Genomic DNA, 144,179 nt, shown 5'->3' with positions numbered 1-144,179 from the left:
TGTATGCAGAGGTGCAAGTAAGCCTGTGTGCAGTACCAGGGCGGACCGGCTTCCCGAGGCAGCAATTTAAAGGGCCTGGAGCTCCCAGCAGCGGCTGGAGCCTCGGGCCCTTTAAATTTCCACCAGAGCCCGGCTGCCGGAGCCCTGGGGTAGCGGCAGTGGGGCTCCAGCGGCTATTTAAAGGGGCCCTGGCCGCTCTTCTCCACCCCCTGCTCTTGCCTATGGGGGCAGAAGCTTGGTGCTGCCTTCTCCTGGGGCTCTGTCCTGCTGCTGCAGGGCAGGCTCCACTGGCAGCCCAGATCCCCCCTTCCCCGCCTTTTCCCTCAGTGTGCTACGTTCCCCCTTCCCCTCTCGCTCTCCGTCCCTGCTGCCAATCAGCTGTTTGCTGGCATGAGGAAGCAGAGAAGAGGCGGGGGTGGGGCCTTGGGGAAGGGGGTGGAATCAGGGCAATACCCCCTCCAGCCCCCTGCCGTGAGCCGCTCAGGGCAGGGAGCCGGGAACGACCCCAGCCCTCTGCCCTGACTCCTGCACCCCCTCACACATCCCCATCCCCACCCTGCGCACCAAACGGGAGCTCCTGCACCCTCTCCCCACCCCACATACCCACCTGCACCCCTCGCACCGAATGGGAGCTTCCCCAGGTAAGCGCTCCACACCCCAACCTCCTGCCCCAACCCTGAGCCCCCTCCCTCATTCTAGCTCCTGGACAGGCCCTGCACCCCAACCCCCAGCCTGCTCCTTCACCCTAACTCCCTCCCAGACCCTGCATCCCCAGCCCTGTTCTCAGTGCACCCCCACCCTCAGCTTGGTGGAGAGAGAGACAAAGAGAATGGGCTAGAACCAGGGAGAAGGTAGGTACCCGCTCTATGTGGGCAGGGGTGTGGGGGGGGATCCTGTTTACCCCCTCCCCAGCCCTGCTGCCCTTGCAGTTTACCCCCAGCCCTTCCCTTGCTCCAAGGACCAACCCTAGCTCCCGCCCCACTGTGTTTTTGCCCCCAGCCCCTGCCTTGCTCCAGTCAGCAGGGACTAATTTTCCCCCCATGCCTCACTGTGCTCATCTTTCCCTGGTCCCTGTCTCGCTCCAGCTGGGGACCAATCCCTCCCCCCCGCTGTGCTCTTGTCCCTGGCCTCTTCTTTCCCTGGGGGCCCTCAGATATGTTTGGCACCAGGCCCACAAAAAGTTAATCCAGCCCAGGCCCTTTAAATTGTCCCCGGAGCCTCGTTGCCAGAGCCCTGGGGTAGCGGCAGCGGGTCTCCGGTGGCAAGTTAAAGGGCTGGGGCGGTGGCCCCAGGCCCTTTAAATAGCCCCTTTTAAATCACCCCCGAACCCCAGGGCTCCCAGCAGGGGTGATTTAAAGGGCCCAGGGCTCCCAGCTGCTGCTCCCACAGCCCTCTAGCCCCAGGCCCTTTAAATCCTGATTTAAAGTGCCTGGGGATTTAAAGGCCCCGCCTCTTCTGGTTGAGGCCCCGCCCCCTCATCAGGACTCCAGAGTACCGTAAGTCCTTTAAGTTATTTTCACCCCTGCCTGTATGTGGGTGGGAGCCCCTATCAGGGGCATCATTTGTTATGGGGCAAGAGGGACAGTTGTACCCCCAGACTTTTCATAAGTCTGTGTGCTCCATTGTTTGCCACCCCCATATTTTTCAGGATAGAATATAATCACATTTATGTCAGCATGTAGAACATGATCTTTCCCCCTCCCCCTGAATTTCAGAATTTTTCTAAAATGAAGCCCCCAGTGACTCTTTATTTTCTTCCCCCTGACTGTGCACACACAGAAAGGCCAACTTCCAAGTGGAATCTCGCCCTTACAGGCTAATATTCATTTGAGTCCAGTCACAATAACTGTTATACTGAATACAAGTTTCCATTTTGTAGATCCTTCTCCACTCAGACCACAAATAAGAGGAAGAGGATTTTTTAATAAAGAGAAGGAGTACTTGTGGCACCTTAGAGACTAACCAATTTATTTGAGCATGAGCTTTCGTGAGCTACAGCTCACTTCAGCGGATGCATACCATGGAAACTGCAGAAGACATTATATGCACAGAGACCATGAAACAATACCTCCTCCCACCCCACTCTCCTGCTGCTAATAGCTTATCTAAAGTGATCATCAAGTTGGGCCATTTCCAGCACAAATCCAGGTTCTCACCCTCCGCCCCCCCCCCCCCCCCCACACACACAAACTCACTCTCCTGCTGGTAATAACCCATCCAAAGTGACCACTCTCTTTACAATGTGTATGATAATCAAAGTGCCCCATTTCCAGCACAAATCCAGGTTTTCTCACCCTCCCCACCCCCCTCCAAAAACCACACACACAAACTCACTCTCCTGCTGGTAATAGCTTATCCAAAGCGACCACTCTCCCTACAATGTGCATGATAATCAAGGTGGGCCATTTCCAGCACAAATCCAGGTTTTCTCACCCCCCCCTCCCACACACACACACAAACTCACTCTACTTGCGCTATATTGATGAAGATGTCATCAATATAGCGCAAGTAGAGTAGGGGCGGATAATGTCACGGCTAATCTGGTGGCTGAACTTTGTGACTTTGTCCTTACCCATAACTATTTTACATTTGGGGACAATGTATACCTTCAGATCAGCGGCACTGCTATGGGTACCCACATTGCCCCACAGCATGCCAACATTTTTATGGCTGACTTAGAACAACGCTTCCTCAGCTCTCGTCCCCTAACGCCCCTACTCTACTTGCGCTATATTGATGACATCTTCATCATCTGGACTCATGGAACAGAAGCCCTTGAGGAATTCCACCATGATTTCAACAATTTCCATCCCACCATCAACCTCAGCCTGGTCCAGTCCACACAAGAGATCCACTTCCTGGACACTACAGTGCTAATAAACAATGGTCACATAAACACCACCCTATACCGGAAACCTACTGACCGCTATTCCTACCTACATGCCTCCAGCTTTCACCCTGACCACACCACACGATCCATCATCTACAGCCAAGCTCTGCGATACAACCGCATTTGTTCCAACCCCTCAGACAGAGACAAACACCTACAAGATCTCTATCAAGCATTCTTACAACTACAATACCCACCTGCGGAAGTGAAGAAACAGATTGATAGAGCCAGAAGAGTTCCCAGAAGTCACCTACTACAGGACAGGCCTAACAAAGAAAATAACAGAACGCCACTAGCCGTCACCTTCAGCCCCCAACTAAAACCCCTCCAACGCATTATTAAGGATCTACAACCTATCCTGAAGGATGACCCAACACTCTCACAAATCTTGGGAGACAGGCCAGTCCTTGCCTACAGACAGCCCCCCAACCTGAAGCAAATACTCACCAACAACCACATACCACACAACAGAACCACTAACCCAGGAACCTATCCTTGCAACAAAGCCCGTTGCCAACTGTGCCCACATATCTATTCAGGGGACACCATCAAAGGGCCTAATAACATCAGCCACACTATCAGAGGCTCGTTCACCTACACATCCACCAATGTGATATATGCCATCATGTGCCAGCAATGCCCCTCTGCCATGTACATTGATCAAACTGGACAATCTCTACGTAAAAGAATAAATGGACACAAATCAGATGTCAAGAATTATAACATTCATAAACCAGTCGGAGAACACTTCAATCTCTCTGGTCACGCAATCACAGACATGAAGGTCGCTATCTTACAACAAAAAAACTTCAAATCCAGACTCCAGCGAGAAACTGCTGAATTGGAATTCATTTGCAAATTGGATACTATTAATTTAGGCTTAAATAGAGACTGGGAGTGGCTAAGTCATTATGCAAGGTAGCCTATTTCCCCTTGTTTTTTTCTACCCCCCCCCCCCCCGACGTTCTGGTTAAACTTGGATTTATGTTGGAAATGGCCCACCTTGATTATCATGCACATTGTAAGGAGAGTGGTCAGTTTGGATGAGCTATTGCCAGCAGGAGAGTGAGTTTGTGGGGGGGGGGAGAAAACCTGGATTTGTGCTGGAAATGGGGCACCTTGATTATCATGCACATTGTAGGGAGAGTGGTCACTTTGGATGAGCTATTACCAGCAGGAGAGTGAGTTTGTGTGTGTATGGGGGGGAGGGGGCGGAAGTGAGAAAACCTGTATTTGTGCTGGAAATGGCCCACCTTGATTATCATGCACATTGCAGGGAGAGTGGTCGCTTTGGATAAGCTATTACCAGCAGCAGAGCGAGTTTTTGTGTGTGTGTTTTCTTGAAAAAAAAAAAAAAGGGGGTGGGGGTGGGGGGGGTGAGAGAACCTGTATTTGTGCTGGAAATGGCCCACCTTGATTTTCATACACATTGTGAGGAAAGTGGTCACTTTGGATGGGCTATTACCAGCAGGAGAGTGAGTTTGTGGGGGGGGCGGCGGAGGGTGAGAACCTGGATTTGTGCTGGAAATGGCCCAACTTGATGATCACTTTAGATAAGCTATTACCAGCAGGACAGTGGGGTGGGAGGAGGTATTGTTTCATGGTCTCTGTGTATATAATGTCTTCTGCAGTTTCCACGGTATGCATCCGATGAAGTGAGCTGTAGCTCATGAAAGCTCATGCTCAAATAAATTGGTTAGTCTCTAAGGTGCCACAAGTACTCCTTTTCTTTTTGCGAATACAGACTAACATGGCTGTTACTCTGAAACCTTTAATAAAGAGGTTTCTTTCACTCCAATTTACTCACCTTTTTTGAAGAGGAGCTTTTTTGCTTTTGAAATTAGTCTAAAGTTCCTGGTAGTAATAAGCCTGTGATTGCAACAAGCCAATAACATACAGTGAATATCAAGTTGGCTTCCCTCTCTGATTTAAGATGAATTTTTCAATGTTTCTTTTATCTTGAATTGTCTAGGCATTTGCAACATGATTGATGCAGTCGTTGCCCCACTCCACAATGTTTTTAATCAACACAATTTAAGTTAAATGTTTAAGGTGGCTTATGAGGCTTGCTACAAGCTGTGCTCTTCAATTAGGCAAACATTCTGCTGTAATGGGAGCAGCCTCATGAGGAAAATTCCACAGCAATGAACTGGGGGCAGAGCTCTGAAAAGTACCAATTTGGGCTCTCACTTGATTCCATTAAGGCTAAAAAGCTCTTAAGGGACCCCAGATATGAAGCAGAAGGCAGCTGCCACGATTTTCTGTTTATGTTGGTGCATGCATTTTCAGTGAAGGGCATCTCAATACCCATTGCTGTAGGAAGCTGAGATTTATAGTATGCCTGCAATGCGCAAGCTCCAACTTGCATTAAAATGCTCCTAATACAATGTCTTCCAGAAGGTAGAAGTGACTTTCCATGCTCCTTGTAGAGAAGCAAAGCGGAGTACTTCTGTCCGAAACAATAGTATTTGCCACTGGTGGTAGTAATGGGCCAGATCCACAAAGGGATTTAGGTGCCTAAACTGCAGATTTATGAAACAAGTTACACTAATAAGATAGACTAAGAAAATACCCAGACTTTGCATAACTGATTTTCCCTCTAACAGGAAATCAATCTGCAAGGCTCTGACATCTACAGCCACCTGACAGGGGGGTAACAATGCATCCAACTTTTAACCACACAAGCCCCTACCCTTATAACTGCATTCTCACTGTTGTAACTCCTGTATGATGGCTGTTCAGTAGTCTATGTGAAATGATTTGATGGTCCCAGCCCATTTCCTAGGTTTCTAATGTGGACAGTTGTCCACATTAGAAAACCACAATCATAGAGAAGATGAAGACAGGCATAGAGAACTATGTTCCCTGTAAGCTGCGCAGCCATGCAGGTGGGGAGAGGCAGCTCTCCCCTGGCTCCAGCCCCAGAGCTGCCGCGGCCAGGGAAAGGTGCCCGGCCCCAAGCTGCTGCAGCGAGACAGGGTTAGGGAGAGTCTTCTCTCTCCACCGCAGCCTGCACCCCAAACCCCTCATCCCTAGCCCCACCCCAGGGCCCACATCCCCAGCCAGAGCCCTCCCCCCCTGCCCCGCACTCCAACCCCCAACTGGAACCCACCCACCCCCACTCCCCAACCCTCTACCCCAGCCCTGAGCCCCCTCCCCCACCCCACACCTCTCAGCCCCACCCCTGCCACACATCACCTCCATATTGGTGCATGTAACAAAATTCATTCCACACATGGACATAAAAAATTAGAGGGAACATTGAAGGAGAGTGAACTGCCTTCAGCCCTAGAGATGGTCCCTCCAGGTCAGTGCAGAGGCACCATAGTAGGGCAGAGTGGGGAATCTTGCACTCCCCTTGTCCTGGTCTTTGGATATATAATAGAACTTCACCAGCTACAAGTGTTATTTGGCCCCTTTCACAAGCTCTAAAGAAGAAGAAAGAGAACTATGTAGATGGACCCTTGGTACCTATGGCAAAGCTGAAGTGCAGAACCTGCTGCTGTAATAAGGCCAAAGTCTGGACAGAGCTGGTCTTTCAGACCAACAAGAGGTGAAGGAAGAATGTACTGAGACTTGATACTGAACTCTGTTTGCTGCTGAAATAGTCTCTGAGAGTTAACCCCAAGAGCTCTCTCCAATGTCCTAGATTTCACTATAGCAGTTGCTCAGAGCAGGAAAATAGAATTTGACAAACAAAAGAAAAGCTGTTAAAAGTATAAAAGAGCATTCCATGTTAGCAGAAGATCAAACATTTTCATTTTCTAAGTCTTCTGGAAAACACCCAGCAGCCTTTTATTCCAGCAATTATAGCTCTGCACTTTCATGCATTTGTGTGCTAATGGTTTTTAGGTTGTGTGTTGTGTGTTTTTTACTAATGATATTGCCGGATATATATGTAATTGACCCTGCAGGGTATTAAACTGACTGAACATTTCAGAGAAGCAGCCAAGTCTGACACTGTCTCATAAAATAAGTGAGTTTGCCATTGCCTGGACATATAAGTCTTGTGAATTGGAGCTTGACCAAAGCACAAGCAGGAATCTGATAGCCAGTGAAATACCCTGTAGTTAATGGGCATGTAATCTAAGGAGCCATTACAAGATTAGGTATCAATTACTATTACACTTTGTTGCATTGAGACATGCTTTTGGTTCAAAGAAATGCTTTATACTAGGATCCTCTTCTAACAGGACTAGTCTGAGGCATATAAATGGAGACATTCTCTCTGTATCAAGAAGCCCTTATTTTCTCTTACTGACAGAGGTTCAGCTGTGACCTTTTCTGGCCCTGTTCCCATCTCCTCCCAGTGTTTCCCTCAAGGAACTAACTAACTGTTTGAAGTTGGGGAAATCATTAGTTCATTTGGTTCCAGTTAGGCCTAACTGGAATTTTAACATCACTTGTCAATGCTTCTAGCAGAACTGAAACTTGAAGAATGTTTTCAACAAAGAGCAAGGCTCATCTTAAATCCCTAGCCCAAAGCAAACTGGCCATTCTGTCTGATCACGACCTCTGTTTTGATACAAATGTCCATCTGTGAGTTGCACAGACAAGCCTTGTAAAAGCTCTGCTGACCTTGGTAAGCGTTTAGAATGTTTCATACTGCATGTTAGTCAATAAGTTCTCAGTTGCTACATTTTGACGGGGCTCCTCTTTTTTATCCTTTCAGAACCATCAGAATATGTATTTCTCAAAGCTGCTAAGTAGTTTTTAGTGTTGTGGTCCCATGGTATATGAGACGCAACATAGTGAGGTAATAATCTTTTATTGGACAAACTTCTGTTGGTGGAAGGTACAAGCTTTTGCACTTCATAGAACTCTTCTTCCAGTCTAGGGAAGGAAACCAGAGCGTCTGAGCTAAATACAAGTTGAGACACACACTTAAACATAAGGGTTTAATACATTGTGAGAGATCACTTAAAATGAAGTAGGCAATTCAGGTCTAGATTGTTAAGCATAAGGGGTTAACACATGCTGTAGGAGACAAGTAAAATGAAGTGGGCAGTTAAGGTTTAGGAGGCAATGGGACGTGTTACAAATTGTGGTAAAGTGCCTTGAGAGCTTTTGATTATCAAAACTAGTTAAGAAGACTTCCCATCTGTTGATCAATTGATTGCATTCAGAGAAGAGCCATAAGAATGATTAAAAGATTGAAAAATATGCCTTCCAGTGATAGACTCAAGGAACTCAATCTGTTTAGCATAACAAAGAGAAGGTAAAAGGGTGAATTAATCATAGTGTATAAGTACCTTGATGGGGAATAGAAATTTGATAATAGCGCTGACCCAAACCTTTGCTGGTGATATCGTAAACTAACTCCCAGCTAGAGATAGGACTTCCCTCTAAATAAAGAGGAGAGTCCCTGAATGGCCTCTGAAAAGACTCAGTTCCAACCAGCTCTATTTAGGAGCATAAATCCCATTTTCAGAAGTACCTGGGGCTAAATTTTGGAAGGTATTTAGGCACCTAAAGATGCTGTTAGGCACCTAACATGCTTAGGCCCTTCTGAAAATCCCACTTGGACCTCGCTGTTAAACAACAATAGAATACCATTTGTTTTAAATATTTTGGATGTTTACTACATTTTCAAATATATTAATTTCAATTACAACACAGAATATAAAGTGTACAGTGCTCACTTTATATATTACAAATTTGCACTGTAAAAAAACAAAATATTGTATTTTTTTAATTCACCTCATACAAGTACTGTAGTGCAATCTCTTTATCATGGAAGTGCACTTTCAGGTGATATTGTAAATAAGAAACAGGCAGCAGTATGTCCCGTCAATGTAAACAAACTTGTTTGTCTTAGCAATTGGCAGAATAAGAAGTAGAACTGAGTGGACTTGTAGGCTCTAAAGTTTTAAAGTTTTGGTTTGAGTGCAGTTATGTAACACAAATGTAGATTTTTTTTGAAGTTACACTTTCACAATAAAGAGATTGCACTCCAGTACTTGTATGAGGTGAATTGAAAGATACTATTTCTTTTGTCATTTTTGCAGTGCATATATTTGTAATCAAAATAATATAAAGTGAGCACTGTGCACTTTGTATTTGTGTTGTAATTGAAATCAATATTGAAAATGTAGAAAAACATCCAAAAATATTTAATAAATTTCAAGTGGTATTCTATTGTTATGTGATTTTTTTTAAATCACGATTAATTTTTTGAGTTAATCGGATGAGTTAACTGCGATTAATTGACATCGCAACTAAATACCTTTGAAAATCTGCCTCTTTGGCACTTAGGAACCTAAGTTACTTTTGAAAATGGGACCTAAGGAGTCTTTAAAATTTTACCAACATGTTTAGTTCTATAGTGTGCAAAGTTAAAGCAAAGAAGAACAAAAGAATAAAGACCCAACTTACGGATCAAAAGCTGTTTGAGTCAGGAAATATTCACATGAATGGAGGCAACATGTTCCAGCAAACAGAGGCTTGTCAGGATTAGATTTAACTTATTAGTTGTCAGTAAACATCGATTTCACTGGACACACACAGATAGCAGTCAGCAAGTGCAACTCCTCCGCTGCACCTGGCCCCTGCAGGGATTCAGTGTCGCTGGCCCTGCGGCTCTGCAGAAGGCCTCTGCAACCCCTCTGGCATGGGCCCCATACACTCACTCACCAGCCAGGGGCCATCCCCAAGCAGGAGATATTCAGCAGCAGGGGGAACCTCCTCAGTGGCTCATCCTCCTCCTTGTGTCCCTGGCCAGGGGTCTCTGCTCCACCAGGCCAAGGGGTCAGCACTGTCCTAACCCTAACCTACAGTTGTGGGAAATTGTGGGGGTAGGGCACTGCTGACCTCCTTGTGTGGTCAGGGGGCCCAAGACACCCAGGCACAAGGTGCAGGAGAGGCTGCAGTCCTAGCCTGGTGGAGCAGAGCCCCTGGGCCAAGGCAGCAAGAGGATGGCTGCATTTTGAATGGGATCTGATTTGTTAGGTGTGTTCAGAGCACACCTACAGACCAGGCAAGATAGACACTCCTCAGTCTATGGTCCTCTTGTTCATAGGTCACGCTGGGGCTTAGGTGGGCACCTAGGATGAGACAGCAGTGTGCATTCCTAGAGGCAGAAGCTTGGGGACCTAGAGAACTCAGGTTAGCTGCATATACACTAGTCCTCAAACAGGAGTGGTCAAACAACATGCAGGAAAATCCTCTTCTTGAAATCAACCAAAACACCAACACCTGGTGCTAAGAAAGCAACTCCCTCTCACTAAAGTCAATTCTTGTGGTAAAGTGAGGCAGTCTACTTGCAACAGCTCTCCCAAAAAAGAACGGCCATCACAAAAATAGCAGTACAGCATTTTTTTTCCAAAGTGCTTGCAAACTAAGAAAAAGAATTTGTAAAACTATGCGACTACCTAACTCTTTTCAGCCCCTTTTAAAATCCCAACATATATTAAAAGTGCAATCAGAAAGTCAGAAAATGTCAACATGAAGATTGTCTGTGCAGTTTAACTTTGCCCCCTTGTACACATTGCACAATAACTTATTGGAACAGAAGTGTGGGGGCACAGGGCACACACTGCAACAGCAGCTGTCAGCCAAACCTCATTTCTCTACAGAAACTAAATCCTCAAACTAAATATTTTAATTTTAAATATTTTAAAGCAATCAAAATCTTTTCTTCATGTAATCTATTTTAATAAGTGACTCTTGTCCTTGCTGTTCGGTGAGCGCATTCCTACTGTATGCACTGTCCACTGTCCGGCCTGTACACTTTAGATGAGATTCATCCTTGGTGCAGAGGGCCAATAAAAAGCCCTTTACACCTTTTAAGCTCCAATGTAGGGGCTGTGTGGGAGACTGGCTAGTTGACTGGGTATATAAGGAGTGAAGTCAACATATCCCATGGAACTGATCTCCACACAAGCTTATGCCAAAACAACACAGAAGCTCACTTTGGGATGGACAAGAGATGGTAAAGGAGCAGGCTACAGGAAGGAGCTGCAGATCTGTGTTTAGACACCTCCAGTGACCGCAGTTCTCTATTAGCATGGAGGTTCTGTGGCCTCCACTCCAGGCCATAGGATGGCATAGCAGACCCTGGTGAGAAAGGAGGCCTGCACTCTGGCCCTGGATTGGGAGTTGGGCTTGACTGCCCCAGCCTCCCTGTACTCCACTCATGTAGAGCCTGAACACTCAGACTTTATTAGGTGGCGTGACATTCACTCTGACTGATGTGGGTGCAGGAAGATGTAAGCTACATTTCCCTGCTGCAGCCTGGGTGCATCTGGCCCCTGAGCATTAATGTAGATGCCATATGATATGCATGTATCTAAAGCAAATGATCTGGAGAAACTGAGAGATCTGGATGAGTAATGGTAATTCCGAGCCATGACTCTAAGCAGTACAGTTCACCTCCCTGAGTTTTATATGTTCTGAGTGGCGAACTGAGCTGATTAGTCACAGCTTGGAACTTCTCTGTTTAGGCAGTTAATTAGCATTATAAAATGGGCTTTAAAAAACCTTCAATTTGATTGGCTAAATCAGTCATTAGGTAGTGCAGTTAACTACCTCAAGTGCATTGTCTGGCGTGTTCTAAGAGATGACTTCATCACAATACATGAAGCTATAGACCAATAAATCACACTGGATTACATCAACAACAGTACTCCATAACTAAAGGTTTTCTAAGTCAACTTTACTGTTCTACCACAATGCAAATATTGCTCCCCTGCCCCCATCTGTTACATTGCCCCTTCCTCTGGTTTCTTAGCTGCTCAGGATCTCTTCTTCTATGCATTCTGAACCATTCCCTTGTATTCTCCCACCTCTCTCTTCTTTCGAGGGCTCAATGTATATTCAAAGGATATATGATGGCATGGTGTTGTGTGAAGGCTTTATCAACATTAGCTTGGGATGACTGATAAAAAAAAAAAACTTTATCCCTCACCATCATGTGTCCCGTGCATGCTACAGAAACTATATTAAATAAAAACTTTTTAAAACTCTAAAATATATTAGTGTCATCTCTCTCTTCCTGCAAACCAAGAGCCTTCATCACCATCTGCTGAATTCAATGACAAATTTCCCACAGTCTTCAATGGTGCAGGAGCAGGTCCCAGGAGTCCATTTGTACAGGCCTGGGGCAGATGTGGAAAATTAAAACTATAAAATATATAATATAGTAATATAATATTATAAATAGATTACAACTAATGCATTTTAGAACCCTAAACATTATTTAAAATAGCTTTCCCATTGTTAAGGTCCAATAGTCCATTGTGAGGATCCAACATCTCATGATCTTCCAGAGCTAGAATCAAATGTTGTATCGCCCATTGGAAAGCTGGGAATCACACCTTTCAGTGGTATAAAATCCTGTTGGCTCATGAGATCTTTAACTTGTCACTAGTCCAGGATTGTGAATCATCTTGGGCCTCAGGCCAGGGTAATTTTAGGAAGAAATTCTGTTTGGGAGGAGAGGGGGGAGAAAATGCTTTGATGGCAGTTTTGATTTTTTTTTATTTTATTTTATTTTTTAATTTTTAATGGCAACTGTTGGAAGCTGTTCCAAAATGCAGGAGAGATTACTGAGCAGAGAGCAAGTGGTGAGAGGTGCATGAAAAATGGGATTTATTATGCGGATCTGCAATTTATCACGTGGCTATCATCTCTCCATGTGTGTAGCATGCTGTGAAATTCTCAGGTATATTCATTGTTGAAAATTATCTCCAAATCTTTGTGAAGTGTTTTCTCCTGTATGCAAAGCTCTCATACAATTAATTGTAAATATTCACCCTTTAAATTTGTGGCGTGTTGATTAGTAATAGAGATCACATGAGATTATTGCTATTCCTTTATTGTTTCATTAGTCAATACAGCTGAAATGTTAGCTTTGGAATATTACAGTTAAATATACAAAATCCCCTTTTCAAAACGTAAAATTTATTTTTGAATGATCAAGAACAGGAGATAAAATCTCTTTTTTGGGCAGATTTGTATTAGTAAAGCTCAACTCTTTCATAGCAAGCAGAAAGGAGAAAGTAACGAACATGGTCAAATACAAATTGTCATAGAACATTTTTCCACTGCTTGCTCAGCTCTAGTTTGGGGAGAAGGATTTTAGTCAGGCAAATGTGTATTCCTGTGTCTTTGTGATTCCATGTATTTGCCTACCATTATGGGAATTGGCTCCAAATGTGCTGCCACTCCCTCCATAAATATACAAAAGTCCTGGGTTTGTGTGGCGGCAAGCATGAGTATTAAGAGACATGCAGAGGCTAAGCATGAGAGGGGCCAATGATTGAAACAAAACTCAGAACTGAGCAGGCAGGCGAGGATAGAAAGCCAATAGGGGTGGGGTTGCTGTAACAGGATACTATATGCTTGAGGGCATCTTATTCCATGTTCTGTGACATGTTAAAATGTTCAAAGTGTCCTCATTTGGAAGAGGGGAGGGGCAACTGTCCTTTGGAGCTGTTTCTACATGTATCAGGGGCACATACTAATACGTGGTCCTGCAACCATACAGGTACCTTCTGGTGCCTCACTGAAGGCTTGCACAGCCCTGTCTCCATTGTCTGGGAAAACTCTCATGAGCAACAAGCTGAGGTATCAGTCAGGGAAGCAGCAGTAGCAGCATATTCACATGCCCATGATGGAGTCGTGGTGGCAAGTAGAATGCACTTCCATCTTGAACGGGTCCCTTGCAAGTCGTCTTCCTTCAGCAAGAACTAATGTGGGAGGATTTAGGCTTCTTAAATTTGTCAAACCTGTATGTTCCAACCTCTTTCCAACTTCCTTCAGCCTCAGATCTATCAACCTTCTGTAAAAGCACACTTTCTTCTGCACTCTGGACATGACTCCATCATTACAGTCAATTTGTTCTCAACTGGTCCAACCCTTCAAATTGCCAAGGTTGTCTAAATATCTCCTCTTCTGTGACAAAATCAAACCAATGGATGTTAAGAATACTCTGTAACTTTTGACACGGAAAACTGTTCAGTTTCCTCTCCTCAGCTGTTTTTAACAGCCATATTTCTGCTCCATACAACTGGGTTGTCATCATTGCCATGCTGAACACTCATATCTTAAATGTCACACAGACAGCCCACTGCCCAAACAAAGACATCTGACAATGTTGAAATGTCATTGACACAAGACCGATCTGATGTGTGACTTCTTCAGAAATAGAACCTTCTGCTGACAGCCAGCTACCCAGACAGATAAAACTAGTCAACCATTCCATGTCATTTCCATCTACATGCAGCATCAGCAGGTCATTCATTTCCATTTTATAGGAGGCATGCATAACTTTGGGTTTATCACCATTGATCTTAAGTCCTATAGATTCTGCTGTTTTTTGCAGCTCATCCATCACTACTGGAAAACTCCTTCACAACCTGGTGATCTTGAAAAATTGTATTTGCTATGCTAAAGAATCTTTCAGCTTTCTCTTCCCAGTAGTTCCCAAACATTTTCCCTGCATGACCCCATTTTCAGCTGTCTTGCTTCCTGCACCCCTAGACAACCTGAAGGATGCCATTTAAAAATGGCATGCTCCCTGCGGCGTGACTTCGCATGCACTGTACCGACTGCATGAAGGATGCCATTTTGCTTTAAATGGCACAGCATGACCTCACGCACATACAGTGTGTGCGAGGTCATGCCACATAGGAGTCATTTTGTAGAGCAAAACAGCATCCTCCCCGCGGCGTGACCTCGCATGTCCAGTATGTGCGGTCATGCTGTGCGGAGGAGGCATCCTCTGCACACACAGGATTGCTGCAACCCTATCTGTTGATAAGCGACTCCACTTAGGGTCACAATCCACAGTTTGGAAACCATTGCAGTACCCCAAACCTCATTCTTAATGGTATTGCTCTATTACAGGCCAGAGGGCCTCACCTAAAACAGGTGCCCCAATGTGTCTGCAGACACTGTGCATCAGAGAGGCTTTGAAGACCAGTTTCATTACTGGCCAGGCTACGGTGTGACTGTGTGTGTCTGTGTGTGTGTGTGTTTCTCCTTGATGCAAACCCACCCCCTTGGGTTGATTTTAATTCCCTGTAACCAAACCACCCTCCCCCCCCCTTTGAAATAAAGTAACTATTGTTTTGAAACCATGCATTCTTTCTTTCTTAATTAAAAAAAAAACAAATGAGAACTGACAAGGTAGCCCGCGTGGGGTGCGAAGGACAAGGCCACACTGCTTTTTATAGCCACACTACAAATAAAACTGTTTGAATGACAGCCTTCTGTTGCTTGGTCCATCCTCTGGAGTGCAGTGGCTGGGTACCCAGAGCCTTGCCCCCCCCCCCCCGCCCACCATGTTCTTGGGCGTCTGGGTGAGGAGGATATGGAACTTGGGGAAGAGGGCAGATGGTTATACAATGGATGCAGCGGGGTTCCGTGCTCCTGTTGGCTTTCCTGCAGCTCCACCAGATGCTTCATCATGTCTGTTTGCTCCCCCATTAGCCTCCGCTCTTCGCACTCCTGCCTCCACTCTTTGCATGCACTTAATGCTTTCCTGGCCTCTAACACTGAATGCCTCCAGGCATTAAGCTCTGCCCTATCAGTGCGGGAGGACTGCATGAGCTGGGAAAACATGTCATCACGAGTGCAGTTTTTTTCACCTTCTAATCTGCGATAACCTCAGGGACGAAGATGGTAGGGGGAGTGTAGAAACATTTGCAGCCGGGGGGGAGATAAAAAGGGAGAGTAAAATTTAAGATGATGCATTTCTGAGAACAAAAGAGAGACTCTTTCACAGTGAATCAAGCAATTCACAGCAGACAGCTTTAGGTACAAGGTCGCATTTTGCCTTTTATATTGAGTACCTGCCAGTATGGTGACACATCATACATGGCTGGGCATCAGAATTTGATTTCCAGGCAGCCATGGTAAGGCAAAGGGTACGCGGGGTTGGCTTCTAATGCATAACATGTGGGAATGGTTTCAAACTGCAGCACCATCCTTTCCCATAGCAAACAATGGGTTGGGTTTCACATTTAAAAGGAGGGGCTGTGGTTTTCGGGTGGATGTGTAGCACACACCTCCCCGCACCTCACGACATGGCTATTCTCCGGGATGATCCCTTTTAGCCAAGCTCAAACAACCCAGCATGAACGGGGTCCTTTTACTGTTCCCTTACAAAGATTCCCCTATTTCAACCAGGTGAAATGAATGATATCACTCTCCTGAGGCTAACACAGAAAGATATAGACCAAATGTTGCTTGAATGTGACCAAAACCCAGGACCATTCACTTATAGAATCATAGAATATCAGGGTTGGAAGGGACCTCAGGAGCTCATCTAGTCCAACCCCCTGCTCAAAGCAAGACTAATCCCCAACTAAATCATCCCAGCCAGGGCTTTGTCAAGCCTGACCTTAAAAATATCTAAGGAAGGAGATTCCACTACCTCCCTAGGTAACGCATTCCAGTGTTTCACCACCCTCCTAGTGAAAAAGTTTTTCCTAATATCCAACCTAAACCTCCCCCACTGCAACTTGAGACCATTACTCCTTGTTCTGTCATCAGCTACCACTGAGAACAGTCTAGATCCATCCTCTTTGGAATCCCCTTTCAGGTAGTTAAAAGCAGCTGTCAAATCCCCCCTCATTCTTCTCTTCCGCAGACTAAACAATCCCAGTTCCCTCAGCTTCTCCTCATAAGTCATGTGTTCCAGTCTCCTAATCATTTTTGTTGCCCTCCGCTGGACTCTTTCCAATTTTTCCACATCCTTCTTGTAGTGTGGGGCCCAGAACTGGACACAGTACTCCAGATGAGGCCTCACCAATGTTGAATAGAGGGGAATGATCACATCCCTCGATTTGCTGGCAATGCCCCCACGTATACATCCCAAAATGCCATTGGCCTTCTTGGCAACAAGGGCACACTGTTGACTCATATCCAGCTTCTCGTCCACTGTAACCCCTAGGTCCTTTTCTGCAGAACTGCTGCCGTGCCATTCGGTCCCTAGTCTGTAGTGGTGCATGGGGTTCTTCCGTCCTAAGTGCAGGACTCTGCACTTGTCCTTGTTGAACCTCATCAGATTTCTTTTGGCCCAATCCTCCAATTTGTCTAGGCCCTCTGTATCCTATCCCTACCCTCCAGCGTATCTACCTCTCCTCCCAGTTTAGTGTCATCTGCAAACTTGCTGAGGGTGCAATCCACACCATCCTCCAGATCTTTTATGAAGATATTGAACAAAACCGGCCCGAGGACCGACCCTTGGGGCACTCCACTTGATACCGGCTGCCAACTAGACATGGAGCCATTGATCACTACCCATTGAGCCTGACAATCTAGCCAACTTTCTATCCACCTTATAGTGCATTCATCCAGCCCATATTTCTTTAACTTGCTGGCAAGAATACTGTGGGATACCGTGTCAAAAGCTTTGCTAAAGTCAAGGAACAACACGTCCACCGCTTTCCCCTCATCCACAGAGCCAGTTATCTCGTCATAGAAGGCAATTAGATTAGTCAGGCATGACTTGCCCTAGGTGAATCCATGCTGACTGTTCCTGATCACTTTCCTCTCGTGTAAGTGCTTCAGAATTGATTTCTTGAGGACCTGCTCCATGATTTTTCCAGGGACTGAGGTGAGGCTGACTGGCCTGTAGTTCCCAGGATCCTCCTTCTTCCCTTTTTTAAAGATGGGCACTACATTAGCCTTTTTCCAGTCGTCCGAGACTTCCCCGGATCGCCATGAGTTTTCAAAGATAATGGCCAATGGCTCTGCAATCACATCCGACAACTCCTTTAGCACTCTCGGATGTAGCGCATCCGGCCCCATGGACTTGTGCTCGTCCAGCTTTTCTAAATAGTCCCGAAGCACATCTTTCTCCACAGAGGGCTGGTCACCTCCTCCCCATGTTGTGCTGCCCAGTGCAGTAGTCTGGGAGCTGACCTTGTTCGTGAAGACAGAGGCAAAAAAAGCATTGAGTACATTAGCTTTTTCCACATCCTCTGTCACTAGGTTGCCTCCATCCTTCAGTAAGGGGCCCACACTTTCATTGACTTTCTGCTTTGTGCTGCAATGATTCCAGAATACTTGCTACTGGCTTGCCGTGGTAAAGTGTCCTCCGTGGAGGATGAAATAAGGCAGCCCTCCCCAGAAATCTTCTGCAAAGGCTTTCAGAGTACCTCCAGGAGAGCTTCATGGAGATGTCCCTGGAGGATTCCCATTCCATCCCCAGACATGTGAACAGACTTTTCCAGTAGTGAATCCATCCCAATTCTTCAGGGCAAATCAAACATTAAACACTATTGCTTTTAAACCCTGTACTGTAGTTACAAATGTGCACTCACCAGAGCTGCCTTCTCCAGCTTCAGGGTCAGGGATCCCGCCTTTGGAAGGTATTGGGTCGAGGGTGATGAAAAGGTCCTGGCTGCTGGGGAGAATGGATTCACCGCTTGCCTGCTGTGCATTCTCCTCCTCCTCCTCCTCTTCCTCATCCACAAAATCCTCCTGCCTGTTGCATGAGACTCCCCCCTTGGAGGTGTACACGGACAGTGGTGGGACAGTGGTAGGGTCCCCCCCTAGAATGCCATGCAGCTGATCATAGAAGCGGCATGTATGGGGCTCTGACCCAGAGTGACCGTTTGCCTCCTTTGTCTTTTGGTAGGCTTGCCTGAGCTCCTTGACTTTCAAGCAGCACTGCTGTGTGTCCCTGTTGTAGCCTCTCTCCAACATGCCCTGTGAGACTTTTGGCAAATATATTGGCGTTTCTTCTTTTTGCTCAGAGTTCTGCCTGCACAGATGCTTCTCCCCATACAGCAATCAGATCCAGTGTCTCCCTTTCGGTCCATGCTGGAGCTCGTTTGCGATTCTGGGAGGACTGCATGGTCACCTGTGCTGCTGAGTTCGCCGCGCTGACCGAACAGGAAATAAAATTCAAAAGTTCCTGGGGCTTTTCCTGTGTACTTGGCTAGTTCATCGGAGTTCAAAGTGCTGTCCAGAGCGGTCACATTGAAGCACTCTGGGATAGCTCCCAGAGGACAATACCGTCGATTTGCGTCCACACTACCCCAAATTCAACCCAGCAAGATCGATTTTTAGCGCTACTCCCCTCGCCAGCGAGGAGTACAGAAGTTGATTTTAAGAGCCCTTTAAGTCAACAGAACGGGGTTGGTTATGTGGACGCATCTATTTTAAAATTGACCTAATGTGACTAAATTCGACCTAACCCCGTAGTGTAGACCAGGGCTACAAGATGCCCCCCACCGAACTGCTTTTCCAAACTGACTTTATAGCTACAATCCAGTGCACAGAGGCAAAAGGCTGCAGATGGGTAACTTACTTCATCAGTTTAAAGGGAATTAGGGGGAAACTGAAAATGAGGACTAATTCCTTCCTGCCTGCCTTGCAATAGCCAAGGGCAAAAATTTTGCCACCAGGGCCTCACAACCAATAGTTCTTTGCTCAGATCCTAGTCTTCAGCAACTCCAACCACAAAGAGTGTCTCTCCTGGGCACCTCGCCACCGCCTTGGGAAATGACAGTGAGTGCCTGAGTGCTTCCTTCTGCTCTTTATAACATGGTCATGTGATGGGTCAATGAAGTGCAGCAGTTACCTCAGGTAGAACCCTGCGCAGATACAAAAATGTGGATCCACATCCACCAGTATCAACAGGTGATTCAACCTGCAATCCGCTAGCCGTCTTTTACCTGTGTCCGCATCCGCACCCACAGCAGCAAGCTGTCACACAAGGGCTAGTGACGGGGTAGGGGGGAGCAAGTAGGGGGACAGAGTCTTGTAGGGAAAAGGCAGCGCGAGGGTGGGGTCTTGAGGAGAAGGGGCAGCACAGAGCGGGGACTTGGGGAAGGGGTGTTGCATCGTGTGCTGTTCCCGGAGGCTCATTGCGGCAGTAGGCCGCAGTACATGTTGCATCACAGTGGGGTGGGGTGCCATGGTTCTGCCCACTCCAATCCCTGGGGCAGGAAGCAGACCCTGCTGCCCAGGAGCCGGTGAGCTGGGCCTAGGACTGGGAGTGCAGCCAGGGCTGCTGGGTCAGGCCATGGTGGGTACGCTGGCACTGCCTGAGGAGCCTGAGCCGTTGGACAGGAAGAGACATGGCAAGCGGGTGCTGGACAGCCCCGATTCCAACCTGCCACCCAGCCGCTGGCTGCTGGCCGCCGGCACAGAGCACGCTGCGCCCCCCGGGCTGCCCGAGCCAGATGTCGCAGGCCAGGCACTGCCGGTGAGTAGAGCCCTGCACGGTTGTATCTGCATCCGATCCACTCTCCACAAAAAATCCACAGATGTCCATATCGCGGATGCAGATATCCATGGATTTGAAGTGGATAATCTGTGGATTTGCAGGGCTCTAACCTCAAGGCCACTTCCCTAAGGGAAGATGCTAGAGATGCTGTAGATTTGTGTGTCCTCTCTGACTTCCTTTTGGGTGCAGCCATTCAAAAGTTCTATGGCAAGTTTTGGGCATGTCCCACATATGCCGCTCCTGGCAGGTTCAGTTTTGGTCTGAGCACAACCAATTTGCATCGGAGGGCTTTATGTATACTAGAAAGTTATTCCACTTTACAATACTTGTATAATTAAAGTAGAGCATCCCCTTAGAGTGGGCACAGTTATATCAATATAAAGGTTCTTTTATAGCAGTATAGCTATTCCCATACAGGAAGGGAAATAACTACGAGTTTAAAGCACCTTCATACTGGTATAACCACTTCCACACTAAGGCTTGTATGGGTATAAAACTAACCAAAACTTTGAAAAGTGACAACCAGGTCTCATTTCTGAAAATACACAGTGGATGGACATTCCATTTATGCCTAGCTTTATGGACCCAAAACTCTGAGTCGGAGACACAGCTTCTATGACAACTTAGCCCAAAAAGTGTATCCCACTTTTTCTCTCTCTGAAGAAGTATATATAAATCTGCCACTTTCAAACTGATGCTCAGAGACTGTGGTGAGGTTCCCAAAAAAGCCCAACAAATAAGATAGAAAGTTATTTTAGATTAGCATCTGTGGCAGGTGGGGAAGGGCTACTGCCAAAATCTCTAAGACGTGCTTGTGACTTGATTTTTATATAGTATTGGGATGTTTTTTTAATTTGAGTTTAATGAGAAATTTTTCATGGCAGGGCCATCATACCACCCACAAGAGGGTGTGTGTGTGTGTAAGCTTGGAAACATGCAATGGTCAAAGCTTGGTTCAGGTACTCCCAAGGGCCCGCTGAAATTCATGCATTACATTTTGTGAACATGCATCAAGATTAGAGCAAGCCTGAACAGTTCTGGTTTGGGTTGAAGCCATGTAAAGTGCAATGGATACATATTATTTTGACCAGAAAGCAGGAAAAAAGAGGATTTATCTACGTTTTTGCTTTGACTTCTGGGGCTTACTTGAGTGAAGAACTCAACGTAAAAAACATACACTGTTTCTGTGTATGACCCTACACAGTGCAAGGGTAGCAGTTAGAGCATTATTTCCAAAAATATCGCCTTGCAGCAACTGTGCTGCACGGAATGACCCGCTGATGTGGAACACCCACGTGCCGGTACTAATGCTCAAGATGCCAGTATTTTCGGTATATCTATGACACAAGAGAGGAGAGAATGTGTCGGCAGTTTATAGTACAACTCTGCATTGTAGGGCAACATCTCGGCTGTTAAGAGTAAGCAATTTCCTGTAGAGAAATGAGACATCAAATAATGTATTGGAAAGACTTTTTTTTTTTGTTTGCAATATTTGATAAGTTCCATAGCTGTGGAATGACTCAGCACAAATCCAACAGTAGTGCTGAGTCGGGGCCAATCTTTATCACCACAAATCAAAAAACACATTACCATAAGCAAAACAAACATGATATAAAGATTCCCTAGTTTGTGGTTCACTCAGTACGTCGATGTGGAACCCTGCTTTCCCGTAGGTATTACTTTAGTACCTTTCTATAGACCTTCCCCAAACACCTGGGTAAAGGAAAGTTAGGGTGGAATCAATAACTCCTCATATCTTAAGGACCTCATAGTGGCCCTGAACTCTGTTGCAAGCTGTCTGAATGCTGCCTGTTGAATAATGACATTATTGAGCTAATTGTTTAAAGGCTTTTCTTTCTCAAGTGCTCTTCCAACTCTAACGCACATATAGTTCATAAAGCACTTGGGGATCCTTAAGAGTCAAGAGTACATAAAGCATGAATAAGGAACCTTCTACCATTATGGTGAGGCCTCATTGGGCCCGTTAAACATGGACAATTGTATGCCTAATCCCATTTTTACTATGAAATTGCCTTAACAGAGTGGAATCCAATAAAAGAAAAGGTGTGGCTCAGAATAATTCACCGCAGGCATTATTCTAGCACACAGTATTTATCACTCTGTGAACGCTCCTAATTGGTGAAATTAAAAGATTTTTCAAGGATCTGCCACACTTAATAGTATCATTTCAAGAAAAAGTAATTCATCGCATTTTTATTGCCACTTAGTGTAACTTTCAGGTAATTCTGAACTCAAGTATTTACAAAATTGCATTAGACTTTTTTTTAAAATGTCACTTTAGCTATTGCAGTTAGTGGTTTGAGAGAAAAAATATGGAAATCTTTGAATAAAACAAAAGTAGAGACAAATCTGAACGACCACCAGATGGCAGTGTTGATCAGCAGCTAAGCCAATGGATGTTAAACCTTTGCACAGCAGAAGAACACATCAGCCAAAACATCTGCCCCAAACGAAATATGAAGATCCCTCCAAACATAATATAATTACAGCATAGCCTGTGAAAATTACTTCTAATAAATTTTAGTGCAAAGCTAGTTCTATTTCTCCTGACTTCCAACTTTAAAAATGAGCCCTATTATAAAAAGGTAGAAGTTGTAGGCTACTTTCTGGTTAGTTCCCAGCAGAGATGGGGTTGGCATTAGGCATAAATAATAAAGGCAACTGTCTTAAAAGATGAACTTTGATAGGGTCAGAAGCACTCTTCTCCCAGTGTCAACTGCACAGATTCCAGTAGTATGAGGTAAACTGGGCCCAAATCCAGAGTTTGATTAGCTGGGGTGGGTGCTGATTCATGTACCAGGTGTTGGATAATAACATGAAAGGACTCCATGCTCGTAAAATGAAATTAGCTGTTTATTAAGAGAACTATTTACAGAGATACTGCAACTGCTTCTTGCATTCAAGCCATGTGCACACAGACTAACTTCTAGGTGACTCCTTTAGACTCTTCCCTCCTGCAACATGTGCACCTACTTCCAAATTACATGATCTAAGTTACTACAGGAGCTGACTAAATGTTCTGGGAAAATAACCATCTTACCCCCATCCCCATTCATTGCCACACTTGAGCCAATGATCTTATTCACTGAGGGGGTGAGATAAGGAAGATTCATCCACGCCCCATGTATGGTGTGCACCATACAGGGAACTTGTGCAGAGCAGAGTTCTCCAGCGTGCTAGGGGTGCACACATGCTGCACTCCCCCCAGACGGGAACAGGAAGTGGTTTCACTTCCAAGGAGCTCATCACAGATGGAGCGGGGATGAGTAAGGACTGAATTGGAGGGCTGGATTTGCTCCTAAGCGCAGGGCAGGAGAACGGCTCCATAACGTCCCTCCACATTTCACAGCTGCACTGATTTATTTGCCTGGAGACTTCCCAAAACTACCTAACCAACTTGAGTGAATGCTATTTTAGTTATCATTTAACAAATGATCTCTTTTAAAATAAATAGACCTATCTAGTAATATTCAGTCTTTGTTTCTTTTGCTTACTCTCTACTACTGAGTTCGCAGCACATACAGAGCACCACCACCTGCACTTCTCAATTACATTAAAGCATCATACCAAACTTCGTAAAAGTTACAGTGCCTGAGTTGCCCCCGTAAACTGAGATCCTTTAGCTTTGTGCAAATAAAAACCCAGCATGGATTAGATCTCAGCTCTGGATCATGAAAGTAAACTCTGTGTGGGACTATGTACTAAGATTGATAGTAGCTACTTGTCTTCACTCGCTCTGTTAGATCTCTGGATTCTTTGAAGGGCTCCTGTTCCTGTCATTGGAGCCTCTTCCAGCAAGTTTTGCTGTTGACTTCAGTGGCAGCAGAAATAGGGTGCTTGGTCCTCAGGAAATTATTATTTATATTTCAGTAGCATCTCGACGCCCCAAACATGATTGAGATCCCATGGTGTTAGGCACTGCACAGTCCCTGTCCCAAAGAGCTTGCAATCTAAATAGGAGGAGGGGGGAAAACAGAAACACACAGAGAGGCAAATGACTTGCCCAGAGGCAGAGCTGGGCAAAGTACCCAGATCTGCAGAGGCCCTGTCTAGTAGTTTAGCCAGTAGACCACATTGCCTCCTGGGTATGATGGACTCATGGTAGTGGCCTAAGTCAGTCCACATTCCCTGTCTATAAATCAATAAATACAAGCTGGCCCAATATATTTTCCCTTTCGTTTTCCATCTGGCATAGCCTTAACTCCTTTGTGAACTGCTTTTTACCGGGTTCTTACTAGTTTAATTAAAAGCAAACTCTCAGTCACAACTTATTTGATTGAGGAGTTTCCTGAACTCAGCCTTTCTCTCCTTTTTTGTTTCAGCCCTTTTCATTGTATAGGATTTCTAATTAAAACAAATTGTTTTCCCTTAATAATCTGCCAGCCCAAACTTATCAGTTTTACTTTAGACAAAACTATAGGAGAGGGTTTCATTCCAAAACTCTGCCCCTTGACAAAAAGAAAACACACTCCATTATACTCACTGGGGAAAATTCTGCTCTTAGTTACACCAACGGAAATCTGGTGATACTAATGAAGTCGGTATATATACAATATAACTCAGCGGAGAATTTGGCTTACTGTGCAATAAAAACATCCCCTCCTCAACAGCCTGAGGAATATAGCACTCACGATCTCATTGGCTCACTGTTATGGTGCCATCTGAGATTCAACCAGTCAGCAAATTAAATCTGCCTTAAGTGCCTCAGCACATTTCTTCTCGGCATTGTTATAAGTTGGATACAGGCATAGATCTTAGGGCTGTGTTTTTAAAACCAGCCTCCCATTTTGTGTCCTCAGATAATTGCAGGAGCAGTTTTCTCAGGCATGGTGAATTTCTGGGCAACATTGTAGCTGTTAGTAACTGGTATCTAACTCCCCGATTGCTCCCACAAATCAGGCCCTTGCAGTTCTATCCTAGAATTAACCTATACATCTATTACACACACAAAAACTATGCTAGAAAATATTAAATTGCAAAGTCAATCACTCAGATGTTGGGAAATGCCAGGACTAAGGTTGTTGTGCAAACTAATTTGGCCCTCATGAAGACTGCATCATAATACAGTCTTCAATTACATTTGCAATTTTTTCCACAGGACCCCTGCTTTAGTCAGTGCACAGAATGGAGATGCTCACTTAATGAGCAGTTATTCAATATTTTCTTTTCTCCTCGTTGTTCAGTGTGTGGCGTCAGGCCTTATTTACTGAACATTGCTCACACCCTGCTCTGAAGACAGAATTATTAATTTCCTCATGGGCTTTTCTATGGCGTTCATCACTATAGTATGTGAGTGCTTCATAAAAATGAATGAATTTATTTTTACAACTCTCCTGTGAAGTGAGGGGTATTATTATCCCCATTTTAAGATGGGGAACCAGCACAGAGAGATTAAAGTCAAAGATATCCACTAATTTTGAGTGCCCAGTTTGAGATGCTTAGGACCTTCTTTTTTCAGAGTACTTAATATTATATAGCACTTTATATGTCCAAAGCACAACTCCCACTGACTCCAGTTCAGCTGTGAACGCTCAGCACATCTGCAGAGCAGACCACAGGACCTCACGTCTGGCACGCAGAAAATGAGGAGCACACAATTCATGACCATCTGTGAAAAGTGTGGTTTGAGTGACTTGCCCAGAATCACATGGGAATTCTGTGGCAGAGGCAGGGCTAGAATCCCATTCTCCAGGGAAGCATGCCAAGGCCTTAACCATGAGACCATCCTTTCTCTTCCTGCAATCTGCTGCCTCATTCATTATACACCTTCCTACTACTGCATCAAATGAGACAGGGATCCTACAGACAAGTCTTCTTCACTGTACAACCCTGATTCTTCCTGCAGAGCATGGTCCATCCTGTGCACTGAATGAGGCAGGGATCTTGTGGAAAACAATATGATCATGTAATTAAAAACTGTTTCATAATGCATATGAACAAGGAGGCCAAATTAAGTTTGCACAGTCAATCTTAATTCTGGCATTTCCTAACTTTTGAGTGCTTGACTTTGAACCTAATAATGTTATTTTAATGCATAGGTTTGTGTGCGTGTGTATTTGTGTGTGTAATTTCCTATGTTGTTTGCAGTGTTGTAGCCGTGTTGGTCCCAGGATATGACAGAGACAAGGAAAATGAGATAATGTATCTTACTGGATCAAATTTGTTGATGGAAAATACAAGTTTTGAGCTTTACAGAGCTCTTCTTCTGGTCTGGGGGAGGTAACCAGAGAGTTTAAGCTAAATACAAGCTGAGACAGATTGTTAAGGGGTTCGCACATGTTGTGGGAGACCACTAAAAATGAGTGGGCAGTTAAGGGTTAGTAGGCTGTGGAGTGTATTACAAATTGTTGTAATGAGCCATAAAACCAGTGTTTCTGTTGAGTCCATGGTTTTTAGTGTCCAGCAGAGTTATGAATTTAAGCTCTCAGGCACGCCTTTTGTCCGTGCTGTGCAGGTTTCCTTTGAGGACAAGGAACAAGAAGTCATATATGGAGTGATCACTTTGTGAAAAGTGTTCACCCAAAGGTGATAGGGTGTTTTTGTCTTTTATCATTTTTCTGTGTGAGTTCATTTGAGAATGTAGTGATTGTCTGGTTTCACCCACATAGTTGTTGTTGGGGCACTTGATGCAATGGATGAGGTACACCACATGTTGTGATAGGCACGTGTACGTCCCATGAATCTTGAAAGGTGTGTCGTGGAGGGTATTGATCATCATAGCAGAGGAGATATGTGCAGTGGTAAGCTCGAGCCGGTTCTCACCGGTTCGCTAGAACCGGTTGTTAAATTTAGAAGCCCTTTTAGAACCAGTTGTTCCGAGAGGGAGAACTGGTTCTAAAAGGGCTTCTAAATTTAACTGGCCAAAAGTGGCGCCTTAGGTGCCGACTCCACGGGTGCTCCAGCCCTGGAGCATCCAAGGGGAAAATTTGGTGGGTGCAGAGCACCCACCGGTAGCTCCCCGCCCCACCCCCGGCCCCAGCTCACCTCACCTCCGCTCCGCCTCCAACTCCTCCCCTGAACGTGCCGCCCCGCTCTGCTTCTCCGCCCGCCCTTCCAGCTTCCCGCGAATCAGCTGTTCGTGCAGGAAGCTGGGGCAGGCTGAGAAGCAGGCGGCGGCTTCCGCTCAGGCCCAGGGAGGCAGATGGGAGCTGGGGCGGGGGGCAGGGGGCACAAGGAGGGCCTCCTGTACCGCAGCAGGTAACCCAGGGGGGCGCGCGCAGGGGAACCGCTCCCCGCCCCAGCTCCCCTCTGCCACCCTCGGCCTGAGCGGGAAGCCGCCACCTGCTTCTCAGCCCTCCCCGGCTTCCTGCCGAACAGCTGATTTGCAGGAAGCCAGGGGGCGCGGAGAAGCAGAGCGGAGCGGTGCGTTCATGGGAGGAGGCGGAGGTGGAGCGGAGGTGAGCTGGGACCGGGCGCGGGATGGGGAGCTGCCGGTGGGTGCTCTGCACCCACCAAATTTTCCCCATGGGTGCTCCAGCCCCGGAGCACCCAGGGAGTCGGCGCCTAAGGTGCCACTTTTGATGTGATCAGTGGGGGGAGTGGCCATTCCCCCTGCTCCCCCCGTAGCTACGCTCCCCCGCCCCTAGGAGCCAGAGGGACCTACTGGATGCTTCCTGGGAGCTGCCCGCCTCGCCCCCCGGCAGGTGCCTCTGGCTCTTAGGGGTGGGGTGGGCACCCACTACGGTGGCCCACGAGACCCTCCTGCCCGGTTCTGGGGGAAGTGAGGGGACAGGGGAGGGGGTGGATGGGGCAGAGGTCCGGGGGGGGCATCAAGGAACGCGGGGGGGTCAGATGGGGCAGGAGTTCCGGGTGGCAGGGGTGGGCAACGACCCCCTCGTGGGGTGAGGACGGAACCCGTTGTTAAGATTTTGGCAGCTCATCACTGGATATGTGTACAGGTTTTGTATCTGTTGTTCTGGCAGGTTCTGGTGCCGCTTTAAGTTGGTATCTCCGGGTCTGTGGAGAGCTTGCTTCTGATGATGAGTTTGGCGAGGCTGCAGGGATGTTTGAAGGTCAGAAGAGGGAATTCGAGAGATTTCTTTCAGGATGTGGTCTCTAACAAATATGGGTGGAATTGTTTGATGGGTGGGGTTGTAGTTGACAACTAGGAGTGTGCAGTCAGTAGGGTTTTTTCTGTATTGAAGCAGGTTCTCCCTGGGTATTGGGGTGGCACTTTCCATGATGTACTCTACTTATCTGGTGGATTGCCTTTGTTTAGTGAAGGCAGTTTTAAGTGTGTTTAGGTGTGTATCCTGGCCTTTCTCTTCAGAGCAAATTCTGTGGTATCTGCGTGCCTGGCTGTAGATAACATATTTTGTGGTCTAGCTGGGATGGTTGCTGGATCTGTGGGAATAAGTGTGGAGATCCATGGGTTTCTTATAGATAATCATTTGTAGGGTTCCATTATTGAAGCTGATCGTGGTGTCCAGGAAGTTGATGCTGGTGTGGGAGTGTTATAGAGAGCGTTTGAGGGATGGACGGTGGTTATTGAAGATGTGGTGGAAATTTATGAGTGAATTTAGGTCATCTGTCCAGAGGATGAATATACCATTGATGTATGTCAGGTATATCATTAGTTTCATGGTGCATTTTTCCATAAATTCTTTCTCAAGGTGGCCCATGAAGAGGCTGGCATTTTGGAGAGCCATCCTAAAACCCTTGGCTATTCCCATGGTTTGGATAAAGTGTTTGTTGTTAAATGTGAAGTTGTTGAGGGTTAGGATGACACAGATAAGTTTGGCAATGTGTTTAGGGTGGATTTCTGAGCATCATACATTATCTTGTAGGTATTTGAGGTAGGCAGTGATGCCATCATGGTAAGGGTTGTTAGTGTATAGAGAGGTAAGACCCATGGTGGCAAGGATGGTATTCTGCTGAAAGTTGTTAATGTTGCGGAATTTCTGGAGGAAGTTGGTAGTGTCTTGGAGGAAACTGACCCTTTGTACAGTGAATTGTTTTTATGAGTCCTGATATTCCTTCAGCAAGAGTGCCATAGCCAGATATGATGGGTAGGCCTAAGTTCCCTTGTTTCTGTATCTTGGGAAGCATATAGAAGGTCTTTGGGGTAGGTTCCTGGGGCATGAGTTTGTAGTATGTTTCTTGGAGTTGTATAGGGAGGATTTGATGGTATCCTTAATGCCTGTTTGAGTTGTGGTATGGGGTCTTCTTTAGGTTCTGTATGGCAGAGTCAGAGAGTTGTCCGTTGGCCTTATTAACATGGTCATCATGATTAAGGACTACAATAGTGCCCCCTTTGTCTGCAGATTTGATCACTATCTGGTGGTTAGATTTCAGGGACTAGCCTCGCAATAGTAGAGAGATTGTGGTGGAAGTAATCTTTTTTGGAGGATTTTGCAGTCTATTTTTTCCTGAAGCAATTGATGTAATGATCCAGTCTGTGGTTTTGTCTGCTGAGGGGTGTCCAGTTGGATTATTCTTTTTTCTTATGACTGTAGGGGGGGATGTCATAGGCATGGGTGATGTTGTCTTTGTTAAAAAAGCAAACTGAAAAAAGAAAAAATTCATCATGTGGCATTATACTGACACCCACATGGGTCATCAGCAGGGTTGGAAACTTTAGATCAGAGGTGGGCAAACTACGGCCCGGCCCGCGGGCCACACCCGGCCTGCGGGCCCCTTCTGCACAGCCCCTGAGCTCCTGCCCTGGGAGGCTAGCCCCTGGCCCCTCCCCTGCTGTTCCCCCTCCACTGCAGCCTCAGCTCACTGCCCCGCTGGTGCAATGCTCTGGGTGGTGGGGCTGCGAGCTCTTGCCAGGCAGCGCAGGTGCAGAGCCGCGGCCTGACCCGGTGCTCTGTTCTGCACGGTGGCGTGGCTGGCTTCAGCCGGGTGGCAGGGCTGCCTGTCCTGGTGCTCTAGGCAGTGCGGATGTAGCACCGCCAGCCACTAGCGGGGTAAGGGATCAGGGGGGGTTGGATAGAGGGCAGGGGAGCTGGGGGTGGTGGTCAGGGAGTGGGGGTGTGGATAGGGGTCGGAGCGGTCAGAGGGCGGGAAACAGGGGGGTTGAATGGGAGCAGGGATCCCAGGGGGGCAGTCAGGAAGGAGAGGGGGGTTGGATGGGGCAATGGGGGGCAGTCGGGGCAGGGGTTCTGGGTGTGGTCAGGGAGAAGGTGTGGTTGGATGGGGCAGGAGTCCTGGGAGGCAACCAGGAATGAGAGGAGAGGTTGGACGGGGCGGCAGGGGGCAGTCAGGGGCGAGGGGTCCGGGGGCGGTCAGGGGACAGGGAGCGGGGAGGGCTGGATGGGGTAGGAGTCTCGGGAGGGGCTGTCAGTGGGCAAGAAGCAAGGTGGGTTGGATAGGGGGCAGAGGCTGGGCCACGCCTGGCTGTTTGGGGAGGCATAGCCTCCCCTAACCAGCCCTCCATACAATTTTGGAAACCCGATGTGGCCCTCCAGCCAAAAAGTTTGCCTGCCCCTGCTTTAGATCAACCACACAGTCCTCTGGCACTTGAGCAAATGGAGTAACTGATAGCAGTAGTAGGTTGTCATCCTCTACCTCGACCTGCGCTAGAGGGGTTGGGACACTTTGCCAACAGGTTTCACAGATAGTTGCTGATAGCAGAGGAGGAATGGTGAGACTCAGGAAAGCTTATGTCCACTGTATGCATCCAATGAAGTGAGCTGTAGTTCACGAAAGCTTAAGCTCTAATAAATTGGTTAATCTCTAAGGTGCCACAAGTACTCCTTTTCTTTTAACTGATATAGACTAACACGGCTGCTACTCTGAAACCTATCAGGAATCTTGGGTTCCATTCCATGCTCTGGAAAGGAGAATGCTCTAGTAGATACAGGGTCTCTTCCCCCCTCCCCCCAAGTGTGACCCCTTCTGCCCCATCTCCTCCAGTCTGTCCGCTCCCCAGCCCTGGCTCCTCATCCCAGTCCTATACTTCTCACCGAGCTCTTCCCAGTCTCTACTCCTCAGGCTTCTGATACCAGTCCAAGTCTCCTGGCCCAGCATATCCCAGACTCTGCCATCTGGACTTCCCACCCCTGTCTCCTCCCCAGCTCCTTGCCCCTAGTCTCCTTTCCTAGCCAGTGCCAGACCCCCTCCCCACTTCATCTCCTTAAATGATCTGTCTCTTTCCCCCACCCAGGCCTCCAGTCACTTCCCCCTTTCTACATTCCCCATCCCCTCAGGTTCCCAATCCCAATCTCCCTCATTGATCACCTCATTCAATGTCCATGTCCCTTCCCTCCACTCCTTGTCCCTGTCTCTCCTCATCCCAACTCTCAGTCACAGTTTTCCTTTCACTCTCCCTGCCAGTCTCCAGTCCCAGTTTCCACCCCCAGGCCCTTTTCCAATCTTCTCCTTGCCCTCCGCCAGCACCCATCCAGGGTCCAGCTCTATCCTCACTAGAGCTGCTTCCTCCACAGTGCCTGGGCCCAGAAGGGGGCAGTCATTGAGAGCACAGGGGAGACAAGATCCTGCTCTCAGTACAGGTGTCTGGAGCCATCACAGCCTGCAGCAGCAGCCCAGAGCTGCAATTAAAAGGAAAATCTACCTAGCCCTGAACTGCAGCATGCCCACTGTGGATGAAATATTTGTGGAATTTAGCTGCTAAAATCTACAGACTCTCTACTGAGCGTGTGCGAACTGTGATTTTTCAAGGGGCTTATAAATTTGTCCAAATTGGGATAGCAAAGATACATCCCTGACACAAAGGCCATCCACTGCTAATTTGAAGTCCCACCTCCAAAGCATGGGTGTGTAGAGGCACTAGAGCTTTTCAAAGAAAATGTTACCAACATTTTTTAATGGGGGCAGAACATATTTTTCCTGAGCCTTCTTTTAGGAACGGGCTGAACCATTTTGTCTGAAATTTTCCTGAAAAAAACCAAACTGCCTAAGGCAGATTTGAGGCATGGAAAATTTCAGCCCATGAATTAAAGTTTGACTAGTTATTATAAACAATTGAAAACAGGGTATTATAGTGAGATATGGTGAGCGACCTCAATAATACATGGTGCAACCAGCCCCATTCATAATAAACTATAGAAGATTACAGATCTGCTGCATTATTGACTTTAGCAATTCTAGCTACTTAAAGGAACACTATCCCCATAACTTATACAGACAAGTTACCCTGATTCCATCCAAACCATATGGCTGTCTGTTTCCCAGCAGAATATCAAGTTCATAACTTTAACCAGGGAAGTGTTTATCTTTTAATTATTTTCACTTCTTTTACCATGCCTAGCAGGGAAGGTGAGTGCAAAACAAGATTCTGACAGGAGCACACCCAACAGGTGTGAGGCAGGATGAGTCAAGTTGGAACGGGAAGCCAGAAGAGCCACTGACCGCTGGTTCACTTAAAGCTAGCCATTGCTCTGAGCCTTGGCTTAACACCGTGGCTCCAAATAACTTTTGATTACAGCACCTTGCTGCACAAACCATCATTCTGCCGTTCAAAACCACATCAGAAATGTTCAGTTGACAGGAACTGTCGGGGGGGAAATAATGCCAGATAAACTGGAAAAGCCACCAAGCTTTCCTTTCAACTTGCATGGCCCCGAGACTGAAAAAGACTATGTCAGCACCAGCATCTGAACATGGAAATGTTGAAGGCATTAAAAGGAATGCCAGGGTGCCAAAAGAAACTTGATCAAGTGAAATAGAAATTAAGATACCATGGATTATTATAGTAGTAGTTTGATTAAAGTAAAATTAGGTGAATTTTCTTAACTCGTTAAAAAGGGAATGACAGCACTGTAGAGCAGGGACCTTCTTTTTGTTCTGTTTGTACAGCACCTAGCACAATCAGGTCCTAGTCTCTGACAAGGACTCCTAGGCCTTACAGCAATACAAATATAATAATAACCGTGTTAGAGATTTCTACAGAAATTTGCATCTCAGCGTCAGAGCTCGACGTGACACACAGAGCCCAATGGGATTTTAATCATCACTTAAATGTGCAGATTCTTGTACATCACAGACTCAGAGTTTATCCTATTGAAGAAAAGGTTTATTTTAAAATATCTTCACTCTCCCTGAGCATGTGGGAAAGGGTTAATATAATAAAAAAGAATATTCTCCCTACACTCCTCTATATTCTAAGTGGCCTACTTGTATATATCCCTCTGTCTTCTTTTAGAAAATTTAATAATATAATTAGAGCCTTTCAGTGGAGGTCAATGCTCACAACTACCACTTAAAAAACTCCAGTTCCTATAGCCAAGGCGGGATTTGGGCTCCCAAAGCTGCAAAATTACTGTTATGCTTTTATCATGTCACAGACCTCAAACTGGTTCCAGCTCGCAAACACCCTTATATCCACAAGGGTGGAAACTGAACGGGTATTGATGCATCCAATTCCCCCCCTCTGGTCTCCTTGGTTCCCCTTTTTGTACAGTGGAGAAAAATAAGGTACCTACAGTGGTAGCTGCATGACAAATCTGAGGTATCCTAGATAAGAGGTACCAATTTCATCCTCACCGTCACGCAGTAAAACCTACTTAGAATCATAGAATAGAATCATAGAATATTAGGGTTGGAAGAGACCTCAGGAGGTCCTCTAGTCCCCTACCAATTCTTCCTAGGGGGTAGCCCAGACTTGCCAGGTGGGACCAAACCTATAATTTAGAAGAACTGGCTGGGCAAGGGCATCATATGGATTTCCCAATTAATCACTGATGAGGACTTTGTCTCTTTTCTAACACTGTAGCAACTATATGACCTGCCATCCTCAGCTGAGTGGCCATACTTACAACTAAGACACTTGTTAATGTATCTATTTGGTCTGAATGCCCTAAGATTGCCAGAGATGGCAGAGCTACTGGGAACATTGGAAATGCATCATAAACTCCCCAAGCCCTTGTCCACTATGCATTCTTTCCGAATGAAAAGGGACTCCCTTGATCTGGAGCAGTTTGTGAAAGTGTGTACAGGGGAATTATCACAGCCCTTAAAAGAACCCCAATGGAAAAGCATATTATGGAATGTTAAAAATGCTTCTGTAGATCTCAGGCTATACCTGATATAGCAAACGATTCTATTCAAAATGTACTGGACACCACAGAGGTTGTGCAAGATGGGGGGCCTTGTCTTCTGATAGATGTTGGCACTGAAATAAAGAAAAGGGAACCTTGATACACGGGCTATGGGGCTATCCAACAGTCAGGCAGCTGTGGAAAGAGGTGGGCACAGGTGAAAATAGTGTTTGACTTCCACTACCAAACCTCACCTGAAAATGATATCCAATTTTTAACTATGCTGGGTTTAACTCTACCATCTAGATCTTGAGGGGCCACAATGATCACCAAGTACATGAATTTACAAAAAGGGAAGAGTAGGCTTATGCCCAGAGGAGAGCAGTGGTATATGGACCTATCTGAGTTAGCAATGAAAGAAAGAATAGCTTATCAACACAGGTTTCAGAGTAACAGCCATGTTAGTCTGTATTCGCAAAAAGAAAAGGAGTACTTGTAGCACCTTAGAGACTAACCAATTTATTTGAGCATAAGCTTTCGTGAGCTAAAGCTCACTTCATCGGATGCATACTGTGGAAACTGCAGAAGACATTATATACACAGAGACCATGAAACAATACCTCCTCCCACCCCACTCTCCTGCTGGTAATAGCTTATCTAAAGTGATCACTCTCCTTACAATGTGTATGATAATCAAGTTGGGCCATTTCCAGCACAAATCCAGGTTTTCTCACCCTCCGCCCCCCCCCCCCCCCCCCACACACACACACAAACTCACTCTCCTGCTGGTAATAGCCCATCCAAAGTGACCACTCTCTTTACAATGTGTATGATAATCAAGGTGGGCCATTTCCAGCACAAATCCAGGTTTTCTCACTCCCCTCCCCCTTTTCCAAAAACCACACACACAAACTCACTCTCCTGCTGGTAATAGCTTATCCAAAGTGACCCCTCTCCTTACAATGTGTATGAAAATCAAGGTGGGCCACTTCCAGCACAAATCCAGGTTTTCTCACCCCCCTCCCCCCACAAAACACACACACACAAACTCACTCTAATGCTGGTAATAGCTTATCCAAAGTGACCATTCTCCCCACAATGTGCACGATAATCAAGGTGGGCCATTTCCAGCACAAATCCAGGTCTTCTCACCAACTCCCCCCCCCACACACACACAAACTCACTCTCCTGCTGGTAATAGCTCAGCCAAACAGACCACTCTCCTTACAATGTGTATGATAATCAAGGTGGGCCATTTCCAGCATAAATCCAAGTTTAACCAGAACGTCTGGGGGGGGGGGTAGGAAAAAACAAGGGGAAATATGCTATGGTAGCCTATTTCCCCTTGTTTTTTCCTACCCCCCCCCCCAGACGTTCTGGTTAAACTTGGATTTATGCTGGAAATGGCCCACCTTGATTATCATACACATTGTAAGGAGAGTGCTCTGTTTGGATGAACTATTACCAGCAGGAGAGTGAGTTTGGGGGGGGGGGGTGAGAAGACCTGGATTTGTGCTGGAAATGGCCCACCTTGATTATCATGCACATTGTGGGGAGAGTGGTCGCTTTGGATGGGCTGTTACCAGCAGGAGAGTGAGTTTGTGTGTGTATGGGGGTGGGGGGGTTAGAAAACCTGGATTTGTGCTGGAAATGGCCCACCTTGATTATCATGCACATTGTAGGGAGAGTGGTCACTTTGGATGGGCTATTACCAGCAGGAGAGTGAGTTTGGGGGGGGAGGGGGGCGGAGGGTGAGAAAACCTGGATTTGTGCTGGAAATGGCCCAACTTGATTATCATACACATTGTAAGGAGAGTGATCACTTTAGATAAGCTATTACCAGCAGGAGAGTGGGGTGGGAGGAAGTATTGTTTCATGGTCTCTGTGTATATAATGTCTTCTGCAGTTTCCACAGTATGCATCCGATGAAGTGAGCTGTAGCTCACGAAAGCTTATGCTCAAATAAATTGGTTAGTCTCTAAGGTGCCACAAGTACTCCTTTTCTTATCAACACAGGGAGCAATTATATGAATTTGAAGAAATATGGATCCTGTTTCTAGATACATTTGGATAAAGAATGCTAAGACCTCAGTTCCACCTGACCTCTCTGCTTTCTCCCTCCCTCACATTGGTCCCCTCTTCCCTTTTTTGACTGTTTGTTATGTCTTTTTGTTATTGTTGCCCCCATCTTAAGATGTTATGTCTGTGTAATATTGTCTGATTTTTGTGCTGTTTGGTCTTGCAGCTTTGACAGATTGTAAAGTTGCCTAATTGCATAAGATTATTGATTATTCTATGAAATGTGTAGTATTTGGTGACACATACAAGTGGTAAGTCATTTCAATTTTTATATTTTTGTTTCTTTATGAAAATTAATAAAAAAATTAATCCCCCCACCCCAAAAAATACCTTCAGCCTCTCAGAAAGGGCACGGCAAAATCACTGATGCCCCTGGTGCATGATATGAGTCTTACTGGTTGACCATTAAGCAATTGCAACATAATGGCAGTAGTTTTTATTACTGTGGCATTGGCCAGCAGTACAGTGTTAGCGTCATGGTGTTAGCAATGGCAGATTTTTTAAGCATTGAAACAAGAGTGATCAGATGTCCCGATTTTACAGGGACAGTCTCGACATTCGGGACTTTTTCTTATATAGGCGTCTATTATCCCCCACCCCCGTCCCAATTTTTCACACTTGCTATCTGGTCACCCTAACTGAAACATCAGTGATCCTGGAGGATCTTACCTAGGTATTCTTGATAGAAATCAGAACATAATCATACCATGACAGAGCTGGGGGAGGGTGATTATGGCTCTCTCTGATATCTCATTTCAGTGTCTATAACAGTCTGCTACTTTCTTATACTTCACAGTGCTTTCCTTTAGCTGAAGAGGCAGAGGCCTGTTTTGGGGATTGAAGGTGCTGGTTTGATCTACACTGATTACCGGGTGTCTGTACATCTGCAGTCATGGTTTGTTTCACTATAAAGCGGTCTTCTGTGGGGCCAAAATTAGCTGAATAAAATGACAGAACAGGAATCAATGTTTGCTCAGCTGTTTGATACAGTACTTTGCATTTAAATACAATTAAAGTGCACTTTTAAAAGCAGTAGGGGAGGGCCCCTTCAGTTCATATGGACGAAGCCCATATTTCTGAGGAACCATATTTCTTTTCTTATGAAGGACCAGAGCTCTAATCCCAAACTCCCAAAGGTGTGTGTCTGATTTATCTAGTCAATGTGTCTCTCGTCTGAAGCATGGGCATTCCCTACCATGGCTAAAGCTGCGTTCCACCTGATTATCAGAATGCTTTAGTTTTATTGACTTGACTTTACTCCCCATTGTTTGTAGATGAAATGAATGCACTCTGCTCTGTTTGTCTTTATGTTTGCTTGTTCTCACTGTGTTGAGAGCCACTATAAAAGCAGAACAGGAAGTCCTTCGCCTGATCTTTATAGCTGAGAACTGTGGTCCACAATCAGACCACTCCTTCAGTAAGTCTCTGTGCATGCCCATTCCCTATCTTGAGGAACATTTGCTCCTCTCATTTACACTATATTCCTGTGCTTCTTATCAGAATTCAAACAGGTTTCTTATTATGTTACTTTCATGATGGTGTAGTTCTTTCCTAGCATTAGCAGATTTTTCACCCATTATCTTTTCCATTTAATAATCACTACTGGTAGTTACCTTAAGGGAAAAAAAACAATTTATAACCCTGTTAGTCCACTTAATTTGTATGTGACAACTGTCTCTCTCTTCAGGATGGAAAGTGCCTGTTTTGTTAGCAATCTCTTACATTTATATAGCACCCTTCATCCCCAAGAATCCAAAAGTGAACTGCAGCTCCCCACCCCACCCCAACCTTGGGACTGTTCAACATTTGTGACAAAGTCAGGCCAGACGGCTGCAGGAGGGTGGTGTAAGCCCTAGAATGTTAAAGGCCCTTTTCCCTACAAGCTGAGAAGAGGTTACATCAGGACAATTAGGGACACCTGAATCCAATTAAGGGCTGCCTGAGGCCTTTAAAAACCCCTCCTCTGGGCAGAAAAAAGGGGTGAGGGAGAGAGAGAAAAAAAGTTAGGCCTAGGGCTGTGGTAGCAGGGAAATAGGCTTCTCCAGGGTGAGAGGCTGTGCTACTTCCCACAGGGGAACGTTCAAACCCAAGTGCCTGCTAGGGAAAGGATTGACACCGCAAGGCTAGTAACAGGATGACATCCTGCCCCAGAGAGGAGGCAGAGAAAGGTATCCCCCTTTTGTTTTGGTGTTTACAAGACTGTTTCCTTTTTGTTTGGTGAAGGATTGCACCTGGGGCTTGCTTACCCTAGAAACATGGCCAAAGGAGCACAGAAGAGGGAAGGTAAACACTGCCCAGGGTGGGGCTGATTTGCCTTAGGCCCACCAGCGCCAGAGAGGGAAGCACTAAGTCTGGTGAGGTGAAGGAGGTGCCTTGCCACACAGTACACAACAACACAACAGTTTTGAAACAGAAAATGAAGTGAAACACCATATTCAGTTCAAAATTTCCAGGGTGATGATAGATCAACAGAGGGTAATTACCCCAGATTCCTATGCTTGTGCAAAAAAAAAAAAGTCCCTAGGAGATTTATAATGATCAAAACCTTAGGCCAGATCCTCAGCTGGTGTAAATCAGTTTAGCTCTTAAATGGAGTTATCCCTGTTTACACCAAATGAGGATTTGACTCCTTCTTGCTTCTAAAAGATCACCCCCCCCGCAACATAATGATCCTTGAGAGTTTGCCTGTCCATCGTCTCAGATGGAAGGGCATCATCTACTGAATTACTACCAGATCTCCCATCCACCTGTTGAGGAAGAAGGACCAGATTAACTTGAGATCTGACAAGGTGGTATAATGACAAGCAAAATATTTTCTGAAAGAAAAGGAGTACTTGTGGCACCTTAGAGACTAACGAATTTATTTGAGCATGAGCTTTCGTGAGCTACAGCTCACTTCATCAGATGCATACCGTGGAAACTTCATGCTCAAATAAATTCGTTAGTCTCTAAGGTGCCACAAGTACTCCTTTTCTTTCTGCGAATACAGACTAACACGGCTGTTACTCTGAAACCTGTCATTATGCAAAATATTTTCTGTTTTTACATTTGGTCCCTCTAAAGAGCTCTTCTAGTCCAGTGTACCCCAAATGGAGTTGAAGGAATCCCTATTTTTCTCCCACAAAAGCTATTCATAGCTGTCAGATGTTGGCAGGTATGTAGCTATACTAATTAGTCAACCTAAATTATTCTTTTAGGAGTGTTAATCAACTTCACCAGCCATTCTGGTGCCACTAGGTGTTATATCATAGCAGTTATTTTCCTTATCAGTCCTGATGGGATTAAGGCCAGGATACATACCATCTGCTACACCCAGGTGTTAATTGAAAGGGGAAGACATGTGAACCGCAAAGGATATTGGTGTTAAAACACCATTTAGAAGGGGATTAACAGTCCCAGGTCCATGAGGGGAAAATCTGCAAACATGCCACACATTAAAGGTTTTGAAAAAGATTTCTTCACCCTCCTTTTCTCCCTCACTGCCTCCCACCTACTACAGACATTGCAACACTAATCTAGTGTGTGGCTTACCTCCAAGTCACCTGACTGAGCACTGGCCTCTTTCTATCAGAAGATACCATTGTTTCACAGATGTGTATTTTTACAACTGTTCCTTATTGCCTAAGTTTTTAGAGATATAACTAAGTCATAGTTAATTTTTTTTTAAACAGCCTTTTCCTTTGTGCTCGTCTTATGGTAACCTGAGGTTTTTATTACACTAGTAAAACTACAGTGAGAATAAATCCCAATCAGATAGTCCTTAATATGTTTTTTTTTTTTTTAATTTAGACACAGCTGCAGATTTATATTCTTGTAAGTCTTGGCTTAGCTGGGCCATGCTACCATCCTCAATAGAGGTAGTCAAAAAATACTAATTTTTTTGAAATGTCTGACAGATTTTGAAATTTTCTGTTTTGTTTTGTTTTTTTCAATTAAAAATAAAACCTGCAACATTTGCAGTTTGGGGAGTTTCTTTACTTTTATCCCCCTCTTTGCCCCCCTCCCTGCCATTTTCAGTGCAAAATGGAAAAAGAGGGGAAAGGCAAACAAAGAAAAAGTGGGAAGGAAGAGAAATGACAACTGAAAACAAATCTCATTTTTTCACTGGAAAATTCGGAAAAAAACAGAAATTTTCAGGGGGAAAAAAGGCCCATTTTTTGTGGGGAAAGACATTTGGAAGGAAAAACTCTGACCAGCTCTACCCATTAGCTGCTCTAGGTTTCCCTACAGTGCTAAATCTCACAAGGCCTTTCTCTGTAACCAAGAAAGGCCTTTACGCTTTGCAGCACATTCAAACTAGAATCTGTGGCAAAGCTTCCTCACTCCCACCTCCAATGTATGTGGCAGAGCTGCATAGAAATAGGTGGCAATGTTAGTTGGCTGCAAAATCATTCATTAAGCTGAAGCCTTCTAAACTGGAGAAGCAGGATCTGAAGAGGCGCATGAAGAGAGCAGGGGAGGATCGCAGAAAGATGCAGCTGCCATCTGGCTCTGGGGATCCTAAACCAGAAAAGAGAAGAGCTCCACCCTTCCAGAATTTAGGAGCCCTAGGAAGGCTGCTGCCTGCTCCTGCGTGCCTTTCACTGCTCCCGCCCAATTAGTGTTTAAGCCTTTTCTGGCCTTCAAGCCCGTGCATGTCTCAGTCTCCTCCACTCCCACTCCATTTACCACAGAGTCTCCCTGCTGCAGAGCTCTTAAAAATGGCAGGCAGACAAGTTGAGCAGCAGGAAGATGGCTATTGGGCAGGGACCTGGATTTATGCAACACACACAAATAAGCTTCTCCTCCAAAAAGGTAGTGATATAGCTATTTGCATGACAGGATAACCATATGATGCATGATGCCCTGAATATAGTCCACACTCACTCTGGAGGGTGCCTAAATCTTTGGACAATCTCAGTGCTGGCCGCCCAGACTGTTCAAAAGCCACAAGACTTGACTCAAAAAATCATGAGTTGTATTTACAATAAGCACCTCTCCCTTCCTTGTAGATGTTTAGGTGAATTTAGGCCAGATGACAAACAGGAACTCTGGAGACTGAAGGCTTCTGTTTAACCACAGAACTTGCAGAGCACAAGAAGACTTTCCTGCATGATTCTACTTTCATGTATCTGGAGCAGAGCTGAATGTTGGCAACCTCTACCTTTCCTTCCTTGTATTTTCTAGAGCTGGGTGCAAGCAAAAATTTTGAGCCTAACTTCCACCAAGTTTGACAGAGTTTGGAGATGGTACTGCTGTCTGGGTCCAACTCTAGATCAAGTTCAGCTTCATCCTCTGCTATATAAGTTAGAGCAGTGGTAGGCAGCCTGTGGACCACACATGGCCCATCAGGGTAATCTGCTGGTAGGCCACAAGATAGTTTGTTTACATTGACCAGCCGCAAGCATGGCCGCCCGCAGCTCCCAGTGGCTGCGGTTCGCCATTCCCAGCCAATGGGAGCTGTGGGAAGTAGCATGGGCCACAGGGACATGCTGGCCACTGCTTCCCGCAGCTCCCATTGACCAGGTACAGCGGACCGCGACCACTGGGAGCTGCGAGCGGCCGTGCCTGCGGACAGTCAATGTAAACAAACTGTCTCACGGCCCACCAGCGGATTACCCTGATGGGCTCCAGGTTGCCCACCACTGAGTTAGAGGATTCTTCCTCAGAGTTTTAGCAGTTGGTGATCACTGGCAATGACTAAACACAACCACCATTTACAACTGCAGAGGTCCTGAGGTTAAAAAAATTCATGCTCAGAACAATCGTTTATTATTTCTGTGGGAATTTATCTTTTGCACTGAAGCCAGTTATTTATGACTTATGAATAAGTCCTCAGCTTGCCAAAGAAAAGGGAAAAAAGCTAGTCTGCCTGGCAACAAGCCTGTAATTATTCAGAGCTTGGTGTGAGTGTGGTAAATCAGGGAGGCACACTCGCTACATTTATTTAACTGATAATGTCCCTAAAGTGCTCGGCCAGTGACTTGTAATGATACTGTTGTTTGATATTGAAATAGTTCATCTTGCCTAAGGAGGGGCCCTACCAGATCAAATGCATTTGGACCAGGTTGCCATTACTCTTCTATACTTTCAGGTTGTGAGTCTCTTTTGGGGCACATAAACGGGAAATGCTAGCAGAGACCCAAGTATGAACTTGTATTCCTAGAACAAGCCAACTTTCTCTGAATTATAGGCTAGCTGCTTTCATGCTAGATTAACAGAATCCACAAACAAGATTCATTTGAGTAGAAAACCAGTGGTAAGATGGAAGAGCTGTGGAGCACACAGCATGATAGCCATTATCAGCAGTGCCACTATTTGACACAGAGGAACTAGGTTTTATTTTATTTTGCCTTCTGCGTTTCTCTCTGTCCCTCACAAATCCCTCAGGATCTCTCCCCCTAGCCCAACACATGTAGACATTTGGCTCCATTTTAAATCTTCACTTTCACCTTGCACCCTGCATCACACTAGCCAAGGAGGAGTGGATGGAATTCGTTTTGGATCCTTGTCAATACTGCTGCTTAATCAACCACAGGTGTCTCTGAGGAATAATGGACTGGAATATAAAGGGCCTGATTTTTCAACAATTCAGGCATGGAATTTGCATAATATGTGTGTCCAGTTGTTACAATTGTGCATGCAAATTGGACAATTGTGTACACGAGTGATCAAAACTGTCAATTTGCACAAGTGGTTACCTAATCTGCATGTGCATTTGTGGTAATCATGTATGTGAATTAGGCATATAAGTGCAGGCTTCTTTTGAGCATGATATTGTGTGCCTAACTTTTCTAAATACTAGGCCTAATGGGCCATATGGTGCCCTGGTTCCATAAACTGCAAACCAACCAGAATTGACTGTGAGGATTTTCCAGATTGGCCTCATTACAAACCTTCAAGAAGGGACCATTCTTAACATGCAGCTCTGTAGGCTCTTTAGGAGCAATGATAGAAAAGTTACCAACACTGTGACCCCTATGAACCCCAAATTGTGGCAATAATCCTAGACTATCTCAATCACAAATTTCCCAGCCTTGCTTTATTATTAGTGAAAAAGTATATCATTTTGATCTGGAAACCAACCAAAGCTCCCACATATTCCAATACTGGATGAATGCTGTTCATGTGGTTTCCTTACAAAAACTCTCATTTCCAGAATAAAATTACAGCTGTTGAGCTCATGTGGTTTTCTTTTTAAGATTTCTTCAAGAAGTCTTTTGGAACAGTCAGTTGATGCTGTGGAAGCTGAACCAGCAAAATATCCATTGTCTTCTGGGGGGGCTGGATCAGGCCCCTGAGTAAAGCTCTGACATGACTTTAGCAGAAATTAATTTCACATGTTTTTGGGAGGGTTCAGTCTTGCTTTTATAATTGTTTCCTTTAATTTTTCATTTGAAATTTGTAAGGTAACTCACTATTATAATCACACATATATATTATCTGAATGTTATCAGCAAATATACACTACGAAATATATTTTATATCGGCATGCTTCTCAATGATGTTTGGAATGTTACCTAGAAAACCTGGATTTGTGCTGGAAATGGCCTAACCTGAAGATTACTTTAGATAAGCTATTACCAGCAGGACAGTGGGGTGGGAGGAGGTATTGTTTCATATTCTCTGTGTATATATAAAGTCTGCTGCAGTTTCCACGGTATGCATCTGATGAAGTGAGCTGTAGCTCACGAAAGCTCATGCTCAAATAAATTGGTTAGTCTCTAAGGTGCCACAAGTCCTCCTTTTCTTTTTGCGAATACAGACTAACACGGCTGTTACTCTGAAACCTTTCTCTTTTTAGTCTTTCAAAAATATTTTCATGTTAGTGGCTATCAAACATGACGCTGTTAGGCTTCAGAGACCCAGCAACTCTAGCTCCGGCCCATTGGCAGGGCTAGAGGTATGTATGCTCGTCTGCCTTTTTTTGATTTATCACATCGATGAACCAATATGGTTACAAAACCATGCTGGGAATCCTGTTGCAGCCTAGGACATGTCCAGTTAGAACTGTAGTTTATGCAGGATCTTAGATCCATGTTTGGTAAGTTTTCAGACTAGAATTTTGGCTACCCACTATCTAGCTACCGTCTCTGTCTTAGCTTTTTCTAAGGCATCTGTCACCATGGTGAAGCATGTTATGATATTTCATGTACTGTAAATCAGTGTTCTCCCAGCGCTCTCTTTCCAATGTGCATGTTTGTTGGAGGGTTTATTACTCTTTTCTTCTTGACTTCTACATCCTTCCCTCCAGCTCAAGCTGCTGAAATAAGTTGCCTGTGACAGTACAGGCAGCAGAGCAAATGCAATGGGGATTTCAGAGCTCTGTTGTAGCACAACAATTCATTTAAACAGCCTGAGTGGCGTGATGGTTTTAGCAAAGTGTCATTGTTCACTGTGGAGAGGAATGTTTTTTTAAAAGCAGTCATTGTCACAGAAACCATACTCCTCTGCCTCTTTATCAAGCCTATAGAACAGTGTCTGAATAGGGCGGTAACATAGTCCTCAACTGTCTCAAGACCTCAACAATGTTAGTCCACAACTGTCCTTGAAAAGGTTTCAAACACTGTTATGAGCCTGCGCAGTGTGGCCAGGGCTCTTGCCTCAATAACTGGACTTTCTTCCTATGAATGGGTTAAGTCTTTTCCTCCCACCCCTTCTCTGTTTCGGTCAAACCTCAATAACTGGACTTTCTTCCTATGAATGGGTTAAGTCTTTTCCTCCCACCCCTTCTCTGTTTCGGTCAGGGTGAATCACGGAAAAGACTGATACATCTGAGAGGTGAAGTGATAAAAGTATGGATAAGCTAAACCAGCTGAACAATAACTTTTGTGATTTGAAGACAATTACCCATTGTTTCAAACCCATTCTACACCTTCTTATCTTATGTGAAAAGCACCTGTAATCCTCACGGCACATTCTGAATGGAGAGAAAGGGACTAAGGCCAGGTCTGCACTACAGACTTCTGCCAACAGAGCTATGTGGGTTGGGTGTGTAATGAGGTGTGATCTCTGACCAACATAGCTGTGCCAGCAGAAGTCCTAGTGTAGAAAACAGTTACACTAGGAAAAGTGTCCTTTTCCCACTACTGGTTGTTTCACACTGGGAGGGGGCGGGGGGAATAATAAGCTATACCCTGAAAAGCACAGCTTTTCCAGTATAAGTTGCAAGCACACTGGGAGTGAAGCACTTTGCCAGTATAGCATACCAGTACACCTATACCAAAAGCCTTCCAAGTATAGATCTGGCCTGAGGGTGCCGGGGGACAGGGGCGGGGAAAGGGAAATATTAGCTGTGGGCAAAACCATATACTGTGTGTGTGGACAGGTGTTTGTGTAAATGAGTGCACATGAATGAATGAAAATGTGTGTCCTTGTGCAGGTGGGTGTGTGCTCCTGGGAGACTGACAGCATGTATGTCCATTTCACAATGTGCTTGTGTGTTTGTGCTTATTGCACTAGTGTGTAGATACATATGGAGGGTTTGTGCATGTGTTAACTACAAATCCAGTGCTACATTCACATACATTTTATAAACTGACAAGAATCTTTCCTTTCTTTTTAACTTCCACAAGTACTGTGGGGCATATCAAGTGTCAGTTCTCTACTATGTGTACTACACAGAGGGACATGGAGAACTATTTAAAGAGAGCCCTTAGCACTTATAAACAATTAGTTTTAACACCTGTGTCAGAGGAAACTGGAAAGCATAACTACAAAAGACTTCAGGTTTGACTCTCCTTTGATGCATGTGGGTATGAATCTGCAGTCACTCCACTGAAGTCAGTGAAGATATATTGGTGTAAAATGGTTGTGAGGAGAGTTGGGCCTTTTATGTGGATTCTGACTTTTATTTCTTTGAGTATGTCTACACTGCAACTAGATACCTGCAGCTGTCCCATGCCTGTAGACTCAGGCTCAAATGTCTCTGTCTGTGGGGCTGATTCATTGCAATGTAGAGTTCCGGGCTTGGGCTGGAGCCTGGGCTCTAGGACACTGCGAGGTGGAAGGGTCCCAGAGCCCAAGCTTCAATCCAAGCCCGGAAGACTACATGGCAATGAAACAGCCCTGTGGCCTGAGCCCCGCAAGCTCCAGTTCGTTCACTTGTGCAAGCTGAAGTGTTTTCATTGCAGTGTAGATATATGCTTTGTGGCTTTTCTAATATTTATAAATAAAACATTTTAAAGGGCTTCTAGTATGGATTGGCTCAATTAGCCTGGGAATGGACACCATATAGTCAAGGTTAGGTGTGTGCTTGAAGACTTCGGGAAGGGGCCTGAGATTTGGGGAATTTTTATATTTGGATACCTGACCTGTAGTGCATCCAATGAAGTGAACTGTAGCTCACGAAAGCTTATGCTCAGATAAATTGGTTAGTCTCTAAGGTGCCACAAGTCCTCCTTTTCTTTTTGTGAATACAGACTAACACGGCTGTTACTCTGAAATCTGATCTGTAGTGTAATCTGTTGCAGCCCAAACGCAAATAGCACTGCTCTTGAGTTATTCTGATAAGCGCCAGAGATAAATTCTCTAGCAGTGGTCAGAGAAGGAGGGACTCCATCAGAAATAAGGAAATCACTGCATCCCATCTATAAGAATATAAGAGCAGCCATAGTGGATCAGACCAAACGTCCATCTAGCCCAGTATCCTGTCTTCCGACAGTGGCCAACGCCAGGTGCCCCAGAGGAAATGAACAGAACAGGTAATCATCAAGTGATCCATCCCGTCACCCATTCCCAGCTTCTAGCAAACAGAGGCTAGGGGCACCATCCCTGCCCATCCTGGCTAATAGCCATTGATAGACCTATCCTCCAGGAATGTATCTACTTCGTTTTTGAGCCCTGTTATACTCTTGGCTTTCACAATATCCTCTGGCAAAGACTGTGCATTGTATGAAGAAATACTTCCTTTTTTGTTTTAAATTTGCTTACTATTTCATTTGTTGACCCCTAATTCTTGTGTTAAGAGAAGGAGTAAATAACACTTCCTTATTTACTTTCTCCATACCAGTCATGATTTTATAGACCTCTATCATATCCTCCCTTAGTCTTCTCTTCGGTACTTTTCAGCTTGTAAATCTTATTAATCTCTCCTCACATGGAAGCTGTTCCATACCCCTAATCATTTTTGTTGCCCTTTTCTGTATCTTTTCCAATTCCAATATATCTCTTTTGAGAGGGGGTGACCAGATCTGCATTCAGTATTCAAGAGGTGGGCATACCATGGATTTATACAGAGGCAATATGATATTTTCTGTCTTATTATCTATCCCTTTCCTAATGATTCCCAACATTGTTAGCTTTTTTGACTGCCACTACACATTGAGTGGATGTTTTCAGAGAACTATCCACAATGACTCCAAGATCTTTCTTGAGTGGCAACAGCTAATTTAGACCCCATCATTTTATATGTATAGTTGGGATTATGTTTTCCAATGTGCATTACTTTGCATTATCAACATTGAATTTCATCTGCCATTTTGTTGCCCAGTCACCAATTTTGAAATTTTTATTACATTTATTTTTTTCTGCTTCCTTTTTAACCTTAAAAATGCCAATATTTGGTCACATTCTTTATTAGGAATCCTAGACCTGGGGTGAAATACTGACCCCATTGAAGTCAATGAGAGTTTTGCCATTGACAACTTCATTCCTAGCTCATTTCAGGTTCCATTGTTCTCTGTTGGAAGGACATCAATGGGAACAGAGTTGTTTCCTGCTGCAGGCAGCTATGATGTCACCAGACAGGTATCAGTGCTGTTCACAGTAGGGAAGATGTACTGAAGGCTTTCATCTCAAGCTTTTGTTTGTCCTTCAAAGATGGAAATAGGAAAAAAAGACTTGAAGGCTTCTTGGTTAAGTAGAATTCTTAACTGGGTATTTATCCATTGGCACAAAGCCGGATAAGGTTGACTTCCTTGTAAGGTGAATGTGAAGAATATTTTTGTGGGGAAGCGGGGAATGTGTTGTAGACATTCAGCAAATTTCAAAGGACCAAACCACAGCTATTTCTCTCAATTCATTAGCGCTTTCTTAAGCGCCCCCCCCGCACACACACACACACACACATTGCGTCATTCTTATCTTTTGGTGTAAGAGCGCTCCATGGTCTAGGTCCAACTCCAGTACAAACTGTCTCTTGTGCACTCAAGCCTCTCTCTGTTCATTAACAGTTTCCTTGTTCCAGTGGAATTTGGGATGGAAACAAATCTCTCAAGTAGCTCAGGCCAGTCCCATGAAGAGTTCTGAGTATCACGACAGAGACCCTGAATTGGACTCTGTATTCAGTATAGGTCAGTGCAGAGAGTGGAGCACCAGACTGACACACTCACAGTTGCTTAGCAAACAGATTGCTGTATTCTACACTAGTACAATAGAACCTCACTTATGCACACCTCAGGAATGGAGGTTGTTTGTAACTCTGAAATGTTTGTAATTCTATACAAAACATTATTGTTCTTTCAAAAGTTTACAACTGAACATTGACTTAATACAGCTTTGACACTTTACTATGCAGAAGAAAAATGCTACTTTCCCTTTATTTTTTAGTATTTTACATTTAACACAGTAGTATATTTGGTTTTTTGGGATTTTTTGGCTTCTGCTGCTGCCTGATTACATATATCTGGTTCCAAATGAGGTGTGTGGCTGACGGGTCATTTCATAACTCTGGTGTTCGTAACTCTGAGGTTCTACTGTAGAGCTTTTTCAGGGCCCATGTCTTCATTCCTAGATGTGAGTTTCAGAAATTGAGCCTGACTGTCTCAAATGTGTGGATTGTTATGGCCAGATCTGTGTCTGATAGGAGAAGGCTATTTTCAGCATTGTGGTTCTAATTTAGAAAAGACTAGCTCATTCCAAAATAGCAGGTCACATGGGCCAATACATCTTGTCCCTTCATCTACCCATTTCAGGCAAGTACTCATGCCAAAGCCAGGCCTGGGTCTAGCAGCATTGACAGAGCAGTGAATAGAGATGAAAATGAGCAATCAAAAAATATAAACCTTCAAGGTGCCCTTCCCACCCCTGCTGAGAATTAAGAAATCTCGGAAAGCGCATCATACAGACTAAGGGCCAGATTTTGTAGGAGCTCATCTTGCAACATGACTTTCTAAAGGAGTTGGGCACCTAACTCCTGAACATCCTAACATCGGTGCCTAAATGGGAGCTGAGCACGTTTGAAAATCCAGCCCTAAAATCTTCGGAAGGCTTTTGATGCTGTACATGCTCTGTTTCCATTGCAGAGTGTAGGTGAAGGGCTGCCTGGGTGTGATGTGCAGCTCTGTTCTGTGATAAACTGGTGATTTAGCCACTAGAACAACAAACAGGTGTAGCTAGACTGTGCCAGGCTGGGAATTAATCCCATCACTCCAATAATATCATAATCCCAGGCAGGAGAGATTGAAAGTTTGGTAATTACAACTGAATCCCTAGACTGATTTACCGCTGAGGTAACAACATCTCACTCTCACTCCATTATTTTTATGACCTGTCTAGACCAAGATTTACATTATTTTTAAAAATGGAAAAATAATTCTGTGATGTAGGAAAGGCTTTGATTGCATTTATATTGGCATGAGTGGTTGAACAGATTACTTATTACAAGATGACATGGGAATGGCAGGTGAAAGGTTTATTATGATGACACTCAAATACATCTGTCAGGATTAATGCATTTAATGGTATTTATTTACTTCACTTTTTTCATATTCTGGTTTTGACAGTGGGGACCTTCCATCTGGTTAAAAATGAGGATGTAGCACGCTGGACACTTAACCAGACTCATTAAAGTCATGAAAAGTGCCATAACTCCCTGCTCCAACCCCTATTATTAGTGTCATGGTGCCAATTAGAGATGCGTGAATATTTGGTATTTTGTATATTGTGTCCTCTCTGACTGCCGCCTCTCTGGAACATCAGCCCGAATCTTTTCAGTCTCATTTGATGTGGAAATGTTTCCATGCCTCCAACCATTCTCAGCCTCTATCTCTCTCTATTGCCAAATAACTCTTTAGATGGTGCTTTTGTGAAGCCATGGAGATGGGGAATCCTGAAACTCACTATCTTTCCCTCACCTTTTTCCACTTAGAGTTAGCATTCATTCAACATTCCACTCACCTTTATTCTTTGTTCTGGTTCATCTCACCAGCTTAGCTGTTTGAGACCACTTTAAGATCACAGCAAGAGCCTCAAGAGCAGCAAGCACCTTGATATCAGGGCTGTAACCAGGGCAGGGCAAGCAGGGCACAAAGCCGTGGGGATGGAAAAATGAAGGGGAAAAATGGTAGGGGGTGCAAATATACTTGCTTGCCCCAAGCACAAAAATGCCCTCTTTACGGCTCTGCTTGCCATGCTTCATCCTAGCCATTTTGTGACCCCATCCAGCCAAGACAAAACAAGACAAACCTAGGGTAGCAAATGAGAGAAATTTGTAGCTTCTCGATTGGGACTTACAAGTTAATGGAGGCGAAAAGAAGTCCCAATAAAGGAGCCGTAGCAAATCTGAAATTCCCATTCAAAGGACAAGGATACCATTAAATCTAAATAGGGAGAAATTGCTTTCCAGCATTTTGTCTGTCTAAAGAAACTTTTCCTGATTAGCTGGATTCAATTATGGTGCCTAGGACTGTAGCAGATCTCAAGAGCCTATTTAACAGCACTATTTGGTCTTTCTAGAAAGATTCCCTTCATTACTTTGCTCATTTTTAGCCAGTTATTTTTAAATAATTCACATATACCTTAAACGTCACCAACTTCTAGCATGACTTTAACATGAACTATTAACAGCTGTGACCAGCAAAACCTTCCCAGGAAATACTGTCATTTATAATTATAAGCATTATAACTACCTTGTTACATTGTGGATGTTTATCACATTTTCTCATTACTATCTGTGTGACATGGAGTCAAAGTCTAAAATAAAGACTCCGTACCCAAAATCTCATTTCCATGAGATAAGGACAAAATATTGCTGATGTGACAGTTCTGCACGACAAGGTGAGACACCATGAGACACAACCACTACCAGATGTCACCAACTCTGTCACATGTTGAATGATGAGCAAATAAAATTGTGGAAGTTCCCTGCACACACCAAAATAAGAGCTCATAGAGTCAAAGATTTTTTTTCAATCCAGAACGGACCATTGTGATCATCTAGTTGACCACCTGGTTATCACAGGCTATATGATTTTACCCAGTGATTCTTGCATCTAGTCCAATAATTGTGGTTGAAATAGAGCATATATTTGAGAGAGAGATCTAGTCTCAAGCTGAGGATTTCAAGTAACGGTGAATCCACTACTTCCCTTTGCCAAGTTGTTCCAGGGGATAATTGCCCTAAGTGTTAATGTGCACTTTATTTCCAGTCTGAATTTGCCTACCTTCAACTTCCAAGTGCATGGTGTCTCACTACTGCTCACTATTCTGCAGAGAAAAATTCAAATGCTAGTGCACGATGCACCATGCTGCTCTTCTTTTTTCAGGAAAAGAACTCCACACTGCACCCCAGTGTTATGGTATTTTAGTCACGCAGGAACACAAGACCATCATGTTAGTGTGTATCCGAATGAAAGGCAGGTGATAAAATTCACTCCTGTGCTGAGGGCCAGCACAAGTCCTGAGCACTGATTACATCCCTGGCAAGCCCTATTTTGAGGGCTTCTCTGGGATTTCAGTAGTGCATAGACTTTGTACTGACCTTCTGCACAGGGCTGAATTTAATCCATAAAGCATCTGTTCCTGCAAAGTGCAGAGCTCCTCTTGTGAGATGCTGCGTGTCCTCAATTCCCATTTACTTCAATCAAAGAGAATTGGCAACAAAGTGCATTCTCTTATTAAGGACGTGCAGAGAGATGAGGAGACTTGTTGAGTCCACCAGTGAGATCTTCTGAAAGGTATGAGCAGCCTGAGGGTGAGGAGACTGGGGAGGGACAGGCTGCACCAATAAAACTCGCAGGGAGTGGCTGACTTGAACTAACAAAACCCTTTCCCATGCACATGCCTAATACTTAAAACAATAAAAGCATCTTTGGGGACTACTGAGGCATGGGAAAGCCAAACAAAATCTGTTCTGGATTTAGTTTAGTCCGCAACACAAAATTTCAGAACCCCCTGCTCCATTAATTTGGGGCTTAGCTGTTACAGAACTCCAGAGACCATGACAATGGGGTGTGGGTGACTGGCTGTGGAATGCTCCCAGGAACAGTAGATTTGTTATAACTGATTGACTGTTATTTCTCCTGGAAATCCTGGGATTCTCCTGATTATACAGACCCTGCACAGGCCCTGAGCCCACTGCACAGAGCACTAAAGATGCCCTTTCAGTAAAGGCAACTGCATAATTGCTTTGTGATAGCTTAAATTGGACTCTCTGGTCAGTTTTCAGAGTAACAGCCGTGTTAGTCTGTATTCGCAAAAGGAAAAGGAGTACTTGTGGCACCTTAGAGACTAACCAATTTATTTGAGCATGAGCTTTCGTGAGCTACAGCTCACTTCATCGATGAAGTGAGCTGTAGCTCACGAAAGCTCATGCTCAAATAAATTGGTTAGTCTCTAAGGTGCCACAAGTACTCCTTTTCTCTGGTCAGTGGAGAGCTAGAGCAGAGAGTGCAGCCCAGGAGTGATGTGTTCACGATGAGTCCAGTGTTGCTAAGCAGATAGGCATTTTGTGCGAGCGGGAGCTTTTTTAGGGTGTGTGGCTTCATTTTGAAATACGAATTGCACTAATGGAGCCTAGGTGTCACAAATGCATGGCTCACTGAGGTCAGCTCTGTTCCTGGATGGGGAACAGAGCGGGGGGTTCAATCTTCTGGTCAGCTGCAAGTGGGAATGGTGCTTTTTTCAGCAGGGGCTACCTGGGTATCCAAAAGCATTGTGTTGCCCAGAAAGTCCTCAAGGCTGCAAACTGATTTAACAATAACTATGTAGATGCCCTCAACAGAAAGGGTTATTACACGGAAGATGTGTTCAAGTTCTTCAAAGCATTTCCCTCTTCCTATAGCTCACCTCTGTCTTGCCCAGGATCAGCTTTAACCAGCTGCTCTTCATCCAGGTACTGATGTCTGCTAGGCCAAGAGCTTCTCAGCCCATACCTGTGACTCTGGCTCTGTTTCTGGGCCTGAGTTAACCTCAAAATGTAGCAGTTAATTTAGCGCTGCTGGAAGACACTACATATAGATAGACAAGCCTCAGAGGAGCAAGCCCTCACTTTGTCCACAAAATAGGTACAGCATAGGCAGCAAACAATGCAAGTTTTACCCTGCCAGCCCTAACTTAGAAGAAATACCTGTAGGAAGGATAATTCAGTCAGGTCCATTTAATCCTTAGCCTTTCTCCTGAGGCTGCTAACAAGGATGTCAATTTTTGGTGTGGAATTGTAGGCCATCAAACAGCCATTAAATGATAATCTTATAGCAGGTATCACCAAGTAGTGCTGTTATACTGAGTCCTCCAAGTTTTTTTTCCTGAGTGCAAGCAAGTTTTGACTCTTGGAAAGACACGCTGCGGGGTTGCTTTGTATTACGCAAGTGCGTGTGAAGAGGTAGCTTTAGGATAAAGGAAGCTGAGCAAGCAGTAGGAGAGTTTGCTTTCTGACTCGAATCAGAGCCCAGGACCATTAATTCTTGAGACACAGTTGCATACTAGGTAATGGACACTAGTAGTGAGATGAGATTCTTGGAAGAAGGGTTTGCCCTGCATGCTGTTTGAGCATATCATTTCTGGACTGGTGTATATGTAGGAATAAAGCACGTTACACTTGGGATCACTGATTTCTCCTCTACTGGGAAGCCAACCTGCATGGTCCTGAACACCTGCTACTGCTCAGCACAGAGGCAACACTGATGTGAGAGCAGGACACTGATGTCAGAGAAAGAGGCAATGCTAACTCTTCTCAATCACCACCAACCTGGGCTGGTTTCAAAACAAGGAACTGGAGATGAAAGGTGCTAAGTCTTCTTATCAATCTTAAAAGTCATCCAGTGCCCCAAGAAGAGCCTTATTCTCACTAAGTAAGGCTCTGTCCATGTGGATTAAACACTTTTGGCAAAGCAGATTTTAAACATGGTTTTAAAATTACTCCAGCTAACAAAGTTTAAAGAGCCCCAAAACAGCCATCAACCTGTCAGCTTGAAACTGAGTCAGTTTAAAACATAGGAGTTAAAAATAGCATCAGGTATTACATCATCATCTACCCCCAAGTCCTCCTGCTACTGCCGGTGATTTCATAGTCATATGTTTTATATTTTTAAATGTTGTTCTCTCCCCTGTTGGTTCGTGAAAGACAAACACAGAGGACTGGGGAATCCAACTGTATGGGGGGAAAGCAATGAAACTGATTATACACAAAGTGCTGTCAGGTGCACAAAGAAAATTGAGGAAATAGAAAAAATATCTCTAATCTCTTTCATTAAAAGAATTTTAGGTGCCATATGTAATAATAAAGTGCAGACAGAAGTATGATTTTGCAATTGATGGCATCCTTTTAAACAGTTTGCCTGGCCAGTGTGGACAAGGCATTAACCGTTTAAAAACTGTTTTAAAAACAAAAGCCATGTTCTGGACTAGCAGTGGGCAGGGACCTGAGGCCAAATTCACCCCCAGTGTATATGTTAATTCTGTTCAAAGCAACTATTAAACCAGGGACAAATTTGTCCTCTAGGGGACTAGCAGTTTGCTATGGAGCCCTCTCCCTAGATCACTGGTTTGAAACAATTGAGTTGTTGCCATCTGTCAGCTGTCTGCCATTGGTCAATCTAGTGCCCCCTGGGGGGGGGAAATACATGGAACCTGATTGGAAATTGCCCTGCGGCCCCTTTGTGCTGGTAGCCTGTGACACTTTCACAGGGCGCCCAGAACCATAAGCCACTGTGTTATCCCTGTGCCTCAGCAAGAGAGAATTTTGCTGGAGCTTAAACTGTGTGTAAGCTCCCTGCTGCACCAGTCTGTCCTCCTCACCAGCAAACTCCTTGAGACTCTGCCAGCGTAAACCTTGCTTTGCAGGTAACATTCAGTGAACCCCAGTTCCCAAACCCTCTGGAAGAGCATTTCTCTGCAGTATCCAGCCTCTCTCACTGGCCACTTGCCACCAAATCCACTGCCTCCGAAGAGAGAGTGCACAAACCAGCCTGTCAGTTTAGCTGAGGACCCATACTTGAATACAAGCACCGAGACGCTTTTCTGGGAAAACCAAAAATAGGTTTATTAATAAAGAACAGAGATTTAAGGGATAGTAAGTAAGGATAATAAAAACAGAAAATGGTTACAAATAAAACACGCTTTCTAGTGTCTTAAAACTTTACAGATTACAAACCTGGTCTCAGGCAATTTCTCACTTGCAGCCAGTTCTCAGTGTGTTCAGCCCACATAACTGGGACCCCATGAGCAGGAGGACCCCAAAGCATGGGTTCCAGCCTGAGCCCAAACATCTGCACTGCAATTTGCAGCCCGAACCCCACAAGCCCAAGTCAGGTGAGCTGGGCCAGCCGTGGGTCTTTTATTCTGGTGTAGACGTACCCTTTGTCCCTTAAATGATGCATAACCACAATGTCTTTTACCTCTCTTCTAACAGTTCAGAAAACCTTTGAAAAGTAACCCTAAACAAAATTCTTCTTCCCTGCTGCTTGTTCCTCAGAGTGCAGGTGCCATGTCCCCTTTTCAGTCTCTTGTTAATTGGCTCTTTCTCTTGGTTTGATTATTTTGTTTATCTTAAATGCAACTTTATTTTCATTGTCTCTTGTTTACAAAGTTTGATGCGAGCAGACTGGCAAATCCAAATTTCTTTGTCTAGGGCAAGCCTGTGTATTTCTTTGTCTAGGATAAACCTGTGTATCTACTCAGATTGCTTGGTCTGAACATATTTTAGGAATGCATTTCCAACCCACATACATAACTCTTTACCAGCATGGCTACACTGGAAACTTCAAAGCGCTGTCTCTGGAGTGCTCCCACAGCAGCGCTTTGAAGTGCGAGCGTGGTCACGTGGGAGTGCTGGGAGAGAGCTCTCCCAGCACTCCTGGTAATCCACCTCCACCAGGGGATTAGCTCCGAGCACTGGGAGCCTGTTTACACGAGCGCTTTAAAGCGCTCAGACTTGCTGCGCTCAGGGGCGTGATTTTTCACACCCCTGAGCCAGCAACTTAGAGCGCTATAAAATGTAAGTGTAGACAAGCCCATAGTACATACATCACACCATAATATTAATGACTAGAAGGTCACCAGTTTTCACTGGATACCTTACTTGTTGGATAAATATTATGATGACTGAGTATCAGGTGTAGAGAGTTTTTCAGGTCTGGTAACTCTTGTATTTCCAGAACAATTACCCCTTTGCCATTTACCATTGAGAGGCTCTTTGGGTCACACAGCCCCACACCAGCTATTTGGCCCCTCCCAGTGAATTCCCCTTATGTAAGGGGCTCTGCAGCATAGCACATAGCCATCTGTGGCAGCTCTGTGTGCCCTTCTCCCCTGCAATGGGAACCTGCTGCAGGGGCTTCCCAGTGTGGATGGCTGGACACTGGTAACAGCATACTGGGAGGCACTCCTATGTCCTGGTCATTCTGCATCATCTCAATGCCCCACTGCCGTGGCCGGCAGCTTCTGAAAAGGGGACATGCAAGCTGTTCCTCTTGGTCCCTGCATTCCCCCTTAACAGCTAAATTTGATCCACACTGTCACAGTGTACTTAAATGGTATTAGCATGAACAATACTAAAACTGGTGTTGCTAACACATCCAATAAATGGGGGCCTACACGTTGCTAATGTTTTTCATTGGTCAACATGTGCTACAGAGATCTTGAATTCTTTTTTTTTTTTTTTCTTGGTAAAGTATTTCCTTAATTTTTTTTTAATAATCAGAGATGTACCATTTTTGCTTGGACCTGAAGCAAAAATCACCCAGCAGAACGAACACACACACACACTATTATATGTTGTAATTGTAGGCTGTCTGCATTGCCATTTTATCTTCTTCATCTTTCCCCTTCCTCCCCCGCCCCTCCAAAAGGGCTTGTGGTTGTGTCCAGAAATACCATCTTGTTGCAGTAAGCAGACTGTCTTACAGTGAATAGGGGCTTTGTAGGCAGGAGTGTAATGTTGTGGTGTTATTCTTTGGAGTGGTGAGCTGCCAATACTGGGGGGGGAAGAGGCCATTGTTTCATGATGTTAAGTCAGTTGGTGCCCCACTCATCCCAGGTGCTAACCTTCTAACCTGCCAGTCTGGCTAAGGCTGAACACATTGTCCTGAAGAACTGTATAAAATTACCTGTGAGATGTTTGACACTTAGCCAGTTCATTTCCTAAGATATTGAAAATTAAATCTCCAATCAGAAAATTTCTTTTTTATTTGTTTTTATTGGCAACAACACCCCAAAATCTTAATTTCCCTCTCCCCACTTAAAGGTCTGGAGCATTTCAGTTTCAGAGTAGGGATTATGCATTGTGTGTTGTTTTGTAGAAAGTAGGGTTTTTTTCTGTCTCATAAAGTATGCAAGAATTTTCCCATGGTCTGTTCCTGGCCAGTTTCTAACAGCATGCTTTGCACATTAGCAGCTGATGCTGGAATGTGGCGTTCCCCTGGCAACTATTAACCCCCCATTGAGCACAGCCAACCTCTTTCCATTGTATGGGGTTTGACTGAAAGGTGCTTTGTTGGATGATGTAATGTGAGGTATGCAAACTAAGTGAGGAGCTCAAATGGCACTTGGAATCCGTTCACTGACTTCAAGGGAAGGGCTGTGTGACTCGCACCAGTGCTGTCTAGCATGGTAAGGCTGCATCTTTACCATCATATGCCAAGAGCTTTCCCACCAGTGCAGCTCCACTTGGAGAAGAAATGGCACGAGCATTAATGTAGACAGGACTCAGGTGTCTTTATCACTATGTCATCTAACCTTGCTCAGAGCAGTATCCATAATGTGGCATTTGGGGTGCAATTACGTTTTGGTAGATTTTTTTTCTGAATACTTCTTAGTTTTTGTGGCCAACCATAGGAATGTCGGAACAGCCATGCTGGAAGAGAGAGCAGCGGTCCATTTAGACCAATATCCTAGCAATGGTGAATGCGTCAAGCCAAAGACTTAACCACCTCCTTCCATAAATCACCTAACTGCAACTCTGCATCCTAAGGGGGGCTTCTTCTTAGAGGTGTTGGTTTCAGAAAGCCAAGCCATGATGCAGACTTTGGTGCTGCATTAATATTAAAAAAGAAAAGGAGTACTTGTGGCACCTTAGAGACTAACAAATTTATTTGAGCATAAGCTTTCGTGAGCTACAGCTTATGCTCAAATAAATTTGCTGTAGCTCACGAAAGCTCATGCTCAAATAAATTGGTTAGTCTCTAAGGTGCCACAAGTACTCCTTTTCTTTTTGCGTATACAGACTAATACGGCTGCTACTCTGAAACCTGTCATTAATATTAAAATACTCTTCACTCTTCCTTGATTTTTGCAAAGACCTGTAGATAATGATTCCCACAAGGAGTATTGGAGTGTTGCCATCAATTTCAAAGAGAGAGAAAGTGTGTGTGTGTGTGTGTGTGTGTGTGTGTGTGTGTGTGTGTGTGTAAATTTGGTTTCCAACCTGTGTTTTATATAAAATGCTGATATAAAACCTGTCTGGATATTAAGCAGACTAGTCAATTCCTTAACAATACCTTGGGATTACTGCAACTGTGAATATTAGACCCAGCACTATAAAATAAAAATAACAAATACAATTCCCACATGCTAAACGTCCAGCTTCACTGAGAAATTGTCTAATTTGTAATCTTAGTCTTCTTTGTTTATTTGGATGGCATGGAAAGGGGAGGTGATTTTGAAGGAAATATGGGTGATCTTAACAATCACTGGAATACCTTGTTGGGGCAATAAAAACACTTTGTCTCTCTATCTTACTTGATAGAAGCACAGAACTAGAAGTCAGGACTGAGATCCAAGAACTCCCAAGTTCTATTCCCATTTTTGAAATAGTGTGTGGCCAAAATAATAACATTTTGCACATACATTATGGTCCAGATTTTCAAAGTTATTTAGGTGCTTTAAGATGCAGATAGGAGCCTGAGTCCCAGTGATTTCAATGGGAGTTAGGCACTTTTCAAAATCCCACTAAGTGCCAATCTACATCTTTAGGCACCTCCCCACTGTATTTTCCACTACATGCATCCGATGAAGTGAGCTGTAGCTCATGAAAGCTTATGCTCAAATAAATTTGTTCGTCTCTAAGGTGCCAAAAGTACTCCTTTAAATCCTTTTGAAAATCTAGCCCCATGTGACCTTTCATTCAGTGATCTCAAATATTACTTATGAACCATAGCCTCTTTGTGAAGCAGACAAGTATAATTGTCCCAATTTTACAGAATGGAAAATTGATGTTCAAAAAGTTCTGTGACTTGTCCCGGTCACAAGTGAGTTAGTGGCAAAACTGGGATTAGAATCTGAGGGGAAATCTCAACTCCACTGATGCCAATGGCAAAACTCACATTGACTTCCATGGAGCCAGGAATTCACCCCAGGTCTCCTGAATCACATGCCATGATGCAAATGTGATGTTCAAGTTGATCACATACCGCTGAGAGGGGAAGAAAACTTTAATCTAATATTCTTTTTTAAAAAAACACAAGTGTTTGGAAGCCAGAAAATTCAGTTAAATTAACGTTAAAGCTACACTTAAAAAAAAAATGGCACTAGAAAGTTAGTCATATCCCCATCTCAGCATAAGACTTTTACAGCAGGATTACAGAATCCTCTAAAAATGACACCAGAATGTCCCTGACATGCTCTTAGGGCCTGATCCTCTTCTCACTGAGGTCATGCAGAGCTCCCATTAACTTCAATGGGAACAGCTTAAACCTTCTAGCAGCGCGAATGGAGGCCCTATAATATCAATAAGTGTCATGTACATTCGTTGTTTAGCTCTAAAAATGATTCCAGGGTTAAATATGCAAGTATCATTCAGATGCATGCCACTTTTAGCAAACCCATCGCTTGCGTGCTAGATGCCTCTCTTTTCCTCCTCCCTATTGCTGAACATGCTAATCCTGCACAGCAATCAAGCATCATTATTGCAGCCTTGTCCAAAAAGTATGCAGAGATATTAGTCTCATTGAAAAAGGTATTGAAGACCTAAAGCCTGTTGGTGGAGTTGAATGGCTTTGGGGTTTGCAGCATTTTGTTCTAAAAGGATAGAAGCAGAGGTACCAACCAATCTGGGGGGCAGATTGCTGCTGAAAGAGCCTTGATGTGATTCTGCTTGTAAAACTGGTGGTTGTAAAAAGCAGATGACAGACATCCCACATTAAAAAAAATATATTAATAAAAATTATGCACTTCTAAAATTCTGAGCACTGGTGAGTATGGATATAAACAAATGGGATTTTTTAGAGACACAGTTGTTCTACCTCTCTTATGGTAAAAGTACTTAGGAATTACAGAACTTTTCCTATCCAAAGTGCTTTACAAACATTAATACTGCCAGCACTCCAGTGAGAGGGAAATGAGTGTTATTTTCATTTGCTTTTTACAGATGGGGAAAATTGAGGTGGAGCGGTTTGCTCAAATTCACAGTGCAAGTGTCAAAGGCAGGATTTGAACTCAGGAGTGCTTGGTTTCTACTTCCAGTCTTGTTCTCAAATTCTCACTCTTTCTTCTGAGGCCTCAAACTTCACCATCATAAGAAACAGATGGACTTACCACAATAAGTATCTCAGTCTGTCCCAGCTGTCATACCCAGCAATCAAGCAGCATGGGCTGGTAAGAAGACTGGAAGCCATAGTGGCCACATACCCATCCATGTGCTTTCATGTGCCTGTAGCCTTTATAGGGCTCTAGATACTTTGAGCCAACTGTAAGCTTTCTATAGCAGTTCCTATGAAAGGGCATTTTTAAATAAGTGTTCCTTTTTAAAAAAAAATGCTATTCATCCAGTTTAAAACCCACATTTATGTCACAAAATATATATTTCATATCATTTTATTTATTTTTTGTTGTTGATTCCAAGTGTTTAACATCTATTTCATAGAATCATAGACTATCAGGGTTGGAAGGGACCTCAGGAAGTCATCCAGTCCAACCCCCTGCTCAAAGCAGGACTAATCACCAACTTTTGCCCCAGATCCCCAAATGGCCCCCTCAAGGACTGAACTCACAACCCTGGGTCTAGCAGGCCAATGCTCAAACCACTGAGCTATCCCACCCCCTCTTTGATACCCTCATGGGACAGTGTTTGGTGCACTCCAAAATCATAATATGTTGACTCAGTCTACTGCATGATATGATAAGCTACTCAGTATTTATTTGTAAAAACAACATTTAAATTAGGGGGAAAAAACACCTGAGATCAGGGGGGAAATCACAAATGGTGCTTTTGATGGTAGTCTTAGCAAAAAGGCCAAATATTGAAAGGGCCAAGGGAGACTGATCCCTTGATACTAAATGGATGACTTTATTTAAACCAGCCTCTTTCATAAGTATTAAAGGCCTAATCCATAGTCCTTTGTCGTTTATGGAAAGACTCCCCATTTTAAAGACTCAGGTCCTGAACTTATGTGACAGATATAAAGATCAGAAAAATTCCAAAAATCCTTTTTTAGAAAATTTATTTTTTGTTTCCATGCTTTTAAATAATTGAGAAATTACACCCCTGCCCTTAATGGATCTATTTGAAATGTTCATATATATTAGATGGACACATTTATGTGTTGCACACTTACTTCCTAAAATGAATTAAACTTGCCAAGGAGTCCGTTGTACGCACCATAGTTGTAGCCGTGTCTGACCCACCTTTTTATGTTATCACTTTGACGGCTGCTCTGGATTTGTGCTGTTAATTAAATTACACATGATTTCCTACAGGTGGTGCTACAGCCAAACTGCAATCCGAGTGTAGGCAACAGAAAGCAAGGCAATGTAACTGATCTTTAATAAAGAAAAACGATTGCTGCCTTAAAGCATAATATTTTTGACAGGCTGGTCTAAATTCTTCTCGGGGTCACAGAGTTAATCACACAGTGGTCACAGGCCCCCTTAGTGCTAAGCGTGAACAATACGGTTAACATTTTCAAGAGAGAGTTAAATTTCGTTGTCATTCCTATCCTACATCTCTCTGCTTTCATAACTCACCATCTGGAGCTGATAAACTCTCTTATCTATGGCTGGCCTCTTTTTCAGTTGTTATAAATATATCCCACAAAGACTGACCAACCACCAGAATATAGTGACTATTAAACCTGCATTAAACGCTTGGAGCTTCCCAAAGGCTAATACCTTTTAGATATAAGTCTGACTGCAAAGCACAAGAATGTGTGACACCATGAAGAACTTTAAATAAGAATGACATTCTGTGGAGTCATCCCCACAGCCAGCACTGCTGTCATTCCCAAGGCTGGCCAACAACATTTTGGCACATGAGGCGGGGAGCTCAAATGACGCCCCCATGTTCCCTCGCTTTGGCCAAAACTTTGAAAGGTCTCAATTCTGCCTTCTTCCTGTTCTACTCCTCTCATGGTACTGCTCTGCTACCTACCCCAATAAAGGAAAACTAACAACTTAAAATGCCTTGTTCAAAAATTTTAAGTCACACTTAACTTTCAAACGCCTGAACAGCAAATGTAACTTTTCTTGGCTGCATAGTAAACACTGGCATTTTTATCTGTTTGAATAATCAAAGTGGTGCTTTCCGTGCCTTCTTGGTTGCAAAGATTTGAACTGCTTCCTGATGAAGGTCCACAGTTTGGGCCAGCTCATGCTCTATTGAGATGGTTGCAAGGCCAACCAGCCTCTCCTGTGTCATTGTGGAGCATAGATGTGTTTATTATTAACTTCAGCTTGGAGAAGCTGCGTTCTCCACTGGCAACTGTTACAGGAAGTGTTAGAAGTATGGGCAGAGCAACAAAAGCATTTGGAAAGAGGGAGGTCATCTTCTCTGTGCACATATATTCCAGAACAACCTATGAAGTTGATCCTGCTGAAATGTATCTTGAAAGGGCTTTCAGTTCATCACCTAAATCACTCGCATCAATATCACACATGTCATCATGTGTCAACACTGTCTCTAGTGCCCTGCATTGCTGGTGTAGGTCTTCTTCAGGTATAGTGAGGAGTTTTGGAATATCCTACAACATCCCAAATATACTGCTGTGTTCCTTGAGCTGCATGAAACATTCTTCAACTGACTGTATTGCACAATCTAGCACCTGGTTAAAGAATTCAACTTTGAATTGTTGTTTGGGGTCTCTTATGGGATTATCCCATGCCTCATAATCAAAATGTCTTCTTCTTCGGTGACTCTTGTATTCTTGAATGGGTGGGAAAATAGCTTCAGTGTGAAGTTCCTCTGCAAATTTCTGTGCACGCTTCAGAACATTATGAAATCCCTCATCTGACCGGTAAGACTGTAGGTATGACTTTGCTTTGTCCCATTGTTCCATTGCTCCAGATATATCAAGGTCAACACCTTGGAGTCTCTTGCTTACAACATTTATTTCAAACAATATGTCATGCCACAACACTAAGCCATATAGAAATTTGAAGTTATGTATGTTTCTGGTCATTCCATTTCCCTCTGCCCCTGTTCTCCCACGAACAGGACCTGTCATAGCATTATCCTCCATAATGGCAACTGTGGCATCATCTATCTTCCCAACCTGGTGTTTGATAGGCTTTATCTCCTCCACTCGATTTTCCCATCTTGTGGCACTCAGTTGTTTCAGTGTCAGAGAGGATGTTCCCAGATGTTGCTTCAAAATTTGCCATCAATGAGTTGATGCAGAGAAAAATACATAGATGCTTTGAATTACATTAAAAAATTCAGCAGCCTCACTAGAAGCTGATACTGCATCACTGATTACCAAGTTCAATGAATGAGAACTACATGGGACAAAAAAAGCTTGAGGGTTTAACTCTCAGATCCGTGTCTGCACTCCTCTGTTCTTTCCTCTCATGTTGGCATCATTATCGTAGCCCTGAGCTCTCATGTCAGCTATCGCAATTCCCATATCTTCCAGCTTTTTAAGAAGCACATTTATCATACCAGCTCCTGTAGTATCATCAATGTCAATAAATTCTAGAAAATGCTCTCTGACCATTGTCACCATTGAGGCGACATTTTCACTAGTTCTGTTGTTGTTACAAAACGCACCATTAAAGTCATTTGTTCCGGTTGGCTGATGTCAGGTGTGCAGTCCAGAATAACAGAGTAATATCTTGCTGACTTCAGATCTGCCACAATCATCTGTTTGACTTTTGTTTCCAGTTACTGTATGATCTCATTTTGAATTGTTTTTCCAAGGTAGTGGTGTGTGTACATTTCTTGGGTGGTGACTCTTCTTAGATGCTCCTGGAGTACAGCATCAAACTCAGCCATCAGCTCCGCAATTCTAAGGAAGTTTCCATTGTTTGGCACATACAGCTGATCTGAAGGGCCACGCAGTGCTAGGTTTTGGGTAGCAAGCATTCTCACAATGGCAATGAGTCTTTTCAGAACATTTTGCCAGTAAAGAGACTCTGATGCAATCTTCTCTTGATGCTGATCATCTATGGTGGCCTTTAACCTTAGTCTCATCTCAAGCTCTTTCCACCTATCGAATGCTCTCTTGTGATTTGCTGCCTTCTCATGGTATGCCAGATTTCTAGCCAGATTTTTCCAGTCCTTTGTTCCTGTAGAACCCAGTGTGGCTGGAACATTAGAATGGAAGAGTTTGCAACAAAAACAGTATGCGGCATTCTGGATTTTTGAGTACATAAGCCATGGCCTCTCCTCTTTGTCACCATTGGGGATTTCATGCCAGAAATGTGTTGGGTGGAAACTTCTATTTTCATTGTCTTTGGGGAATGTGAAATTTTTCACTTGCTGTGGCCCATGCAGAACAAGGAAGTCCCTCAGACTACTGCTCAAGTGGGTCCACAGTCTTGGATCATCTAGACTTAAGGAACTAAACTCAGCAGCAGCTGTTTCTTGCGCCTCCACCACACTCTTCTCTGATCTACACTTTTCTTCAGGAATGTGCATGGTTACATCCATTTATGATGGAGATATGGATGCTGCAGTAGCTGCCAGGTCACCTGCACTCTGACTAACTGGAAGATCAGGCATCTCCTCACCACTCACATGCTCACTGGGGCCAGAAGGCTCACAGTGAACGTTTGTGTCCATGTATCTCAGGAGAGCTCCTTCCTGTTTAGATAGAAAAGCTTCCTTTGCTTTCTTTCTTCTTTGGAATGCTGACCCAGAGGGGTGTTTTCTTCTTTCACTCATGACTGCTGTTCTGTGCTGGCTATAGTGGCTCTCAACACTCAGTTGAAGGGGACAAATAAGCAGGCTGGTAGCAGGGCCTGCGTGAGGGAAGATATCAGCATCTTAAGGGCCTAACTGGCTCCTACTACTTTAATTGACTGCCTGTTCTCCTCAAGTGGGTTCAGGGAAGCAGCAGGAAATAGGAAGCTCCTTGAGAAGCTGGTGTTAATCAGTCCAGGCTCCTAGGGGTGCTAGAGAGGTTCATAAGAGACTCCTCCTACTCTCTCTCCCTGCAGCTCCTGCTGCTTTCTGTTATTCTCTCTCACCTTTTCTCCTGCCTGCCTGTTATGTCTCTTGTGCCCTCCTTTCTCCAGCACAGCACTCCACCATCTCTGCATCTAGAGCAGAGAGAATACATATGCACCAGCAGCAGACACAATTTCTACACTCTGGGTCCTAGTGGCTCCACCCCCCCGCCCACAGTCTGGCACCTGAGGCAGCCGCCTCAGTTCACCTCATGGTAAGGCCAGCCCTGGTCATTCCTGTGCCACTGAGTCATGCAGCTGACAAGTCCTGAAATCTCCTTTCATTGTGTAAGCAGAGTCAGGATGAGCTCCACCCTGACATCTGGTGGTGAGATGTGGCAAGCTGTGGAAAAGAACTTCAGGGGCTGATCTCATTTGCATAGGCACACCCACCCCGCCTAGAATGAGGCCATAACTGCCCAAATGGTCATTTTGGCTGTTGTGGGATCCCCAGTGTCTCTGTTATTGGGGTGGGAAGAATAAATTGTTATTACCCTGATTATGGGAACTGTGCTTGGAACTGTACTTGGCTTTTTGTTATGATGGAGGGACTCGCCATCAACTAAGTAGCACTCGCTAGGCAAGGGACATGGGTTCCAAAACTCTGTGAATTGAGAAAGGTTTGAGATAGGTATTTGTATCTGGTGGTGTGGGCCCCTTTGTGAGGGCCTGAAACACCAATTGCACCTGTCTCTCTTCACTGTGGAATGTCAGAGTTAATTTTGGGTCTATTGAGAGTCTTGCTACAGGTACTGTGCTGAATTCACTTTGGCTTTATGGTGCACCAGCACTAAGGCTCCCACTACTATGAGCTGGAATCACTGAGCACTGTGTCAAGTAGTGGGGAGCCGGAAGAACTAGAGTGCAGTGGTGCTGTTCGTGGATAGGCTGGCGGAGTGTTCGTGAGACAGCGAGGTGAGCTGTGCAGAGCGGAGCCGTTCGTGAGACAGTGGAGTGTTCGTGAGATGGTGAGCTGAGCAGAGTGGAGCCGGTCGTGAGACAGCTGAGCGGAGCAGAGGCCTGTGGGGCAGTCAGCTTCAGGACACGTAAGGTGCTCCTTACCTCTTTCCCCGCACACACAGGCACATTTTAGCCAGACTGGGGGGCAACACTCTGCAGATGAACTTTTGAACTCTGGGGCTGGACTTTTTGAACTTTGGGTGATTTGTGGATTGCTGGACTAAGAGACGTTTGGGTTCTGGGACTCAAGAACCCGAGGGAAAGGATGTGGCCCAATTTGCTGGGGTGGGTCTTTGCTCATGGTTTGGTTAATGAACACTAGTTGTGGTGTTTCCCCAATTTAATGTTGATGTCGTTTACCTCATGTTATTAAAGATTCTCTGCTACACCGAGACTCTGTGCTTGCGAGAGGGGAAGTATTGCCTCTTTGAGGCGCCCAGGGGGTGTGTAAGATTTTCCCAGGTCACTGGGTGGGGGCTCGAGCCAGTTTTGCATTTGCTTTGATGAGAGGGAACCCCTGTGTACTGAACCCGGCCCTTGCTGCTATCAACTTGGCCTGGCAGAAGGGTTACAATTGCTTCACTGTGCTTTCAGCTCCACTCATTAGGTGGTCTGTTCTTATCCTTGAGGTAGTTTGATACAGTGCAAACTATGCTGTATATCTTGAGTCCTGACAAAGAAAGAATATGTATCAATTTGCCTGAGTGCACACATTAACAATACAATATCAATGTTGCCTTTTGTAAATTAATACTGATAAGTGTTGCTGACACAGGAGTTCAGCTAAGTGATCCTCCTGTCCATATGAGGATTTGTCCCATATTAATGGGAGCTCTTTAAATCCAAGGCATTTGGACTTGCTAGTGAGGTCCTTAAACCATGAGTTTTATTGATCATGATCATTCGCATGCTTTGACTAAACCCCCAAAGTTCTATCCCAACATGCACTTGGCTCAATGTACATCCTGGGATGCATTCCCTAGGTGCAGTCTGCTCTTTAGTTGTCCCATACCTAATCAAAAATCTGGAAGGGTTATTCCCAGGACATCACATCAGTAACCCTTGTTCCCATCCAAAACACTGAACTCAATTTTTTTATTACAAGAACTCGTATAGGCCATGACCAATTACCTAAGTGTCCTGTGGTGACCCTGCAGCTAATGGCAGTGCTTGGGGCAGTAGTGAGCAGTGCTGTGTGATTACATTAGTGTGCCTTCATGATGCAGCCTCCAGATGATGCATGTGCCTCTGTGGAGAGCAGGGGTGCCAGGGGGGTGGGGGGGCCCAGGGGGCCATGGCACCATCACTTTTTACCAGCTGTAAGGGCGAGCCACGGGGAGAGAGGGTGGAGAGGAGCGAGTGGGGGTGGGACCTCAGGAGAAGGGGCGGGGTGGGGGGCAGAGCCATGGTTTGAACACCGGTGGTCCCCCCACTTTTAGGAAGCTTCCGTCGCCCCTGGTGGAGAGTGATATACACTAGAAGATCAACAGCATGTTGACATCAGTGAAGTGGAGTTTCCCTTCTCTGAGATCTAGTGCTGAATTTAAAATCCATGGGTTCAAGCTGCAGATTACTTCACGAAACCTGTCACATAGGAGTTAGTTTGGAGGGGTAAGTAGCAAACCATGGTCCTTCTTGCGGACTGGTCTTTATATACTGAAAACAGAAATTCAAATAATAATACAAATATTGTCCATATCTAAAAGTATCTTATGACTGTGAATCTCTGGTCTGGCTGTTCTGTGGCTGGCACAAGGGCTGGCGGGTGGCAAAGGTGGCTTTAAATAAAAAAAAACAAAAACTTTTTTTTATCCTTCTAGCTTCATAATACAGAAAATCAGAAAGCTGAAGCTTTGCACATTTATAGATGTTTACAACCTCTCATGCATATGCTAATTTGGAAATTAATCCAAAAAAGAATAACATATTTATTCTTGCATTCCTCATAAATGTTTCTATTTACAACACAAAAACTAATGGAGAAAATATTATTTGTGAAGACAAAACAATGAAATGTTCCATGCCAGAGTTCTGGTGTTTAAAGTGTTATGTATTATATCTCGTGGTCAACCCCTCTTCTCCGACATGATCATTTTGCCAGTGCCTGCAGTATATGGGGCCTGGCCAGTTGAGCACCAAGATTTGACAGGGCTCTTTCAGCAGCTGGCCTACTTGCTAATATCAGCATGGGAGGAGCCCCTGCCCCAGGGCCTTCAAAAGCCCCTTGAAGTGGAGAGGCATGAGATCAGTCCCCTAGTGAAGTCCACTACTGCAGGGCTCCCCTTCTGTAGACCCCAGGTTGGTCCCAGGAGGTTGGAGGAGTTGACACTGAAAACTGTTCATTGTCTTCTGACGATATCTTCCCCATCATCTTTGTTGACATAAATAGAAAGTACTTACTTCTTTAGTGGATCAATTCCTAATCATGGGAAGTTCTGAACATCTGTAAATATCCAATTTTTCAACCTTCTGACTTTGAATCTGGAAGGATAAAAAAAAATTAAACAGCATTTATTCAGTTGTTTAAAGGGGTCCTTTTAAATACACTTTTTAAGCAACTTTAACTGAACCAGACTGAGTAATGGATGTCAGGTCAACTTGATATATGATGACAAAAGGAGGATAAGTTTTCCATTCATGTTGATAGTGTGATTTATTTATTCCACACTGAAGAAAGTGAGAAACATTCTCAGCCGCTGCAGATTAGTTAGCCATGTGTGTTCCATTTTTATTGCCTAAAGTCTTTCCTCCCACCCACTTGAAGGGGTGATGTCCCTTCTCTGCTGAAAGGATAGAAACTGATCCTATGTAGAGTTTAGATTTCATAGCCATACATCTTATTTACAAGGTTTTGATGCTCCAGTCCTTTTGCATTTATAAGACACCTCATCTGTTTCTTTTTACAACCATGCATAGATGTTTATAACTTGATGAAATGGACCTAAGATCAGAAATGCTTCAAGGAGGAACGTAACAATAGCAAAAATTAGCCAAGATGGTCAGGGCTGTAACCCCATGCTCTGGGTGTTCCTAGGCCTCTGATTGCCAGATGCTGGGACTAGATGACAGGGAGTGGATCACTTGATGATTATCCTGTTCTGTTTATTCCCTTTGAAACATCTGATATTGGCCACTGTTGGAAAACATTATACTGGGCTAGATGGACCATTGGTCTGATCCAGTATGGCCATTCTTATATTGTTATGTAGAAATCTCAACACATCCAGGCAGGCTCAACACATCCACTGCAGTTTTGGAGAAGTGTGGCCATATGTCTTGATATAAGTTCCCAATTCAGCTCTGATTGCCTTTACAAATAGGGCAGTTTCTCCTCTTTCAGAGTGATTGGCTGAAATATTCAATTCCAAGTAAACTGCTTGATTAAGGGTCCAAGGGTACATTTACACTGCAATAGACCCACAGCAGGCCACAGCTGGCCTGGGTCAGCTGACTCAGGCTTGTAGGGCTTGGGCTGCAGGGCTAACAATTGCAGTGTAGATGTTCAGGCTCAGGCTAGTGCCTAGGCTCTGAAACCCCACAAGAAGGGTGGGCCTCAGGGTATGTCTACACAGCAAGTAAACACCCACAGTTGGCCCAAGACAGCGGACTCTGGCTCATGGAGCTCAGGCTGTGGGGGATGTAAAATTGCAGTGTAGACATTCCAAGCTCTGGAATCCTGCAAGGAGGGGAGGGTCCAGGAGCCCAGGCTCCAGCCCAAGCCCAAATGTCTACACTGCAATTTTTAGCCTCGCAACCCAAGCACCACGAGCCTGAGTCAGCTGATTTGGGCCAGCTGCGGCCATGTAGTTGGTATATTATTCCAGTATAGACATACTCTCAGATCCCAAGCTCCAACCCAAGCCTGAATGTCTACACTGCAATTTTTAGACCCGCAGCTCAAGCCCCACAAGCCCAAGTCAATTGACCTTAGCTCTGAGACTTGATGATGCAGTTTTTTATTACAGGGTAGATGTACCCTAAAGGGCCAATAGACCCCCAGAGCCAAAGCAAAAAACACACATTTGGAGGAGGAGCAGTCAATACAGGCAAAATAGGCTCTGACCTGAAAGGTGATGTTAGTTGATGGTTATGGGTGTGAGGAAGCAAGATAAAATAGAATTCTCTCCTGTGAAATCTGGAATCTGTACAATGAAAACTGCTGAAGGAGCGGGTGAGACCTGCCTTCCATACTTAAGAGTGCTAGTCACCTTTGAACAGGGATTCTTCAGAAATGGGGGCTGTGCTTAATGGCCTCCTTTTCTCAGTTATTTCAAAATATGCTCTATGGATGAAACTCAACCCCACCTACAAACACACACAAAGCCAGAATAGTCAGACTTTATGTGGGGGCTTGGAGATTGGTTTTACTCCTCCCAACCTGAGAGCAGGCTGCAAGGCTGCCAATGCACCCATAGTGTGGGGATTTTACGTCACTGGATCTATGTAATTTCAGATCCAGTAGCCCTTACCTGTGCCCCATGATCTCCTCTGCATTGAACAGAAGCTGCAGAGTCACAATTTCCCCCTGTGCCCTTTGTGCGTAACACAATGGTTTATGTGGTGCAGAGAGCCTTGCATGGGTCCTCCACACCTGGGTGGAAGAGGACCTCTATATACAGTTGAGAGTCAAAACATTTAGTGATGGAATATGTCTGTGCACTAAAGATACATTGTGCCACAGAGAGTGGATCTCTGTGAAACTCCTTTTTACTTCACACCGGTCCATACAAAACCTTTCCTTTGCTTTTGAGTAAAGTGCATTTGAATTAGAAGCTCAAAACAAAGTTCAAAGCTGCCATATTTCACCCTCTTTTGCATTGAAACTGTGAAGCTGTAAGTTCAATCTGAGTTCAGTATGAAACTATAACCCGGCCCACAATCACTCAAAATTAGAGATAAGATCAAACTGCAAACTTCCATCAAGATCAAACTGCAAACTTCCATCAAGATCTGAATTTCCCCAAAGTTTGAGGGGATTTGGGTCTCGTACTCTTGCTTCAGGCTCGTTTACTCAAAACTGAGACCAAATTTGTGCCAAATCAAGCTAGTCTTAGTGATTTTTCCAACCAATGTGTGTTGTTTCAAATTTGTAACAGAATCCCAGCTAGGTGAGTTTCACTTTTTGTACTGAAAGTTTTGTACTACTCAAACAGGGAGTACCTTGAGACTGTTTACACACCAACCACTTCAAACTCTTTGTCTGTCCCATAGTCTGCAAAGAATTGTCTACATTCTGATCTTAATAAGCCAGAACTTTATTTTATATATACAATTCTTCTTTACAAAATTCTGTTATTTATTGTAATGTTCTGTTCCCAGTTCATTTCCAAAAACATTATTGTTCTAATAAGGTGTATGAGTGTTGTCAAAGTTAATTCACCAATCATGCACCCAAAGCAATCAAGGGAATAACATGGGTCCAGGACTGAGCCATCAGTATCTATGTATAAGCACAGGTTTAACATTTGTAATGGGGTAAGTGAGTTTCATACAATGAGCTAAAGTAATCACTTGCGTAATTCCATTTATTGTAATGGAGTTAGTCCAGGGATGAATTAGTTAGTCCAGGCCAACTAAATGTGCTCTTTTTTTAATCACATGCCCCTTTCTGATTTGGTGGGCAGGATGCCACATCTTGCAGGGCTGTTTATTTAGTCTCTTCCCTCTCTCCCAACATTGCACAGTTTGTCCTCCTCACTTTTTCGCAAAAGTCTTTTCCTATTCCTGGTAGTTTTAAGAATGCTTTCTCCTCGAGGGCAACATTCTCAAAGGTGGGGACCTGAAGGTCTGATTCTACCTCTCCCTGGTAACCGAAGGAGGCAGAGAAATGAAGGGGCATTTGTAAATGATGGCTTCTGTTGAGACAATTGTTTCCTGTCAGTTGCTTTTGTATCAGGGCTTTGGAGCTTGTGGAGCTGCTCTCAGTCACGTTTACCTCCCGATATACTCTGATTCCACTCCCCACCCCCACCCCAAACACCAGTTCTCCTCCTTTGTGTTAACATGCAAGGTTTTTCTCTAGGCAAGAGACCGTAGGCAAGGCTGCATCAGCCAAGATTGTATTCTCCCTCCCCCCACATTCCCTGGGGTGTAAATCAGAGAGAACACTTTGAAGAATCAAGGACAAGAGATAAAAATAAATGTTTTCTGAAGGGGAGGAATACAAATGCAGCACTTTTAACATTTAAAATATTGTAAAAGAATGTTTACAGGTTCTAATGCCTTGTTAATAAAACTCTTAGACTTTTTAACTTCTGGAATCCTAGTCATTAGAAACTAACAGACTGAAATGTAGATGAATAATCAGTCTTGTGCTTGACATCAAAAACAGGTGAAACTTCAAAAGTAAGGACATGATCACTGAGGATCATTCCAAATACTTCACAACTGGTCAGATTTCAGCAGTCAAAAGCTGCCCCGTCACCATCGCCTGTTGTGTTTTTTCATAAAAGTTATTGAACTATATACGATAGTGTAGTGTACTGTATACTTTTGGTGTAAAAATACTCTAGTAAAGCAGAGAAAATTTTGATTTAACTAATTAGGAAAACAAGCCGACAGATAAGACTCCTACTCACAACGAAAAAACAACTAATTTGTACTAAACAAGGCAAAGCTAAGACTCACACCCCAGCCATGATTTCTGTAGGCACCGATAGACTGTTGGCCATGATGCTCTTTTAGCTGGCATTGCCTTGATAGGTTATTTTTTGTTTTCAAGGAGGGGCTGAGAGGGAAAGGAGGGACAGGAATCATACGGGGGAAGAGTTCTATTGGATAGTGTGGGGTAATGTAAAGTATATGTCCCCTATTCAGGGGAAAAATAATATTTTAATTATGTGAATGGATAGAACCCTGATACTGTACTATAATAATGGGCACCTTTTAACTCTGTGTAACCAGTTAATCGCTGTAGCATGGTTTCAAAACTGTGTTCTGTGGATGCAACCTGTGCTGCACAATTAAAACTACAGTGGTAGTGTAGACAGGGCTATTCATATGTTGGCTGTGTCTTTATTGCATTGGTCACGCACGAGTCATGACCTCAGTGCTATAATAGATATTTTAGAACCATTAAGTTATGCAATATAAATATAGATATTAGGTCAGTAGGGGGTAATGTCATTGCTGTTCCAAGAGAGAATGTTATCAAAGGCTTCTGTATCTAGAAAATGTTTAGTTCATGGATGTTTATGTGCCAGCCCACCTTTGTAAGCAAATATATATTGTATGCATACTAGTAGAGACAGTATAATGAAAATCCTTGGGGCCTGTAGCCATACCACCTTCAGCTGTGATCTTATCAGGTTGCATAAGGAAGACAGGTTTGGTCTTGGTTAGTGCTTAGTTAGGAAATCTCAAAAGGACAACCCAGGATTCAGCAAAAAATGGTGCTGAAATTCAGTAGGAGCCATTATTGAGCCACTGCCCCAGAAAGGGGTTAGGTTAGGAGACATTGGCACTGCTACTGAACGATTTTTTTGGTTTAGATGGAAACCTGAAGTCTATGATCACTTGTCAAGATTAAGGGTGTTAGCTCTCATGTCTTGACTAAATTGTATTTTTAGTAACCTTTTAATCTTCCCACATACATTCTCCATTTATTTTCAAGTGTATGTGTCATTTTTCTTCACTGTTGTGTGGCGTTGCTACTTATTGGTAAACAGTTGTTGCGTTGCCGCCCAGAGGTGGCTGCATTTCAGTGAGGAGTAAAATGGTTCCCACTTGTGAAGCACTTTTGGAGCCTTTGGGATTAAAGGCATTTTTATAAATACAAGATATTGTGTCAGTGAAAAACGATGGTCAGATGGCAAAATCCAAATACCAACATCGTTCTCTGTTTTTCATATCTGAAAATAGGGCAGAGCCTTGACATACTGTGAATTTTTACTATCTGAAGAACAGCAGCTTTTTACCTGTATCTGCTTCCCTACTCCAGCCCAAAAGACATCATAACCCACATGTAGTTTGTGTGTCGAGTTTCTGCCTAGAACATATTTTTAAAAATTAGAGAAAAGATAAGGAACCAGTCTTCAATGCAGAATTAGGTTAAGATAGTGGCTATTGGTTCATGGCCAAGGCAGGACTGGGATATGGGTTTGGTTGCAGATACGAAGGGGCTGAAATCTGTTTGAGGCAAGCTGTTCTCAGGAGACTTCAACCCAAAATGAAAATTTTATCTAGTGCAGAACTCAAGTATATTACCCACACACATACAAATTCAAAGAGTTTAGATTTAAAGTTCTAATAAATGTAGATGGGCCAAATAAACTCAGTCTATCCAGTAATATTTAATTTACAGATTCGGGGCCCAATACAATTAAAAGCTGACGGACGAGGAGAATACATTATTTCTAGGAGTTGGTCTGCAATCCACTAAAAACAAAAATCACTCGTAATACACCATTTCAGATGTGCTCACGGACTGATTTCTCTAGGTGCATGTATAATCAGAATAAGAATGTAATTATAAAGTAAGAGATTATAACATGGCATGATCAAAACAGAAGTATTTGCTTTTTATGTAATGTAAGCCAACAGTGTTTGGAATAGCTCCAACACATTAAAGAACTGTGAGATTTTATATACATTACATATATGTAATGGGCAACCTTTATCATAAGCTATTGTTAGCTCACATCATACTCAGATTTTGTTAGTTTTGTTTATTAGGTATATGGTACTGTAGGAGAATATGAGACTTCACAGGTGAACAAAACACATTCTCTATCCCAAGAAGCTTAAAATCTACAAGACTAATTCTGTAAACCCTAAATCATCTGAATAGTTATTATTTATTATTTGTATTATTAAAGCATCTAGGAGCCCCTGTCATGGACCAGGACCCTATTGTACAACCATGAGAAGGCCCGCTGAAGCCAGGGGCTATTTTACATGAATAAGGGTTTGCAGGATCAAGACCTAACTTACACTGAGACCACTGCAAAACAGTAAGACTTTGTCTAAGTCTATGGTAGGATTTGTGCAAAGAGCAGATCATTTCTGTTTCACATATAATACATACAATACGTATATATACACAATTACATATAAATAATGTACAATCATTACTGCTGTCATAGTTAACTTATGGTTGAAAGACCTCAATAATGATCTTTTTAGCATCAGATCACTCTGTGTTGCTCAGTCTAAATGATCTGCATACAGAATGCCTAATAACGCTGTACATAATCTTTCACGTTAGAAAGTCAGGTTTTTTAGAAAAAGTCCAGAAGTGTGAGCTCACTATACCAGCAGCCAATTCAACACTTTATTTAAGATTCATTCCATGCCCTCTTCTCTGTAGTCTGTTAATATCCCAGAGATCAGCCCTTTCTTGAATGAATGGCTGACCTATTCTTCTTTGATTTGCCATTGATTCCCTTTCCTTACCTCCCAATGCTCTGCCTGTTGACTAAATGCTAGAAGTAAGAATGCCTCAGATTTCTGACTTCTGAGTCATCCTCTAATGACTTGAACAGCTTGAAGCCAGCTTCAGCTCTTGGAGATCCTTAGTGAAAACTCCCTTTGTTTCTAGACACAACAAATGGACCTTTTCTTCCCTACAATAGGCACTATTAATAAAATACATAATAAATAAATAATAGTAATAACAAATATTTCACATTTATACAGTGGGTGCCAGCCACTATGTTTTTCAAATTACCTCCACTGTAGGATGGGGCAAACCTCAACTCTCCCTTCAGTGTTGTGGAATCTTTTTATATATAAACAGTACAAATAATAGGACCTTGAGGCTCGTATGCACATGCAAACCTTTACTCTCACACAAAGTCCCACTGACTTCAGTGAAATTTTGCATGAGAGTTAAAGTTACAAGAGTAATGATCTATTTGCTGGATCGGGCCACAGGCTTTTAACAACTCCTCCAGAAATTCCCCCTTCCAGCCCCAGGAGAAACAGTTTAATTGAGCTTAATCTACTTTAATAACATGAAGGGCTGAGTCAACCCTTTCAAGATTTGAAGCTGTGGTTCCTCAAAGCTTAGGTATCTGAAGTATTTCAGTGTCTCCTTCAATAAAAACTAAGCTGAGTTGATCTCAGTTTTTGCCCAGTTTGATATTTCTCAAGGTATTGTTGTTGTCTTTTCCAGGATTGACAAACACAATTTCTGTATAATAGAAGACATAAGTGCTGTAACCCAGAAACATTGCCATTATATTTCTAATGACAAAAAGATATTGGTCACAATGCACATGAGTCACTCTTTATATGCCACCACAATGCTTGTTTTCCATTTTGCAAAAGTGCACAGTAACACAGGATGCTGGTCTGTAATCTTGTAAACAGAGGTAATATGTATTTCCAAACAATCAAAAATGTAATAGTGCTAGAACTTTCCTGAGCTGTTTGCTTATATTTCAAATGTCTAAACTAGCTGCCATGTAACAAGAACAAAGGGTGGTCTTGTGATTAAGGCACTGAACTGGGACTCAAGAGATCCATGACTCTTTCCACAGATTTCATGTGTGAATTTGGGTGAATCTCTTAATCTGCCTACACCTCAGTTTTCCATCTATAAAATGGAGATAATATTTCCTTTCTCCCTCATTTTGTCTGGCTTGTCAATTTAGATTGTAAGCTCTTCAGGGCAGGTACTGTCTCTCATTATGTTTGTATAGTGTCTAGCACAATGGGGGCCTCAAACTCAGTTGGGTCCTCTCGGTGTTATTTTAATAATCATTATTAATTATAAAGCAATTCTAGAGTTGAGAACACCCTGCCAGCAGCCCCCTCTTTTATGCCAAGGAGTCTCCAGCTGCAGGATTATGTAAGAAATAAGGTGGTCTCTCAGGTAGCCAGAGCTCAAATCATTTATGAAATTATAAATCAAAAACAATGCCATACATTTTGCTTGAAAACTAACAGTAATCAATTAAGATGTTGGAGCACAAATAGACTGCTGCATTCTGCCCTAGCCAAAATTTCCCAAAATGGCCTGGTTGTATAGTGAATTGCAATATGTTAATATTCAAGGTTACAAAGATACAGAAAATGGTCAAGAAGTCCACATTCAAAACAAATGGTTTCACCTTTCTTGCTAAGTACAGATAATGAAAAATGGCTTTAGCAACAACTGCTACATGAGCATCTAGGACAGGGGTGGGCCACATTGGGGTGGGGAAATTGCTTGCAGGGCCATGAATGTAGGGCTTGGCCAGGGGGTTAGGGTGCAGGAGGGAGTGTGGGAGGAGGTGTGGTGTGCAGGAACGGGCTCAGGGGAAGGGGTTGGGGCAGAGGAGGGGTGTATGAGGGGGTTCAGGGAAGGGGGCTGGGATGCAGGAGGGGTGCACAATGCAGCAGGGGGCTCAGGGCAGTGGTGCAGGGAGGGGTGCGGAGTGTGGGAGGGGGCTCAGGGCAGGGGGTTGGGTTGCGAGGTGCGGCAGGGTGTAGGGGTGCAGGCAGGGGGCTCAGGGCAGGGAGGTGGGGTGTGGGGTGCAGGAGGGGTTCGGGGTGTGGGCTCCGGCCCGGCGCCACTAACTTGGAGTGGCTCTGGGGTGGTAGTGGCTCGCAGTGGGGCCATGGCAGGCTCCCTGCCAGCCCCGCGCTGCTCTGGGAAATGGCCGGCACCACGTCTCTGCGGCCTTTGGGGGAGGGGGCTCAGAGGGCTCCGCGCACCTGTGAGTACCTCCCCCGAAGCTCTCATTGGCCGCAGTTCCCCGTTCCCGGCCAATGGGAGCTTCGGGGGAGGTACCCACAGGCAAGGGCAGTGCGCGGAGCCCTCTGCCCCCTCCCAGCCCCCAGGGTCCGCAGGGACGTGGTCCCGGGCGGTTTTGGGAGCAGCGCAGGGCCCGCGGTGCCACGGGGGTGGCAATCCCGCAGGCCAGATCCAAAGCCCTGAGTAACCGGATCCGGCCCGCAGGCCGTAGTTTGCCCACCCCTGATCTAGGACCCTATGGCTCCTCCAAAACCCCTAGGTTACAAATCTGAGTCTTAAGAGGCAGGCATATCTGTAAAGGGGCTTATAAAGTCACTGCCAATTCTTCCAGTTCTTTCCACTGACTTATGAATATTATTTGTTTTCTCCTGGCTGACGTTCGTTCAGCTGGATTTCAGCCAGAACCCAGTCTCATTCAGGCACCAGGTAAGGCACTCTACTGTATCAGCTGGATTGGATAAGATGGGGACATAAAGCTGGGTATCATCTACATACTGAGGATACCACGGCTCATACTTCTTCAGTGACTCTCCTAACAGCCTCATAGATGTGTTGAACAGAAGGGGTTCTGTGCTGAACAGATGGAATTGCTCCATAAGAAAGCTCTCAGGATACCTGAACCACCGTCCATCACACCCCTTTGGGATATTTTAGACAAAAAGGTCTGAACCAGCACATCAAGGCAGCTCCACAAACCTCTTTTAGGGACTGCAAACATGTTATCCAAGTCATACGATTAACAAGTTATATGAAAACTGACAAACTTAAAAGAATCAGCATGGGGCTGGGGCATCTAACTTCCATCCACCACCAGGAGCAGATTTTCAGTTAATGCAAGCAGTGAAGTTTCCAAACATACCTGGGCACGAAACAAGATTGGCTAGAGTGAAGGAAATCTGAGGATTGCAGAATTGTCTCACCACAACCTACTTGGCCTTTTTCCCCAAAAAGGGGACATCCCAGACCAGTTGATACTTAGGGAGACCAAGCATGTCAAAAAATATCTTTTTTGAGCAGAAGACTGTGTTTCCATCAAGGAAAGTGTCAGCCTGCCTTCCTGAATAGAGAGGCTGACCTTCTCCACCAAGATCTAATGCTTAGCACTTATAAAACACTGTATATATATTAAGTATGGTAATTATGCCTCACAATACCCTTCAGAGGTACTGTCATCCCCAGTTTCTCAGAGGAATAAAGTGAGGCAGAATAAAGATTAAGGAATTTGCCCAAAGAGAGTCTGTATCAGAACCAGAGGTTAGAATTCTGGAGGCTCTGCCTACTCCATTCTGTGCTCAACCCACTAGACTACACTCCTTTTTCAAGGTGTATGGGTATCTGATATGATTAACCAGTGATTTACTCATGAAATTCCAAGGCCGAGAGAGAGGAAGTCACACGAAATATCAAAATTTGAAATAATGTAAATAGTATATTATAATTATTTACCAAATTAAAATGCAAACCACAGCAAAATATACAAAAAAGAGGGAAGGGGAACTATAAAATGGCTCAAAAAATAGCATCCTTCTTTTTCAACAGTGTTTTGTGGATAAACTGCTTCCTAAGTTGTAAGATCTTCATGGCAGCAACCATATTTTCTAGTGTCAATAAAGGGCCACACATATTTGGCACTGTATAAATAATATCTACTTATTTTACAGACTAAAATATTTTTTATTCCTATCAGTATTGCAGGACCAACCTTGCTACAGGAGTGTGACCTAGATTCCGTTCTGTGTTACGTATCATCTACATAAACTTTCGTACTAGCAATAAAGAAAGAACACACAGAATGACTCTCAGAGGTCAGGCTTAGTTTGTTGGGCTGATAGTTTAAAAAAGAAATCTATTACTTGTAAACTGAAAATCTGGAGTGATTACTTTGGTCCGCAGTAGAAAAAAGGACACCTTGTTGATCCTGGGTATAGCTGATGTATAGTTGATCCTGGGTAAACCTGCTGCAGTACATGGTTTAGCTGCAAAAGTACAGAAAGGCCTTGTCCACATTGGGATTTGCCTTGATTGCAGCCAGCAGTGTAGCTGTGATAGTGCATACCTCAAGTATAAACAAGAAAAGATGTAATTTTGGCTGGAATTGGGGAAAATCCCCAGCGCAGACCATAGGTGCTGGAACTAGGGATGATGGCGGTGCTGCTGCACCCCCTGATTTGAAGTGGATTCTATTATATCCAGGGTTTACAGTTTGGTTCAATGGCTCTCAGCACCTTCACTATACAAATTGTTCCAGCACCCCTGGCGCAGACAAGACCAAAGACAAGCTGTATTCAACACCATTTTGGAACCCGTGGTTAAAACCTGGACACACGCACACCTCCTCCTTCATGGTTCGTGCCCCCTCTGTTTATTTATTTTATTACATCCTTCCTATGCCAGTGGTGGCACACAGGATGGAAACTGGTCTCTTCCATTCCTCTCTGTCATTTGCTACTGCTTCCATCTGCTCTACGGGTGTTGAGATCCATTGTTCTATCCTCCCTGCTACGGAATCTTCTTAAGGTTTCTATTGGGCACCTTCATTTCCTCACACCAGTTGATTGCCACTAGACAGCTTCATGCGGGAGTCTGTGTGCTGGCATCCAGAATACATGCCCCAAACATGTCTATTGCTTCCTTCTGATTCTGGTGGAAATGAGCTGTTGGTTGGTGATTTCTCAGATCTCTTCACTGGTGACTACGTCTTTCCAACCAATGCTCAGAATCTTTCATAGGCATCTATTTCTGAAGCTGTGTAGTTTTCTAACTTTTTGGTAGATTTCCTTACCTCACAGCTGTATATTAGCACCAAGATTACATTTGAAGTGAAAATTCTCAGTTTTGTTCTGGTGCTGTATATCTTTGATTTCTGTATGTTGTTTAGTAAATGCTGTGGATGCCTTTCCTGTTCTTGATGTCACATTCTTCTTGAGGTGTCCATTGGTCAGTATGGTGCTGCCCAGATAGATGAACTCTTCTATTTTCTTGATATTTTTGCCTTTAAAGTTATGTTACTGCTTTATGTCTGGGTTTTATGGATGTATGTTTTGGAATAACTAATTCTGAGTCCTGCTTGGCCTGCTGTTTTCACTAGGTTGTCTGTCTGCTATTTTTTGGGGTGTTAGTAACACAATATCATCAGCAAAGTCTAGGTCTTCTAGGCATTTGCCACCTACCCTTGCTACACCACTATTTTTGTTGCTAATACACTTTTTTATTATCCAGTCTATGGCAATGCCAAACAACAATAGAAATAAAATGCAGCCTTGTTTCATGCCGGTGTTCACATAGAAGCACTCTGGTTGTTTCCCTTACAGAGTGCTTCATTCACATCTTTGTCATGGCTTTAATGATGTTAACAACTTTACCTGAGATTCTGTAGGACTGAAGAATATGCCACTATGTATGTCTGTGCAGGCTGTCAAATCCATTCAGAAAATCAGTGTATTTGAAGATGAGAGGAGCTTGCCATCATGGGCACACGTGAACTGCTGGCTGGGGGAGACTAGCCCTCAGCCTCGCCCCTTCCGCCCCCCTACTAGAGCCCAGAGGCCCCCCCAGCTGCGGCCACTGGCCCAGTCCGGCCCCAGGATAACCCCCAAGCCCCAAAGGAGCGCCGGTAGGGCGGGCAGCATGCTGCCGCAACCCCCCCCCCATGTACAACCCCAGCCTCCCTAGCTCCGGAGTGCAGGTGGCCCCAGCCCCGGAGCGCTAGGATGGTGAGGCCCCAACCCCAGCCAGGGCACTGGTGGCTGGAGGCCTGGAGCTGCAGGCAGGGAGCAGTGGTAAGCAGGAGGCGGGGCCACGCCTGGCTGTTTGGGGAGGCAGAGCCTCCCCCAGCCTATGCAACATGCTGCCCATGCTTGCTATTCCATACATTATGACGGTCCTTAGTGTGAATACCTGATCTACACAGGATTTCTCAGGTTTGAATCCATCCTGCTCTTCTGAGCTTTGCATCCTCTCCACCCACTGCTAAAATGCTGGAGATTTTTGAGACAAGCTTGAGAAATTCTCCAAAACCTAGAAGTTAGACAAATATTCCCCATCCCTCCACAACTGTCTCTTATCTTTGGCCCACACAGACTCACGCCTCTATTCTCACTGGGCCTTCTCTACACCACCCCGATCTGTACCCCCATTCCAGTTTGCACTCAGGGCTGAAAGTCAACCCCTGTCCCATAGACAGTCCATCTGGCTGTTTGTCCCACATAGGGTGATCAGATAGCAAGTGTGAAAAATCAGGACACTTTTTTTTTTTTCCGAGGTGGGGGAGGAGGAAGGGGAGTGGTATAGTTGCATATGTAAGACAAATCCTCTAATATCAGAGGGTCCCAATAACATCAGTATACCTTGTCACCCTAATGCCACACACGCTGAAGGAAGAGGGAGCTGCTGAGGCTGGGAAGAGGAGCCAGGTTTAATGGGCAGCGAGGAGGTGCTAATCGTGTGTGTGTGTGGAAGAGGGGTGAGTGGTTTAACTCGGGGCAGGGAGGCGGTTACTCTGCTACGGGCTTGGCAGGAGGACAGAGGCTCGGTGCTGCTGGGGCAGAGACGGCGAAGAAGGGCTGCTGCGGGCGATGCGGGGGTGCTGGGCACGGCACAGGTGGGCCGGGGGGTTACAGCGTGGCCACACTTCGCACGTGCAGCGTCCCCGGGCGCCCCGCCTCAGCGAGCGCAGCGGGACAGAATCCCCGCAGCTGCCCGGACCCACTCTCAGCGCCGCTAGCCCCCCACCCCCGCAGCTCGCCTGCACCGCCCGGCGTTCCACGACGAGCCGCACCGGACAGACACCCCCGGCCGCCAACCGGGAGCGGGCACCGCCCACTCCCCACCCGCGCTGGCCATTCCTAGGGCAGCGGCCGGGGTGGGCGCGGCTGCAGCGTTCTCCCCGGGGCGGCGCGCGCTGCGGGCGCCGCCTCTCCACGTGCGCTGCTTTGAGAAGGCAACAAAGCGGCTCCCGCGGCGTGTTTACAGCCGCCAGCCGGGTCCGAGGGGGTAGCGCCTGGGGCTGCCTGGCCCCTCACTGTACAGCCTGGGCAAGTAGCAGCAGCCGCAGCAGCCGCCCGTGCCCCCGTCCTGGCTCCGCTGGGGCGTGTCTGTGGGAAGCTAGTGAATGTATCCGCGTTTCAATCCCTCTCCCTGCTCTCGGGGGTGGTGAAGGGTACCTGGCCGCAGGGTGTGAGCGAGGAGTTGCGCTGAGGCAGAGCCTTGGGTGCTGCCTCCGAGAGAAGGAGCTCAGGTTCCTCCTGCGCTTGGCAAAATCCAACCCCTCTCGCCCTCCTAAAAAGAGGGAGGGGTATCGGTTGGCTGTTGGCTCCTGCGGTAAGTACTGAAGTGTACTGAGATCTATCGCAGAGCTACTGTTCTATCTAAAATGAAATATCAGGGTAGTCGTGTTAGTCTGTATCCACAACAACGACAGGGAGTCTCGTGGCACCTTAAAGACTAACAGATTTATTTAGGCATAAGCTTTCATGGGTAAAACACTCACTCATGCCCCCAAAAATCTGTTAGTCTTTAAGGTACCAGCGGACTCCCTGTTGGCTTTTATCTAAAGCGAAGTTTCCAAAGCCGCTGTTTTGTTTTGTTTTTTTTTTTCAACAGGTTTGTATAGACCTAAGCTCCGTTATGCTGTTATTAGGGATGAAATTTACTAAACCCGGTTGTGGCACATCTATCCACTCTATTGTCTTTTGCTTTACCTACTTAAACGTTTAAGGTATTGGTAGTTTCCAGAGTCTTTAACAACAGAATTATCCTATTGCAACAGGTGCTTAAATACAGAAATGAGGACCACTGATCAAAGCCACTCCATTTCTCCTGGTCTGCTTTTGGTTCTAAATTCAGGCTACTATGTTATTAACATAATGGGGGTTGACGTTTCGAAAGCTCGTTGGAACAGGTCCCCCTTCTTCCCCACCCCCTCCAGAACATGAATCTTTTATCACTTGAATATACTTAGATGTAGACTACTTTGTTATGGGAGTGGGGTAGTTCATTACTGTTATCATTGTTTGTGTAAGTGCAATATTGCATCTTGTCTTAAAGATCAGGATTAAGATATTTAGTGATGTTTTCCATTATCTTCATTTAGGGTTTTTAAATCATTGGGAATTTCACTTTGGTGAGTTGTCTTTTATAGGTTTGCTTTAAGGAGTAAAATCTTGGTTCAGCACTTTTCAATGTTGAGACTAGAATCTTTCATCTGTCTTTGTTCAGTACCCTAAATAGTCAGGTGCCTGACTCCTGTCTGCACTACAGCTTCTACCATTTTTACCATTGATGAAGCTGAACCACAGGCGAATCCAACTATGAAGTTTCCTAGTGAAGGCAAGGTCTAAGAGAATTAGATGTTGATCCTTCTGTAGTGGTGGGAACATTTCTATGCCAATTCCTCCAACAGTTTTGCTAACTGGTCTGTTTCTAGAAAAAGAGAATCACCTCTGATTAAAACAAAGCCCAGCTGAAGTAAGGGTTTGAATCAATTATTGACTCGTGGTAAACTTAGGGTTTGTTACTGTTACACCTGTCTCCTACTAAAAACCAAGAAAATTTACACACACACCCCTTTCCTTTTCCTCTGTTCGGGAGCCTGTGATTTAGTACTGTATAATATAAGACAGGAGTCCAGACTACTTCAGTGTTCTTGGCTGATGCACTCCATTGCTTTTCTCCCTGAAAATGCTTCAGAGAGAGAGTGTGGTCAACAAAAAGAGCTTGGGAATTTTAGAAGGGGCAGTTAGTAGCTCATGTGAAAGTTGTTTTCACATAATTTTCTTAAAGAAATCTTAAGCAGTAAAGGAATATTGGGGGTTGGAAGTCGATCAGGTGGGAGTTTGTAACAAAGCAGAATTTCAAAGTAAATGATACTGCAAAATTTTTGTTGTGTCTCTGGCTACAAGTCAGATGTAAGGCAAACAGATGCAAATCTAAGATACGTTTGTGTATATAAATGTATTAAGTATTTCTTCTGAGGAGCTATAATTTTGCACAAATGCAGATTAATAATGACACATTGTCATTGTTAAGATACCTTGGAGTACTACTTGCCTCTCTGATTTAAGGTTATATTTTCTGTGGAAATGATGTGGATTGCAAACCAGCAATGCTGACAGTGTTCAGTCCTGTCATGAGAAGGAGTTTTCACTTTGTGTGGTGTTGAAATTTTATTCTTAGTCTCTTGAAAAATCTTCAGTGCTGCCTACTGTGCTGGTATTTTCCCATCACTTATACACATTTTTTTCATCAAGTTCTTAACATTGGTATAATTCATAGATTCTCATTGTGGTTCCTCCGTAGCAGATCACTCTCTGCATTTTGGTTATTAATCCTCTAGTTAAAATTATTAGTCTCTAGACTTTCAGAACATCTAATTGTTCTGGTACATGACTGAAATTAAAATGATTTTATTGCCACAAAAATGGCAAGACTTGGAAATAAATCTGTTGGAAGTAGTACAAGATGAGATTCTTGCATATTGATGCCAGTCTGCATGTTTTCACTATGTAAGCCTCTTTATGAGCATGAGGTATATTTTTGTGTTAATCCACACACGTTTTGCAATAATTGATTCTTATGAATGGTTTACATTCATAACTAAAATCATCTTGGATATGGACTTTATATGACCGATAAAAACCAACTGATATCTTTCAGTTGTAAGCAGAGTATAGTCAGCAAAACTGTAGATCAATTAAATTCCACTGCCAAAAAGACTTAATTAACGCAAAGTTAAGGTTGCTTCTGGGGTTGCCTAGTGCCCTTCGCACTCTGGAAGGGCACAAAACTCTGAAAGCCAGGAAATACAAAGGTAAGGTAATGCTTCACAGGCAACCTCGACTCTGGTTCCTTTGAACAATGTCTGGGAGTCTCTATGAAAGATCCCAGGCCAGTACCTTTATCAAGGGATCGATGGGAAAAACTCTTTAGAGTGCATAAATTGTTAAAACTCATTCACCTTTGCCTTAAGGAATGCTTCAGGGCCATCCTCTTAGCTCAGTAAACTTTGTGGTGCAGGGTGGTGTGTGCCAACATCCCTAGTATTCCTAGGAGCAATGGGGGAGCACAGAAGATAGGGAGGATGTATGGCAGTATGTGAATGCCAGTACAGATAAGGCATTCTAGTGGGCACAGAGACTGTGCAAGGGATTGTTAGAATAGTTCGCCCCATCATTATGTTGCTTGTTCCTTTTGACATTGCTAGTGGATGTTGTGACCTGTGCAGGTGAGAGTAAGTGCCAATCCCTGGCATGGCAATCTTTGGCACACGGCCCGCCAGGGTAATCCCTGGTGGGCCGGGCTGGTTTGTTTACCTGCTGCGTCCACAGGTTCAGCCGATCGTGGCTCCCACTGGCCGCGGTTTGCCGCTCTAAGCCCTCAGGCTGCGCCACTTCCCGCAGCCCCCATTGGCCTGGAGCGGTGAACCGCGGCCAGTGGGATCGGTCGAATCCTCAGATGCGGTAGGTAAACAAACCAGCAGGCTCGCCATGGGACTTACCCTGGTGGGCTGCGTTCCAAAGGTTGAGATCCCTGTGCTATGCTAACCAGCTGCAAGTACTCCCTGAATCAATACTGTAAGACCTAGTTTCCTGAGAAGTGTGTGGGGGGGTCTAATTAAGAGTAATGAAGTGGAGTTGTGGTGAGCATGAAAATTCATCTATGTTAAGTGTCCTTTGTCATCCCCTCAGGGCAGAGTTAAGGTAGTACCATGGGAGTGTAGTGTAGCAGGCATTACCTTAACTCTGTATTTCAGAGGTTTAAGTGTAGCCACTCTGCACATTCTGGAACGGTACAGGGCAGTGGAAGGTAACCTAACTTTGTGCTAACAACGTTTTTGGCGGTCAGTATCTTTTTTGTTCTTAAAGAAAGCAGGGTTAGTGAGGTGTGCTGGAATGAGGGGCATTGAAAGGGAGATGATTGTGAGGGCCATTTGGAGGGTTTGTGGCATCTGCCAGCATTTTTGTACCTACCAACTGAGGGCTGGAGAATTATGGTAGCCCCAGAGAACTGCTGCCTTTGCTGGGGGAAGTAGATCTATGTCCCTCTTTCCTCAGAAAGGAGAGCGGATGGAGAAGGGGAATGCCATGAGTCTGTGTAGTGAAGTGACTCTTCTGAGTGTTTTTTTTCTTTTTCCCCTTCTTTGTATACCCCCTAAGGTATCAGACTTCACAGAAAAAAGAAAAGGAGTACTTGTACCACAAGTACTCCTTCTCTTTTTATGGATACAGACTAAAACGGCTGCTACTCTGAGACTTCACAGAGAGTCAGACTTCCCCGCTATCTTTTTGGGAAGTGTTTGCATCAGCATTGGTAGCCACTTCTCCTGCCCCTCAGCCATGCTATTCTCTTCCTTCTCTGAACTTTGGGCTCTCCTAATGATGAGAGGTAACTACCTCTCTGCAGGGGTCCTCAGGCCGTGTGCTACATCACCTGTGCGCTTTTCTCTCCTCCAGTGGCCTCTGGTGGTGCAAGAGTCTCTACAAAATACGTTTCAAAAGGGCGAGGGTGCTTTAGCATGTAAGACTTTTACCAAAACAAATTGTGTATTTCCAACATCGATTGCATAGAATTTTAAAGAGCCACTTAGCTCCTGGAAAACTTTATACTGTCCAACCAAAATGTTTTTCAATGTCCTGTTTTTATTACTAGAAATCTGGAATGACAACATGACAGCTCATCCGCACCTTATAGTATATTGCTTTAAGTTATAATTTTCTGACACCTCCATTGGTTACTATAGAAATGTTCATAATGTCACAATACCATTATGACTTCAGGTGAGAACTAACAAATGGATTCCTAAAGAGCAAATAACTTGCCAACATCTCAGCTTAAAAAATTCAGAAAGAAACAGAAAATACATATGTATGCATAAGCACATATAGAAGAGTTTTATAGAACTCAATTTGTGGTAGCCTTTCTGGTCTATTATTGCGGAATAGTGTCTGCATCCTTTTGATAGCCTAGTTTGGAGAATTTTGTGGCAAATGAGTCTTTTATAAAAGTGGTAAGCTGAGTTTAAAAACTCATTAATAAATCTTAAAAGTGAAAGGATCAGCCATTTTTGCATGTGTGTGTTCCTCTGATTAATTTGAGTCTGTTCAGATACGATAGGAAGCTTGGTGGTGAGGTAGGGATGCTGTCTGTTGTTTTAGATCTATATTCCTGGCATGCATACGTTATCCCCAACAAAAAGAGTTAGTAAACAGTCTTTTTAGAGGATTCTGAACATCTCAAGAAACAAAGATGTATTGGATACCGCTCTCCATTTACTGTTACTAATTTGATCCACTAGCACCTCAGGTATAAGGGACATGAACTGGTGGCAAACTTTATATCTGTTCAGTGCACAACAAAGTAGTATTCCCACTGTTAGACTGATTCAAAATAATGTAAATGACTTGCATGCCTGATCTACTCCAAGGTTACGATTCTTCTGTTCCTACAGAAATTCCTTTTTAACTACACTGCTCCTTGATTATCTTAGCACTGTTTAGCTGCAGTCCCTTAATTCTTTCTGTGGTGGTGGTCAGCCTGCTATTTTAACCGGGACAGATTGAGGGGCACAGCCTATCCAAATAATCCTCTTCTAAGTGTGAGTCGCTCTTTAGCATTTTATTTTGCCATTCTTCTTCCTTGGAAAACAACATTGTTTTTCATATTTGTTTAAAATTCTTGGCTTCCTCTTTCCTTTCCCTGCAAGGTTTAACTTCATCATAGCCAGGAATTGTTTTCTGTACCATAGTTTGGGTTCCTTTTTGTTTTTGTTTTTTAAATTTCCCTATTCCTTTAAAATTTGATTCCTAGCAGTACCTTGTGTGGCCCATGAAGCTGTATTTAATCTTAAAAGCACTGCTGTTTGTGTTAATTTTGTTGGGGTTTTGGCAGACTGGAGTTTTCGCTCTTCTATTGTACTAAACAGCAAGCTGTGTTCCAGAAATAATGGACACAAGATATCTGAAAGTCAACACATTTTACACAGATGAGGTGATGTTACTCTCTGCACTCACTGAAACTGACTGACTACATTTAAAAGTAAGCACTGCAGAAATTGCTTTCTTTAAAAAGCAAATCTGTATCCAGTATGGTGTAGACTCTGAATATTTGGATTTTGTGATTAAATTAACTATTGGGTAACATTTGAATTGGAGGGAAAGAGTGTGGATTTTCCTTCTGGTGGAGTTCATTCCATTTTTTGAGATGGTATTAGCATAACTATTCTTGTCTGGGATGGGTTATGAGGAGCAGGGTTTTTATTTATATATTTTTGTTTTTAGAAGTGCATCAGATTACACCAATTAGCATGTAATTATAAGAAACCTTCCTTAGGGAGGAGATTCTTAGACCTCTTACAAAGGGTTTATTTATTAACCACCTAACTCTCCAATATTTTGTGCACCATTCAGTGCAATCAGACTGACGCTCTTTGGCCATGTCTGCATTTCTTTCTGAAATTCTCCTGCTGTTACTGTAACATTTTGGGAGCACTAGAGCAGGCTGGCTGCTGATGTTCATGCCTTCTTACCACTGTGTTGTCTAGACCTGCTTTGAGGTCTAGACAATATAGTAATAGAAATGCATATGGATAGTCTACATGGTTCTATCACTATGTCTTCTAATCCTGCTCCGAGCAGATCTAGAGGTCATGGTGGTAAAAACATGTCTGTCTACATTAGCACTCCCATTGGTGGTAGCGCAGGTGAAGCAAGAGCAGAGTTAGATTTGCAGAGAGATGTAGATGCTGCTTTTGGGACCACTTTAAGACTGTGTCTTCACTAGGGAAAAGTGTTTAGAAAAGCATTAGAAATATTTTGATTTGGTTTTACAAATAAATGTTTCAATTCAGGTTGACAGAACATGAATCAAAATATTTCATCTGGGTCCTTCCCCCCCCCCCCCCCCCGCCACTAAACATCAAAACATTTCAGCAAAATCAAAATTTTCCCATGTTAATTGAAAATTTTCAGAAACTGCATTTTCTATAAAAACAAATTAACAAAACTACATTGGCAAAATATTTCTGACCAACTGTGGCGCAAGGGTATAATTATAAATGTTACACTACCCTTCCGAAAAACCTCAGTATAATCCCAGCAGGCTTGACAAATGTAACAAGTACTTGGAGAACTTGCCCTGGAGTGATACCAATAGTAGATCCCATTCTTTACTTCTCTGAACCACTTGGAAAAAGTCTCCCAGCCCTAAGATGCTGGGAAGGAGGAGAGCCACATTTTCAGTCTTTCTGCCTTGTCATGGTGCCTTGGATGGGAAGAATTCCATTCTCAGCTTGCTATCTCATTTCTAGTAGCAAGGGGCAGTGCCACTAACTCTTTTCCTTCTGTCTTATTATGAAGATCAAGGGGTGTGTGTGTATAAAATAACTTTTTTCTCTGCCCCACTTTGCACTGCCAAAACACTCGCTCATTTCTCTCTCGGACTGAAACACATGAGCAGAGGAAGGGAGCACCAAACCTAGGAGTGTTCTCTGCTCTGCTTCGTATTCGTGTATCAGGCAGTGTGTGCCACTCTCTACTCCAAGGGGAATTCTGTGCCAAAAAAATGTAAAATTCTGCACACAATATTTTAAAATTCTGCATATTTTGTCAAAATAACACAATATAATCACACCAGTTTCAATTATTATGGTAATTTATTTCAAAATACTGGTCAGCAAGTATGTCTGTAAAAATTACATCCCCCCCCCCCCAAAAAAAAATTTAGGTAATTGTTTTTTTGACCAATAGATTTCTTACTAGTCATATTAATACAGAACTTTAAGTAATTCATTTAAAGTACAGTACAGAAATGTATTTGCCACACTTCAGAAGCAGTGCAAAGGCTTGTGGGGATAGGGAAGGAGCCTGGGAGTGAACATGGAGGGTTGTTGGGTGTGAAGTACAGAACAGGCTTTGTTTGGGGGAGTGGGGGAAGGGATTGTTTGGGAGTTGAGGAGCCTCCCCCATGCAGACCCTGGCTGATCCCAAGCTTCTCCCATACAGTCAGCACATCTACCCCCATCCCCTTGTGGCCTTGCAGCACCCCTTTCATTCAGCCACTGACTCAGTGCTGTCACCCCACTAGCTCCCAGTCTGTACCCCTCCCCCCCAGCAGCCAGTGTGCCCCATGGCTCCATCGGCAGGTTGTTGTGAGGAATGGCTGCTGGCTGTTCTGGTGCCACAGCGGCCCCAGGTGGGTGAAGGGCATAATTGCAGCACTTCTCAGGCAGAATGTATTTTCTGCAGGGGGAAAAAATTTGTCAGACATGAATTCTGCACATGTGCAGTAGCTCAGAATTCCCCCAGGAGTAACTCTTCTTTGATCAGTACTGGATTGCTGGTTCTGCTTATGCATTGCCACAGATGTGCTTACTCTGATGAATGAGGGCCAGTGATGGAAGGGCAATGCACATGCATTTCTGGGTAGAGCTGAACTCTCTATTAGTGAATATCTTTCCAAGCCCTGCACCTTAAACCACGAAGAATAAGAAAAGTCCTACTAAAAATTACACTGGTGGTACGATTGACAATAGGAGCATGGTGTTTGGATGAACTTTGTTCTGTTGTATGTTTGTGTAGTGCAGTTGTGATGCAGAAGATCCCAGATTCTGTTCTCTACCGCATGACCTGCTCTATCCCATATTTCCACAGTCCCATACTGTGCTCTGTACACATCTAAGCTAATCAATAATTCTAATGGCTACTAAATCTTTGACTCATATTCATGTGCTTGATTTATGCAGCCTGTACACATCCTATAAATCACGCAAGTTTTGTTAATCGATATTTACCGCAGAAACTGGAGGGACGAGCCTTGTAGAAATAAACAAATTAATTATAACGAAGAACTTCTTGTCAGTAGTTCAATTTCATTTGCAGAAGGAGCACTTACAGCTACTGTGTCAATGGGGAAGGTGAGATGGGTGATCCATTGCTCCTTAAGGGATTTGCATAGACAAGGCATTCTGGTGAGAATGGTGTGCTGAGGAAGAAATACATGCTGTTTCTGTAGGCTTCACTCTTTCAGGGGCTCTTACATTTATATATTACATATATCTAAGATTTATAGACAATTATGTTAAAAAAACCAAATTGCTTTGCAAAAGTATGTTAAGGTCTCAAAGTCAAGCCCTCAGAAGTGAGGAGGTGCTATAGTTAAGGATCCCTGTGCGATGTTAATTCAATCTCTTGTGGAACTGCATTATGATAAGCCTCTAATACAGAGGTGGGCAAACTATGGCCCACAGGCCACATCTGGCCCACCAGACCCTCTTGCCCGGCCCCTGAGCTGGCCCAGGAGGCTCGCCCCTGGCCTTTCCCTGCTGTTCCCCCTCCCCCGCAGCCTCAGTGAGCCGCGCTGCCGGTGCAATGCTCTAGGCGGAGCCACCGGTGCTCCAGGCAGTGCGGTAAGGAGGCGGCGGGATTGGATAGAGGGCAGGGGAGTTGGGGGTGGTGGGCGGGGGTGTGGATAAGAGTCGGGGCAGTCAGAGGGCAGGGAACAGGGGGGGTTGGTTGGGGCAGGAGTCCCGGGGGGCAGTCAGGAAGGAGCGGGACGGGAGGGTTGGATGGGGGGCGATCAAGGGACAGGGAAAAGGGGTGGTTGGATGGGGCAGGGGTCCCGGGTTGCAAGTCAGGAATGAGGTGGGGGGTTGGATGGGGAAGCAGGGGGCAGTCAAGGAGTGGGGCGGGGTGGTGGATGGGGTGGCAGGAGTCCCGTGGGGGCCATTAGGGGACGGGGGTGTTGTAGGGGTAGGAGTCCCGGGAGAGCCATTGGGGCAAGAAGTGTGGGGGGGGGAGCGGGGGATGTTGGATAGGAGGCAGGGGCCAGGCCAAGCCTGGCTCTTAGGGGAGGCTGTGTCTCCCCAAACTGGCCCTCCATATAATTTTGGAAATCCAATGTGGCCCTCAGGCCAAAAAGTTTGTCCGCCCCGGTCTAATAACACTATCACCATCTAGTCTTTGCATAGGACCCCTCTCTCAGAGGGTGTCTTCACTGCAGACCTTAACTCTGGTGCCGATCACGAGGCTATCTTGCTTGGGTGTGTGCCGCCATGTTGCAAAGCACTATATGAGTTAGTCTCTTCACTGGTGCTGTACTCCCCGTGCGTGTCACTAGGATTTCTGAAGGCATATCCCATCATTCTTAGTGCTGCAGCAAGCTAAGCCATTCTAATTCTTTCCCAGTGAATTGTGGGAGAGCTTGTCTGTCCTTCTGGGCACCCATGCAGGGGGGAATTGTGGAAAGGCACTGGAGGACTATTGACATTCTATTGATTTAGGCTGCGTCCCCACTGAAAAGTGGGTAGGTTACCAGCCCAAGTGAAAACATAACCTGGGTTCTAACCCTTACGCTCAGCTGTGCCAACTAACTTGGGTTGAAAGCACCACTTAACTTGGGTAAAAGGGACAAGAGGAGGGTTATTGGTCACACCTGAGTAAGAGCATGGGCTAGCTCTGCATATCAGTGTTTTCCCTTCTTCTCTCCAGCATTACCTTTGTCTCACTCAGGTTCAACCTGGGGCTTAGAGTTGGTAGATAGTGCTACTTGCACTAGAGGAGGAGGAGATGGATATCATTTGAGTACTGTTCAGCAGTTGAGACCAGTGGCTCTCAATTTTCACACACTTCTTCCACCTCCCAGCACTGTAATATAGATGCTAAAAAGGATGAGGACTCCTCTAGTCCCTTCCCCCGCATCTCATTGCATCTCATCTGAGAACTGTGGTGATCAGTGGAAACAATGAAGGGAGAGAGTATGTAGATGCTGTCATGTTGATGGTAGTGGCCAGCATGTCACCATAACATCTCACCAGATCTTACATTCCTTAAAGCTGCTATTTCTTCTTCTAATTAGAGGGGAATAACTGTGGTAAGTGTTGATTCTTCAGATGAAGGAGGTTCCTGTTTGCGTGGGGAAGGTAGAGTTTAAAAATCAAACTGGTCCCAATTTATCCAGAAATGTTTAGGTTCTTTAAATGTAAAGTGATCATTCCCTGTTCTTTTCCTCCACAAAGAAAATCATGCCATCTCACTCTGTTTTGGGGTTAAATGAAGTGTATCATTTTTGGGATTGATTACAATACTTCAGGGCATGATGCTTGCTGTTTGCTGAAATGTATCCTGAGAGCCCATTTGAGGGTCAGCTGGTGAAATTCTGAATAGGGCATGGGAAGAGCTTTTTGAATGGCTGCTGATCTTGTGTGCTTTTCCTCTGTAATATGCTGAACAATCCCTTTCTGTCACCTTCTGTCATCCTAAAAGATGTGTTCCCAAAAATAATCTGTAGTGATAGATAATAAAACACCCTTCCTGGATAGGGATAATAGGCAATTCTGTGCTTCTATCCTGAAATGCATATGCCACTTCCTCAATCTGAGTGTTTTTTGTATTCTTTTTGGCCAGTGAAGTGTTACTCTCTGTCTCTCTCTCTATTATTGTGGTAGTATGCAGAGACTCCAATCAGGATCAGGACCATATTGTGTGGCACATGGTGCAAATATAAAATACTAAGAACTGTTCATTCCCTTTAACATACCTGTAACAAGCCTTGGGGCCCAGTCTACGCTTAACTTTTAAGTTGACATAGCCACATAGGTCGGGGTGTGACTTTCCCCTCTGGTGTTATCTGGGCCAGGGATCTGCTAGGTCACTCCAATCCTTGACTCTGGAAGCCAGCCTTGCTCTGCTCTGCTGTGAGAATCCCCACTGCTGGGCTGTTCACGAACAGCCTCTGGCATGTAAGCCGCTCCTTGGACTGTGATACCGAATAACACTATCCAGTATCTCCGGTCCCAGACACAACTCTAGGAACCTCCGTCTTGTAGTGTCCAGTTATGCCTGCTGGATGCTGCAAGCTTATATGAGTTTGTCAGTTTAATAAAGAAATTGATATGTACCAGGTTTGTTATCCCAAAGGGAGCCTCTGACACACTTCAAACACACTGCTTCAGATAGAATAAACAAACCAATTTATTAACTATAAAGATAGATTTTAAGTGATTATAAGTCAAAACGTAAGTCAGATTTGGTCAAATGAAATAAAAGTAAAATGCACTCTAAGCTGATCTTAACACTTTCAGTGCCCTTACAAACTTAGATGCTTCTCACCACAGGCTGACTGGTTGCTCTTCAGCCAGGCTCTCCCCTTTTGATCAGCGCTTCAGTTGCTTGGTGTGGTGTCTATCGGTAGGGGAGAGAGAACATGGCAAAGTCTTTACCTTTTATCATGTTCTTTCTTCCCTCTTGGCTTTGCACCCCTCACTTCAGAGTCAGGTGAGCATTACCTCATCGCAGTCCCTAACTGACCGAACGAAGGGGGATGACTCACTGGAGAGTCCAACAGATCGTTTTGTTGCTGCCTAGGCCAGCGTCCTTTGTTCCTGTGAGGCTGGGCTGGGTTTGTCCCATACGCGCCCTGCTGAAGCGTGAACTGCCCCTCTGCTTCTGGAGAGTTTTTGCCTGGGCTTATTTTAAGTTACGAGGATAGATTTTTGGCCTCATAACTATATACATGAAATTATAACCTATAACATTACTGCAACAACAATTACTATAACAATGCTCAGTGCATCATGAGCCTTCTGAAGACCCCTGACATGACGAAGTTTGCATTGGCTATCACAGAGTCATTTTTATAAGGATGAACATGAGGGTGTAGGGTGTTCCCACAAGGTGTAGAACAACACAGGGGATGAGAAAAATTCACTCTTCTGGCCAACGAACCGATACTGACCTAACCCCCAGTGTAGACACAGCTGTGTTGATGGAAGAATGCTTCTGTCGACATAGCTATCATTGTCCAGTGAGGTGGTGGTCCTACAGCGATGCAGAAACCCCATGTCAGCAAATGCTGTGTCTACACCTCAGGGCTATGCCAGCACACCTATGGTGATGTATCTGTGCTGGCATAGTCTCCTTAGTCTAGAGTAGACATACCCTTGCATGCACAATATGTGCTCTAAATTGTGCACATGCTTGCCAAAAACTGTTGGATTAGACTTACTTTCAGCAAGGCTAATTGCTGTGTGGTCCTAAAGTCTGTCATTCTGAACAGTTTTATTGCCAGTGTGGATGTAGGCTGTCTGAAATGGTTCAACCAGTCCTCCCACTACTGTTCCACAGTTGGCTGAAGCCCTTTCAGAACTGTCCAAGTCCACTACTGCTGGGAACTGTGTAATAGGTATTTGGAGGGAGTTGCTCCTGAACAGGTTTAGAACCGAGCTTCGCATGGAAGCAGAGGTGGACCGGTAACAGTTCGTGCCACAAATCAGCATTCCTAGTGTGGCTGTTGAGACCGCTGAGGCATCGGTACCAGAACCAGTTTAGTGTAGATACATCTGTGATTTGGTCCCTCTAGGCCAGGGTTGAAGCATATGAAGGGGCTATTGCCACCATTGTTCCCTCTAAACTGTGTGCGTGTGTCCCCGCACATACATCCTCAATCTCGCGCACACAGCAAAACACTGTGCGCACAAAAATTTACACAGAAGCACAACAGTTTGCACAGAAGGAATTTTTTGCGCACATGACCTGTCAAAAATTAGAGGGAACATTGATTGCCACTGTTTGTACCTGTTCAGTAGACTAACAGAAGGCTGGCCTTCAGGCACTGAATTCATCTGGGGGAAAAATGAATATTGTAGACTTTTTTTCTGTGGAACTGAGGTGGCCTAATCTATACTGGGGCTTGTCTACAGGGCAAGTTAATGTGCAGCAAGCCAGGGTATGAATCTATAGTGCACCAGCTCGCTTCACACTAACTCACCATTTGGACACTGCTACAGTGCACTGAAAGTCTCAGAGCACCGAAAGTCTGTGCTAAGCTCTACTTCGGGACTTTGAGTGAGCTGTTAGTGTCCACGTAGGACATAGCTGCACTGCAAACTAGCATGCTGTAGATTCATACCCTGGCTTGCCACATGGTAACTTACTGTGTAGACAAGCCCTTTGAAAATTATCAGCTAACTGCTCCCCAGTGTGCAGACAGCCTGACCAGTTAATCATTTATGACGGAGGTCTTGTGAATGAAGAAATGGCAAATAACTCTAAGGCCCCTGAATTGGGGGGGTGATGAAAAACAGTCAAAGCTGTTTAGTAGCAGCTACTCATGATGAATCTAATCACTTCTGAGAGGAGACGGTTGCTCTAGCTTCAGTTGCTGGGCTGAACCTTGGTAATTGTTGCAGTCACCAACATGAATTTTGTTACTCAGTTCAGCTCCAGTGCTGGCTGTTGGAGCATACAGTACAATCTGAGAACAGTTTTATGATGCTGCTCAAGATATTTAATCAAAGCAACCTGGAAAATTCAAAGGCCCAAAAAATGTATGTATGTTTGTTTGTTTGTTTTTTTTCAAAGTTTTGAGATGTGGGAGTTTGTATTTTTTTTTTTAAATGTGCCAAATAAAACCTATTCTGCCACTCTAAGCACTAAGATTCCTGGCTGAAACAGGGAGCCTACAAATTAGTGGTTTCTTTGTTTGTTATAGTTTAAATTGGACTTTGACAAAGCAATTACATCTTGAAATTCACTTCTCTGGAAGCTAAAACCTTAAGTCATTTTAAAAAAGCAAAGTACCCAAGAGACAGATGATTGACTTAAGCTATATTAATTCTTCTTCAATTCCTTTGCTGGGCTTTTAGGGTTTAATTGAGGTTAAGAGGTTGGAATCTGTGGTAAACAAAAGAATGGCATATGGACAGGCTGAAATTCTGTGTATTTAAGCAAGAGCATTCCTTTTGGCCATTTGTTTTCATTGGCGGCTCCAGGTTCACAGTATAAATGTGTAAACTTGCTACACTGGTAGGTTAATAATTGCTTGGGCTTTTATCACATTCTGATATACTTCTTGAGAATAAAAGACTCACCCAGGAATGTGTTATCCGTTTCACCTGAAGGTAGTGGTTTGGAGTTTTTTAACATCTTTGCTGCTGTAATGTGTGTTTATTTTAAAATCCACCTCTGCCCCCCCTCCACCACCATAAAAAAACCAAACTCCTAACCATTCTCTTAAATTCAGGTAGATCAGGGTTTCTCAGACTTCACTGCACCATGAGTGACCCCCTTCAAACAACAAAAATTACTACATGACCCCAGGAAGGGGGACTGAAGCCCAAGCCCCTCTGCCGCCAGCGGGGGAGCCAAAGCTCAAACCCTCCTGTAGGGAGAAGCTGAAGTTTGAGGGCTTCAGCCCTGGGGGGATAGGGGACTGTAGCCTGAGCCCTGCCTCCCAGGGCTGAAGCCTGAGCCCTCAGCTTCAGCCCTGGGTGGGGGGCCTTGGACTTTGGCTTCAGCCTGGGGCCCCAGCAAGTCTAAGGCCAGCCCTGGCGACCCCATTAAAATGCGGTCGCGACCCACAGTTTGAGAACTGCTGAGGTAGATAAAGCAAACGAGCATCTTGTTCCTAGTTTTGCCGACTAATATTTTACAGAAATTACAGTGTTAAAATGAGTGAGGTGGTGATATCTTTTATTGGACCAGCTTCTCTTGATGAGAAAGACAGGCTTACACACAAGTCTCTCTCTCGCTAACAGAAGTTAGTCCAATAGAAGAGACTACCTCATCCACCTTGTGTGTCCTATCCTAGGATTAACACAACTACAAGAACACTGCAAACAACAAGAAGTTTTAAAAAGTTCAGTTTCTCTAGCTATTGTTGGTAGGTGAGCATAATGTGAATTTTCACAGGTATGTTTTACAGTAATCTCTTGCTCCCTTCTCTTGAGCTGCCTTGTAATTGTGTGAACCTATTCATTAAATTGGGCAGACTACAACTCTAATTTTAGATTAAGACTGTATAGTATCCTATGCAATGAATTTGATAGTTTAAACTAACGGCAACCCTATGTTACGAAGCCTGAGTGTGCTCTGAGTCCCTCATGCTATTTACAAACTTCCTGGAGCATATGATGTCAGCAGGTCGTGACACGTGACCTATAGGTCTGGAGTCACTTTGCAGACATCTGTTATCTTATGTGCAGTTGTTTACAGTTATTGCTTGGAAGCAAAGAGAAGACTATATTAAAAAGAAAGAAGTCATATACACACACACAAGAGAAGATAAATGAGGAATTGCTTACAAGAAAATGTATTCTAGGTGACTTTTACTTGACACCTTTTATAGAATCAAATCTGTTCTGTTTGTTGTATTCTAGATTTTTCTTTTTATCCTGAAAGTTTTACACAGCTGAAATTCTGATCTTAAAAAAACTGTCCCCTTCTACTTTATTAACCTAAACACATTAAATTAGTTGTTGCTCTTTCTGAGGAGTTTACATTAAGGGGGGAGTGTACTATTTGAAAGGGGGTGACAGTTACTGAATTTTCCAAATGAAGTTAATGAATCCAGTTTGTGCAGCCTGAATATGGAAAATGGAGCACCTGAATGCGGAATTGAAGGGCAGGGCAAAGGGAAGAATCTAGTTTTGAATTAAATTTTTCTTTTGGGGCTTCTTTTGCCCTTTTAGTTGTGAAATTAAAAATATCCGTTTGATGAGACATGCAGTTGTTTTAAACTATTGTATTAAAGATATCCTTGTGCTTTCTGCAAGAGGAGTTAATTTCTACCATGTCACTACTCCTTTCTTTACCCAATATTTGGATGGATTGATTTAAAGTACCAAAGCAACCTCAAATCATTCTTTGATTAAAAAAAAAAAAAAAAAAGAAATGGTCCTTTCAGAATCACTAGTTTTAATGTTAATCTTTTATTTACTACAAGCAAGAATAACTTTTATTAAAGGGAAACACAGCAATAACTTCAAGCAATAAGGTGATAAGTAGCTTAAATGTCACTTGTTCTGATGCTTAACTTCTACATTTCAGTAAAAATAGGGAAGCGTTGCATTTGTGATTCACAAGGCACAAACTTAATACTCAACAAAAACAGGTTAGCAGTGATTTTAGGGTATTTAGTTCAATCACATTAGAACTATCTGTCTTAAACTTCTAGTAGAACCTCGCAGTGGATTAAATTGCTTACTGTAATTCTTTATCTTTGAGGCTATTCTCTTGCAGGAGTTTCGCTTTTGGGTCTTGCACTCAAGAGAACTTTGGAGCAAAATTCCCACTCTTATTTTTAAAGAATATACAATGTGTTTTCCCCATGGTGTGAATCTGTATTTCTAAAAGTATCCTGGGTTTTCTCTTTTTGGGATGCCAGGAATCGCTAATCTGAGGCTCATCGTACTTCTAAACAAGCTCATGAAAGCACTGATAAGACCCTTGAGAGTGGAAGTCACTGTATTTCTTTAACTCTTTTTCAAATGCTTCATTCTAGATCACTTTTTCCCAGGACTTTGGGGGATTATTTCTGGCACACTGGGGGAGATAGCATGTGGCCCACTGTAGGTTTGGGTCATGATGAGTTAGAGGTTCTTTTCATGGCTCCTTTTCAGGGTCAGAAAAAGCAATGTCTGTGTTTTCAGCCAAAGAGTGGTGAGCTGGAGGTCTGCCACTACCCCGCTCCCAGATGTTGCTCATTGGTTTTTCCCCTTTCTTAGTTCCATTGTTCCCGTCTCTGATGTTACCTTGAAGTCACTGTGGTCACACTCATAAAGGTAGCCTTCAGGGCCAAAATGAAGAGTCCACGGGAGCCCTCTGGGTGGGGCTTCCCTGTCTATTTTAGGATTTTCTATAGTGCAGACTGCTTTAGTATCTAAATACTTCCTAGGTAAATTAAGCTCCTTGGTGGACTTTTTCATTCTTTTCCATGCCCTGGTTTTAAAAAAAAAAAAAAAAAAAAGCTCTGCTTTTGGATGACTTCTTTCTTTCCTGTCCCTCTGCCATTGTTCCACTGATGGTAGGAAAGCGTTGTCCACATAGGAGGACTTACATAGTGCTCTGGATGAGTCTGACCTCCTCTGGAAGCTTATTCACCAACATTAAGCCCTCCTAAATGAGAAGCATTTATCTCTGGCTTCTGCATGGACTGACCTGGGCTCTGTGAGCAGCATTGTCACTGAGGAGCATAATTGTCTTGCTGGGTCATCAATAGAGACGTGGTTATTGCATCTTGCCTCTTGAGGGCTAGTGCCTTAGACTGGAAGCTGGTGGAGTGATCAGAGCATAGGGGTGATGTGCCATTGGCAGCCCGTTCTACTGAAGGCCATGGTTACCCACGTACTGGAGCCCTTGGCATTGCTTCCACCTTCAACCAACGTACAGTGAATTGCATAATCCAGTTTGGTGGTTGTAACGTTGACTGACCAGATACCAGGTTATGTCAGAGTGTATTCAGGCCAATTCACTTGTGTACTAGTACTGTATAGATCAAAGCGATTTTTGTTAAAGGTATAAGTGTATTTGGTGTTTAAACTTTATTAAAATGAATGGAACGTTTCTTGCATTGATTTCACTTGTATGTATCCTGTTATAAAGCAATAGCAAACGTTTACATTGGAAATACCCCTGTGCCTAAATAACCATCAAAGAAGTCTATGGAATGCTAAGGAAGGTCTTTAACAGAAAGTGCTAATTTCAAAGCAAGTGGCCATTGTGTGTGATTACCGGAGGTCAATGACTCAAAATGCATTCCTCACTCACTGGACATCAAAGGAAAAGCCCACATGGGTAGAGACGCTGTCAGCCTGCTTTGTCAGCAGTGACTATAAATATATGGATTCTAGGAAAGATCCTTCATCTCTGGACTGTTTGGACTCTTACAGGGAAGTATACCAGATACAAAGCGAAGATCGCCAGAGACAAAGTGGGTACTCAGAAAGACTTTTGGGCAACTGGCAGTTTATTACATCACTGCCACCATTTGGAATTACAAAGCATGACTCACCTGTTTAAAATACTTTACCAGCTTTAACCTCTCAGTAACTCTCATTCCCTTTCCTTAGGGCTTATCTACACTGGCACTTTAAAACGCTGCAGCTTTCTCGCTTAGGGGTGTGAAAAAGCACCCCTCTGAGCGGTGCAAGTTTCAGCGCTTCTAGGTGCCAGTCTAGACAGCGCTGCTGGCTATTCCCGTCGTGGAGGTGGGTTGTGTGTGTGTGTTTGGTTTGTTTTTATTAGTGAGAGCCCTCCTGGCGCTATGCCGCGACTACACAAGCCACGTTAAAGTGCTGCTGCGGCAACGCTTTAACATGGACGGTGAAGATGTGCCCTTAGCTAATAATCCTGTAGTTAGTTTTACTATAGAATTGGCTGCCAGCATTGTCTTTGGAATAAGATCTGGAGTACCAATTGATCTGGGATAAGTGACAAGTCTCTTGTGACTGAGAGCAACCTGATGTGGTGTGACTTTTAGCTGAAGTGACCATTATCACTAAAAGAGAAGGAGGACTTGTCTCACCTTAGAGACTAACCAATTTATTTGAGCATGAGCTTTCGTGAGCTACAGCTCACTTCATCGGAATGCATCTAAGGTGAGACAAGTCCTTCTTTTCGTTTTGCAGATACAGACTAACACGGCTGCTACTCTAAAACCTGTCATTATCATAAGTTCATTTTGTCTGGGTGGCAAGATAGACTGGAGAGCCCAAGGGACAGTCTCTGACTCCATGGTAAGACTGGTAATTCCAGAGTTCACATTTGTTACTGGCTTGGTGAAATCTGGTTATGGAACACACCATCAGCTTGGAGTGTCTGCCCTGCTTTATGACACTCTGCCCTGAGGTAGAGACTCTCTCAGACCTGAGCCACTCCAGACAGTGTGACAGAAGTGACAATGCATGGGTCAAGTCCTCATCTTTCTGGGGGAAAAGGGACAAAGCTTCTGAACAAGTTGATGGGGAAATAAAGCTGGTTGGTTGCTTGGTTTTGTTTTCGTCTGTGTGGCCTTCTAGGTTAATTGATGAGTTAAACAGGACTGAGGCTTCCCATTATTCATTCACAAACGGGGAAGGGAGCAGTTGCTTTCAATTTAAAAGCAGAAGACAGTGATCCAATTATTTCTCAATTATTTTTCGTATGACCAGCATCTCTTCAGTGTTGCGTGGCTTCAGTTTGGGCCCAGGTACTCTTCATCCAGGAGCTAATCTCCTTTAGGCACATTGACAGCCTTGTAATGGCGATGGTTGCATCTGTGGCAAAAGATCTAGAGCTGGGTGTCATCTGCATATTGTTGGTCTGCAGTTTGCCGGTGTAGGAGGCAGCAGTCCTAGTTTACTCTACTATTGTATGTGCTCCTGTAAGGGAGTTTAACTGGTGCTGTACAAAGTGGTAGGGCATTTGCCTTCCATCAACAGCTGCCATTTGCCCTGTGAGATGCTTCCTTGCACTGAAGAGAAATCCAGCCAGGAGCATAAATAAACAATAGCTAGCTGTTGGAGAGAATCTTTAGACTAAACAAAATCAAGTTGCAAGGAACGAAAATAGAGAGTACTCTCTCTGTACTGTCCCCTCCTGTACTGTCACCGAACTTGTGTGCCTGAATTGAGTATCTGTTTGCTTTTTATACATCCATGTGCCTATAGTGACTGTAACTGGCTCTGAAGCTCTGTGTGATATCTATATGTGAGACTCTGGACTGTTGCACTTTTTTTGTCTCATTTCTGTTGTTTTTACACCTACGCTATAAATCTGAGAGTGCTTAATTAAGGCACTTATGCTCAGCCATTAAACAAAGTTGTCTCAGTAGAACTGTCGTAAAGCAGCAGAGCTTGGCCTGTGTGGCTCCTTACTGGCCTCTAGATGCTTTTCTCCTTTAGGGCTTAAGTAAGGTCTTGTAAAAGTGTTCCAAGGAAAAAATGAAAATACAGACTAACTCCAGGCTCTTCTACACTGACAGACTAATGCTGAGAAGTTGGGTTAAATCTTTACTTGCACCGATGGTCATAAACCAGCTAGGGAAAGGGCAAGTTCCTCCTCTGATGTTTCCTCTTCCAGAAAGTTGCCTGTGGCATAGGTATTTGTTGCTAACTATTGCTTCATAATCTCGTCCCTGGCACTTTGGTATTCTAAGTATGTTTAATTGTTTTGTGGCTCTCTATAAATCTCTGATTCAAGTGATTTTGGCTGCTTAAAGGCTGAGTGCCCCTGTTGTATGCTATGCTGGTGCTAGCATTGTAGTTTATCTCTTAACGGGCAACGTGAAAATGAGTCAGGAAAAAGGAATGTGTGCCACCTGCCAGTCCCATATAAATTTCCTGAGATTAGTATTCCCACCTCCAGAGTAGTGTGACCACACTGCTAATCAATAAGTGGGCTGACTAATGTCAGAATAACGTATGACTATCACTCTGTCAGTGCTGCCTTTTGATATATTTCTGTTTACCTTGCATGTTAGAACGAAGCAAAAAACATTCTGTTTAAATACAGGCTGCCTGTTGCTCAGTGCTCCCAGCCTTGTTCCCATGAGCATGACACTAAAGCCTTATGTTTTTGGCAGGTGTGAGGAATGAAGGGAGCCTGGTTTCAGTCCTGAGAAGAGTGCCCATATAGCCAGCTGGAACGGGTCTGGGAAGCTTGCCACAGGCTCGGCAATGAGCAGACCGCTATTGCAAAGCAGGATGCAGCAGGAATATCGGAATGTTTCCGTCCTTCTGCCCAACAGAGAGCAGCTCAGTGTGACCATTGGGGTGAGTTGTTTAAAAGTTTCATTCTGAGCGTTTAGTGCAAGTTTCATAGATGTTTGTTGTGTTGTCTGTCTGCTCTGGCAGTTACAGTGATAAGACTGAGCTTAACTTTCATTGCACTTGTGAGAGTACCATATTAGTCCATTGATCAAAAAACTATTAGCTGATTTAACATAATTGGTGTGTTGCTTCGTAATTGGCTAGCCTAGCAAAAATTTACAGGATGGTCTGATTAATCTACCCTATTGCATTTGATAATGAGGACCTAATTTTTAATTCCCTTTCACTCTCTCAAATTGTTTTGTAACCAACTGAAATGAAAATCCAGCTTCTCGGAAACCTGAAATGCCTGTACCTTTGGACTTCAGCGGGCAGTGCTAATTGACATCAGCTCACCCTGCAGTTTAGCTCTGATCTTTCTTTTGGAAGCCGTTCTGTAAATGGGAGTCTTACAGATTTTTTTTCTTTTCTTTTTATAGTTCTTTCTTTACTCCATTAAATAAGAGAATTGCATGTGTAGATGTCCAAGTACTCTGCAAAGTATTGTCATTTCCGTTTTTAGTGTAGGGAAATCTGAAGCACAAAGAGAAGTGAAGTGACTTAAGCAAAGTCTCGCTCGCTGGAGCGATTCCCAAGTTGGAATGCTATCCATGATTAGATCACACAGCTGCCTTTGTAATATAGTTTATCAGGAATATGTGAGAAACTAAACCAATGCCTGAAGCTTCTTAGTCTAGCTTGCCATCTAAATTATGAACTGTCCATTTTGGAGATGGGGGGTCTGTCTGTGTAGAGTTTTATTTTTTCCTAGACTTTTTTTGCAGGGGGAGGGGTGGAATGGAGACTAAATTAAAATCTTATTTTTAAATTCAAAATGCAGCTATAGAAAACAGGCACATCAATAGAGAAATATGCAAAGATCTTTAAAGTCCATACAGGAATTTTCCTACTTGCCATACTTAAATCTAGTATCCCCTAAGAAATCAGCCCCAGGGCCTGGGTAGATCAGGGGATTGGTAACAGACTCTGGAGCTCATCGCTTTCAATAGTTCAAAACCAGGCCAGATAAGGTGATTTTATTTAAGCTCTTGGTGGGTGGGTGGCCATACCAGTATAAATCTCTATCACCACTGACCCTAAATATCCCACTTGTTGGTAGCTTTTAGCAGAGTGGGCGGAGATCCAACAGGAATGGAGGCTGAACTACCCTCCCGCCTTTGAACATTGACTATACTAGAGGCGCTTCTCAGAAATTTCCTATTGTTACCCCTCCAGCATTATCAATACCAGCAGCCTTAATATAGATGATCTGCTGGTTTTTTTAAGCATCCTGTCATGTAACCCTGCCTAGAGCAGGAGTAACCGACAATGGGTATCTCCACATTCTAATTGCGGGGTGTGATTACGGTTTGTGTAGACATGCCTGAACTAGCTTTAATCTAGCTATCTTGAATACCAGAGCAGTGAAGCTGTGGCAGCTGTGACTTCAGTATGGGCTGTACAAGTCCACCTGGAACTCTGGATAATTTCTCAGGTGGGTAGCCTGCAGTGAAGCCCCTGCTAGATAGATTGGAGGTGACTTGGGTATGTGTATACAAGCTGCAATCACACCTCATGATTGCAGGTTAGACATAACCAGTGGTGCTTAAATTGGTTGTGGTGTCTGGCTCCCATGTTTAAAACTATATAGCGTGAAGCGCTTCAGGCTCATACAATTTTAATAAGCGTAGATGAGGCCTTTAGAGTTGAGCTTTTTAGTGTAGGCAAGAATGGAAAGAATGTCAGACGTATCCTTCCGGCCATTTATGTCTCATTTCCTGAAGCCTCTTTGAAGGTCCATGTTGTTGGGATAACTGTGTGCAGCCCCTTTGATACTTTATCTTGAAAGTGTCTAGCTCTACATATTTACCTTTAGAGATGTGCAGGGGTTCTGTAACTTTATATCCTCTGTCAATAGCCTTTTAATAAGTCTTTTGTTTATACCTGTTTTATTGGCTCCTTAATGGAAACTGTTTCCTTAAGGTACTTGAATGTGTCTGCGTATGAAAGAATAGCTGGCTGAAGCAAAACATGAACTTTGAAAATACAAAGTTGGTAGTGAACACATACCTTAAGAGTTCAGATTTAATTAGCACTACAACAGATAACATCTTCTACCTTCATTGCTATAATAAGGCTACAGCTCAGGACTTGCATAGCACGTCACATTTTTGATACACTGTGCAAACACTAAATAATCTTCACGAAAGCCCAGTGAGGTAGGTGCATGTCATTAGCTTTTCAATAGATTGAAGTGCAGATTCTCCACTTCATAAGCAAGGGATTTATGCATATAATTCCCATTACTTCTGTTAAGAGATGCCAATATATCCTGTCCATCAAGATGAGGATATACCTGTACATTTTATATGCTCATATTTTAAATCCATGGGGTAGGGTTTGTACTCATGCAAAAATAGTTGTCAATGTTTTTTAAAAAAAAAAACAAACCAACCCCATCACAGTGCTAAGGGAAAAAAGAATGTGGCTTTAAAAAAGCAAATCCCTTCCCTCTCTCAATCAAGTGTCTCCAAGTTCACATTGTTAGAATCTTCCTCTTCATTATATAAAAGATTTGACATTTGAGAGGATAGGTTGCAGGGATGCAGTATTTCCAAAATGCTAACTCCCAAAAGGCTGCTGAGAAATCTTTAAGGAACAAAACCATAGGGGAACTTGCTAAGCACTCTGTGTAAATTGAAGCAAAGTGGGAGTGATCTTTCCTGAGAGGGGGGAATGTTGTTTGGGCACAGAGGCAGAGAAGGAGCCTGGATGGGAAGACTTAGTCTGTGCCTTGAGGAGCTTGCTTAAACCGTAGACAAAACGGTACAACTTAAAATGCACTAGGTGACAGAAGAAGGTTTTAACACTGTCACTGGCTTTATTAAAAGCTGATATCTGTTGTCTTAGCTCAGCAGACTCAAGTTAACATGCTTCAGGGAAGCTTCGGGGCTTAAGGCTTTAAAGGCTTCTCCATTGCCTTCCCCCTTGTGAAGACACTGACCTCTGTAAAGTGCATATAAAACACCACCATTCTCATTTGGCAACATTTTACACCAACTTTTGATGAGCTGTAAAGGACTAACAAGGGGCAAAGCAGTGGAGAATTGAATCCTGCGCTTTCTGAGGCGAGGGAGAATGCATGCTACTCTAGGTGCTTGGATACCACAGCGAGCTAGGATAGTGAGCTCCAGGCATAAAGAATGGCTTGGAAGAACAATGCAAAGTGAGTTGTCAGGAAGAAGACATGTCAAGGGAGGGAGTATAGGAGATGAGAACAAAAACTTAAGCATTACCAAAACTAAGTGCATGGCCTTGAAGATGAGAAATATGAACTTGATACAGAAAGCGAGAGTCAATTGAGGGATTTGAAGAGATGAGTGATGTGGATGGGACAGCCTGTGTTCATTTAAGTAAGTAATTTGATCAAGTTCCCTCTTCAAAAGTGTTCTAACACTTACCTTCACATGTTCAGTTTTCAAGAACTCAGTACATTAACAGGTTTCAGAGTAACAGCTGTGTTAGTCTGTATCCGGAAAAAGAAAAGGAGGACTTGTGGCACCTTAGAGACTAACCAATTTATTTGAGCATGAGCTTTCGTGAGCTACGGCTCCAATGAAGTGAGCTGTAGCTCACGAAAGCTCATGCTCAAATAAATTGGTTAGTCTCTAAGGTGCCACAAGTCCTCCTTTTCTTTCAGTACGTTAACAGGCTTCTGTTTCTCTCTGTAGTGTTTTGAATATGAAAGTATGTAAATACGCTAATTATTTAAAATGTGTCTATTATATTGATATAATGCATGCTGGTATGTGTGTGTCTATGAAATGTATTCTTCGTTACCAGTATGCCAGCAGTCTTCATTAGAACAGCCCTTCCCCAATGACTGGTCACAAGTAGTATGTGTGCGTGCTCTGTTTTGCAGGGGGTGGAGAGGATGCAGACCTCAGTACACTAGCTCTTTCCTCTTGATTGCACATGATAATGAGCTAAGCAAATACCATACCTAGGAGTGTTCTCTCAACTTCAGGCCTCAGTCACTAGTCCTAATAGGAATTGTACAGTTAACACCCCCACGCCCCTACCTGTCTGTCTGACATCAGAAGGCACCCCTCTAATGCAATTTTCATACCTCCTGGTAATGTGATAATGACTGACACCATATCACTAGCCAGCCAGTGTTCTTTAGATAGAACTGGCTTCTGGAATGACCCCTGACCTCCTGCTGCCCAGGCTGGAAGACACTTAATATGTCCTAGAGCAGGGGTAGTCTTTTTTTTTGGAGGGGGGAGGGCAAGTTCCAAATTCCTTGGTCAAGTTCTAGTCTAGTTCCAGACTCCAGAAAAACATTTTTCACACTGCAAGTGCCCCTGTTCAACAAACATACAATGCTGTGTAATATATCCAGGGGATATTGCTTATATTTTTAGTGCATTAAATGAAAAATAATATCAAACCAGTTGAGGTTTGGGGTATTGTGAGGAATTTTTGTGTGTGTCAATCTTGAATGAATAAATTCAACCCAGCAGGTCATTGAATCTGCACATGGGGGACATACAGTTCTTTCTTGATAACATTAACACTGCTGGTCCCAACTGTTAACCCGTGCAGTTCTATGCTATGCTCACAGGACAGGGTTTCAAAAGGAAGGAAGAAGGGGAGTGGGAAGAAATGCAGTTGAGGCAACAGTGAAGCTGGGATTTCTGAAAGAAGGGGTGTTAGAATAGACAATGGCCCTTACGCTGCAAAGATGCACATGCATGATTAACTTTATGCACTCTGAGTAGCTTCACTGAAGGCAATGGGACTAGTCAGAGTGTATAAATTAAACATGTGCTTATGTCTTTGCAGGATTATGGCCAAAATTAAGTTAGCACCCAATTCTACAAACACTTACGTGCTTGACTTTACTACCATGAAGTCCCCTTGATTTCATGATACTAAAATTAAGCATGTGCATAAGTATTTTCAGGATTGGGGCCCAAGGTACTAAGTGCTATATCTGGTAATAAGTATATTCAGGATCAGGCCTTTATTTATTATACTTTGTGTTATATTATTATTTAATTACACTCATCAGTTCTTATTGTAATTTTATTCTATTACCACATTATCTTATTTGGATTTTTTACTACTTGATAAAATAAAGAGTTGGTTCACAAAGATCAGTTGTCACCATTTCACTAGCTTTGAAATTGAACAATTTCTTGCTGTGTGTTTGATTTAACATCAAAACACAGTATAGAAATGTTTTCATTTTATGAAAATCTGAGTCTTTCAGTAACCAAATGTGTTTCATAACCATTTCATTAATGTTTATGATGATACAGAATTTTGAAAAAAAAATAAATTGCAAACAAAGTTGAGGAAAAATCAACTTTTTTTTACTTCATCTTTCAGAGAAGCCAACTTTTCAATTAAAGCCTTTGTTCAAAAATGTTTCTACGAGTTCAACGGTTTTCAGTTATTTGTTTTACTTTGTTCCCTGTTATATTTATATTTATCTGCTAGGCATCTATTAAACTGCATGCTGATCCCACCTGCAGGATCAAGAGCCAAATAATCTGAGTTTACTGCATCAAATCTGATATGCCACAGTTTATTCAGATGTGGTCACACTCCTGTCAAAACAGAATGTTTCACAGCCCCCTAATCTGATCCTTCTCCCTTTAAAGTCAGTGAAAAAAACTCTCATGGACTTCACTGATGAAAGATGAAGCTCTCAGTGAGGGCAGATTTCTGTGCTACCAGTAATTGAATAGCTTTCAGTTTTAACTGTTGAGCCTCTGACTCATATCTCAGCTGGGAAAGGCAGTAGACTGGAGCTTCAGTTCTTTCTCTCTCTCATAGGGCTGGGTGGTAAAACAGACAGTGTGACTCTGATACTGAAAGAAAGTGAAAGTGACAAGACACTGAAACTCTCACTCTGTCCCCACAAGAACAGAACAGAATGGGGGACAGTGATCTCAGGTGAGGGGTAGGGAATAGGCCAATGATCAGAGGGAATGGGAGGGTGACTGAAATGACAGAGAAACGCAGCTGCTCGTTCCTGAGTCAGAGCAAGCCTCAGACATTCCCCATTGCAGGACTGAATCCAGATCCCTGGTGGTTTATCTATGGCAATAAGTAAAATACCGCAAGAGTTTCAGTACATGGTCACATTTGCACAGCATAAATACTCTAGATGACAGAGTTCCAGTATCCTTTTTTTAAAAAAGGATACCAATAGCCTGGCACCTAAGTTCCATCTTACTGGGATAAGAGCATATACAAAGGGGGTTGGGGAAGGAAGACAAGAATACACTACAAGAATACCTTACAGCAACCCAAAAACCCCAACAACCCTGGCCAGAGAACTGAATTATGTTCTGTGATTCTGATTTGGCTGCCCTTGTGCCTGTTGATCACCTATGACCATAAAGAATTGTTCAGTGCCAGTATGTGTGGGCTGCCTGTAATGCTGGGTTGATTGTTTGTTTCTTTCAGGTAAAAGCCACCGGACAGGAGCTCTTCCAGCAAGTTTGTGACTTAGTGAAGATTAAAGACCCTCACTTCTTTGGGCTCAGTATTGTTAAAAGTAAGCGAGCTCCATGCATGGAGACAAATGACTTGGCAAACGTCCACAGACACATTTGTGTATCTACAGTGTGTGTGCATATACACACACTGGCCACGCCTGAGTGGGAATTTCATTGTAATAAGATCACAAACTATGTAAATTATCCAAAGCCTTGTCAGAGTCCTTTGATCTTCAGTCCCTGAGCAGACATATTTGAGGGGGGCGGGGCAGGTATATTTAACCTTGTTCTACTGTTTTTCGATAGCTATGTTTGCTGACATTTTTCCCACTGATTGAATTTAAAGTGTCAGTTGTTGCACAGAAGATGAAATTTTAAATGACTTTGGGGCTAGAAGTATTGCATACCTTCCTAAGTAATAAATTTTAAAGAATGTGGTTCTTGTTAAACTCAGTGATTTGGGGTTGGGGGCGGGGGTGAAATATGAGTTTAGTGAGCACTAACTGCACTTGGATGAAGTGATTTATCTGCAGAGACCTTTTGACTTATTGGCTGTTTTTTGCAGGAGATTGCAGACCTGAATCTGCCAGGTGCTCAGTGCTCTCAACTCAGGGCTTGTTTACACAAACAGTCTTTCTATGAGTGATGGTCTTGATTGTATTCCACGGTAGGTGGGTTTGGCATGTGCCCGGAGCCAGAGAATTTGGAAGTAGCTCTGTTGGCTCACCTCATGACTCTATCCAAGGTCATAAGAGGTGGAGTGGACCAACCCCCTCTTTGGTTCCTTCTCACAGCTGCATGGTCTGGATCAGAACCTCCAGTGTTCATAACTTCATCTTTGTCCTACAAAATAAGAATTGGATTTAGTTTTGTAAATAGTTTTAACAGTTTTTATGGTTTTTTTTTAAATAGTCTTAAGTGTGGTGTCTTGTAGATTTAGTCTCTTGGGAGAATTGCCCGTTTTCTGCCTGCGATCCTTCTGAGTCAGCATTGGCCACCAGCACTGCCTTGGGGAAGCCCACATCATGGCGAGGTGTGGTATCTGCTGATTGTTCCCCAGCTGTCCCTGAGAAAGCCAGGAGGCCCCCATTGGGCACAGGCCAGGGACCCCCCCCCAACTCCACCCCTTGTACATCAGCCTGATTCAACAAGGAGGATGCTTCTTGCAGCGAATTCCAACTCTAGTGCAGGAAACTCTCTCTGAATCACTTCCCTCCACTGCCCTCCAGCAGGATCTTGTTGGGAATCTAGGAAGCACTCTAATAAGCATGAGACTAATTCTTCCTCTAAATTCACTTCAGAGAAGCCGGATTCAGCTCTAAGCAAGCCCATCAGCTCAGCCCACGAGGAGCTAGGACCTATTAAGTCCCAGAGGCACAATAAGAGAGCCCATAAGCATTGGGCTATATTGGTACCGGACCATGATCCATTGCTGTTGTCATCCTCTGTGCCTCCCAAACCCTCTGATCCATTGGCACTGATGAAGTCCAATCACTGTCAGTTTCAGGCACAGTCGTCTTCGCCGGCTCCAGCAGTTTAAAGAAGTACAACCGTTCTCTCACTGGGGAGATTTGAATCCCTTGCTGCTCCATAGAACACTTTCAGTCATCTGCATCCAGAATCCCCTCCTCCATCTTCAGAGAGATACCACCACCACCACCACCAAAGGAGTTGACCACTGAAAGGGAGTTTGTTGCCTGTCCCATTTGCAGAATATAGCTCCACTGCAAAAGCATCAACAGTACCACCATTGCAATCCGAATTTGCCCTTTTTCACCTATCCTATGTATCCTCCACCACCCGAAAGACCAGCACTCATTTAGGATCAACCTCCACCTCATCTAAGTTGGAGCTGTGGTACCCCAGGCCATGGGGTCCCTGTGACCATCTGTGACCCCTCCTACTGGGGTACTTGGGACCAGTACCCCCCTGCAAAGTTGATTCGATCAGCTAAGGGGGTCATCCCTTGCCTCCCCTTTAAGGGGATGCTCAGATCTGCCCCCCAGATCCTACAGTGGAGGAGGATCATTACACACTGGATCCAGTGGTTCTGCCAGAACCAGTAAGACTACCATCTTCATCTCTGAACAAAGTGGGTGATTCCTATGTCTCCTCCCCCGCCCAAATGATTTCAGACTGTTCCAGGATCATCTTCGCAGAGTTGCTGGAGAACTTCGGATTCCTCTTGAAGAGGTCCAGGACTCCCATTCCAATTCCTAGACATCCTCCACTCCTCTAGATCCAGCAGAATAGCTGTCCCCATTAATGAAGCCATACTGGAGTCAGCTAGGACAGTTTGGCACATCCCAGCCGCCTGCACTCTGACCCCCAAAAGGGCAGAGAAGCTTTATTATGTGCTGACCAAAAGAGTAGGATTTTTGTTTTCTCACCCTGCTCCCAACTCACTGGTGGTCGAGGCTATTTCTGCTCTCCTGACATGTTTGGAATTCTCCGGTGGCATCAGTACAAGAATTGCCGCTATAGGGACAGCAGAATATGAACACGGAGCACTGTATTACCATGCTGCTCTGTGAGGAGACCGTAGTAATAAAAGCAAAATTAAAATACACAGTCAGGAAATGTAGGAGTCTTGACTTTTACAATAACACTAACTCCATCGCATTTGAATACATGCAGTATTTTATGTTCCAGTTTTCCTTGATAAATGTCTAATTGAATACATATTGGGTCATATGTGTAGCTGGTGTAAATTTGGCATAGCTCCTTTGACTTCTGTGGCGCTATACCAATTGATACAATCTGAGGATCTGGCCCATTTTTATGGTGATAAATCTTTAAATACACAGGATGTGCAATATGCCAAGTTAATGTTGTTGTAGAGCAACAACTTAATGTTTGCATTTCCTGTTTCTCTTTTTTAAAAAAATTGACGTGAAATCTTTACATTCCAATTCATTTTTTCCTCACTTAATTTCATAGACTTTTTTAAAAGTTGGGGTTGGGAGAGGAAAGCTTAAACTGCACTGCTGCCAACTATCTGGGGCAACAGATGGTTTTCTTGGAAGTACTGCTCTGGTAAAGTGCAAACTACTAACTAGTGATTCTTCGCTTGTGCTTCATGCTACACTGCAAGCTAGAGATTGGATTCCCCTGTTGGGGTGGGTGGGGGCGTGCGCACACACACGCTCTGTGGGAACTGACCACTTCAAGGTCGGTTTGTTCAGCCATGCCAGAGCCCATGCTACTGTGGCTACGCTGCTCTTTATACTCACGCAAACTCATCAAGCTACCGCAAGTATGTTCATTTGAGCAGAGGAATCCTGCCTGTATCCTGCCTATCCCAAGAGGAGCTGGCGCATATGTCCATGCACATGCATCCTTGGGGGGGGCCAAATCCTGACTTGTGTAAATTGTCATTGCTCAGCTGAAGTCAGTGGAGCTATGACCGCTTTCTCAGTTGGTGTATCTAACCTGTGTGTATAGTGAATTATATTAGATTTCACCTGAAATGGCGAGACTCTGAATTCCTAAGCAATTCTTTCCAGTTCTGCTCTTAAATGGGTAGAGTTCAGTGCCCACATCTCTAATGAACAGAGACTGCATCCAAACCAGAGGCGATTTAAACATCTGACAAAGATCTGAAAACTTCAACTAATCCAGTTTAAAAAAAAAAAAAAATGTATGGCTGGGGGGAACCTTTTGTTTTTGTAGATTGAGGATTACACTGCAGGTTGGCATTCCTACAGTATTAACTTAATTAAGCAGGAATGTGATGCTGCATTCCTGGACTGAGGGGAGGACTGCCACGATTCCAGGCTACACTGAGACAAGTGGGGGAGAAATAAGAAGGGGAAGGGGCGGGGGGGGGGAGGTCACTTGTTGTTCAGGCTCTTTATGAAATTTTGAAGTTGGGCACATGTACTTAAAATATCACACATGCTGTTCAGAAAAACCTATTAATTATCATTTGAACATAGTTGTCTGTATTGCCCTAACCTGACCAATAAGATTAAATTGTGACCCAAGTTATAGGTACTCTGAAATTATGGCTTCTTGTGGGGTTTATCTCTGCTGCTGTTTTATGCCCTGTCCAGGCTACAAGTCTTAACAATGTCTGTAACACGTTTCCATTATAGTTGACTCCAAACATGGTTGGTGTATAGATGTGATGTGGCTAAAACTCTTAGGAGCCATGGCCATCTAACAGTGTTTCAACCTTGTCGGAGGCCTAGGTCTTCCATGGTTGTGTTCCTGTAATCTGTTCAGCACACTTGGGGACAGGAAGGGGATACTAAATGTGGATGGGACAGTTCTAATAATCTTTGTGTAACTTAACTGCTTTGGCTGCTTCTCCTCTTCCCCAGCTCTGTGACAGATATAAAGCCCCACGTGCTCCTGGTGTTAAGCTGAATGCATGTCCTCCTGGCACTTCCCCCTCCCCTGCTGAGGCAGTGTGGGATATTTGCTCAGATTTTTCCCAGAATGCACTGATAAAAACATGATTGGGCAGCATGTCAGATGCACCCAACACAAGTGTGATGTCAAAAAAGCTGCCACATGGGCACAAACTGACCTATGGAACGTGTGAAGATGAATGTGTCCTACCCGGTTCCAAACCATGGTTAAAACCTGTAGTGTGGACAGGGCCTTTACCCACCCCTGAAATCGTTCTAGACATTGCTTAGGTCCACATCTAATGCGATGTGATATACTGTGACCAGAAATGTTTCTAACAGAGCAGTCTAAAATGAGGAGGGGTAGCCTGTAACAGAGGAGTCATCTGTAATTGCGGGCCCCATGTAGGATAGGATTGCATAGCCACACACATTGCTGCATCATTGTTGCTGCTTGAATTGGCCACATAATTGTGCTCCAGAATACAAACTTTTCGTCAAGTCTCTTGCCCAAGGGTTGCACAGAGACTCTTCAGAGTGAACTATTGGTACTTATGTGATGACAGCCTGAAACAACAGCCCCTAATAGGGGTGGACTGCCTCATGCATTTCCAAGGGCTGTTGACACTGAAGCCTGATTGGGAATACTTTTAAAAGTCATTGTTAACTATTTCACTCCTGTCCTGGTCATCTTAGCACAAGTATCAGCTAAGGTGCTTCTTACGTTGCTGTTAAACGCAGGGGTAGATATTGTGACGGGAGTGCCAGCCATTTGTGTGGGAAAGAGGAATTCAAACCACCTTTCCTTCATAAATTTAAAATCAATTTTGTGGCTGCTCTCGCCCAAAAAAGGGATGGAAAGATAAGATGCAGCCTCCTAGTGTCAAAATAACAAAACTTCCGTATCTTGTGGCGTGCCAAACCCCCTAATTCTGTCTTCCCAAAACCTCTGGTCCCCCCACCACTGGCAACACCTGCAATGCTACTAAATGCATTTCTGCACAAAAAGCTGTGGCATGCTAAAAGTTTGGGGGCAGCATATAATGAATAGAATTTAATATGAATGTAAATAACGAACAGAAGTTTACTGACTGGGCTAGTTTGCTGGAGGTGAAGGTAAAAGGCAAGGAAACAGGACTCGTGGGGCAGGGGAGTGTTGCTAATTCAGAGGTTTCTGTGACATAATTTAGGGGTCACGTTCTCATAATTAGGGTCTCATGTGCCATCTACAGACAAGACTCCCTGTCATAGTAACATATGGAACAATGCTGGCCCAGCATGGAAGTTACTTTTTGCATTTAAAAACAAAACACCAAAAACTTGCTACGTCTGTGTTCTTAGCTTGAACTTGTTTGGAAAATAGCTGTGATGTAATCCAGAGCAACACTGAATAACTTTTGAACCCTCTTGTGATTAGAATGCTTCAGTCCATAGAGTAGACAAGGAAAGGACTGTCAGTGTAATCTACTATTCTTTCCACACAGTTGCTGGTTATGCCAATTTGCATTTCCTGTTTTTCCCCTTCTTCAGTTCAGCTTTGAACATCATAAGTGAAAGCTTCAGAGTCTCTTCCACCCTCCATTTCAGGTCTTTCAGGAACAAGCTCTTTTGCTTGGTACTTATGTCATTTGTCAAAACGCTCCCCCCCGGAGCGAGACCAGGGAATAGTGACTAGTCACATGTGCTCAGCTGAAATTACCACTGTAGCCTGAACTACTCAAAGTCTTCTCTTGAAGACTTGAGAAGGGTCTAAAATGTTTTCACTAGCTGAATTTGTTTTTGATACTTTCGTACACAGTGTCACTTACAAAATAACCAGATTTTTGAAAGGCCCACAAAGTGATTTCAAGACAGTAGTTGTCCAGATGGCCTCCCTTCATCCCCCGCCACCTACTCTCTTAGCTGGAGAACATTCCAACAATTCATGGCAGGCCGAGTTCCTCCATTTCCAATCCAGTTGCTCTAACTGTGTAAGAAAATTTGGGCAAGAGGGGAGATGAACCAAGCTTTCAGCAGAGTTTGGGCGTGTTGATACGTTATAGTGGGGAGGAGTCATCTCTTGTTTTTGTGTGAGGGGGCACAATCAGGTCAGAAATACCTGGAGGGAGGAGACTCTCTGTATCCATTTCATGGGTAGGGGATGGTATGTAACATACCAGCTCTGGTAAGAAGGGAGATTACTGAAGGTTTCCTTTTAAAGCCAGTGTTGATCTGTTAATTTGATGGTAAGGTTAGCTCAGCAAGCTGGCATTTCTCCCTTCCATAGTGGGTTCACCTCAAGGAGCAAGTATTGGGCCTGATTGTGCAAGATGCTGAGAAACCTCCACTACTACTCAGCACCTATAGGGGTCAGGCCTGTTTATGAGCTTCCTTCCAAGCCCATGTCCCCAGCAGCATACAGTTGGAGAGCAAAGCCCTGTTTCCCATCACCACCTCCCTCACTGGTGCCTATCTAGTCCTGCTCTGGGGTTACATTTACTATTATTCATGTGCACTGTTGGAAAACTATGAAAACTGTATCCAAGTATTTGTCAGATGGGAATTTCCATTTCTTAAATAGCCACCATTTCCTACCAGTACCACCTTCTCTCTTTCTCTTTCAGACAATGAATATGTATTTATGGACCTGGAGCAGAAGCTTAGCAAATACTTCTCAAAGGAATGGAAGAAAGAGACTAGCAAAGTAGGTCAAACATGGTTTGCATTTCAGACCTTATTAACTTTGTGATGCTATGATTACACCATGAAAGAGAGGCCTCCAACTGATGACTGTGGAGCACTTGCTGGTGATCTCTGGCGAGCTCGTTGGTCACATGGAACTGAGTCTCATAATTTCCAGATGCTAAGTTGGATTAAAAGAGGCTACAACTAAATTAAGTACTTTACACTGCTATATAAGCAATTGCTGTAGTTGCCACAGGGGGGGTGTTCAGGTGCCCATAAAGGGGATGAGAGTCAATGAACCACTCTTTTGAGAGGTTTCAGAGTAGCCGCCGTGTTAGTCTGTATCCATAAAAAGAAAAGGAGGACTTGTGGCACCTTAGAGACTAACCAATTTATTTGAGCATAAGCTTTCGTGAGCTACAGCTCACTTCATCAGATGCATCCAGTAATTGCTCCGTGGAAAGGTTTGAGAACCCCTGCTGTATAAAGCAGAGCAGCTTTTGGATAAAATGGTTTTGCATGGCCACTTGTAATAACCTGTGTACCATAGTGCATTTGACTATGAAACACAATGGGAGCTGGAGTTGCGATTCAACAGAGGTGTGTGGAAGAACAGCAGTTGTAGGGAGGAAGCGTATTTGTATTAAGAGGAGTCTTGATTTCTTTACACTAGCTGAAATGTCAAGAAAAATCATGTGAAATGAATAAGGCATGTGTCTAGTTGTTTAGTACAAGCTATTCTAAAATAACAGTCTTTTTTTATTAGTAGTTGTCATCTTTTTACATCAAAACAAAATCTTGAGTTGAAAGTAACACAAATGTTTTCATTAAACGGCGTTGTTAGGTTCCAGACATGTTTGTACGTAAGTATTGTCTGTTACCGCTCTCTAGGAAGATATTTTGTTCAACAGGTGATTTGCGGTTTCTTCCACCTTAAGAGAGATCACTGATTCCAGCAGTATTCCCCATTTTAACACAGTATAGCATCTTCCAAAAGAGAATAAGCTTTTAAAATGCAACTAATGGAATTTGGTGCTGTGGAACCGGTCAGGGCAGCATGCCTGTGCAGGCATTCATGTGGCCCGCATCACTGTAGTAACTGAGCGCCTTGCAGTTGTTGCACTCACAACACCTCTTCTGAGGTCGGAGAGTATTTAGATTCTCATCTGTAAAATGGGGATTAGGCCCAGAGAGGCTAAGTGACTTGCCCAAGGTCACACAGGGTGGCTGATTATGGAATAGAATCCCGGTCTCCTGAGCCTCCCAGTCCAGTGCTGTGTTGGCTAGCTCCCTTCTCCTTATCCCTTCATTGACAACAAAATGGCATCATTGTGCACTCTGCAAAATGATTGTGTTGTGACTGGATTTTTTTTTTAAATGAATTCTTTGGCAATGTAGTTGTTACTGTTTTGGTACCATAGGTGTGCTTGACACATTATGTATGTTAGGAGATGGATCTGTGACCCAGCACATGCTTGGACCTGCTTATGTAAGTGAAGTTACATACTGACCAGACCTCAAAATAGACAAAGCAGAGAAGGGAAGGAATGCGAGACTTTAACTGTGTCTTAATTTTTATTGAAAAATAGATATTTGGTGCTCAGGGGACCTCCCCTGTAAGGGAGGTCACAGTTTAAACAAAAAATCTTGACAGTGTTCTTTTAAAAATCTGTAGTTGTAGTCTGTGAAATTGACACAGTGTCTTGGTCTTCCTTGAGTTCATGGCTACATGAAGGTGTGAATAACTAAAGCAAAGGGTTCACCCTGCTAGCCCCAAGAAAAATGATCAGTAGCAGCCTGGAATGGCTCAGCCTTGGTCAGGAAGGGCTGAGCATATTGCAGAGGTAAAAGGTTGTCTTTTCCTGAGAGTGGGGCTGAGGGCTGGTGGCATAGGGTATAAGAAGGCAAGAGAGCTTGGATGCTTCATTTGTGTCTTGCCTTGGCCAAATGTTTCATAGTGTCTCATTGATAAGAGCTTCCAAGACAACTGCTGTACGGCTAAGTGTTTTGAATTTAAAAAAAAAAAGAAAATGTGGGGAGAGGGTCTGGAGTGGGGAGCAATGGGCAAAACACAGAATAATGAGGAAGATCATGAGCCTCTGGGCTCACAGGAAAATTGTCTAATGCTTCCTTTTTTTTCCTCCCTTTGCCCTAAAGGGGACAGAGAAGTTTACCCCTCCTTTTGTTGCCTTCTTCAGAGTGCAGTACTACGTAGAAAATGGAAGAGTCATAAGGTAAATCTGTCTAGGGTAACAAGTTTATTTTTTAATAAAGCTGCGTTAGATGGAAAAACAAAAATATATGTCCTTTTAAGAGCTCTTTCCTTCTCTCTGTGGGTGCTGTAGTCCTACAGGCATTCTCTGGAGATCAGTACTGATGTCTGTCAGTACATCCTTTTATCCAAAGGAGTCAACTTCCATCCTGGTAGGATTCAAACTGAGATGCTTTTCAGCTGTCTTTTTAAAGCACCATGCTCCAATAATTTAATGTTGTTGTTTTTTTTTAATTGTTTTGCATCTAAACAACTCTAAGGCTGAAGTTAGAGAAGTTATTACGAAATTAACAGTGAGCACCCTCAAGTTTGTTGTTCTGCTGATATGTAATCTCCATTCTCACTCCCATGCTTTGATTTAACTGTTGCTCTTCTTCAAACTCCCCATCCGTTTGCCCACAACAACTATGGCAGCCTTGTTTTCATATCCTTTCCACACCCTGAACTTCAGTCTACAATATTTTGCCCCTTCCTCCTCCTTGTTCGGAAGGCTTAACTCTTTTATTTCTCTCTCTAGCTATGGATGTAGGTAATATTTATTAAAATGCAGCCAACAAACCTCTGATTGCACGTACAAGATTAAAAAGAAAATTAGACCAACATTGGCAGAATGATGATAGAAATTGTTACTCTAGGATACAGTCTAGTATTTTTCCTTCGATAATTTATTTTTGGTATTTATTGTATCTGAGCCATGCGCATGCTAGCTAATTTGGATGTGGTCACGGAATGACTTACGAGTTATAGAATTTTACATTTGAGTGGGTTCCATTCATGTGGAATATAGGATGCACACAACTACCCTTCCCTCCCCATGCAGAACAAAGGATGATTCAGTTAAAAATGAACAACTGACAGTGGTTTTGCATCAGCACTGCTGGTGTGGTTCTGGCCTCAGGGCAAGCCAAGAGCTGGAAGCATTCAGGTTGATTAATGTCAGCATAATCTTTGCTCCATTTAGGCATTTTGCTGTCCTCCTCTGAGTAAGACTGTTTTATTTTCCTCTTTGGACTGAGGGGAGAAAGTTTCCCTCTGAGAGGAGGAAGTTTTTCTTACTGCTAAATGGAAACTTCCCAGTATTGTTCATCTTCCTCTGGGTATGTCTACGCTGCAATTAAAAATCTACAACTAGGCCATGCCAGCTGACTGTGGCTCGCAGGCTTTGGGCTAACGGACTATTTAATTGTGGTAAAGACAGTCGGGCTCGGGCTGGAGCCCAGGCTTTGGAACCCTGAAGGTGGGAGGGTCCCAGAATTCAGGCTGCAGCCTGAGCCCAAGAACATCTACACTGCAAGTCAGCTGGAACAGGCTAGCTGCAGATTTTTAATTGCATTGTAGATGTACCCTTTGTATCTCTCCATTGGCATCCAAGCTTCTTTCCTCTGCAGTAGTAGTAAAGCAGAGAGAGGTGCACAGAGGCATATCCATGCAATCATGGGGTTTCTTTAAACACACACACACTGAATCAGAGTCCTAGAAGGGAGGTCTTGGTTCTGTGACCGGCTATCCATCTATTTATCATATGCTCAATTTCCCTAATAATAGCCCCATTTAGTACTTCTACAAGATAACAAAAGCAAATCCAAGGTTCCTGCCACTATTATCTACCTCCCAGGCAATTCACTGATACAGTAACTTTTCTCGCTTAAGGTTGTATTATGTTCCTGAAAAATGCTACCTCAAATGAAATTATGTTAAGCAAATCCAATTTCTCCATAAGAATTAATGTAAATAGGGGGGTTAGGTTCCAAGGAAATTTTTTTCACCAGACAAAAGACTGTATTTTATTTTTATATATATATATACACACACACACACACACACACACACACACACACATATATATACACAGTATAAGTTTTTTAAACAATTTAATACTGTACACATCAAAGATGATTGTGCAGCTTGGTTGAGGTGGTGAAGTCAGAGGGTGGGATATTTAGCAAAGGCATTCCCTGGGAAATGATGAACTAGCATTCGACTGAGCCCTTAAGGGTTAACATGTTGTTAATGTAGCCTCACATTCTACAAGGCAGCACGGAATGGAGGGAGGGGAGACAGCATGGCAGAGAGAGACTCTGTGTGTGTGTGTGAGAGAGAGACACACGCATTGACCCCACTCTAAGTACATTGCCTTTAAGTAGATCAGCAAGTTGAGACAGTAGCTGCTGCCAGCAAGCTCCCTCCTTCCTGAGCCCTGTTGTGCCCACCCCCCACCCCTCCCCCCCGCTCTGTGGGAATGGGTAAAAGAGCAGGGGGCAGGAGCGGGGGACCCGCTGACATTAGCACCCTTCTTCCCCACCACTCTCCCTTGCACAGCAAGCAGGAGGCTCCTGGGAGCAGCACCAAGGCAGAGGGCAGGAGCAGCACATGGCAGTGGGGGAAGGGACAGTTGAGCTGCCCGGCAATGGCAATTGGTAGCCTGCTGGGCTGCTGCCGCAGAGGGAACTTAGGGGAGCGGGGGGCTGCTGGCCCACCCTGGTTCCAAGCCCCCACCACTAGCTCCAACTCTGTTCCTTCTGCAAGCAGTGGACAAAGCAGGCAGCTGCCAAACGACGTTATAAGGGAGCATGGTGCAACTTTGAATGAGCACGTTCTCTAATTGATCAGCAACGAAACGATGTTAACCGGGACAACTTTAAGTGAGGAGTTACTGTATTGTAAAGCACTTTGAGAGCCTCAGCTGGAAGGTGCAATACAAAAGCAGTGCCAGTTCTAGAGAGGAAGGATGGACTTTTGGTTGAGACACTGGACTGGGACTCAGGAGATCTGGGATCCTTTCCTGGGTCTGCCACAACTTCCTGTGTGACTGTTGGCACTTAATCGCTCTGTGCCCTAGTTCCACCTCTCCCAGAAAAAGTGATCATATGAGTTCCTTTCTTCAACCTTTGTCTATTTGGATTGTTTAGACTGTAAACTTTTGAGGACAGAGACTCTTATCTACTGTGTACAGTGCCTAGTGCAGTGGGGCCCTCATCTTGACTGGGCCTGTGATGCTACTATAATTCAGAGAGTAAATGGCTATGAAAAAAATGCAGTTTATACACATCAGTGATTCCGTGCGTGTCAGTTCTCGACAGTGAAGCAGCAAGCGACTGGCCTTACCTGAATGTGATCTCTTTGATCTGGCTTAAATGCGGCTTTTTTCTGTCTCCTGCAGTGACCAGGCAGCCCGGCACCTGTACTACTGCCATCTCAAGGAGCAGTTGTTGAGGTCTCGGTGCCTCCACAAAGAAGAAATCTACTTCCTGCTGGCTGCGTACGGTTTACAGGCAGACTTGGGCAACTATATGGAGAATGTCCATGTTGGGAAATATTTTGAACCTCAAGCCTATTTCCCACAGTGGGTAAGTTTTCACCATGAGAATGAAGCAGAATCGTGTGCAGTGGCAGCAGGGATTCCCCAGGCTCTGTTGCTGTACGTGGAATGAATCCAACAGGGCTTTTTCTCCACTGAGGCTTCTGTTCTTCCCAGTCTGAATCCAACAGTTAAAGGGCAAATATTTTCAGAAATAAAATGCATTGAAATGCATTTGCTTTTGCATCCTAAGATTCTCTGGAAAAGCTCAAGGGGCTGAAGACGAGTAAAACTTATCTTCAGTACCTTGGCCCTATCACATTTACCTCTGGGGTGGACTGAGCTCAGTGCAGGGTGGCAGTACATGAGGGTCAACACCAGTTGGTCAAAACGGAGAGAAAAGGATACCTTGGTGACTTCTCATTCTGACTTGACTCAGCTGAGAATTTCATTATAATCCCTCTGGGTATGGTTTTTTGGCCACTAATTGGTCTTGAGTCACTTGTGTCTCATTGTCCAGTGCTTCTAGTATGTACTTTAAAGATTTCAGTTTCCACACTCCATTTTTACAGATTTTTGGGGTGTTTGGGGACGGTTTGGTGTCCTTTTTTTAACCCTTTATGGTGACTAACTTTGCCTGAGGGCAATGACTGAACCAGTCACGTGTCTTCTGGCCATTCAGTATCTTTGGAAAGAGTGCACAAACATGCAATGTGCAGACTGCTTCCTGCACCATTTCCTACTCTGCTGTTACGCATGCATGCAAAGTCAACCACCACAGTCAGTGAGAATGCAAGTAAATGACCGAGGTAGAGGATGATGCTCTGGACTAGGAGTCAGGAAGCCAGGCTTCTACTGGCTCTGCCTCCAACCCGCTGTGTGTATCCTTGGGCAAGTCTCCTCACCTCTCTGCCTCAGTTTCCCCTCCAACCCAGCTGTTTCCAAGCATCGGGGAGGGGAAGGGTTCAATGGAGAAGAAACGAATGGCATCAGGAGGCAGGTGTGGCAGAGGCAGGGCAAGTCTGGACTTTTATACTCATGAGCCCCAAGCTGCTACTTCTCCCACTGTGCACAAATACTCCCTGATTCCTGGCAGAATTCTTCCCACTGGACTCTCCTCCACACCCTGGAAACTGCAGCTCCCAGATGATATACACCTGGAATTACGTAGTTTCCAAAGGGTTTAAAAAGGTGGGTCTGACAGAGACTGTTATAGGGCGGCTATCAATCTTTTTTTAATCTTGCAAACATTGCAAAGGCCAAGGCTGAGCACAGCCCTGCTACACTGAGCCACAGCCCCAAGCATCTAGATGATTTATTATTACAGATAGCAAAATCTGGCATCCAGGAGGATGCTTCTCCCCCTGTCCCCAGGGTACAGCAGGGAGACACTGCATGATCTACTTCTTTAGCAGCATCTGGTTCAGATCGGTGGCCGAGGGCTACTGCAACCCAAATAATAATAAATACAAAGGGTGGAGCTGCAGGCTAGCAAGTGGGAAATCTGGCTTTGAACTCTGGACTTGGCTCCCAGCTATAGCCTCGTGATGCTGTACAGCTGCTGGCTGATAAGATCAAGAGTGACACTGACAGAGCTCAGCCTTCTTGGTAGGATGATTATAGTCACATGAGGCCTGTGCACAGGGAGAAGCAGGGAGTTTGTATAAGAAGGCAAAAGAAGAGCTTAATATAACTATGGAAAAGACTCTGTTTTGGTCACTGTCCATATCCTTGCTTGGGCAGTTTGCTCCCTATTGAATATTCTCAGGTGCTTTGCACAGTCTAGTTTTAAATGTCCTGCGTAATAGGGCTTTGTGAAGAAGCAAGTTTAGCATAAATTTCCTTCTACCTCTGCTGCAACTGTTCCCAACCCAGCCTCTCCTATGTGGGGGAAGGCTTTAACATTACCCTAGAATACTGTATTATTCTACAGTAACACATGGCTGAGTGGTCTGAGCACAAGACCAGGAGCCAGAAACTCCTGAGCTGTAAACTTTGGCACTCATTGGCCCTGGGCAAATCACTTAACTTTGATGCGAATTTTCCCATCTGTAAAATGGAAGGATAGTAATACTTGCCTACCTCCACAGAGGCAATGGGAGGTGTATTTAGTTGTTATTGATAAAGCATGTGAAGGTGAACACTGCTAAATAAGCACCATGTGTAATTATTATTGATGCATACATTAGCATTTCTGCAGTGTTTTGGGCCCTGGCTGCAGAATACAGCAGTATTTTAGGTAGTATTAGATATTGCTGCCTGTAAGTGTTTAGCAAAACTGAAACCTGGAGAAGAATTGCCAGGACTAGAGAATACAGATATTAAATACCAAAAACGATGGTCTTATTGCACTCAGGTGTTGCATGTTATGATTTTGCCACATACTTAAGGGGGACCTATTCAGAGACATTATTCTCTAGTATCTTTTGGGCAAATTTAAATGCTGACTCTTCAAGGAGAGCGAGAGAGAGAGTTCTGTGAACTTACGTTCCTGGTGGTGGTCAGGTTAACTGGGAAAGAGCTTTCGTTTCCACTCTTGTTTGGTCCTTGCTGTTGACCCAGCTGCCTTCTGTTGGGATCATTGGAAAAAGTGCTGACTGTCTCTCTTTCCTTTGTGGCAGATAATTGCAAAGAGGGGGAGTGACTATATCTTGAAGCATGCTCCAGAGATGCACCAAGAACAGCATGGTCTGACTGCTAAAGATGCAATCCTGAAGTTCATTAAGGAGTCCTGTTTACTGGAAGATGTGCCTGTCCATTATTACAGATTACAGAAGGTTAAACAAACAGCTGCTTATTTCATCCTTTTGTCAAAGATAAATGCGTTGTTGGGTTTCTTTTCACTTTATAAACATTGTGCCTCTAATGTTAAAAGCAGAGGCTTTGCCACATGTGGGAGAGAATTCATTTGTATCTGAGGCGGTTCCACTGATATGCTCAAATACAGTTACATGGCAGACTCATTTGGTAGAGAGGAGGGAATACCTTTTAAGTTCGCAGCCTTTGATTCACAGCCCCCCAAGTAGGTCAGCCTCCCTTCTCTAGGAGTAGTTTGGAGTCTGCTCCCATTCCATTGCACCCTGTTCTGTGTAGAGCCACGGCAATTACTGCAGAGTATTTTTGGGTGCATCTGAGGGCTGGCTGAATATGGGGTTGTGAGAGGGGAAAACCTTGAGAAGCCATATGTTATCAGATGAGGGAGATGGATTTTTGGGGGTTGTTGAAAGGATAATCTAAGGGTCTGTCCCATGGCATTCAAGTGCTGTGAAACAGTGAAAGAAACTTATTTGTATTATCATAGCACCCAGTCATAGCCTGGGACCCCTTTGTGCTAGGGGCTTTACAAACACAGGACAAAAAGACAGTCCCTGCCCCCAAAGAGCTTACGGTCTAGCTCTGAGTGTGCCCAAATGACAGTTTTTGTACCTTTGTTCTTGGTGTGCATATTTTTCAGATTGGTTTGGTTTGATTTTTTTTTTTAAATCTAGTTATTTTATTTCCTTTTTGCCAGCTACTCCCTCCCCTCCAGTCTCCCCAGTTGTTGTTTGCTCCCAGGCAGATGTTGTTACACAGTGGGGAGGTGAAGAGGTGCCTCTTGCATTTTGACTTGATAAGTGACCTAGTGTAAGCAGTGGAAGGGCAATATCCAGAGTCAGAGCACATATTCACCCCTGCGTGAGTTTCCTTTCCCACTTAGGCAAGCCAGGTCCTAGGAGATGCACAGGGCTTTTCCTGAATGCACATGGTCCACTTTGCCAGAGCTTAGTGAATAATTTGAAGGCTTCCTGATCCAGTCTGTCTTTCTGTGCTGGTCACATTCAAGCAAGGTTCTGTCTAGGAGGCACCAAAAGCTTAAGAGGCCTGTTTCATTCCATTAAATCTCTGAGATGCTCCACTTACTGGGAAAACATCAAGAAGAAAGTTTCAAGTTCTCTAGAAGAAATAAGTTCAAATTTGGGATCAGTTTCTAATGGTGTTGATTTAACCTCTCATGAGCCACATCCACTCCTTCATCTTTTCCCTGCTTTGACTCTAATGCCATTAATGATTGTCATAAGACAGTCTGGCTTGCACTTGAAGGCTATAAGAAACGCACTGGCAGGACGTGATACCATTTATGTCCAGAGGCATGACAGGTGTGAAATCTGTTGTCTTTAATGCCTGAATTCCTGTCTGTCTTGAATTGTAGCATAGTTAACTGTTTTACATACATTGCTATGGCCACAATGCATTGTCCTTCCCACTGCCACCTCCACCACAGAGGCAAGAATACTGGCATGAGCAAGTTCCCCTCCCCTCCCCCCCCTCTGGATGATGAAGCACCAGCCCATTTGGACAGTGTGTCAGAGGAGCCAGCTGCTGGTGGCTTGTGTGACAGTGCATTGTGTCAGCTCATGGGAGACGTGCGCTTAAGAGCAGTCTCACATCTCCTGGTGTCTAAGCTGGCGAGGCTCACATCTGCTTCCTGCATCCCCTCTCCAGGCCAATTTATGGATTAGATAAAGCTGACACCTTTCAAACCATTTTAAATTAGACTTCCACCTTCTGCCTCCCTCTTTTCCCACCCCATCCCCAGTAGAAGGAAAGTTAAGTATAGTTGCATGAGGCCTGTATCTTAACCAGTGCAGGATGGGAATAGTGGAAGTTTTATTGTTAAGGTCTGAGCTTTATTACCGTGGTTTGGAGTTATTCTGTTTTAGTTCCCAAGAAATTCCAACCCCTCCTCTGATAGGGGAGGTGTGTGCGACTCTCTCTATCTCTGGCATGTCTTAGGAGGTATATGTTGCTTAAGGAAATAAAAAGAATCCAGAACGTGTTTACACGAACTAATCTCAAATAGAATAGAACTGCCAATGGTACAGCACATGTGTCCATCAAGTTGCAGCACAGGTACAACAGGATAAGGATCCTAATAATTCTTTAAAAGCCTTAAGTATAAAACTGTGCTACAGCATATACTGAGGTCAGAGAGAAAATGCTAAAAAGTTAGACCCAAAGCTGCGTTAACCAACACCCAAGTCATTCCACCTATGAGGCTTTATTAACCCCTGCTGCTGAACTGCACCTCCAGGTTGCAGCAGGGCCATTAGTGGGAACATTTCTGCCCTGGCAAGGAGGACCTGGGACAAGCGAACCTAATAAGTTTGTTTCAGTCTCTACTGTGCTGTGCAGATAGGGGAAGAGTGGGCGTGTTCCTGGGGATAGCAGTGGAAGCAGATTGAAGTAAGGGGCAATCGGCTACAAATAACCACTTTGTTAAATAAAGGACTGGGCTCTAAATTCAGTAAAGCCATTGGATTCCACTTCAGTGACTGCATGTTGTCTTAGGTGTTCAGTATGTGGTGAAACTCTCAAGACCCCAGCATGAAAAGAACTACACAAGTGTGATATTTAATTCAGTGCAAGTGTTTTTCAATGTGAAAATGGACGCACAAAACCCAGCCAAACGGGAAGGGGGACATATGAAATTCTAATAACTTGTGCTGAATTGGGATAACCTTGTTGCGGCTCTGTTACAGTACCTACCAAAGTCAGGGCAGGTCTCTGTGTGTATGGGTTACCTTTTTGACCTCAGACCTTTATGTCCTTGTAGGATAAGAAGGAAGATCGCCCGACAGTTGTCCTGGGCCTCACCCTTAAAGGAATTCACATCTATCAGGTAACAGAATGAAATGAAAGCTATTGATATACCATTAGCTCCATCTAGCCCTCAGCACCCCCTTCTCCCTGTCTCCTTTATGTTCACCAGACTCTGTATTTCACATTCTTGATTGCGTGTGAATTCCTTGCAACCCCTCCCCCCTTATATATGCTAGCCCTTGTGTCATTGTGTGCTTGATATGTTGCAGGAGATGAACCATGTCAGCCAGCTGCTCTACGACTTCCCCTGGTCACATATTGGGAAACTTGCGTTTCTGGTGAGTGTAGCGGAATACAGACCATCTGTCTGGAAGGCAGGCAGCCTGGAACCTGGCAAAGCTGTTGGCTTGCCTGCATTTCCGTGCTAAGCTTTACTAGTAAAAATAAAAATGTGTTGATCTTTGCCACTGACTGAAAACATGCCTCTCCTCGTTGTTCTGGGATCACTCTTTCTGTTTGTTCAGGGGAAAAAATTTGAGATCCAGCCGGACGGTTTGCCCTCTGCCCGGAAGCTGGTGTACTATACAGGTTGCCCTTTCCGGTCACGGCACTTGCTGCAGCTCCTGAGCAACAGCCACCGACTCTTTCTGAACATCCAGCCAGTGCTGAAGCAGATCCGAAAGCTGGAGGAGGCTGAAGGTACGTGATGGGGAGCAGACCCCTTTGGGGAGGGGAAAAGAGCCAGGAAGGTAGGTAGGTAGGTTTGTTACTGTTACTTCATAGTGGCTTCTTATTTGATAGCCTTCCTGTCATGAAAGTGAAGATGGTGAGAGGAAGGAGAGTGGATCAGGTTTGTTCCCATTGGTTAGCATGAAATGGTTATGACTCCCACTGCAGGACTTGGGTTTTCTCTTACTAGAGACTGTGTTCAGGAAACAAAGGGAGATTTCCTCCTCTTCTGAAGTGAGTGGTGATTCTCGCTCGTTGGCTGCTCAACTCACATAAACTTGTCACCTTGAGATATTTTTGATATTTAGTAAGTTCTGAAAAAGATTTGAATTGTAGGATCTCCAGTTACTCAAGGTATGCTACAAATCATGGTCACGCTTCTGTATTAAAGGTTCCATTTATGAAGGGTTGCTAAATGGTTAATCAATTGCTATAGATTGATAGAGTCCAGCTGTTCAGGAGGTTACTTCATAACCATCTGGAACATGTTTGTAACATGAGCAACAACATCTAATATATTTTTAAACATACCCTTAATATATAAATTGTGATTAAAATGGTACGAGCTGTCAATCCTGTGGCTTCCGGGTTTAAGATGATTCCAAGAAAGGTCCAGGAAGCAACTTCTTCCTGTGGTATAGTATTGCTCACTTGGGTTAATTATGGGGAATTTACATCTGTCTCTTAACCAGTGAGCATTGGCTATCCTGAGTCAGGATACAGGGCAAGATGACCCATTGGTCACTTCTTGTATGGTCCTTTTCAGTGTTCTGTTTTTTGTGTTAACTGTTAATCACAATTACCGTGTGTAAAGGAGGTCACTGAGGAATATGGGTTCCAATCAATGGCATGTGACCGTCGTCCGCTAAAGAATGCTGTTAGAACACTAACACAATGCATGTGGGCAGGGTAATGTACGACTGCCATTATGGAGGTTTTGCACCTTCCTCTGTGGTATCTGGTGCTGACCACTGTACCAGACAGGATATTGGGCATGATGGACCATTGGTCTCAACCCAGTCTGGCAAATCTTTTAATATTTGTGAAAACAAAATGCAGCAGGTTTGGAAATACATAAATGTCAGGAGTCAAAGTGGGCTCTATTTGTGACACTCACTCACTCCCCCTCCGATTGTTCTTTCCCATTCGCTTCTGGCTTATTTAGAACTCGATTCTGTGAGGTGCTGAGCACCAACTCCCATTGACTTTAATGGGAGTTCAGTGCATACATAAAAATTCCGTTTCTTGTACAGATTTCAAGTCCTATCCACACAAGAAAATTGACCCATTGCTGATAATGACTGTGAGCAGTAAGTTCCCCCAGGACTAGTGTTTTGGAAATAGCTTTATCCCCTCTCCTATTCTAGCATTTAAACACCTTTGAACACCAATAAAGGAGGACCCCTGCGGACAACTGTTTTCAGTGATGGGTCAGTTTCCTACTGCAGATGGGCTCAATCTTGCCACCGCTGAAGTAATTGGGAGTTTTGCTTTTTAAAAGCATGGGAGCAGGATCGGTCCCTAAACTACTAAGTGCTTGGACATACAGAACCTACTTTCTCGGCCTGCCACACAAGCTACCTTGCTCATTAAAATACTTCGCACATTGTCTTAATTTAGTGAGACATTTTCAGCTCCACAGAACTTATAACTGGTTATTGTTTTTCATTTTAAGAATGATCATTGCAGGTTGCCTAGCTAACATAGCTCTCAACCAAAATGTGTCTGTTTTACTCCACACCTGGGGTGAATCTCTCCCTATCTGGCTGCTCTAATTCACCAGATCTTAGCTAAGATGTAAATTATGCATCTCAGAAATAGTGTTAATAGCCAGCTGGGTGTCCCCTAATCCATCAGAATACACAGTATATAAAAATGTGGTACTATTTTTGCTTCTGTTGGTTTTTAATACCTAATGTATGATTCTTCTTCCCTGCCTCATGTTCTTGGTGCTCTGCTGATTTACAATCATTTGGATTAATATTTGCTGTCTGTAAATAAGTTCAAATGTCCATTAAATGGGGACAATGATACTAACACACCCTTACAAGCCTAGGGGCTATGTAAGTGCTAAGTATTATGAATTTAAAACTATTAATTCTGAATGAACACATGGCTAACTGGAGGGGATGACACTTCAGAATGTTAAATATGCAGTCACTGTTATACAACTTTACTTTAATAAAAAAAAAAACAATCCTCAACTTAACTTTGCAAGCCCTCTCTCAGTGGAGCCACAAAATCTAAATCAAAGTTAATAGTCAGGACTTTCAAAAGGGACAAGTGGTGTGGTTGGTTGGTTTATTTATTTATTTTTTTGGATTCCCAGCTTGACACATTACAGGGCCTGATTTTCAGAGTGGGGAATACTTTTCACTCTCTGAAAATCGGTCACCTTCAAGATTACTTAAGTTGGGCACCCAAAATTCCTGTTCACTGAAGAAGAAAAAAAAATTAGCCAGAGTTTGTGCAGCTTCATTAGTTCCTTTTCCCAGCAAAACCTGATAGACCCTTTAAGTTCCCAGCTGTTCCTGATGTCATGAGCAGCTCCTCTCTCCATGTTCAAAAAAAGCTATAGTGGCTCAAAGTCGAATATCTCTGCTTCAGTGGACTTAGCCACTGAAATTCCTCTCAAATGTGGAAACCAGGATTGTTTGAAGGAGTGGGAGGTCTGTTACACCTCACTGTTGAGAAGCAGACTGAATGGCATTGGAGTAGGATGACAAGACTTTCTAAGGAGACAGTTGGGATCTGGGGTGGGAGAGGGACTTTTCTTCAAGTTCTTCCTTTTTTTTACGTTGGCTTGAGAAGGAAAGGTGAGGAGTGTATGGAAGAATGGCTGGGAACAGCTTGCATGGAAAAGAAGAACACTCCTTCCTGGTTTCCCTGTCTCTTTCAGTTTGGTATCTAAAGCAGTAGCCCTGGCAATAATTTCAGTTGCCTAAGGTTAACAGTATGTACAGCCACAGCATAATGACTCATTCAGCCAGCTAGGCTTGTATTTTAAAGTATTGCTGATCTCCTGCTCCTCCTCCTCCTCCTCACGTAAATCCAGTATTGAAAAGTGATTCTGGGAAAAAATCCAAAGAATCCATTTGTCTTGGGATGGGGAGCACTTTGTGGACGCTCATGATCGCCCTTATTTATCTTGGCAGTTGAACTGCTTAACGCAAACTAGTGAGCATGAGGGTATAAAAATGGGGGAGAGGGGAAGGGTACAGTTGCCTGCTTTTAGTCCTTAGGAAAGCTGTGTGATATCCAGAGCTCTAGGCATTAGACAGAGCTCAACATAATGTGGAGAAGACTGAGGTCATGTCACTTAATGATAGGTGGAGCAGGGACATTGTGCATTGCTTGCAAGGAAAAGGCTGAAGTCCTTAAGAATCTGGATGTTAAAGCAATTCATTGTATAGGATAGCTCCCTTCTCTTCCCACCTCCTAAAGGTTGTTAAAAAGGACTTCAGTAGGTTAGTTCACTTCTGTTGCCCACCAGTAGAAGATGGGATGTAACACAGGCATCCACCTTGTGATCTGGTTCAGTTTCACTTTTTTCCTCCTTGTTCCTTTTTCTGCCACAGCCTTGCCCTCTTACTGTTGAGTTTGCTTTCCTCTTTCTTCCACCACAGTTACACAATGGATGCAATTAAACACAGCACTAAGCACTAGTGACAAGTTTGAGGTGACCGGTATGCCTGAAGGGAGTGGGGGGTGCAGAAGAATGAGAGATGAGGTGGTGGGGGGTGGGGGGGGGGGATAAACCAGCAAAAGGAATGTGATGGTAGCTTACATATGTGTGAGTGCATAAAGGGCTCAGCAGTGACTCACTAAAGAGACTGTCTTAAAAAAAAAAGAACCTAAAGCTCTGTGGTATGTGGTTCCCAACCCCGCCAGACTTCACAAGTCCTCAGAGGAAGGTGGATTAGAGCTGGCTTTAGCATTCGCTGAGCCCCAAGCAGGGGTTGGTGAAAATGGGCCACATGCTGCCTCCCTTTTCCATCCCACTGCCAGGTAGGTAAGTTGTTTCGCTGTCTGATCTTGCTTGCAGAAGTGGGGAGAGGGGGAAGAGAAAGTGATTATGCTGGCTCAGGGAGTGAAATCTGCATGGGGACTCCAAAAGCCAGTAAGTCGAGCAGTCATCATCAGTGCTTGGCCCAGGTTCCAAGCTGCACCCAATATCTACTGTTACTTAATCTCTCTGTGCCCCCATTCCCCACCTGTAAAATGCGGGGGATTGCACTTAAACATCCTCACAACATGCTGAGACGTATGATCTGAAGTGTGTGGATACTAGGGTGACGGGGGCTATATAAGTACAATAGGTAGAGGAATGGGAGGCACAGAGAAGATGGTTGAGACTCCCCGGCTTGGGACTGATTGCATATTTGCTCTGCCATAGTTTACAGCAGCCCTGAGGCTGCACTAAAATGTGCCTGCTGACCGTTGCCTTCAGAATAGGTGGAGCACAGTGTGAATCCCTTGCCTCCTGCATGAGGGAGTCTTGCCTAGGCCTAGCTGGGTGTCCACTCCCAAACATGACCACCCTTTCAGGCACTGTGACAGTCTGGTCAGGCAGCAGTCCAGACCAGTTGGGTTGACAGCATTTGCCCTGCAACTCTGTGCCTTTCAATGCCTTGCTACTGTAGCACCCAGCCTGGGATACTCAGTCAACAAGTAGTATACATGTCTCACACAGCTTTGGTCTGGCAGCTCTGACCCCAGCCTTGGTTACAGCCAACAAGGTGACCCCAACTCACTCCCAGCCCCAAACCCTGTGCTCTGCAATGTCCAGCCTTCTCCTGGACAGTTCAGAGAAATAATAAAAATTTGTTCTTGTAGAGACACAAAAATACATCACAGTTCATTGACTTAACTGGAGTAAATGCACCCTTTAAACACTGCACTGAGTTGGTTTATAGTAAATAAAAGAAATTTATTAACAAGAGGATATAGGTTAAGAGATGCCAAGTAAAAGCAATAACGTTAAAAAGGGTCACAAGCAGATAAAATTGTAAAATATGCATCTAAAAGTCTAGAACTTAATTTAGCAAGGTACAAGCTTTGTTCAAGATCTTTTTTCTCACCTGTATTTATTTCCCAGAGACTTCAAGCACCCTTAGCTGAAGGACCCGTCTTTCTCAGCTCACAAGAGTTCTGTTCCCTTGTCTGTCTTGTGATGTATGCCAAAGATTACTTCTCTCCTTACTTACATCTTCCAAAGTTCAATGAACTTTTTGCCCTAATGCTGGTTTCCCCCCATCCCCCTGCTGACTTCTGTGTAAATGGAGCTCCCATTGTTTCTGGTCACACCATGCTTAATTTATGAAGGAGACAGGTAAATAGCTGCCTTCTCTCCTGTCTGGAAGGGAACCTGTTTCTCCCTATTAGTTTTAAAATCTGGGCCCACAATATCATTAAGAATCCACATTTACCCATATAGTATTGTTACATATATTGCACAACATTACTGTCACCAGTATGTCCTTAGCTTTCAGAAAAGACCTCACTCAATAATATTGTATACAGTCTGTTGATTCAACTGCTTATCGCTTGAGGTTCAGCCCCCTGTGTTCACAAATAGTAAACCTTTGAAATGGACTCTTTGAAAAGTAAAACCAAAACCTAGCTTCTCTCTCCTGCTGGGTGCAGATGCCATGCTCCCTTCTCCCCCATTTGTTAGAGAGGTTTGCCTCCCCCCTCCTTGTGAGCTTAACGGGTCTGTTTACACAATATGTGAGCATATTCTCCTTCTCTTTCACAGTACTTTGGAAGCAACCCCCAGGTGGGGAAAACACAGTTCCTTTGTCTAAGACAGACCTGTTTACCAACTGCCTGGCATACCTCGTTTAAACACTCTTTAGTAATCATTCCAGCGTATGTCCTAACTCTTCATAAACATTGCAGACATGCATCATGGAAGAATATTAATGATCAGTGAGTTATTAGTTCTCAAATGATACCTCACCCAGCATATTTTGCACAAAGCTTATTATGATAGCGTGTAGGATGTGACAGGGTGCTTGGTGTCACAGCTACTCAAGCCCTCTCCTCTGGGCTGTGCCAGCTCTCTTTGCCTTGCAAGTTAATAATAGATGCACCCCAGTCCCCAAGCCCCTTTGAAGCATTCCCGTGTGAAACCCAGCCCCTGACACTGGTGAAAGGATTGAGATTTTACTAGAAACAAGAGTGTGATGAAAACAAATGGTAACTTACAATACAAAACAAAATCATAAAATGTGAATGTGGATCTGCACTTAATAGTTACCTTTCTTATCTAATAAAGTAGGTTTTCCTCCCCTAAAGTTTGTCTGTTGCAGAGCTGGCTGGCTTCACAGGAATCAAGATCCAGTATTTAATGAGAACACCCCTGTTCCTCAAGATGTCTCTTCAGTGCATGGATCCACAGTGTCTTTCCAAATTCTCTGTTATAAAGAAACAGGTTTTTGTCTTTACTCATAGGAAGGGTGGTCTCCTGTCTGTTTCAGTTGTTCGCAGTTGTCTCCATTGGCTTTCCACTGAAAGTCTTGGAGCAAGGCCAGTCAGTTGAACCTTGCATTGCATCACTGGCTAAACAGGGTGGGGTGACACCTCCCTCCTGCCTGAATGGGCCATCATGAGACATATCCCCTGGTGACTAACTTTGTACTCCCAGCCCATAAAGTAGTCATGCAGTATAAATACATAATTCCTTCAATATTACCCATACAGATACCGTGCAATGAATATGAACCTTGATAGGTTACAAGTTTCTGTAGATACCTTAGATGTTACTCCTTATGGATAACTATCCTGCAAGTCGTGTTTGGTGTCCATGAGCTTGTCAGGTCTGAGGTGAGAGTTGTTTGTGAAGATCAGGGGACTCTTTGCCAAGGAGCCTCTGTGTCACATGCAATAGTGTTGCAGACCCACCATCTAATCTGTAGATTGATGTAGGAGCTGATGCACATGGGAGGATCTTTGGCTGAGGAGGATCTGTTTAACTTTTCAGCCCTTCTGTTCTGCCAGAGTAGTGGAAAGGGGCTGAAGCAAAGAAGAAAATTTGGTCCTTGTTTGTGCTGAATACTGGCCCTGGGGATGGTCTGTTCGGTGTAGAGAGCCAAGCATCTCGCTATCGCTTGTTTGAATGACCCCAGGACCTGCTATAGAAATTTGTGGGGAGGGACCCAATTAAGATATGTTCCCAGTGGGGGCATAGCCTCATGTTCCCTTTCTTCCACCGCCTACCACTTATACACAATTCCCTTGTGCCCCTACAGTTGCGCCGAACCCACCCATTTCTTTCAGATTATGGGCCCTTCACTGATCAGCGTGCTGAGACCGCAACAGACCACAGTCCCACATTAAATTCAGGACAGTCTCCCTTCTTGAGGGTCCTACTCCTTACAATGGTTTTCTCTAGAGCAGGAGTCATGGTGAAGAGAATCAATTAATTTTAGGACCTCGGTTTGGATTTAATTTCTTTTATCTCCAATTGGTTCCTTTTCCCCTCTGCCCCCCGTCTGTAGAGAAGAAGCGTTATCGGGAATCCTACATCAGTGACACTCTGGAGATGGACCTTGACCCCTCGGATAAACACTCCCACAGCAGTGGAAGCAGTGGGGGCAGCCGGAGGAACAATAGACTATCTCGTCAATCAACTGGGAGCCACGGCAGCTCGCACACGTCTGGCATTGAGGCTGATTCGAGGCACAGGATGTCAGTGGAAATGTCAGTGGATGAGCCCTTTGGTATCGAACGGGTTCATCGGAAGGAGAAATCATGCAGCTCGACTGTTAGCTATGGCAGCTCTGGCATTGGCAGTGGTGGCAAAGGGAGAGCTGAAGATGACTCTCAGGATGACGGTAAGGAAGTTGGGGTGGCGGGGGGCATGTGGTGTTTAACAACCTTGGTCCCATGCTGTTGTGCTAGAAAGGAGGAGGTAATGAAACTTCAAATGACTTGGTAGAGCAGAGACCTGACATTAACCGCTCTTCTCTCTTCCAGAGGTTGAGCTGGCAGTGGATGAGCCAGAGGAGGTGCCTGTGGATGAACCTGTAGAGAGAAACCAGTTGGAGGAGGCAGCTAAAGGAGAGTCTGTCAGTTCTCTTGCTTTAGATGCACTTTGCTGTCAAGGTGAGTTGGCTTTCTGTAGTCATTCCGTGCGCCTCTCGAGGTTGTGTGTAGTTTCATGGAGATGTGCGTGGCAAGCACAGAATTATCCAGAAGAGATTCCAAGGCAGGCATACTGGGAATTGACTTTCAGTGCTACAGTTCAGTTATCTCTTTGTGGCTTAAGACCAGACTGGAAGCGAGGTCCTATAGAGGTGAAATGCAGGTGTGCTATATTATACGGCAACATAGTCCCTGTCTTCCAGAATGGCCTCTGTTTTTCCCTTACCCATCTCAGATTTTTTTTTTTTCAATTGATTCATGAACATCTCTTCTGTGTGACTTGAAAACGTATGTAAGCCTTTCCAGCAAAGGAATTAACTGATGTACATTATGAAAGGCAGACGTGTTCAATCACAAATTGTTGAGCTTGGTGAGGTTCTGTGGCCTGTTATGTTAGGCCTCCAGTGATCATAGTGGTCCCTTCTGACCCATGAATCTGTCACATTCCAAGCGTTAAAGCCGGGTGAGAATGATGTGAATATGAAACTAGGGAGTTGAAATAGCCCTGATAATGCTGTTTTTCTAATTCAGCCTTTTGGCCTCAGCCCTGAGATTGAAAGACCCATGAGTATTAGTGACTGAAACAACATCTGTGAGTGTCTTTCAAATGAGCTTGGGAGGTGCGTGGTATGGGACTAGCTGAACGTTGTAACTGTCTGAGGAGATATATTGTAAATTGCCTTTTCACATGAACTACTGTAAATGTTTCAGTGCAAATCTATAATCTGAATTCCAATCTCTTCCTCTGGCAGCCCTTAAGCAGAAGCCTCTCCCTGTGGTACAAGTCACACTGCTAAAAATGAGAGGCCAAAGTGTGGAATCCCTTCATCAGGTGAGAGGAAACAGCAGGCTAGTGGATCTGACTGTGGATATTGGGCCAAATTCTGCTCTCCTTTACACAACTTCAAATCAAGTCGGAGGGGCTACTCTGGATTTACTCTGGCATAAGTGAGACCAGAAGTTGACCAGTAATTACTACTAGAGATGGGATGAGGAGGCAACATTTGGATCCAAATTTATAATGAGAAGGTTTGGAGTGAGCAAGACTGAAATCTTGCAAACTGTCCTTAGATTTAGGCTTCCAAAAAGGAAACAGAAAATAAACCACTTCGAGTTTTGAGTCCAAACCAGAGCCAAGACCGTTTGGGTGATTTTGGATTTGAGAGGCAAACTCAATTTCCTCTCCGCTCCTAAAGTTGGAAGAGGTTCAAAGCTGAGGGACTGGTTTTGCTCCATCTGTAATTATTACTGTTTGTTACATTGTGCTGCTTGTTTGCTGAAGTTTTCTGTGTACGTTTTCTTTTCCCTAAGTCTCTGAGAAAAAGAAACTATGTATGGTAAAAGAATGTACTGTGTCTTAAGCAATACTGGCTTGCCCTCTGAAAAACATCTTACATTTAAAAACTTCTCTAAACCTTTTTATATTTCAAAGTGTGGCTATAGTAATAGAAAAAACTTTAATATGACTCTATCATGGGGATCCCCAGTTATTCCCCCCAAGTCCAAACCAAACTTGCTCAGCTAAGAAAATCTAACTCTCTTTTCCCCCCCTCCCTCCCTCCGCCCCCCCAAACTGCGAACACACACACGCTAATGCTCTCGCTCTCTAAAAAAATCAATCTGGGTCTTTCTGCCTCTTTGGTCAACAGTGATAAATAATCTCCAATTGGAGTTTACCTGTTTTTTATTGATCCATTAGGCTAGACTAAAATCCATCTTATTCTTCCAAAACTGTTGGTTCTTCAGGGCAAACCATTGTAAAAACTTATTTCTGCTGTCGAGTTGAATAGAGGTGACTCGGACACACAGGGAGCAGACGTGTTCAGTAAGATGTGCTGTTTTACATTAGTCTGTTTCTGACCACACACTTGCAGTGCTTTCCACTGGTGATATTCAGTCTATTTTGGCCCCAGATTCAGACACCTTAAGAGTTTTTTATAAGAATAGTTCTGATTTAAATATAGGTTTGATAACACATTTCAAGGGATCTTTTCTTTCTGATGGCTGCCTCTTTTGCCAGCATATATATGGAATAGTCAATTTGTGACTTTGGGTCTTTTTTCTTATATACAAGGCTGTGTAACTGAATAACTGTATTATCGGTAGGATTTTCGAAAGCACTCTGTGTTTGAATTCTTTTCTCTCAAGGCAGAGCTGGGGTGGTCAGCCTGGCATAGCAGAAGAGTTGAGCCAATGCTGAGTGCTTTTGAAAGTGTGTGTGTGAGAGAGAGAAATTAAATAGAAATGTTTATTGTGTATATATATATATATTTATCGATACATGTGGACAAAGTTTTATGTCTGCATTGATAAGGTAAGTATATTTTGTTTGAATGCTATATTTCTAGAATTTAATCTTAAAACCAATTTAAGGAATAACTATCAAGAGCCAGGGCTGGTCAGTAATTCCTCAGTAAAGGCCAGGTCACTATTGCTCATGCTAAATGAATTTAGCCTTTTTAAATGCTACTGCTGGTACACTGCTCCGATTTTTCCATTTCTGCATAATGTGTGGATTAATTGTACTTGGCATTTGTGTTAACATTAGGCACAAAGGTCATCAGTTTTCACAGTTGCTTTCTGAACCTTCCTTTTAGCTCATAAAATCTTAGTGGACCCAATCCCAATGTTTTCTAGTGCTTGTTTTTCATATGTAGCCAGAAGCTGACCTCCCCAGCTCTGCCAGGAAGTGCCACTTCAGCCACACTTAACTCCTGTCAGATGCTCCATTCATTGTACTTGACACTGGAGACACAGTGTACAGAGATCAGAATCTGAATGAAATAGAAGGGCAGTTTAGTGAATTCACAATTTCATCATGGTTCACAGCTTCTGCATGTAGACAGTGCCCTTTAAAAAGCTGATGGGGAGGGGTGTGGTTTGAGGGAACAGGAACAGTTTAAGGATGAGCATTAGGAGCCAGCATCCTTAGGCTATGTAATGCTGTGTTTCAGCTCATAGTCATTTCCTCGTTTTGTGTCTTACTGAACCGTCAGGTGAGACAGCCTAAAGACAGGAGCTGCTCAGACCAACACAGCCAGAGTTTGGATGACATCCGTCTTTACAAGCATCGGCATCCACCACTAAGCTCCACGTTATCTTCGGACACCTCCCACAGCTACACATTTGGTTGTGCACTGGAGGATAAGCTGGCCAACTACGGCTGCGTTTATTCAACAGCAGACTGCAAAACCAAGTCCGCCCTCTATGGAAAGAGATCCATGAACTGCCTGTCTCTGGATCTCTTGGGAGAAGACCAGCTGCCGGAGGAGTTTGTAGTGTAGCCAGGTCGGCAAGGTCCTAACCAAGGAGACTGCTCATTAGGGAAATAAAAGCTACTATATATACCTCATCAATGCACGATACATTGCTTTTGTACTCGCAGGTGATTGGTAAATGACTTTTGTACCCTATTAAGGGATATATAAGTAGTGCCACAACCCAACAAACCTGACAAAAGTGCAAGTTTATTACAGGGGAGCACTTTAATTAAAAAAAAAAAATACTGGCATTGGAATATCTGTCCTCTACCCAGCGCACTGTTAAAATGGACTGCCCCAATAGAACAGACAACTTTTTTGTTTAAAATACCAGTGGACAGTTGACCCAAAACATCTAATAAGCTAATAGCACAGAGAGCACATTGAATTGACTTCCCTGAAAAGGACTACGGATTCCACATTGTTTTGTTGTTTTTTTTAAGCCACCTACTTCCTGACCTTTTGTGCCCATAATGTTGCACTAATCAAGTGTGTTGGTCCCCTTAAATTCACTGTACTGAGGCACCGCTGTCAACTGTCTGTTTTCTCCTAGAACATATCTCAGCCCATCAACAACTGGGATGGACCTTCTGTAGCTCTGTAATATCTAGAGCCCTGTCCTGCTCCCTTTGAAATCAGTGGAAGCTTCACTGTTGACTTCACTAGGAGCAGGATCTGCCCTATTGTGGGTTTGTTTCTAGATTCCCTCCCCAACCAAGCCAAAAACATACCAGCAATTGTACCACTGTTTTTTTTAAACTGCATTTTAGAGCAGCGAAGCGGGAACCACTGGCCACTAACTATTGCTACAAACCTCCACTATTGATCCCTAGATACAGTCTTCCTCCTTGTTATTGTTGGAAAACAACAGGATGACTCCGCTGCTTCCGGCAGTTTGGATTTTGAGGAAGTCATGAAGAAAGTGCTAATTGATTGGCTTTTCAGGAAAGAAGTGTGGCTGGAGAAGTTGTCCAGGTATGATCGCATCTACTTGAATCAGGGCACTTTTAAAAAAACTCAATTCCGTATAAATTCACCCTATGAGTTTTGGAGGCCGAACATGGAGAAATAGATTTCAGAGGATGGCTAAAGTAGTTAATAGTGATGATGCCCACTTTTGATTTTGATTGGGGCATTCAACTGGTGAAGGGTGACTGTAAGGCACCTGATGATAGATGTTTGTGGTGGTTTCTGTGTCCAGAGGTTATGGTTTGGGGTTTTTTTGAGTGCTATGGAGCTGTACCAGTGTTGTGTGAAAGGATACATGCACTGGTACTATATGATAAAAAGGGCTCATATTAGGTCTGGAGATGAAATGCTTTCTGCCTTCATTCACAAAAGTGATGCTATGTTATTTTGCCCCCTTTTTTTCCCACCTGCAGTACTTAGGGGAAAAGGGAGTGACACAACCACCTATAACCCCATGGCCATGCTGCATCCTGGCGAAATGGAGAAGAATGATGTAACGAATCAATGTTCCATACATCCCCTCAGCAAAGAATAATTATTTTAGAAAATAAAGCAAAATGTCATCTTGTTGACTTAAAAAATTTGAGTACAGTATCGATCTTGCTGCACTAAAGAGTTGAAAATAGTTGAATCCATGTAAGCTGCAGTCAGACAACAGTTAAAATTCACTGCAGTTTTGAAAGTCCGTTTGCTGGGCCTTTTAAGAGGAAGATACTCACTGTGATCCCAGCACAAATGGAAAACTGCATTATATTACCATCTTAGGCAGCAGTCAGTTGGATAGTTGCATTGCAAGTGAACTATTAAAATAACCAAGTCAGAAACTCCCTGATCTCAGTTATGGTACAAGATTTTCATGCAGATAGGTATATCTCACAACAGCAGATGCATCAAACATTGCTCTGTTGAAAATGCCAGTTGTCCTATTGCTTTAGATGACATTTAACTTACTATACATAAGGCAAGGGTTCTTGGTGTTGTCTTCATTTTTCAGTCATCCTTTGTTATCTTGAGAAGGAAGTGATCTTAAACTTAAGATGCACAAAACCAGCCATGTAGCATGCTCTCAATATGTCATTCTCTCTGACTCAACATATTTTGCTGTATTTATGGTCAGAAAATGTTTAGAAGGTATTTGATGGCTGCTTGAGTGCATGAGTAAAAGTATATTGTACTTGCTGTGTGTATGAGAATCTTCACGGTTGACTGGTAACTCTGGAACTCCATATCTTGGGTCAGTCCGTGATGGAGCAAAACTCCCTGTGAAGTCACTGGGAGTCTTGTTGAATTCGATTTCCCCATTCTCAGCACTGTGTCCGTGGGCCAGATCCTGCACCCACTAATGTAATGTCATTGAATACATTCTCTTAGTCGAATAGATGCAATACTGACCACAATATGTATTTTTTGATAGGCTAAGACACACTATCGGTCACCTGTAACCATGTTTTATTCCACTGGTATTGCTATTACTTCACAATGCTTGAGAATGATTTGTATGATGCTGAATTCATCAGTTTACTTTGACTATCCCAGCAAAGCGCAAAACCCTTCTATATCATA

The 144,179-nt window shown here is 44.0% G+C and overlaps 1 protein-coding gene across 1 annotated transcript; it reads left to right on the top strand.

The window, feature by feature from the left end:
* Nucleotides 1–104,694: 104,694 nt before the first annotated feature.
* On the top strand, nucleotides 104,695–142,178 carry FRMD1 (FERM domain containing 1). The gene is made up of 13 exons (XM_077811822.1): nucleotides 104,695–104,790; nucleotides 111,310–111,400; nucleotides 118,300–118,379; nucleotides 120,518–120,594; nucleotides 123,793–123,979; nucleotides 126,552–126,707; nucleotides 129,524–129,589; nucleotides 129,780–129,848; nucleotides 130,035–130,209; nucleotides 137,742–138,077; nucleotides 138,220–138,348; nucleotides 139,140–139,219; nucleotides 141,384–142,178. Exons 1-13 carry the CDS (start codon nucleotides 104,695–104,697, stop codon nucleotides 141,669–141,671), a joined length of 1,830 nt encoding a protein of 609 aa, XP_077667948.1. The 3' UTR covers nucleotides 141,672–142,178.
* Nucleotides 142,179–144,179: the final 2,001 nt, after the last annotated feature.

This window comes from Eretmochelys imbricata, chromosome 3 (assembly GCF_965152235.1).
Source record: "Eretmochelys imbricata isolate rEreImb1 chromosome 3, rEreImb1.hap1, whole genome shotgun sequence".
In the NCBI taxonomy this organism is placed as follows: Eukaryota; Metazoa; Chordata; order Testudines; family Cheloniidae; genus Eretmochelys; species Eretmochelys imbricata.
The sequence above is the reverse complement of the archived record's forward strand: the minus strand, read 5'-3'. Positions and strand labels throughout refer to the sequence as shown.

Bases quoted from the DNA above. Each gene is read 5' to 3' on its own strand.
- FRMD1 (XM_077811822.1), top strand. From the start codon at position 104,695: ATGAGCAGACCGCTATTGCAAAGCAGGATGCAGCAGGAATATCGGAAT. The intron at 120,595-123,792 runs GTAAATCTGTCT...TGTCTCCTGCAG, and splicing joins GAAAATGGAAGAGTCATAAG to TGACCAGGCAGCCCGGCACC. The intron at 123,980-126,551 runs GTAAGTTTTCAC...CCTTTGTGGCAG, and splicing joins AAGCCTATTTCCCACAGTGG to ATAATTGCAAAGAGGGGGAG.